The sequence below is a fragment of the Cyanistes caeruleus genome, chromosome 29 (assembly GCF_971803275.1).
Source record: "Cyanistes caeruleus chromosome 29, bCyaCae1.hap1.1, whole genome shotgun sequence".
In the NCBI taxonomy this organism is placed as follows: domain Eukaryota; kingdom Metazoa; phylum Chordata; class Aves; order Passeriformes; family Paridae; genus Cyanistes; species Cyanistes caeruleus.
In genome coordinates this window covers 3,517,396-3,639,291 of record NC_141729.1, presented here as the reverse complement: position 1 = coordinate 3,639,291, position 121,896 = coordinate 3,517,396, and the positions used below count along the sequence as shown (strand labels likewise).

Sequence of the window (121,896 nt, the reverse complement as noted above, 5' to 3'; positions counted from 1 at the left end):
CATGGATTTGGGTGGGATGTCCTCATCCATGGACATGGATTTGGGTGGGATGTCCTCATCTCTGGGCGTAGCTTTGGGTGGGATAGACCCATCTGTGGACACCTGGAAGATGCTCCCATAGGTGGATCCATGGAATTGGTGCTGCTGGAAGATGCTCCCATCCATGGTCATGGGCTCAGGTGAGACCTTCTCATCCGTGGATTTGGGTGGGATGAACCCATCAGTTCGTACCTGGAAGATGTTCTCATCCATGACCGTGGACTTGGGTGGGATGTCTTCATCCATGGTCGTGTTTTCGGGTGGGATGGACTCATCCATGGACACCTGGAAGATGTCCTCAAATGTGGATCTGTGGCCCCGTTCCTCCTGGAAGGTGCTCTCATCCCTGGCCATGGATTTGGGTGGGGTGGACCCATCTGTGGACACCTGGAAAATGTTCTCATCCGTGGATTTGGGTGGGATGGACCCATCAGTTCGTACCTGGAAGATGTTCTCATCCATGGATTTGGGTGGGATGGACCCATCTGTGGACACCTGGAAGATGTTCCCATCCATGGACATGGACTTGGGTGGGATGGACCCATCTGTGGACACCTGGAAGATGTTCTCATCCATGGTCATGGGTTTGGGTGGGATGGACCCATCTGTGGACATCTGGAAGATGTTCTCATCCGTGGATTTGGGTGGGACGAACCCATCAGTTCGTACCTGGAAGATGTTCCCATCCATGGACATGGACTTGGGTGGGATGGACCCATCTGTGGACACCTGGAAAATGTTCTCATCCATGGATTTGGGTGGGATGGACCCATCTGTGGACACCTGGAAGATGTTCTCATCCCTGGGCATGGACTTGGGTGGGATGGACCCATCAGTTCGTACCTGGAAGATGTTCTCATCCATGGTCATGGGTTTGGGTGGGATGTCCTCATCGGCAGCCATGGGTTTGGGTGGGATGGACCCATCTGTGGACACCTGGAAGATGTTCTCATCCATGGCCATGGGTTTGGGTGGGATGTTCTCATCCATAGACATGGATTTGGGTGGGATGTCCTCATCCATGGTCATGGGTTGGGGTGGGATGGACCCTTCTGTGGACACCTGGAAGATGTTCTCATCCATGGTCATGGGTTGGGGTGGGATGGACCCTTCTGTGGACACCTGGAAGATGTTCTCAAACGTGGATCCATGGCTTTGGCACTCCTGGGAGATGTTCCCAGCCCCATCTGGGGCGTGGTCCTGGGGGTGGTCCCTGGGGTGGTCAGCAGTGTCCTGGGGGTGGTCAGCAGTGTCCCAAGGGTGGTCCCTGGGGTGGTCAGCAGTGTCCCAAGGGTGGTCCCAGGGGTGGTCAGCAGTGTCCTGAGGGTGGTCCCTGGGGTGGTCCCTGGGGTGGTCAGCAGTGTCCCAAGGGTGGTCCCTGGGGTGGTCCCTGGGGTGGTCCCTGGGGTGGTCAGCAGTGTCCCAAGGGTGGTCCCTGGGGTGGTCCCGAGGGTGGTCAGCAGTGTCCAGCTGTCCCTCGATGGCCCCCTGGAGCTCCTGGACACAGAGCTGGGCACGGAGCAGAACGGCCCTGAACACGTCGGGGGCTGCGGCCGGGCCTGGGGTCAGCCTGGGGGTCACTGCAGGGGTCACTGCAGGGGTCACTGCAGGGGTCAGTGCAGGGGTCACTGCAGGGGTCAGCCTGGGGGTCAGGGTGGGGGTCAGGGTGGGGGTCACTGCGGGGGTCAGCCTGGGGGTCAGGGTGGGGGTCAGGGTGGGGGTCACTGCAGGGGTCAGTGCAGGGGTCAGGGTGGGGGTCAGGGTGGGGGTCACTGCAGGGGTCAGTGCAGGGGTCAGGGTGGGGGTCAGGGTGGGGGTCAGGGTGGGGGTCACTGCAGGGGTCACTGCAGGGGTCAGTGCAGGGGTCAGGGTGAGGGTCAGCCTGGGGGTCAGGGTGGGGGTCAGTGCAGGGCTCGGGGTCCGTGGGGGGCTCTCAGCCCCTCCCCCTGAGCAGGCGATGGCGTCCAGGGGGACCTCGGGGGGTTCCATGGTCACTCCTGGGACCTCCCTACGGCCCCTGGAGAGCGGGAGTGACCGGAGTGACCGGAGTGACCGGAGTGACCGGAGTGACCGGAGTGACCAGAGTGACCACAGGGACCGGAGTGACCAGAGTGACCACAGGGACCGCAGGGACCTCAGGGACCGGAGTGACCGGAGTGACCGGAGTGACCGGAGTGACCACAGGGACTGCAGTGACCGCAGGGACCTCAGGGACCGGAGTGACCGGAGTGACCAGAGTGACCGCAGGGACCGGAGTGACCGCAGGGACCTCAGGGACCGGAGTGACCGCAGGGACCGGAGTGACCGCAGGGACCGGAGTGGCCGGAGTGGCCGGAGTGGCCATGGCCTGGGGACACCCTGGGGAGAGGGAGGAGAGAGGGGTGAGGGGTGGAGGGAGGGAGGGATGGAGAGAGGGGGCGGGGAGTGATGGAGGAGAGAGGGAGAGGGAGAGGGAGAGGGAGAGGGAGAGGGAGAGGGAGAGGGAGAGGGAGAGGGAGAGGGAGAGGGAGAGGGAGAGGGAGAGGGAGAGGGAGAGGGAGAGGGAGAGGGAGAGGAGGGAAGGAAGGAGAGAGGGATGAGGGGAGGAAGAGGAGGAGTGAAACGGGAGGGAGAGGAAGGGGATGAAGGACGGGAGGGAGAGGGGTGGGAGGGAGAAGGAAGGGAAGGAGGGACGGAAACCTTGGGGAAGAGGGAGGGGGGGAGGGGAGAGGGAGGAAGGAAGTGCGGGAGGAGGGAGGGAGGGAGGGAGGGAGGGGAGAGGGAAGGAGGAAGTGCGGGAGGAGGGAGGGGAGAGGGAAGGAGGGAGGGGAGAGGGAGGGAGGAAGTGCGGGAGGAGGGAGGGAGGGGAGAGGGAGGGGGGAGGGAGGGGAGAGGGAGGGAGGAAGTGCGGGAGGAGGGAGGGGAGAGGGAAGGAGGGAGGGGAGAGGGAGGGAGGAAGTGCGGGAGGAGGGAGGGGAGAGGGAAGGAGGGAGGGGAGAGGGAGGGAGGAAGTGCGGGAGGAGGGAGGAGGGAGGGGAGAGGGAAGGAGGGAGGGGAGAGGGAAGGAGGAAGTGCAGGAGGGAGGAGGGAGGGGAGAGGGAAGGAGGAAGTGCAGGAGGGAGGGCTCAGAGAAGGAAGGAGGAAGGAAAGCGAGGGGGAGGAAGAGGAGGGGGAGGGGGGAGGGGTCTCCCCGACCCTCCCCCTGCACCTGCAGCCGGCGCGGTCACCCCGCGGCCACCCCGTGTCACCGTCCCGGTGCCACCACCCTGTGTCACCATCCCAGTGTCACCCGTGTCACCACCCCAGTGTCACCATCCCAGTGTCACCGTCCCAGTGTCACCGTCCCGGTGCCACCACCCCGTGTCACCACCCCAGTGTCACCATCCCAGTGTCACCATCCCAGTGTCACCGTCCCGGTGCCACCGTCCTTGTGTCACTGTCACCGTCCCGGTGCCACCACCCCGTGTCACCATCCCAGTGTCACCATCCCAGTGTCACCCGTGTCACCACCCCAGTGTCACCATCCCAGTGTCACCGTCCCAGTGTCACCGTCCCGGTGCCACCGTCCTTGTGTCACTGTCACCGTCCCGGTGCCACCACCCTGTGTCACCAACCCCGTGTCACCGTCCCAGTGTCACCGTCCCGGTGCCACCACCCCAGTGCCACCAACCCAGTGTCACCCGTGTCACCAACCCCGTGTCACCGTCCCCGTGTCACCGTCCCCGTGTCACCCGCGCCGCTTCCGCCCCGCCGGGACAGGAAATGGGGGGAGGGGGACCCCAAAAACCCCACCGGGACCCCAAAATTCCCTCCCGGGACCCCAAAAACCCCACCGGGACCCCAAAAACTCCACCGGGACCCCAAAAACCGCCCCGGGACCCCAAAATTCCCCCCGGGACCCCAAAAACACCCTCGGGACCCCATAAACCCCACCGGGACCCCAAAGTTCCCTCCCGGGACCCCAAAATTCCCCCCTGGACCCCAAAAACTCCCCCGGGACCCCAAAGTTCCCTCCCGGGACCCCAAAATCCCCTCCGGGACCCCAAAAACACCCCCTGGACCCCAAAGTTCCCCCCGAGACCCCAAAATTCCCCCCGAGACCCCCAAAAACCCCCCCGGGACCCCAAAACCACCCCCGGAACCCCAAAACCCCCCCGGGACCCCAAAACCCGGCGGGGTGCCGGGGCAGTCCACCCTTAAAACGGGGGGAGACCCCCCCAAAAAAGGGGTGGGGGGACCCTCAGAGTCCGGGGGGGGACCCCGAATTTACCCTGGGGCTCCCCAGGGCTTGAGGGGACCCCAAAATTTCCGGGCGACCCCGAAGTTTCGGGGGAGGGCAAAGGTGAGGGGGGCGCGGCCCTGGGGGGGTTTTGGGGGTCCCCTGGGGTTTGGGGGGGCTCTCCCTGCGCGGGGGGAGCCCCGGGGGGGTTTTGGGGACCCCCCGGGACTTTGGGGACCCCCGGGAGCCGCCCCCTCCCCTCCCCTCCCCCTTCCCTTACCGGCACTGCCGTGAGGGGCGTGGTCTGATCTGGCCACGCCCATAAAGAGGGGGGCGGGGCGGTGATGAGGTCATTAGTATGCGGGGCCACGCCCATGGGGTGAGGCCACGCCCCCTGCTGGAAGGGAAGGGTGGGGGAGGGTTCTGAGCCCCCCCAAAAGGGTTCAGAGACCCCCAAAAGGGTCCGGACCCCAAAAGGGGAGTTCTGACCCCAAAAGGGGAGTTCTGACCCCAAAAAGAGGGTCACGTGACCCCCAAAAATGGTCCTGAGCCCCCCCAAAGGGTCCTGAGACCCCAAAAAGGGTCCTGAGCCCCCCCAAAAGGGTCCTGAGCCCCCCAAAAAGGGTCCTGAGCCCCCCCAAAAGGGTCCTGAGCCCCCCCAAAGGGTCCTGAGACCTCCAAAAAGGGTCCTGAGCCCCCCCAAAAGGGTCCTGAGCCCCCCAAAAAGGGTCCTGAGCCCCCCCAAAAGGGTCCTGAGCCCCCCAAAAGGGTTCAGAGACCCCCCAAAAGGGTCCGGACCCCAAAAGGAGGGTTCTGACCCCAAAAGGAGCGTCCTGACCCCAAAAAGAGGGTCCTGAGACCCCCAAAAATGGTCCTGAGCCCCCCCAAAGGGTCCTGAGACCCCAAAAAGGGTCCTGAGCCCCCCCCAAAAGGGTCCGGACCCCAAAAGGAGGGTTCTGACCCCAAAAAGAGGGTCCTGAGCCCCCGAAAAGAGGGTTCTGACCCCAAAAAAGAGGGTTCTGAGTCCCCCAAAAGGGTCCTGAGCCCCCCGAAAGGGTCCTGAGACCCCCAAAAGGGTCCTGACCCCAAAAAGAGGGTCCTGATCCGCCCCAAAAGTGTCCAGACCCCATAAAGAGGGTCCTGACCCCCCCAAAAGGGTTCTGACCCCAAAAAGAGGGTTCTGAGCCCCCCAAAAGGGTCCTGAGCCCCAAAAGGAAGGTCCTGAGTCCTCTCAAAGCGCTCCTGACCCCACAAGGAGGGTCCTGAGCCCCCCAAAAGGGGTCGGGATCCCACCAGGATCCTGTCCCCCCCGGACCGGTCGATCCCGCTCCTCCGTGGATCCATCCCGACCCCAGGGATCCATCCCCACCCCATGGATCCATCCCAATCCCCCGTGGATCCATCCCGACCCCATCCCGACCCCATGGATCCATCCTGATCCCCCATAGATCCATCCTGATCCCCCGTGGATCCATCCTGACCCCATCCCGATCCCCCATGGATCCATCCCCACCCCATCATGACCCCACGGATCCATCCCAACCCCATGGATCCATCCCGACCCCATGGATCCATCCCGACCCCATGGATCCATCCCGATCCCCCATGGATCCATCCCGACCCCATGGATCCATCCCGATCCCCCATGGATCCATCCTGATTCCCCACGGATCCATCCCGATCCCCCATGGATCCATCCCGACCCCATGGATCCATCCCGACCCCATCCCGACCCCAGGGATCCATCCTGACCCCATCCTGACCCCAGGGATCCATCCTGATCCCCCATGGATCCATCCCCACCCCATGGATCCATCCCAACCCCATCCTGATCCCCCGTGGATCCATCCTGACCCAACGGATCCATCCCGACCCCCCAGGTGACCCCCACAAGGTGACACCAACAGCTGTCACTTTATTCAGAGTGGAGTGACAACAACCCCAGATGTCCCCAAGCCCCGATGTCCCCAAGGTGTCACATGCACAGGTAGAAGGTGGTGGCCCCATGGATGTCCCCAAGCCCCGATGTCCCCAAGCCCCGATGTCCCCAAGGTGTCACATGCACAGGTAGAAGGTGATGGCACCATGGATGTCCCCAAGCCCCGATGTCCCCAAGGTGTCACATGTGGCACAGGTAGAAGGAGATGGCACCACAGAATGTCCCACCATGGATGTCCCCAAGCCCTGGATGTCCCCAAGCCCCGATGTCCCCAAGGTGTCACATGCGGCACAGGTAGAAGGTGATGGCCCCATGGATGTCCCCAAGCCCTGATGTCCCCAAGGTGTCACATGCACAGGTAGAAGGTGATGGCCCCATGGATGTCCCCAAGCCCCGATGTCCCCAAGGTGTCACATGTGGCACAGGTAGAAGGAGATGGCACCACAGAATGTCCCACCATGGATGTCCCCAAGCCCTGGATGTCCCCAAGCCCCGATGTCCCCAAGGTGTCACATGCACAGGTAGAAGGTGATGGCTCCATGGATGTCCCCAAGCCCTGATGTCCCCAAGGTGTCACATGCACAGGTAGAAGGTGATGGCTCCATGGATGTCCCCAAGCCCTGGATGTCCCCAAGGTGTCACATGCGGCGCAGGTAGAAGGTGATGGCCCCATGGATGTCCCCAAGCCCCGATGTCCCCAAGCCCCGATGTCCCCAAGCCCTGATGTCCCCACAGTGTCACATGTGGCACAGGTAGAAGGTGATGGCACCATGGATGTCCCCAAGCCCCGATGTCCCCAAGGTGTCACATGCGGCACAGGTAGAAGGTGATGGCACCATAGAGGGTCCCACCATGGATGTCCCCAAGCCCCGATGTCCCCAAGGTGTCACATGCACAGGTAGAAGGTGATGGCACCATGGATGTCCCCAAGCCCCGATGTCCCCAAGGTGTCACATGCACAGGTAGAAGGTGATGGCACCATGGAGGGTCCCACCATGGATGTCCCCAAGCCCCGATGTCCCCAAGGTGTCACATGCGGCGCAGGTAGAAGGTGATGGCACCATGGATGTCCCCAAGCCCCAATGTCCCCAAGGTGTCACATGTGGCACAGGTAGAAGGTGATGGCACCATGGAGGGTCCCACCATGGATGTCCCCAAGCCCCAATGTCCCCAAGCCCCGATGTCCCCAAGGTGTCACATGCGGCGCAGGTAGAAGGCGGTGGCACCGGGGGGCGGTGCCAGGGCCAGCTCCTCCCCCGGGCCCGGGGCCGTGCTGAGGAAGAGCCCGGGGAAGGCGGCGGCCTCGAAGGTGTGGGTGGAGCCCCCGAAGGTCTTGTAGAAGGTGAAGGGCGTGGCCCTGTCCTTGTCAGCCGAGAACAGCTCCAGCAGCCCCACCTCCTGCACGGGCAGGGGACACCTGATGGTGACACCCGCGGTGGCACCGGCCACAGCCACAGGTGGCGTCACCTCCAGAACGCCCATCCACAGGTGACCCCATGGCCGGGTGACTCCACCTCGAGGAACCCACACCGACCCGGTTTGCAGGTGACCTCACCTCCAGGTGTCCCCATGCCCAGGTGACCTCACCTCAAGGTGACCTCACCTCAAGGTGACCTCACCTCCAGGTGACCCCAGCTCCAGGTGACCCCAGCTCCAGGTGTCCCCATGCCCAGGTGTCCCCATGTCCAGGTGACCCCAGCTCCAGGTGACCCCATGTCCAGGTGACCCCACCTCAAGGAACCCCCATCTCCAGGTGACCCCATCTCCAGGTGACCCCATGTCAAGGTGACCCCATCTCAAGGAGCCCCCATCTCCAGGTGACAACAACATCAGGTGACCGCACTCCAGGTGACCCCACCTCCAGGTGACCCCATCTCAAGGTGACTCCATCTCAAGGTGACCCCATCTCAAGGAACCCCCACCTCCAAGTGACCCCATGTCCAGGTGACCCCACCTCCAGGTGACAACAACATCAGGTGACCGCACTCCAGGTGACCACACCCCCAGGTGATGCCACCATTAAGTGACACCACCCTGGGGAATCCCCACTTCCAGGTGACACCGTTTTGGGATGACACCACTCTGACCCACCTTGCATCTTCCACCTTGGGTTGACCCACCTGGGGCTGACCCACCTGGACCTGACCCACCTGGGGCTGACACACCTGGGGCTGACCCACCTGGGGCTGACACACCTGGGGCTGACCCACCTGGGGCTGACCCACCTGGGACTGACCCACCTGGGGTTGACCCACCTTGACCTGACCCACCTTGACCTGACCCACCTTGACCTGACCCACCTGGGGCTGACACACCTGGGGCTGACCCACCTGGGGCTGACCCACCTTGACCTGACCCACCTGGGGCTGACCCACCTTGGGTTGTCCATCTTGGATTGCCCACCTTGACCTGACCCACCTTGACCTGACCCACCTGGGGCTGACCCACCTGGGGCTGACCCACCTTGACCTGACCCACCTGGGGTTGACCCACCTGGGACTGACCCACCTGGGGCTGACCCACCTTGACCTGACCCACCTTGACCTGACCCACCTGGGACTGACCCACCTGGGGCTGACCCACCTTGACCTGACCCACCTGGGGCTGACACACCTGGGGCTGACCCACCTGGGGCTGACCCACCTGGGGCTGACCCACCTGGGGCTGACCCACCTTGACCTGACCCACCTGGGGCTGACCCACCTTGGGTTGTCCATCTTGGATTGCCCACCTTGACCTGACCCACCTGGGGCTGACCCACCTGGGGTTGTCCACCTTGGATTGTCCCCTTTGTGTCCCCACCACTGCCCCACACTGAGCTGTCCCCTGGTCACCCCCAGGTCTCTCTGTGACCCCCATGTCCCCCATGTCCCTCTGTCCCCCCCCATGTCCCCCCATGTCCCCCATGTCCCCCCGTGTCCCCCATGTCCCCCGTGTCCCCCATGTCCCCTCTGTCCCTCTGTCCCCCATGTCCCCCATGTCCCCCGTGTCCCCCATGTCCCCGGTGTCACCTCTGTTCCTCTGTCCCCCATGTCCCCCCGTGTCCCCCCGTGTCCCCCCATGTCCCCCGTGTCCCCCATGTCCCCCCGGGTCCCCCATGTCCCCCCATGTCCCCCGTGTCCCCCCATGTCCCCCATGTCCCCTCTGTCCCCCCATGTCCCCCCATGTCCCCCATGTCCCCCCATGTCCCCCATGTCCCCCATGTCCCCCCATGTCCCCCATGTCCCCCATGTCCCCCATGTCCCCCGTATCCCCCATGTCCCCGGTGTCACCTCTGTCCCCCCATGTCCCCCCATGTCCCCCCATGTCCCCCATGTCCCCCATGTCCCCCCATGTCCCCCGTGTCCCCCGTGTCCCCCGTGTCCCCCGTGTCCCCGGTGTCACCTCCAGGCTGAGCCGTGGCTCGGGCCCGGTGCCACAGGACAGGGCCCAGGTGCCATCGCGGATGCCCACGATGAGGGGACAGCGCTGGCGCTCCAGGTGCCGGTTGGGGACGACACTGATGGGCTCTGCGGGACACGGGGGTGGCGTCACCGCCGTCCCCTCCGCAGGGACGCGCAGGGACGTCCCCGGGGTGTCACCCACCTTCCTGGGGGGCGTTGGCGGCCTGCAGGCTGGTGGCCACCAGGCGCCCGTCCCGCAGGCACAGCCCCTGCTGCTCCGTGTCCCGCAGCACGTAACGGTACGGACGAGGGGACGGCCGCGACGCCCCGGAGGCCACCGGTGTCACTGGGGACACCACGGGGACACCATGGGGACGTGGGACATGGGACATCATGGGGACACCACGGGGACACCACGGGGACACCACGGGGACACCACGGGGACGTGGGACATGGGGACACCACGAGGACATGGGACATGGGGACACCACGGGGACACCACGGGGACGTGGGACATGGGGACACCACGGGGACGTGGGACATGGGACACCATGGGGACACCACGGGGACACCATGGGGACGTGGGACATGGGACATCATGGGGACACCACGGGGACACCACGGGGACACCACGGGGACGTGGGACATGGGGCATCATGGGGACACCACGGGGACACCACGGGGATGTGGAACATGGGGACACCATGGGGACACCACGGGGACATCATGGGGACACCACGGGGACACCACGGGGACGTGGGACATGGAGATACGGGGACATGGGACATGGGACATCATGGGGACATGGGGACATGGGGACACCACGGGGACACCACGGGGACACCACGGGGACATGGGACATCATGGGGACACCACGGGGACATGGGACATGGGGACACCACAGGGACACCACGGGGACACCACGGGGACACCACGGGGACACCACGGGGACATGGGACATGGGGACACCACGGGGACACCACGGGGACACCATAGGGATGTGGGACATGGGGACACCACGGGGACACCACGGGGACATGGGACATGGGACACCACGGGGACACCACGGGGACACCATAGGGATGTGGGACATGGGGACACCACGGGGACGTGGGACATGGGGACACCACGCAGAGGTGGGACATGGAGATACGGGGACATGGGACATGGGACATCATGGGGACATGGGGATACGGGGACACCACGGGGACACCACGGGGATGTAGTGACATGGGACATGGGACACCACGGGGATGTGGGACACGGGGACACCACGGGGGACATGGGGACACCAGGGGGACGTGGGGCATGGGACATCAAACATGGGGACATGGGGACATGGGGACATGGGGACATGGGGACATGGGACATGGGGATGTGGTGGCATGAGGACACGGGGACATGGAGATGTGGGGACACGGGGACAGGGCACACAAGGTGATGGCCATGTGGGATGGGGACATGGGGACACAGGGCCATGGGCACAGGGACACGGGGACAGGGACAGGGGGACACGGGGACAGGGACATGGGGACATGGGGACCTGGGGACAGGGACACAGGGACACGGGGACACAGGGACACGGGGACACGTGGACACGGCAACACGGGGACACAGGGACATGGGGACACAGGGACATGGGGACACAGGGACACGGGGACAGGGACAGAGACATGGGGACACAGGGACATGGGGACACGGGGACACAGGGACACGGGGACAGGGACACGGGGACACGGGGACAGGGGGACACGGGGACAGGGACAGGGACACGGGGACAGGGACACGGGGACACGGGGACAGCTGTACCCACGTGTCGGCAGGAACTCCTCGAACAAGGCCACCATGTCGGGGTCGATGACGCCCTCGCTCCCCGCCGTGACCCCCCGGCGGTGTCCCCGCGGTGTCCTCCTGTGGGGACAGCGGGGACAGCCAGGTGACACCCGCCGAGGGGAGGGGACACTGCCTGCCACCAGCGGGGGGGACAGCGCTGTCCCCTCACTGTCCCCACACTGTCCCCTCACTGTCCCCGCATTCTCACCGCATTGTCACCGCATTGTCCCCTCACTGTCCCCGCGCTGTCCCCGCGCTGTCCCCGCGCTGTCCCCACGCTGTCCCCACACTGTCCCCACACTGTCCCCGCGCTGTCCCCACACTGTCCCCTCACTGTCCCCACACTGTCCCCGCACTGTCCCCACACTGTCCCCGCATTGTCCCCGCATTGTCACCGCACTGTCCCCACACTGTCCCCACACTGTCACCGCACTGTCCCCGCATTGTCACCGCACTGTCCCCACGCTGTCCCCACGCTGTCCCCACACTGTCCCCACACTGTCCCCGCACTGTCCCCGCACTGTCCCCTCACTGTCCCCACACTGTCCCCACACTGTCACCGCACTGTCCCCGCATTGTCACCGCACTGTCCCCACGCTGTCCCCACGCTGTCCCCACACTGTCCCCGCACTGTCACTGCACTGTCCCCGCATTGTCACCGCACTGTCCCCGCGCTGTCCCCACGCTGTCCCCTCGCTGTCCCCGCACTGTCCCCTCACTGTCCCCTCACTGTCCCCACACTGTCCCCACTCACCTGCGGGCAGATTTGGATGCGCGGGACATGGCTGGGCCTGCGGAGAGGGTGGCACGGGTGACACGGGTGACACGGGTGACACGGGTGGCACTGGTGACACGGGTGGCACTGGTGACACTGGTGACACGGGTGGCACTGGTGACACTGGTGACACTGGTGACACGGGTGGCACTGGTGACACTGGTGACACTGGTGACACTGGTGACACGCGTGGCACTGGTGACACAGGTGGCACTGGTGACACAGGTGACACGGGTGACACTGGTGACACTGGTGACACGGGTGGCACTGGTGACACTGGTGACACGGGTGACACGGGTGACACGGGTGACACGGGTGACACGGGTGACACGGGTGCCAGCCGGGTGCCAGCGGGATTGTCCCCGAGCGGGTCCCCGTCCCCAGCGGTACCTGCGGATGTGTCACCTGCCGGTTGCTGTCCCCTGTCCCCCGCAGGTGACAGTGGCTTTATGGGGCCGGGCGGGGGACAGAGCCCGCCCCGGTAATTGCCGGGACAGGTGACAAGGACGCCGAGCGATGGCGAAATGTCACCTGCTGCCAGCGTCCCCAGCCGTGTCCCTGGCGGGAATGTCCCCTGCGCTGTCCCCTGTGCCGGGCTCTGCCATGTGTCCCCCGCGGTGCCACCTCCTTGTCACCGTTGTCACCGTGAGCGCTGTCCCCAAAATCTCCCTGTCCCTGGTGTCCCACCTCCCCTGTCCCCACGGTGTCCCCGCGGTGTCCCCAAGATCCCGTGTGTCCTGTCCCCACGGTGTCCCCATGGTGTCCCCAAGATTCCATGTGTCCTGTCCCCACGGTGTCCCCGCGGTGTCCCCATGTCCCCAAGATCCCGTGTGTCCTGTCCCCACGGTGTCCCCGCGGTGTCCCCAAGATTCCCTGTGCCCTGTCCCCACAGTGTCCCCACGGTGTCCCCGCAGTGTCCCCACGGTGTCCCCATGTCCCCAGGATCCCCTGTGTCCTGTCCCCACAGTGTCCCCACGGTGTCCCCGCAGTGTCCCCATGTCCCCAAGATCCCGTGTGTCCTGTCCCCACGGTGACCTGTCCCTACTGTCCCCCACTCCCTGTCCCCACGGTGTCCCCACAGTGTCCCCAGAGTGTCCTCATGCCCCATGTCCCCTGTCCCCACACATCCTGTCCCCAAGATCCCGTGTGCCCTGTCCCCCCGGTGTCCCCCCGGTGTCCCCACGCTGTCCCCCCGGTGTCCCCTCGCTGTCCCCGCAGGATCCCGGAAGGGGCCGCGTCACCCCCGCCCGGGGATGTCCCGTTGTGTCCCCATCGCGCGGGTGGCGCAAGAGCGGCCACCCCGCCGCGGTGACACATCCAGCGGGGCCACCAGCCCCGCCCTGTCCCCCGCCCTGTCCCCCCCCGTGTCATCCCCGTGTCACCCCCCATTCCCCCGTGTCACCCCCCGTGTCCCCCCGGTGTCCCCCCCGTGTCCCCCCCGTGTCCCCCCCGTGTCACCCCCGTGTCACCCCCGTGTCCCCCACGCTCGGGCACTGCGTGGCCTCAGCATCTTTATTCCCGCACCGGGCCCGGTGTCGCTGTCCCCAGAGGGATGGCATTGTCCCCAGGGGGATGGCATTGTCCCCAGACGGATGGCATTGTCCCCAGGGGGATGGCATTGTCCCCAGGGGGTGTCTCCGTCCCCAGGGGATGTCGCTGTCCCCCGGGGATGTCGCTGTCCTGGGGAAGATGCCATCCCAGAGGTTGTCACTCTCCCTGGGTGAGGATGTCGCCGTCCCTGGTGGGATGTCACCGTCCCCAGAGGGATGTCACCCTCCCAGGGGGGATGCCACCCTCCCACGGAAGATGTCACCCTCCCCAGGGCGATGTCACCGTCCCGGGGGGGATGTCACCGTCCCGGGGTGAGGATGCCACCCTCCCACGGAAGATGCCACCTCCCCCGGGGCTCTGCTGTCCCCGCGCGGTGCCCGGGGGGGCTCAGCAGAGCTGGAAGTAGAAGTCGAGCAGCTGGGAGGTGACATCGGGGTGGCGACAGAGCGCCAGGGGCCGGTGGCCGAGCGGGGACGTGCAGAGGAACCAGCCGGGGTGCGCGGCCGACTCGAAGCGCCACAGCCCGTCCCGGTAGGAGCGGAAGAAGGTGAAGGCGGCCCCGCTGTCCCCGGCGCGGGGCAGCTCCCGGATGTCCACGTCCTGCGGGCCACCCCCGTGTCACCCCCGTGTCACCCGCGGGGACAGCAGAGCCCCGGGCCCGCGCTCCATCGCCCCGTGTTGTGGTGTCCCCGTGTCACCATCCTGCAGTGCCCCCATCCCCACGGTCCCCGTGTCCCCACCCCTGAGATCCCCGTGTCACCATCCCGCAGTGTCACATCCCCACGGTCCCCGTGTCACCATCCCGCAGTGTCCACATCCCCGCGGTCCCCGTGTCCCCATCCTGCAGTGTCCCCACCCCTGAGGTCCCCCCGTGTCCCCCCATGTCCCCCCGTGTCCCCCCTGACCTGCAGGCGCAGCCGGGGCTCAGTGTCCCCCCGTGTCCCCCGTGTGTCCCCCCATGTCCCCGTGTCCCCCCACCTGCAGGCGCAGCCGGGGCGCTCCCCCATGTCCCCCCGTGTCCCCCGTGTCCCCATGTCCCCCCGTGTCCCCCCGTGTCCCCCCACCTGCAGGCGCAGCCGGGGCGCTCCGCCGGGGCTCAGTGTCCCGGCAGTGTCCCCCATGTCCCCCCATGTCCCCCCGTGTCCCCCCAGACCTGCAGGCGCAGCCGGGGCTCAGTGTCCCCCCGTGTCCCCGTGTCCCCCCATGTCCCCCCGTGTCCCCCGTGTCCCGGCAGTGTCCCCCCGTGTCCCCAGACCTGCAGGCGCAGCCGGGGCTCAGTGTCCCTGTGTGTCCCCCCGTGTCCCCGTGTCCCAGACCTGCAGGCGCAGCCGGGGCTCAGTGTCCCTGTGTGTCCCCCCGTGTCCCCGTGTCCCTGACCTGCAGGCGCAGCCGGGGCTCAGTGTCCCCCCATGTGTCCCCGTGTCCCCAGACCTGCAGGCGCAGCCGGGGCGCTCCCCCATGTCCCCCCGTGTCCCCGTGTCCCCAGACCTGCAGGCGCAGCCGGGGCGCTCCCCCGTGTCCCCCCGTGTCCCCGTGTCCCCATGTCCCCCCGTGTCCCAGACCTGCAGGCGCAGCCGGGGCTCAGTGTCCCCCCGTGTCCCCCGTGTCCCCCCGTGTCCCCAGACCTGCAGGCGCAGCCGGGGCTCAGTGTCCCGGCAGTGTCCCCCATGTCCCCCCATGTGTCCCCGTGTCCCCAGACCTGCAGGCGCAGCCGGGGCGCTCCGCCGGGGCCGCTCTCGGTGCTCAGGCAGCGGGAGCCGCTCCGCACGCTCAGGATCACCGGCAGCCGCGCGGGCGCCAGGGCTCGGTTGGGCACCCAGAACACCTTCTCTGCAGGCCACACGGGCTGGCACTCAGCGCGTGTCCCCACGGGTGTCCCCGTGTCCCCCGTGTGTCCCCCGGTGTCCCCCCGTGTGTCCCCGTGTCCCCCCGTGTGTCCCCCCGTGTGTCCCCGTGTGTCCCCGTGTGTCCCCGTGTCCCCCGTGTGTCCCCCGGTGTCCCCCCGTGTGTCCCCGTGTCCCCCCGTGTGTCCCCCGGTGTCCCCCCGTGTGTCCCCGTGTCCCCCCGCGTGTCCCCGTGTGTCCCCGTGTGTCCCCCGTGTGTCCCCCGTGTCCCCCCCGTGTCCCCCTGTGTCTCCCCGTGTCCCCACGCGTGTCCCCGTGTCCCCCCCCGTGTCCCCGTGTCCCCATGCGTGTCTCCAGGCATGTCCCCGTGTCCCCCCGTGTCCCCGCGTGTTCCCCCCCGTGTCCCCCCGTGTCCCCGCGTGTCCCCACGCGTGTCACCTTCCAGCGCGGCGTTGGCGCCCTGCAGGTGCCCGGCCAGCAGCTGCTCCCCGCGCAGGTACAGCGACTTGTGGTTCACGTCCCACAGCCTGCGCGGGGACAGCAGAGCGGGGACAGCGGTGCCACCCCCGCGTGTCCCCTCCCGGGCCACCCGCGCTGTCCCCGCGCTGTCCCCGCGCTGTCCCCCCTTACCGGTACCGGAACACTTCGGTCTGCAGGGAGGGCGCCTGGCAGAGGGCGAAGCCTTCGGCCTCTGCGCGGAGGAAGAGGAGGGCGAGGCTGACGGCGGCCACCCGCGGACCCCCGAGCCCCCTGCCCGCGCCCCCCGAGCTTTGGGGACCCCTCCCGAAAGTGGCGGCGGTGGCACCGGCGGTGGCCAGCGCTGCGCGTCCCCTGCGGGCCGGGCGCGGGGTCCCCGGGCGGCGCTCACCCATGGGACCCCCGCTTTCCATGGGACCCCCGGTTCCGCTGCGACCCCCGGTTCCGCTGCGACCCCCGGTTCCGCTGCGACCCCCGGCTCTGCTGCGACCCCGGGCTGTGCTGCGACCCCCGGCACTGAGCGACCCCCGGCACTGAGCGACCCCCGGTACTGAACGATCCCCCGGTTCCGCTGCGACCCCCGGTTCCGCTGCGACCCCCGGTTCCGCTGCGACCCCCGGCACTGAGAGACCCCCGGTTCCGCTGCGACCCCCGGCACTGAGCGACCCCCGGCTCTGCTGCGACCCCCGGCACTGAACGACCCCCGGTTCCGCTGCGACCCCCGGTTCCGCTGCGACCCCCGGCACTGAGCGACCCCCGGTTCCGCTGCGACCCCCGGCTCTGCTGCGACCCCCGGCACTGAGCGACCCCCGGCTGTGCTGCGACCCCCGGTTCCGCTGCGACCCCCGGCTCTGCTGCGACCCCCGGCTCCCGTGGGACCCCCGGCCCTGCTGCGACCCCCGGCCCTGCTGAGACCCCCGGCTCCGGTGGGACCCCCGACTCCCGTGGGACCCCCGGCCCTGCTGAGACCCCCGGCCCTGCTGCGACCCCCGGCTCCCGTGGGACCCCCGGCTCCGGGCGCTGCGGGAGGTGGCGAGGGAGGAAGGAAGGAAGAAGGTTGACGGTGGTGTTGCCACACTGCTGGGAAGGGCGGGCCCCGCCCCGGCCATTGCTCAGCACCCCCGCGGGGTGACAACAGAGGGGACACATGGTGGGGGGGGGCGAAAACAGCGCGACACCCCGCGGGGACACCGCGACCCCCGAGGCGGCACCGTCGGGGCTCGAACCCTTGACCTCAGCGCCAAGAGAGCGGCGCCCTCCCCGTTGCGCCACGGCGGCGGGGAGCGCGCATGCGCGGTGCGGGAGCGGTGGGAAGCGCTCAGGGGCGGCGTGGGGGGCGCTGAGTGGCCGCGGCAGCCGCGCATGCGCAGAGAGAGGGGCGAAGCCGCGGGGCGCTGAGGGCGGCACCGCGCACGCGCGGAGGCTGCGGCGCACGCGCACCGAGCCCGGCGAGGCGCTGGCGCATGCGCAGAGCGCGCCCTCCCCCGGCGGGCGGGAGGGACCATGGCGGCGCTGAGGGAGGCGCTGAGGGCGGCGGTGGCCGCGCTGCTGCTGCTGGGCTGGGGCGCCCACGGGCTCTACTTCCACATCGGCGAGACCGAGAAGCGCTGCTTCATCGAGGAGATCCCCGACGAGACCATGGTCATGGGTGCGGGCGGCGGGGGAGGCGGCAGGGAGCGGCGGGAATGGCGGGGGGACAGGGAGTAACGGGAGAGACCACCGGGAATGGCGGGGGGAGAGAGGGTAACGGGAGAGACCAACGGGAATGGGGGGGAGTAACGGGAGAGACCACCGGGAATGGCGGGGGGGTAACGGGAGGGACCACCGGGCACTCGGGGGGGTAACGGGAGGAACCACCGGGCACTTGGCGAGGGGGGGATACACGCGCACAGAATTTAGGACCGGGAGGATCCACCGGGACCGGGGGTGACCACGGGAGGGACCCCGGGACCGGGGATGTGGGCGAGACCACCGCTCCCGCGGGGGTGATGGGAGCGACCACTGCGGACCGGTGGGGGGGGGAAGTTAACGGGAGGGACCATTCGGGGGCGGAGGGGGGGTTCGGAGGTTACCGGGAACGGGGGGATCCGGGGGGGGGATAAGAGCCCACCGGGCCCGGGGTCCGGGCTGGGGGGGTCCGGGCCGAGCCTGTGTCCCCGCTCGGTGCCAGGGAATTACCGGACCCAGCTGTGGGACAAACAGTCGGAGTCGTTCCTGCCCTCCACCCCCGGGCTGGGCATGCACGTGGAGATCAAGGACCCCGATGGAAAGGTGGGGGAGGGTCTGGGGGTCCCCCCTGGGCATGGGGAGGGGTCCCTGGGGGGGTCTGGGGATCCCCTGGGCATGGGGAGGGGTCCCTGGGGGTCTCTGGGTGTCCCTGGGGGTCTCTGGGTGTCCCTGGTTTAGGGGAGGGGTCCCTGGGGGTCTCTGGGTGTCCCTGGACATGGGGAGGGGTCCCTGGGGGAGTTTGGGGATCCCCCCTGGGCATGGGGAGGGGTCCGTGAGGGGTCTCTGGGTGTCCCTGGGCATGGGGAGGGGTCCCTGAGGGGTCTGGGTGTCCCTGGGCATGGGGAGGGGTCCCTGGGGGGGTCTGGGGATCCCCTGGGCATGGGGAGGGGTCCCTGGGGGTCTCTGGGTGTCCCTGGACATGGGGAGGGGTCCCTGGGGATCTCTGGGTGTCCCTGGGTATGGGGAGGGGTCCCTGGGGGGGTCTGGGGATCCCCTGGGCATGGGGAGGGGTCCCAGGGGGTCTGTGGGTGTCCCTGGGGTGCCACCCCAGCCTGTCCCGGGTGTCCCTGACCCAGCCCAGCCATGTCCCAGTGCCTGGGGGGTGATGGTGGCAGTGTCCCAGTGTCCCTCAGTGGTGACAGTGTCCCCGCGGTGGCCCGGGGGGTGCCTAGGGTGGTGACAGTGTCCCTGAGGTGACCCAGGGGGTGCCAGTGGCCATCCCAGGGTGGTGACAGTGTCCCCACGCTGTCCCAGGGGGTGGCCAGGGTAGTGACAGTGGCCATCCCAGGGTGGTGACACTGTCCCCACGCTGTCCCAGGGGGTGCCAGTGGCCATCCCAGGGTGGTGACACTGTCCCCACAGTGTCCCAGGGTGGTGCCAGTGTCCCCACGCTGTCCCAAATGGTGCCTGGGGTGGTGACAGTGGCCATCCCAGGGTGGTGACAATGTCCCCACGCTGTCCCAGGGGGTGGCCAGGGTGGTGACACTGTCCCCACAGTGTCCCAGGGTGGTGCCAGTGTCCCCACGCTGTCCCAGGGTGGTGGCCAGCGTGGTGACAGTGTCCCCACGCTGTCCCAGGGGGTGGCCAGGGTGGTGACAGTGGCCATCCCAGGGTGGTGCCAGTGTCCCCACGCTGTCCCAGGGGGTGCCAGTGGCCATCCCAGGGTGGTGACACTGTCCCCACAGTGTCCCAGGGTGGTGCCAGTGTCCCCACGCTGTCCCAGGGGGTGGCCAGGGTAGTGACAGTGGCCATCCCAGGGTGGTGCCAGTGTCCCCACGCTGTCCCAGATGGTGGCCAGGGTGGTGCCAGTGTCCCCACGCTGTCCCAGGGGGTGCCAGTGGCCATCCCAGGGTGGTGACACTGTCCCCACAGTGTCCCAGGGTGGTGCCAGTGTCCCCACGCTGTCCCAGGGGGTGGCCAGGGTGGTGACAGTGGCCATCCCAGGGTGGTGCCAGTGTCCCCACGCTGTCCCAGGTGGTGGCCAGGGTGGTGCCAGTGTCCCCACGCTGTCCCAGGTGGTGCCAGTGGCCATCCTGGGGTGGTGGCACTGTCCCCACAGTGTCCCAGGGTGGTGACACTGTCCCCACGCTGTCCTAGGTGGTGCCAGTGGCCATGCTGGGGTGGTGACACTGTCCCCACAGTGTCCCAGGGTGGTGCCAGTGTCCCCACGCTGTCCCAGGTGGTGCCAGTGGCCATCCTGGGGTGGTGACACTGTCCCCACAGTGTCCCAGGGTGGTGCCAGTGTCCCCACGCTGTCCCAGGGGGTGGCCAGGGTGGTGCCAGTGTCCCCACGCTGTCCCAGGGGGTGGCCAGGGTGGTGCCAGTGTCCCCACGCTGTCCCAGGGGGTGGCCAGGGTGGTGACAGTGGCCATCCCAGGGTGGTGACACTGTCCCCACAGTGTCCCAGGGTGGTGCCAGTGTCCCCACGCTGTCCCAGGTGGTGGCCAGGGTGGTGACAGTGGCCATCCCAGGGTGGTGCCAGTGTCCCCACGCTGTCCCAGATGGTGGCCAGGGTGGTGACCGTGTCCCCATGCTGTCCCAGGTGGTCCTGTCCCGCCAGTACGGCTCCGAGGGCCGCTTCACCTTCACCTCTCACACCCCGGGCGAGCACCAGATCTGCCTGCACTCCAACTCCACCCGCATGGCGCTGTTCGCCGGGGGCAAGCTGGTAACGCCCCCCACCCACCTCGGGGACACCCCTGGGGACACCCCCGGGGCCGCCACCCCTCGGTGACACCCCCTGCTGCCCGCAGAGGGTGCACCTGGACATCCAGGTGGGCGAGCACACCAACAACTACCCCGAGATCGCGGCCAACGACAAGCTGACGGAGCTGCAGCTGCGCGCCCGGCAGCTGCTGGAGCAGGTGGAGCAGATCCAGAAGGAGCAGAACTACCAGAGGGTGAGGGGCTTCGGGGGGAATTCATGGGGGTTTTTGGGGGGAATTTATGGGGTTTTGGGGGAATTTATGGGGGTTTGGGGTGAATTCGTGGGGGTTTTGGGGGAATTTATGGGGTTTGGGGGAATTCATGGGGTTTTTGGGGAATTCCTGGGGTTTGGGGGGAATTTATGGGGTTTGGGGGAATTCCTGGGGTTTGGGGGGAATTTATGGGGTTTTGGGGGGAATTTATGGGGTTTGGGGGGAATTCATGGGGTTTTGGGGTAAATTCCAGGGGTTTGGGGGGAATTTATGGGGGTTTGGGGGGAATTTATGGGGTTTTGGGGGAATTTATGGGGGTTTGGGGGGAATTTATGGGGTTTTGGGGTAAATTCCAGGGTTTGGGGGGAATTTATGGGGTTTGGGGTGAATTTATGGGGGTTTGGGGGGAATTCCTGGGGTTTGGGGGAATTTATGGGGGTTTGGGGTAAATTCCAGGGTTTAGGGAGAATTTATGGGGTTTTGGGGGGAATTCATGGGATTTTGGGGGGAATTTATGGGGGTTTGGGGTGAATTCATGGGGGTTTTGGGGGAATTCATGGGGTTTGGGGGGAATTCCTGGGGTTTGGGGGAATTCATGGGGTTTGGGGGGAATTCCTGGGGGTTTGGGGTGAATTCATGGGGTTTGGGGGGAATTTATGGGGGTTTTGGGGGAATTCATGGGGTTTTGGGGTAAATTCCAGGGTTTGGGGTGAATTTATGGGGGTTTGGGGGGAATCTGTGCAGTTTTGGGGTGAATCCTTGCTGTTTTGGGGTGAATCCCTTCTATTTTGGGTTGATTTCCTGCTGTTTTGGGGTGAATTCCCGTTGTTTTTGCCCTCCCTGACCCCGATTCTCCCCATTTGCTGCCAGTACCGCGAGGAGCGTTTCCGCATGACGAGCGAGAGCACGAACCAGCGCGTGCTCTGGTGGTCCATAGCCCAGACCATCATCCTCATCCTCACCGGCATCTGGCAGATGAGGCACCTCAAGAGCTTCTTCGAGGCCAAAAAATTGGTGTAACCCCCCCAAAACCGCCCAAAAACCCCAAAACCCCCCAAAAACCCAACCCCCCCCCAACCCAGGGGGACCCTCAATGCTGTTGGGACCCCCCAGGGTGGGTTTGGGTGGGTTTTGGGGGGTCCTGGCTGCCCTGGGGGGAGCACAGAGGGGTCACCCCTCGAGGCTTGTTTTTTTTTGTTTTGGGGGGGGTGAAAATAAAGAGGTTTTATTTTGTTTCCACCGAGGGTTTGTCAGTGTGTTTTTGGGGTGGGGAGGGGGGTTTTTGGGGCTCCAGAAATTCGGCTGAGTGTTCTAAGTGTGTTTTAGTGCTGGTTGAGGGGGTGAATCCCCCCAAAAATCCATTGGGGGGGGGGGGTAAATCACCCCAAAAATCCATCGTGGGGGGGTAAATCACCCCAAAAATCCATCGGGGGGGTGAATCCCCCTAAAAATCCATCGGGGATGGTGGTGGGGGTTAAATCCCCCCCCAAAAATCCTTTGGGGGGGGTGAATCCCCCCAAAAATCCAGCGGGGGGGGCTGTGGGGGGGTGAATCCCCCCAAAATCCATCTGGGGGTGTTGTCAGTCCTCCACCGCCAGGGGGCGCTGTGCGCTCCCAGCGGCTCTGCCGGCGCTCTGGCCGCAAGACCGGAAGTGTCTGTGGTCGGCGCCACCGGAAGTGCCTCTGTTGGCGGTGTGGGCGGACATGGCGGCCGCTGTGGAAGCGAAGGGGTTCGAGCACATGGGGCTGGACGCGCGGCTGCTGCGGGTGAGGGGGAAACGGGGCACCGGGAGCAGGGCTGGGGCCGCGGGGAGGCTCTGAGGGGCCGGGGAGGAGCGGGTTGGTGGCGGGGAGCGATGGCCGGGGTCCCGTGAGGGGAGGGGATGGGGACATTGGGGACCCCCTGAGGGGGACAAGGTCGTGAGGGCCCGGGGGTCCCGTGAGGGGAGGGGATGGGGACCTGGGGGTCCCTTTGGGGACATTGGGGTCCCTTCAGGGGTGGGGGAGCCCTGAGGGGACACTGGAGTCCCCCCAGCATCGGGAGGGCACTGGTGACACTGGGGACTGTCCCCACGGGGCTGGGGTGACACTGGGGACTGTCCCCATGGGACTGAGGTGACACTGGGGTGACACTGGGGTGACACTGGGGACTGTCCCCACGGGGCTGGGGTGACACTGGGGACTGGGGTGACACGGGACTGTCCCCATGGGACTGAGGTAACACTTGGTGACATTGAGGTGACACTGGGTCACACTGGGTGACCCTGGGTGACACTGGTGACACTGTCCCTGCAGGCGGTGGCCGAGCTGGGCTGGTCAGTCCCCACGGCCATCCAGGCCCGGGCCATCCCGCTGGCCATGGAGGGCCGGGCTGGTCACACTGAGGTGACACAGGGTCACACTGAGGTGACACTGGGTGACACTGTCCCCGCAGGCAGTGGCCGAGCTGGGCTGGTCAGTCCCCACGGCCATCCAGGCCCGGGCCATCCCGCTGGCCATGGAGGGCCGGGATCTGCTGGCCCGGGCCAGGACGGGCTCCGGGAAGACGGGAGCGTACGGATTGCCCGTGCTGCACAAACTGCTGGCCATCAAACAGGTCTGGGGACACTGGGGACACTGGGGACATGGGGACACTGGGGACACTGGGGACACTGGGGACACTGGGGACACTGGGTACGGATTGCCCGTGCTGCACAAACTGCTGGCCATCAAACAGGTCTGGGGACACTGGGGACACTGGGGACACTGGGGGACACTGGGGGACACTGGGGACCTGGGGACATGGGGACACTGGGGGCACTGGGGACCTGGGGACATGGGGACACTGGGTACGGATTGCCCGTGCTGCACAAACTGCTGGCCATCAAACAGGTCTGGGGACATGGGGACACTGGGGGACACTGGGGACACTGGGGGACACTGGGGACATGGGGACACTGGGTACGGATTGCCCGTGCTGCACAAACTGCTGGCCATCAAACAGGTCTGGGGACATGGGGACACTGGGGACACTGGGGACACTGGGGGACACTGGGGACACTGGGGGACACTGGGGGCACTGGGGACATGGGGACACTGGGGACATGGGGACACTGGGTACGGATTGCCCGTGCTGCACAAACTGCTGGCCATCAAACAGGTCTGGGGACATGGGGACACTGGGGGACACTGGGGACACTGGGGGACACTGGGGACATGGGGACACTGGGTACGGATTGCCCGTGCTGCACAAACTGCTGGCCATCAAACAGGTCTGGGGACATGGGGACACTGGGGGACACTGGGGACATGGGGACACTGGGGACACTGGGGACATGGGGACACTGGGTACGGATTGCCCGTGCTGCACAAACTGCTGGCCATCAAACAGGTCTGGGGACATGGGGACACTGGGGACACTGGGGACACTGGGGGACACTGGGGACACTGGGGGACACTGGGGGCACTGGGGACATGGGGACACTGGGGACATGGGGACACTGGGTACGGATTGCCCGTGCTGCACAAACTGCTGGCCATCAAACAGGTCTGGGGACACTGGGGACACTGGGGGACACTGGGGACACTGGGGACACTGGGGACATGGGGACACTGGGGGCACTGGGGGCACTGGGGACACTGGGGACATGGGGACACTGGGGACATGGGGACACTGGGGGGCACTGGGGACATGGGGACACTGGGGACATGGGGACACTGGGGACACTGGGGACATGGGGACACTGGGGGACACTGGGGGACACTGGGGACACTGGGGACATGGGGACACTGGGGGACACTGGGGGACACTGGGGGACACTGGGGACATGGGGACACTGGGGGGCACTGGGGACATGGGGACACTGGGGACATGGGGACACTGGGGACACTGGGGACATGGGGACACTGGGGGACACTGGGGGACACTGGGGGACACTGGGGACATGGGGACACTGGGGACAGTGGGGGCACTGGGGGACACTGGGGACAGTGGGGTCACTGGGGACATGGGGGACACTGGGGACACTGTGTGTCCCCTCACATCCGGGTGTGTCCCCATGTCCCCTGTGTGTCCCCATGTCCCCTGTGTGTCCCCCGTGTGTCCCCCGTGTGTCCCCATGTCCCCTGAGGTCCGGCTGTGTCCCCCGTGTGTCCCCATGTCCCCTGAGGTCCGGCTGTGTCCCCTGTGTGTCCCCCGTGTGTCCCCATGTCCCCTGAGGTCCGGCTGTGTCCCCAGGCGGGCCCTGCGGTACCCCAGGCCGTGCGGGCGCTGGTTCTGGTTCCGTCGGCGGAGCTGGCGCGGCAGGTGGGGCACACCCTGCGGCGCCTGGCCGCCTTCTGCGGCCGCCAGCTGCGCGTGGCCGAGCTCTGCGGCCACTCGGACCTCGCTGAGCAGCGGTCAGTGACCCCCGAGACCCCTGAGACCCCTCCCCATTGACCCCTGAGACCCCCTGACCCCTGAGACCCCTGAGACCCCCTGAGACCCCTCCCCATTGACCCCTGAGACCCCCTGACCCCTGAGACCCCCCTGCTGACCCCTGAGACCCCTCCCCATTGACCCCTGAGACCCCCTGACCCCTGAGACCCCTGAGACCCCCTGAGACCCCTCCCCATTGACCCCTGAGACCCCCTGACCCCTGAGACCCCCCTGCTGACCCCTGAGACCCCTCCCCATTGACCCCTGAGACCCCTCCCCATTGACCCCTGAGACCCCCCTGCTGACCCCTGAGACCCCCTGAGCCCCCTCCTTGGCTGACCCTTACCCCCAAACTGCTTTGACCCCCTGGGTGTCCCCTCGATGTCCCCAAACACCCCTGACCCCTCCCAGTGTCCCCTCGATGTCCCTGACCCCTCCCTGGCTGTCCCCTGGCTGTCCCTGACCCCTGAGTGACCCCTGGGTGTCCCCTGGGTGTCCCCAAGCCCCCCTGACCCCCTGGGTGACCCCTGTGTGTCCCCAGGCCGGTGCTGATGGAGCAGCCGGACATCGTGGTGGGCACTCCTGGCCGTGTCCTGGCTCACATGGCCGGGCAGTGACCCCTGGGTGTCCCCTGAGTGACCCCTGGGTGTCCCCTGGGTGTCCCCAAGCCCCCCTGACCCCTGGGTGACCCCTGGGTGTCCCCAAGCCCCCCTGACCCCTGTGTGTCCCCAGGCCGGTGCTGATGGAGCAGCCGGACATCGTGGTGGGCACTCCTGGCCGTGTCCTGGCTCACGTGGCCGGGCAGTGACCCCTGGGTGTCCCCTGGGTGACCCCTGGGTGTCCCCAAGCCCCCCTGACCCCTGTGTGTCCCCAGGCCGGTGCTGATGGAGCAGCCGGACATCGTGGTGGGCACTCCTGGCCGTGTCCTGGCTCACGTGGCCGGGCAGTGACCCCTGGGTGTCCCCTGAGTGACCCCTGGGTGTCCCCTGGGTGTCCCCAAGCCCCCCTGACCCCCTGGGTGACCCCTGTGTGTCCCCAGGCCGGTGCTGATGGAGCAGCCGGACATCGTGGTGGGCACTCCTGGCCGTGTCCTGGCTCACATGGCCGGGCAGTGACCCCTGGGTGTCCCCTGAGTGACCCCTGGGTGTCCCCTGGGTGTCCCCAAGCCCCCCTGACCCCTGGGTGACCCCTGGGTGTCCCCAAGCCCCCCTGACCCCTGTGTGTCCCCAGGCCGGTGCTGATGGAGCAGCCGGACATCGTGGTGGGCACTCCTGGCCGTGTCCTGGCTCACGTGGCCGGGCAGTGACCCCTGGGTGTCCCCTGGGTGACCCCTGGGTGTCCCCAAGCCCCCCTGACCCCTGTGTGTCCCCAGGCCGGTGCTGATGGAGCAGCCGGACATCGTGGTGGGCACTCCTGGCCGTGTCCTGGCTCACGTGGCCGGGCAGTGACCCCTGGGTGTCCCCTGAGTGACCCCTGGGTGACCCCTGGGTGTCCCCAAGCCCCCCTGACCCCTGGGTGACCCCTGTGTGTCCCCAGGCCGGTGCTGATGGAGCAGCCGGACGTCGTGGTGGGCACTCCTGGCCGTGTCCTGGCTCACGTGGCCGGGCAGGCTCTGGCCCTGCGGCCGTCCCTGGAGGTTCTGGTTCTGGACGAGGCGGATCTGCTGCTCTCCTTCGGCTTCGGCGACGACATCAAGGCCCTGCTCTGGTGGGGACAGCGGGGGGACAGGCCTGGGGGGTTTTGGGGGGCTCTGGGGGGTTTTGAGGGGGGTCTGGGGGGTTTTGGGGGGGCTCTGAGGGGGTTTTGGGGGGCTCTGGGGGGTTTTGAGGGGGGTCTGGGGGGTTTTGGGGGGTTTTGGGGGGGCTCTGAGGGGGTTTTGGGGGGCTCTGAGGGGGTTTTGGGGGGGGTCTGGGGGGGCCCTGAGGGGTTTTGGGGGGCTCTGGGGGGTTTTGGGGGGCTCTGAGGGGGTTTTGGGGGGCTCTGGGGGGGCTCTGAGAGTTTTTGGGGAGCACTGAGGGGTTTATGGGGGGCTCTGAGGGGGTTTTGGGGGGCTCTGGGGGGTGTTGGGGAGCTCTGAGGGGTTTTGGGGGGCCCTGAGGGGTTTTTGGGGGGCTCTGAAGGGTTTTGGGGAGCACTGAGGGGGTTTTGAGGGGGGTCTGAGGGGTTTTGGGGAGCACTGAGGGGGTTTTGGGGGGCTCTGAGAGTTTTTGGGGAGCTCTAAGGGGTTTTTGGGGTGCACTGAGAGGTTTTGGGGTGCACTGAGAGGTTTTTGGGGGGCACTGAGGAGTTTTGGGGTGCACTGAGAGGTTTTTGGGGAGCTCTAAGGGGTTTTTGGGGTGCACTGAGAGGTTTTTGGGGAGCACTGAGGGGGTTTTGGGGGACTCTGAGGGGTTTTGGGGGGCTCTGAGGGGTTTTTGGGGGGCTCTGAGAGTTTTTGGGGAGCTCTGAGAGGTTTTTGGGGAGCTCTGAGAGGTTTTTGGGGTGCACTGAGAGGTTTTTGGGGAGCTCTAAGGGGTTTTTGGGGAGCTCTAAGGGGTTTTTGGGGAGCTCTGAGAGGTTTTTGGGGTGCACTGAGAGGTTTTTGGGGAGCTCTAAGGTGTTTTTTGGGGTCCCCATGCCCTCAGAGGGGTTTTGGGGTGCCCCAGGGGGCGGTTTTGGGGTTCCCCTGACGCCCCCGTGCCCCCCCAGCCACCTGCCCAAGATCTACCAGGCCCTGCTGGTGTCGGCCACCCTCAACCCCGAGCTGGAGGCGCTGCAGGAGCTGGTGCTGCACAACCCCGTGAGTTTTGGGGGGATTTGGGGGATTTTGGGGGGATTTGGGGGATTTTGGGGGGTTTTGGGGTTTTTTGGGGGGTTTTGGGGTTTTTTGGGGGGTTTTGGGGGGGTCTGAAATGGGGTTTGGGGATTCCACAGGTGGAAAACGCCAGGATATGGGAACACCCCATCCCATTCCGCGTTTTTAACCCCAAATTCTGGGTTTTTAACCCCAAATTCCGGGTTTTTAACCCCAAATTCCAGGTTTTTAACCCCAAATTCCCGTTGCAGGTGCATGTTCTCCCCCCGGAGCCGCGGCTGCCGGGCCGCCTGCAGCTGCAGCAGTTGCAGCTGCTGGGAATTCGGGTTTTAACCCCAAATTCTGTGTTTTTAACCCAAATTCCGGGTTTTTATCCCCAAATTCCATGTTTTTAACCCCAAATTCCAGGTTTTTAACCCCAATTTTGGTTCCAGGTGCATGTCCTCCCCCCGGAGCCGCGGCTGCCGGGCCGCCTGCAGCTGCAGCAGTTGCAGCTGCGCTGCAGCTCGGAGGAGGACAAGTTCCTGCTGCTGGGAATTCGGGTTTTAACCCCAAATTCCTGGTTTTTAACCCCAAACTCCAGGTTTTTAACCCCAAATTCCAGGTTTTTAACCCCAAATTCCCGTTGCAGGTGCATGTTCTCCCCCCGGAGCCGCGGCTGCCGGGCCGCCTGCAGCTGCAGCAGTTGCAGCTGCTGGGAATTCCTGGTTTTTAACCCCAAATTCCAGGTTTTAACCCCAAATTCCAGGTTTTTAACCCCAAATTCCAGATTTTTAACCCCAAATTCCATGTTTTTAACCCCAAACTCCAAGTTTTTAACCCCAAATTCCAGGTTTTTAACCCCAAACTCCAGGTTTTTACCCCAATTTTGTTTCCAGGTTCATGTCCTCCCCCCGGAGCCGCGGCTGCCGGGCCACCTGCAGCTGCAGCAGTTGCAGCTGCTGGGAATTCCTGGTTTTTAACCCCAAATTCCGGCTTTTTAACCCCAAATTCCGTGTTTTTAACCCCAAACTCCAGGTTTTTACCCCGATTTTTGTTCCAGGTGCATGTCCTCCCCCCGGAGCCGCGGCTGCCGGGCCGCCTGCAGCTGCAGCAGTTGCAGCTGCTGGGAATTCGGGTTTTAACCCCAAATTCCATGTTTTTAACCCAAATTTTGGTTCCAGGTTCATGTTCTCCCCCCGGAGCCGCGGCTGCCGGGCCGCCTGCAGCTGCAGCAGTTGCAGCTGCTGGGAATTCCTGGTTTTTAACCCCAAATTCCAGGTTTTTAACCCCAAACTCCAGGTTTTTACCCCGATTTTTGTTCCAGGTGCATGTCCTGCCCCCGGAGCCGCGGCTGCCGGGCCGCCTGCAGCTGCAGCAGTTGCAGCTGCGCTGCAGCTCGGAGGAGGACAAGTTCCTGCTGCTGGCGGCGCTGCTGCGGCTGCGGCTGCTGCGGGGCCGGGCTCTGCTCTTCGTGGCCGGGCTCTCCCGCGCCTTCCGCCTCAAACTCTTCCTGGAGCAGTTCGGCATCGCCGCCTGCGCCCTCAACCCGCAGCTGCCCGCCCGGTCACGGTGCGGGGGGCTGGGGATCCCCGGGGGGCTGGGGGGGCTGGGGATCCCCAGGGGGGGCTGGGGTCTCACCTGATCCCTGTGCGGGGGGGCTGGGGATCCCTGGGGGGCTGGGGGGGCTGGGGGATCCCCGGGGGGGCTGGGGGGGCTGGGGATCCCTGGGGGGCTGGGGGATCCCTGGGGGGCTGGGGGTCTGGGGGATCCCCGGGGGGCTGGGGGGGCTGGGGATCCCGGGGGGCTGGGGGGGCTGGGGATCCCTGCGGGGGGCTGGGGGGGCTGGGGAATCCCTGGGGATCCCTGGGGGTGCTGGGGTCTCACCTGATCCCTGTGGGGGATCCCCGGGGGGCTGGGGGGGCTGGGGGATCCCCAGGGATCCCTGCGGGGGGGCTGGGGGGGCTGGGGGGGCTGGGGTCTCACCTGATCCCGGTTTGGGGGGTCTGGGGATCCCGGGGGGGCTGGGGGCTGCTGGGGTCTCACCTGATCCCTGTGGGGGATCCCTGGGGGTGCTGGGGGGGCTGGGGTCTCATCTGATCCCTGTGGGGGATCCCTGGGGATCCCTGCGGGTGCTGGGATCTGCTCTGAGCTCATTGGGGGGGCTGGGGGATCCCTGGGGGGCTGGGGGGGCTGGGGGATTCCCGGGGGCTGGGGGGGCTGGGGATCCCTGGGGGTGCTGGGGTCTCACCTGATCCCGGTTTGGGGGGGCTGGGGATCCCTGGGGGTGCTGGGGTCTCACCTGATCCCTGTGGGTCACACTGGGGTGGCCCTGGTGACACTGAGGTGTCCAGGGTGTCACTGAGGTGTCCCTGCTGATGTCCCTGTCCCTGTCCCAGGTGTCCCTGATGTCCCTGTCCCTGTCCCAGGTGTCCCTGATGTCCCTGATGTCCCCTGTCCCTGTCCCCATGGCAGGTGTCCCTGCTGTCCCTGTCCCAGGTGTCCCTGCTGTCCCTGTCCCTGCTGTCCCTGTCCCAGGTGTCCCTGCTGTCCCTGTCCCAGGTGTCCCTGATGTCCCTGTCCCTGTCCCAGGTGTCCCTGATGTCCCTGTCCCTGCTGTCCCTGTCCCAGGTGTCCCTGATGTCCCTGTCCCTGCTGTCCCTGTCCCAGGTGTCACTGATGTCCCTGTCCCTGTCCCAGGTGTCCCTGATGTCCCTGTCCCTGCTGTCCCTGTCCCAGGTGTCCCTGATGTCCCTGTCCCAGGTGTCCCTGCTGTCCCTGATGTCCCTGTCCCTGTCCCAGGTGTCACTGATGTCCCTGATGTCCCTGTCCCTGTCCCAGGTGTCACGTCATTGCCCAGTTTAACCGAGGTCTCTACGATTACATCGTGGCCACCGACGAGGAGGGGACAGCGGAGCCACCCCGGCACCGCCCGCGCAGGGAGGGGACAGCCAGGTGACACCGGGGGGTGACAACGGGGGTGGCACCGGGGGTGGCACCGGGGGTGGCACCGGGGACAGCCAGGTGACACCGGGGGTGGCACTGGGGGTGGCACCGGGGGTGGCACTGGGGACAGCCAGGTGACACTGGGGGTGGCACCGGGGGTGGCACCGGGGGTGACACTGGGGGTGGCACTGGGGACTGGGGGTGGCTCTGGGGACAGGGGGTGGCACTGGGGACAATCTGATCAGCCATGGGGACAGTGTGCCACCCCCTGTCCCCCAGGAAGGGTGGCAGTGGCAGGGGACAGTCCCCAGGGTGTCCCCATGTCCCTGAGTGTCCCCTGTCCCCCAGGAAGGGTGGCAGTGGCAGGGGACAGTCCCCGCAGTGTCCCCATGTCCCCAGGGTGTCCCCAGGACCCTGAGTGTCCCCTGTCCCGCAGGAAGGGTGGCAGTGGCAGGGGACAGTCCCAGCAGTGTCCCCAGAGTGTCCCCATGTCCCTGAGTGTCCCCTGTCCCCCAGGAAGGGTGGCAGTGGCAGGGGACAGTCCCCGCAGTGTCCCCATGTCCCCAGGGTGTCCCCAGGACCCTGAGTGTCCCCTGTCCTGCAGGAAGGGTGGCAGTGGCAGGGGACAGTCCCCGCAGTGTCCCCAGGACCCTGAGTGTCCCCTGTCCCGCAGGAAGGGTGGCAGTGGCAGGGGACAGTCCCTGCAGTGTCCCCATGTCCCCCAGGGTGTCCCCATGTCCCCAGAGTGTCCCCAGGGCCCTGAGTGTCCCCTGTCCCCCAGGAAGGGTGGCAGTGGCAGGGGACAGTCCCTGCAGTGTCCCCATGTCCCCCAGGGTGTCCCCATGTCCCCAGAGTGTCCCCAGGGCCCTGAGTGTCCCCTGTCCCCCAGGAAGGGTGGCAGTGGCAGGGGACAGTCCCCGCAGTGTCCCCAGGACCCCGAGTTCAGCGCCTCCCGTGGCATCGACTTCCAGAACGTCGCCGCCGTCGTCAACTTCGATGTCCCCGGCTCGGTGGAGTGCTACATCCACCGTGTGGGCAGGTGTGTCACCTCTGTCACCTGTGTGTCACCTGTGTCATCTGTGTGTCACCTGTGTCACCTGTGTGTCACCTCTGTCACCTCTGTGTCACCCCAGGGTGTCACTGCTGTCCCCGGCTCGGTGGAGTGCTACATCCACCGTGTGGGCAGGTGTGTCACCTGTGTCACCTCTGTGTCACCTGTGTCACCTGTGTGTCACCTGTGTCACCTGTGTGTCACCTCGGTGGAGTGCTACATCCACCGTGTGGGCAGGTGTGTCACCTGTGTCACCTGTGTCACCTGTGTCACCTGTGTCACCTGTGTGTCACCTCGGTGGAGTGCTACATCCACCGTGTGGGCAGGTGTGTCACCTGTGTCACCTCTGTGTCACCTGTGTCACCTGTGTGTCACCTGTGTGTCACCTGTGTCACCTCTGTCACCTGTGTGTCACCTGTGTCATCTGTGTCACCCCTGTGTCATCTGTGTCACCTGTGTGTCACCTCGGTGGAGTGCTACATCCACCGTGTGGGCAGGTGTGTCACCTGTGTCACCTCTGTGTCACCTGTGTCACCTGTGTGTCACCTGTGTCACCTCTGTCACCTCTGTGTCACCTGTGTGTCACCTCTGTGTCACCTCGGTGGAGTGCTACATCCACCGTGTGGGCAGGTGTGTCACCTGTGTCACCTGTGTGTCACCTGTGTCACCTGTGTCACCTGTGTGTCACCTGTGTCACCTCTGTCACCTGTGTGTCACCTGTGTCACCTGTGTCACCTGTGTGTCACCTGTGTCACCTCTGTCACCTCTGTGTCACCTCGGTGGAGTGCTACATCCACCGTGTGGGCAGGTGTGTCACCTGTGTCACCTCTGTCACCTGTGTCACCTGTGTCACCTGTGTCACCTGTGTCACCTGTGTGTCACCTCGGTGGAGTGCTACATCCACCGTGTGGGCAGGTGTGTCACCTCTGTCACCTCTGTCACCTGTGTCACCTCTGTGTCACTGTGTGTCACCTGTGTGTCACCTCGGTGGAGTGCTACATCCACCGTGTGGGCAGGTGTGTCACCTGAGTGTCACCTGTGTCACCTGTGTCACCTGTGTCACCTGTGTGTCACCTGTGTCACCTCTGTCACCTCTGTGTCACCTGTGTGTCACCTGTGTGTCACCTCGGTGGAGTGCTACATCCACCGTGTGGGCAGGTGTGTCACCTGTGTCACCTGTGTGTCACCTGTGTCATCTGTGTCACCCCTGTGTCATCTGTGTGTCACCTGTGTGTCACCAGGGTATTGCTGGTGTCACCCCAGGGTGTCCCCAGGGTGTCCCCTGTCCCTAAGGTGTCCCCAGGGTGTCCCAGCTGTCCCCAAGGTGTCCCAGTTGTCCCCAGGGTGTCCCAGCTGTCCCCAGCTGTCCCCAGGGTGTCCCCAGGGTGTCCCAGGGTGTCCCAGTTGTCCCCAGGGTGTCCCAGCTGTCCCCAGGGTGTCCCAGCTGTCCCCAGGGTGTCCCCAGGGTGTCCCCAGGGTGTCCCCAGGGTGTCCCAGCTGTCCCCAGGGTGTCCCAGCGTGTCCCCTGTCCCCAGGACAGCCCGTGGGGACAGGCCGGGCACGGCGCTGACGCTGGCACTGCCACACGAGCTGGAGGCGCTGCGGCGCATCGAGGACGCGCTGGCCGGAGGTGAGGGGACACTGGGGACACTGGGGACACTGGGGGGGGATTGGGGACACTGGGGGGGATTGGGGACACTGGGGACACTGGGGGGGATTGGGGACACTGGGGACACTGGGGACACTGGGGGGGATTGGGGACAATGGGGACACTGGGGACACTGGGGACACTGGGGGGGATTGGGGACACTGGGGGGGATTGGGAACACTGGGGGACACTGGGGGGGTTGGGGACAATGGGGAGGATTGGGGACACTGGGGACACCAGGGGGGGTTTGGGGACAGTGGGGACACTTGGGGGGATTGGGGACAATGGAGGGGTTTGGGGACACTGGGGGGGTTTGGGGACACCAGGGGGGTTTGGGGACACCAGGGCAGGGTTTGGGGACACCAGGGGGTTTGGGGACACCAGGGTGGGGTTTGGGGACAGCAGGGGGTGTGGGTGTGGGGACAGCGGGGCAGGGTTTGGGGACACCAGGGGGTGTGGGGACAGCGGGGGTGTCGGTTTGGGGACACCAGGGGGGTCCCAGGGGGTTTGGGGACACCAGGGGGTTTGGGGACACCGGGGGGGGTTTGGGGACACCAGGGGGTTTGGGGACACCAGGGGGGTTTGGGGACACCGGGGGGGGTTTGGGGACAGCAGGGGGTTTGGGGACACCGGGGGGTTTGGGGACAGCAGGGGGTTTGGGGACAGCAGGGGGTGTGGGGACACCGGGGGGGTTTGGGGACACCAGGGGGTTTGGGGACACCGGGGGGGGTTTGGGGACGCCAGGGCAGGGTTTGGGGACACCAGGGGGTTTGGGGACACTGGGGGGTGTTTGGGGACGCCAGGGGGGTGTGGGTGTGGGGACAGCGGGGACAGGAGGTGACAGTGTCCCCACAGAGGACGGGCAGTCCATGCTGCAGCCCTACGAGTTCCGCATGGAGGAGATCGAGACCCTGCGGTACCGCTGCCGGGTGAGGGGACACGGGGACATGGGGACAGCGGGGGACAGCCTGGGGACACCGGGGGACACACCTGGGGACAGCTGGGACAGCCTGGGGACACCGGGGGACACACTGGGGACACCTGGGGACATGGGGACAGCTGGGGACATGCTGGGGACATGGGGACAGCGGGGGACATGGGGACAGCTGGGGACATGGGGACACCTGGGGACACCGGGGGACAGCGGGGGACAGCTGGGGACATGGGGACACCTGAGGACAGCTGGGGACACCTGGGGACACCTGGGGACATGGGGACAGCTGAGGACAGCAGGGACAGCGGGGGACAGCCTGGGGACACACTGGGGACACCTTGGGGACACCTGGGGACACACTGGGGACATGGGGACACCTGGGGACACCTCGGGGACACCTTGGGGACACCTGGGGACAGCCTGGGGACAATGAGGGACTGCTGGGGACACACTGGGGACAGCCTGGGGACACCGGAGGGGCTGGTGCCACCGTGTCCCCTCCCGGGGATGCAATGGGGGTGTCCCCTGTGGTGTCCCCACATCCCAGTGTCCCCAATGTCCCCAATGTCCCCATGATGTCCCCAATGTCCCCAATGATGTCCCTAATGTCCCCAGGACGCCATGCGCGCTGTCACCAAGCAGGCCTGTCCCAGTGTCCCCAATGTCCCCATTAATGTCCCCATTAATGTCCCCAATGTCCCCAATGTCCCCAATGATGTCCCCAATGTCCCCATTAATGTTCCCAGGACGCCATGCGCGCTGTCACCAAGCAGGCCTGTCCCAGTGTCCCCAATGTCCCCAATGATGTCCCAGTGTCCCCAATGTCCCAGTGTCCCCATTAATGTCCCCAATGTCCCCAACAGGACGCCATGCGCGCTGTCACCAAGCAGGCCTGTCCCAATGTCCCAATGATGTCCCCATTAATGTCCCCAATGATGTCCCCAATGTCCCCATGATGTCCCCAGGATGCCATGCGCGCTGTCACCAAGCAGGCCTGTCCCAATGTCCCTAATGATGTCCCCAATGTCCCCAATGTCCCCAACAGGACGCCATGCGCGCTGTCACCAAGCAGGCCTGTCCCAATGTCCCCAATGTCCCCATTAATGTCCCCAATGTCCCCAGGATGCCATGCGCGCTGTCACCAAGCAGGCCTGTCCCAATGTCCCCAATGTCCCCATTAATGTCCCCAATCTCCCCAGGATGCCATGCGCGCTGTCACCAAGCAGGCCTGTCCCAGTGTCCCCATTAATGTCCCAGTGTCCCCAATGTCCCCAATGATGTCCCCAGGACGCCATGCGCGCTGTCACCAAGCAGGCCTGTCCCAATGTCCCTAATGATGTCCCCAATGTCCCCAGGACGCCATGCGCGCTGTCACCAAGCAGGCCTGTCCCAATGTCCCCATTAATGTCCCCAATGTCCCCAGGATGCCATGCGCGCTGTCACCAAGCAGGCCTGTCCCAGTGTCCCCATTAATGTCCCCATTAATGTCCCCATGTCCCCAGGACGCCATGCGCGCTGTCACCAAGCAGGCCTGTCCGTGTCCCCAATGATGTCCCCAATGTCCCCAATGTCCCCAGGACGCCATGCGCGCTGTCACCAAGCAGGCCTGTCCCAGTGTCCCCAATGTCCCCATTAATGTCCCCATGATGTCCCCAGGACGCCATGCGCGCTGTCACCAAGCAGGCCTGTCCCAATGTCCCTAATGATGTCCCCAATGTCCCCATTAATGTCCCCAATGTCCCCAGGATGCCATGCGCGCTGTCACCAAGCAGGCCTGTCCGTGTCCCCATTAATGTCCCAGTGTCCCCAGTGTCCCCATTAATGTCCCCAATGTCCCCAGGACGCCATGCGCGCTGTCACCAAGCAGGCCGTGCGCGAGGCTCGGCTGCGGGAGCTGCGCCAGGAGCTGCTCAACTCCGAGAAACTCAAGGTGATTGATTAATGAGTGATTAATGAGTGATTAATGAGTGATTAATTAGTGATTAATGAGTGATTAATTAGTGATTGATTAGTGATTAATGAGTGATTAATGAGTGATTAATTAGTGATCAATGAGTGATTAATGAGTGATTAATGAGTGATTAATTTGTGATTAATGAGTGATTAATGAGTGATTAATTAGTGATTAATTAGTGATTAATGATTTATTAATGAGTGATTAATTAGTGATTAATAAGTGATTAATGAGGAATGGGGGATTTTTTCCCCAAAATCCTTTTTTAGCGGGGTTTGGGGCAGCAATTAGTGATCAATTAGTGATTAATTAATGATTAATTAGTGATTAATTAGCGATTAATGAGGAATGGGGGATTTTTGGGGGGATCTTTAATGAGGAATGGGGAATTTTTCCCCAAAATCCGTTTTTAGCGGGGTTTGGGGCAGGAATGAGCGATTAATGAGTGATTAATGAGTGATTTATTAGTGATTAATTAATGATTAATTAGTGATTAATTAGTGATTAATTAGTGATTAATTAGTGATTAATGCGTGATTAATGAGGAATGGGGGATTTTTTCCCCAATTCCCGTCGTTTTAGCGGGGTTTGGGGCAGGAATTAGCGATTAATGAGTGATTTATTAGTGATTAATTAGTGATTAATTAGTGATTCATTAGTGATTCATTAGTGATTCATTCGTGAATAATGAGTTATTGAGTGATTAATTAGTGATTAATTAGTGATTAATAAGTGAATAATGAGGAATGGGGGATTTTTTCCCCAAAATCCTTTTTTAGCGGGGTTTTGGGCAGGAATTAGTGATTAATTAGTGATTAATGAGTGATTAATGAGTGATTAATTAGTGATTAATGAGTGATTAATGAGTGATTAATTAGCGATTAATGAGGAATGGGGGATTTTTTCCTCAAATCCTTTTTTAACGGGGTTTGGGGCAGGAATTAGCGATTAATGAGTGATTAATGAGTGATTAATTAGTGATTTATTAGTGGTTAATGAGTGATTTATTAGTGATTAATTAGTGATTAATGAGGAATGGGCGATTTTTGGGGGCATTTTTAAATGAGGAATGGGGAACTTTTCCCCAAAATCCTTTTTTAGCGGGGTTTTGGGCAGGAATGAGCGATTAATGAGCGATTAATGATTGATTTATTAGTGATTTATTAGTGATTAATTAGTGATTAATTAGTGATTAATGAGGAATGGGGGATTTTTGGGGGGATTTTTTTTGATTTTTGAATGAGAAATGGGGGATTTTTTCCCAAAATCCTTTTTTAATGGGGTTTGGGGCAGGAATTAGCGATTAATTAGTGATTAATTAGTTATTAATTAGTGATTAATTAGTGATTAATTAGTGATTAATGAGGAGTGGGGGATTTTTGGGGGGATCTTTAATGAGAAATGGGGGATTTTTTCCCCAGATCCTTTTTTAGCGGGGTTTGGGGCAGGAATTAGTGATTAATGAGTGATTAATGATTGATTTATTAGTGATTAATAAGTGATTAACTAGTGATTAATTAGTGATTAATGAGGAGTGGGGGATTTTTGGGGGGATATTTTAATGAGAAATGGGGGATTTTTTCCCCAAAATCCGTTTTTAGCGGGGTTTTGGGCAGGAATGAGCGATTAATGAGTGATTAATGATTGATTTATTAATGATTTATTAGTGATTAATTAGCGATTAATTAGTGATTAATGAGGAGGGGGGTTCTGGGGGTTTGCAGGTTTATTTTGAGGACAATCCCCGGGATTTGGAGGCGCTGAGACACGACCGGCCCCTGCACCCCGCGATCGTCCAGCCCCACCTGGGGCACGTCCCCGAGTACCTGGGTGCGGGAAAAATGGGGGGAAAACGGGGAAAACGGGAAAAATGGGGAAAAAACGGGGGAAAACGGGAAAAACGGGGAAAAACGGGAAATAATGGGGAATAATGGGGGGAAAACGGGAAATAATGGGGAATAATGGGGAAAAAACGGGGGGAAATGGGAAAAATGGGGAAAAAACGGGGGGAAAACGGGAAAAAACGGGACAAAAATGGGGAAAAACGGGACAAAAACGGGCAAAAACGGGGGGAAAATGGGAAATAATGGGGGGAAAACGGGGGAAAACGGGAAAAATGGGGAAAATGGGGGGAAAACGGGAAAAATGGGAAATAATGGGGGGGAAAACGGGGGGAAAACGGGGGAAAATGGGAAAAATGAGGAAAAATGGGAAAAACGGGGCAAAAACGGGAAAAAATGGGGGGAAAATGGGAAATAATGGGGGGAAAATGGGGGGAAAACGGGGGGAAATGGGAAAAATGGGGAATAACGGGGGAAAATGGGGGGAAACGGGCAAAAAACGGGAATAATGGGGGGAAAAAGGGGGGAAAACGGGAAAAATGGGGAATAATGGGGGGGAAAACGGGGGGAAAACGGGCGAAAACGGGAAAAATGGGGAAAAACGGGGGAAAATGGGAAAAATGGGGGGAAAACGGGAAATAATGGGGAATAATGGGGGGAAAACGGGGGGAAATGGGAAAAAACGGGCAAAAAACGGGGGAAAATGGGAAAAAACGGGACAAAAATGGGGAAAAACGGGGGAAAACGGGCAAAAATGGGAAAAATGGGGAAAAATGGGGGGAAAACGGGGGAAAATGGGAAAAATGGGGAAAAAACGGGGGAAAATGGGAAAAAACAGGACAAAAATGGGGAAAAACGGGAAATAATGGGGAATAATGGGAAATAATGGGGAATAATGGGGGGAAAACGGGGGGAAAACGGGGGAAAATGGGAAAAAACGGGACAAAAATGGGAAAAACGGGGCAAAAACGGGAAAAAACGGGACAAAAATGGGGAAAAACAGGGGGAAAACGGGGGAAAACGGGAAAAATGGGGAAAAACGGGGGGAAAACGGGGGAAAACGGGCAAAAACAGGACAAAAATGGGGAAAAACGGGGAGAAAACGGGGGAAAACGGGAAAAATGGGAAATAATGGGGGGAAAACGGGAAAAATGGGGAAAAAACAGGGGAAAACGGGAAAAATGGGGAAAAAACGGGGGAAAACGGGGAAAAAATGGGAAATAATGGGGAGAAAACGGGAAAAATGGGAAAAATGGGGGGAATACGGGGAGAAAACGGGGGAAAACGGGAAAAATGGGGAAAAAACGGGAAAAATGGGGGGGAAAACGGGGGGGAAATAGGGAAAAATGGGGGAAAATTGGGGAAAAATGGGACAAAAATGGGGGAAAATGGGGGAAAAACGGGGGGAAACGGGGGGAAACGGGAAAAATGGGAAAAATGGGGGAAAACAGGGGAAAAATGGGAAATAATGGGAAAAAAAGGGACAAAAATGGGGAAAAATGTGGGGAAAAATGGGAAAATAATGGGAATAAAAAGGGAAATTATGGGGAAAATAATGGGGAAAATAATGGGAATAAAAAGGGAAATAACGGGGAAAATAATGGGAATAAAAATGGGGAAAATAATGGGGAAAAACAGGAAAAATGAGAAATAATGGGAAAATATGGGAAAAAAAGGGGAAAAAATGGGGAAATAATGGGGGGAAATGGGAAAAAATGGGGGGAAAATGGAGAAAATCGGGGGGGAAATGGGGGAAAATGGGGGGAAAATGGGAAAAAGGGGGGAAATGGGGTCTGGGGGTGGATTTGGGGTGCAGTGACCCCTCTGTGCCCCCCCAGTGCCCCCCAGTCTCCGCGGCATCGCCGACCCCAACCCCAAAAAGAGGAAAAGTCTCCGAGGGGCCGGGGCCCGGCGCGGGGGGAGCAAGGTGAGGGACCCCAAAATCCCCCCCTGAACCCCAAAAATTCCCCAAATTCCAACCCCTGCACCCCCTGGGGTCCTGCTGGGGGCGAGGGACCCCCCCCAAAACCTCCCCCAAACCCCTGAAACCCCCCCAAAATCCCACAAATCACCCCAAAATCCCACAAATCCTTCCCAAAATCCCACAAATCCCCCCAAAATCCCACAAATCCCCCCAAAATCCCACAAATCCTTCCCAAAATCCCACAAATCCCCCCAAAATCCCACAAATCCCCCCAAAATCCCACAAATCCCCCCAAAATCCCACAAATCCTTCCCAAAATCCCACAAATCCTTCCCAAAATCCCACAAATCCCCCCAAAATCCCACAAATCCCCCCAAAATCCCACAAATCCTTCCCAAAATCCCACAAATCGCCCAAATCCCCCCCAAATCCTTCCCAAAATCCCACAAATCCCCCCAAAATCCCACAAATCCCCCCAAAATCCCACAAATCCTTCCCAAAATCCCACAAATCCCCCCAAAATCCCACAAATCCTTCCCAAAATCCCCCAAATCCCCCCAAAATCCCACAAATCCTTCCCAAAATCCCACAAATCCCCCCAAAATCCCCCAAATCCCCCCAAAATCCCCCAAATCCCCCCAAAATCCCACAAATCTTTCCTAAAATCCCCCAAATCCCCCCAAAATCCCACAAATCCTTCCCAAAATCCCACAAATCCCCCCAAAATCCCACAAATCCTTCCCAAAATCCCACAAATCCCCCCAAATCTTTCCCAAAATCCCCCAAATCCCCCCAAATCCCCGAAATCCCCCCAAAATCTCCCCCAATCCCACAAATCCCCCCAAATCCTCCCGAAATCCCTGAAATCCCCCCCGAATCCCCCCGGCCCCCCCAAAATCCCCCCCAAATCCCTGAAACCCCCCCAGAATCCCCCCCAAACCCCCCGACTCCCCCCGGCCCCCCCAAATCCTCCCCAATTCCGCAAAAACCCCCCAAAATCCCCCCAGCCCCCCAAAATCCTCCCCCAAACCCCCCCAGAATCCCCCCAGCCCCCCCAAAATCTCCCCCAAGCCCCTGAAACCCCCCCAAAACCTCCCCAAATCCCTGAAACCCCCACAAAACCTCCCCAAATCCCTGAAACCCCCACAAAATCCCCCCCAAATCCCTGAAACCCCCCAGCCCCCCCAAACCCCCCGATTCCCCCGGCCCCCCTGAGCGTGCCCCGTCCCCGCAGCCCCGCGGCTCCGGCAACCCCCTGCAGAGCTTCCGCTACAGCCGCAGCGGGGACAGGCGGGGGACAGCGGGGGACAGCTCCTGAGACAGCTGGGGACAGCGGGGGACAGCTCCTGAGACAGCGGGGGACAGCGGGGGACAGCTCCTGATCACCTGGGGACAGCGGGGGACAGCTCCTGAGACAGCTGGGGACAGGCGGGGGACAGCGGGGGACACCCCCTGAGACAGCGGGGGACAGCGGGGGACAGCTCCTGAGACAGCGGGGGACAGCGGGGGACAGCTCCTGAGACAGCTGGGGACACCTGGGGACAGCTGGGGACACCCCCTGAGACAGCTGGGGACAGCGGGGGACAGCGGGGGACAGCTGGGGACAGCTGGGGACAGCTCCTGAGACAGCTGGGGACAGCGGGGGACAGCTGGGGACACCTGGGGACAGCGGAGGACAGCTGGGGACACCCCCTGAGACACCCCCTGAGACACCTGGGGACAGCTGGGGACACCCCCTGACACACCTGGGGACACCTGGGGACAGCGGGGGACAGCTCCTGAGACACCTGGGGACACCTGGGGACACCTGGGGACAGCTCCTGATCACCTGGGGACACCTGGGGACACCCCCTGAGACAGCTGGGGACACCTGGGGACACCTGGGGACACCCCCTGAGACAGCTGGGGACACATGGGGACACCTGGGGACACCCCTGATCAGCTGGGGACACCCCCTTGCCCCCTGCTGTTACCCCAGTGCCACCTTGGGGACACCGGTGTCACTCTGAGCCCCTGGGGCCACCCCCTGTGTCACCCTGGGGACCCGGCTGTCCCCTCTGTGTCACCCTGGGGACCGGGCTGTCCCCCCCTGTGTCACCCTGGGGACCCGGCTGTCACCCGTGTGTCACCCTGGGGACCCGGCTGTCCCCCCTGTGTCACCCTGGGGACCCGGCTGTCACCCCCTGTGTCACCCTGGGGACCGGGCTGTCCCCCCCTGTGTCACCCTGGGGACCCGGCTGTCCCCTCTGTGTCACCCTGGGGACCCGGCTGTCACCCCCTGTGTCACCCTGGGGACCCGGCTGTCACCCCCTGTGTCACCCTGGGGACCCGGCTGTCCCCTCTGTGTCACCCTGGGGACCCGGCTGTCACCCCCTGTGTCACCCTGGGGACCCGGCTGTCCCCTCTGTGTCACCCTGGGGACCCGGCTGTCACCCCCTGTGTCACCCTGGGGACCCAGCTGTCCCCTCTGTGTCACCCTGGGGACCCGGCTGTCACCCCTGTGTCACCCTGGGGACCGGGCTGTCCCCTCTGTGTCACCCTGGGGACCCGGCTGTCCCCTCTGTGTCACCCTGGGGCCACCAGGGCCACCCTGTGTCCCCCCCCTCCGAGGAGCTGGTGACAAATAAAGGTGCCAAGGAGCCGCTCTGGTGTCCCCTGGTGTCCCCTGGGCTGGGGACAGGGCTGGGTGGGGGCTGGGGACAGGTTGGGGACAGGTTGGTGACACCCTGGTGACACTCTGGGGACACTCTGGGGACAGGCTGGGCAAAGGTGGCAGGGCGGGCCCCCCCCGTTATCGTCCCCCGATATCGTCCCCAAGGCCACCGGGCCATAAACAGAGGGACAAGGACACCCGGGGGTGGCACCGAGCGGGGACCCGGGCGGCGGGGGTGGCACTGAGCGGCGACATCGGGGGTGGCACTGAGCGGCGACATCGGGGTGGGGGTGGCACTGAGCGGTGACATCGGGGCGGGGGTGGCACTGAGCGGTGACATCGGGGATGGCACTGAGCGGCGACATCGGGGTGGGGGTGGCACTGAGCGGCGACATCGGGGTGGGGGTGGCACTGCCCGGCGACATCGGGGTGGGGGTGGCACTGAGCGGTGACATCGGGGATGGCACTGCCCGGCGACATCGAAGGCGGGGGTGGCACTGAGCGGTGACATCGGGGTGGGGATGGCACTGAGCGGTGACATCGGGAGTGGCACTGCCCGGTGACATGGAGGGTGGGGATGGCACTGATCGATGACATCGGGGTGGGGATGGCACTGAGCGGCGACATCGAGGATGGCACTGCCCGGCGACATCGAAGGCGGGGGTGGCACTGAGCGGCGACATCGGGGTGGGGGTGGCAGTGCCCGGCGACATCGGGGGTGGCACTGAGCGGCGACATCGGGGTGGGGGTGGCAGTGCCCGGCGACATCGAGGGTGGGGATGGCACTGCCCGGGACATCGGGGGTGGCACTGAGCGGTGACATCGGGGCGGGGGTGGCACTGAGCGGCGACATCGGGGGTGGCAGTGCCCGGCGACATCGGGGGTGGCAGTGCCCGGCGACATCGGGGATCCAAGGGCCTGAAGCCGCCCGGCCCCGGGACAGAGGGCAGCGGGTGGCAGCGGGTGGCACTGTCACACTGTCACACGGGGTGGCACTGGGGTGGCAGTGTCACGTGGGGAGGCACGGGGAAGGCACGTGGGTGGCACTGCACACACTGGCGCACGGGGGTGGCACTGTCGCACGGGGGTGGCACTGTAGCACGGGGATGGCACTGTCGCACTGGCACACGGGCGTGGCACCAGCCTGACCCTGTCACCACCGGGGTGGCCCTGTCCCCGCAGGGTCCCTCCCCACGGCCTGGGGGACACCTGGGGGACACCGGGGACACCGGGGACACCTGGGGGGACACCGGGGACACCTGGGGGACACCTGGGGGACACCGGGGGGACACCTGGGGGACACCGGGGGGACACCTGGGGGACACCGGGGACACCTAGGGGACACCTGGGGACACCTGAGAGACACCTGGGGGACACCTGGGGGACACCGGAGACACCTGGGGGACACCGGGGATGTGACACCGGGGTGTGGCACAGGCGGGTGACACCCCGCCGCCCCCCTGTGCCACCGCCGCTGTCCCCAGAGCGATGCCCGCGGGTGGCCCTTGGTGGCACCGCCACCCCCGGCTCCCAAATCCCCGCGTTTTGTCCCCAAAGGGGGCGGGGCCGGCGGGCGGGGGGCGGGGCCGGCGGGCGGGGGCGGGGTCGGCGGGGGGCGGGGCCGGCGGGGGGGGGCGGGGCCGGCGGGGGGCGGGGGCGGGGGGCGGGGCCGGCGGGGGGCGGGGGCGGGGGGCGGGGCCGGCAGGGGGCGGGGCCGGCAGGGGGCGGGGCCGGGCTCGCCCCGCCCCGATCGATCGATCGGGATCGATGGGCGCGGGTTAATGATCGATCCGGCCCGGGCTGATTGGCCCCGGGGCCATGGGGCCAGCGCGGGGGCGGGGGGGGTTTAAAGGCGCGGGTGGCACTTGGGGACATCCCCGACAGCATGGCCGCGTCCCTGGCACTGCCCGCAGCGCTGCTGGCCGCGCTCCTGGCGCTGGTAGGGGACACGCGACACCGCGGTGGCACTGGGGGGACACGGGGGACACCGTGGGTGGCACTGGAGGGGACACGCGACACCGCGGGTGGCACTGGGGGGACACGGGGGACACCGTGGGTGGCACTGGAGGGGACACGCGACACCGCGGGTGGCACTGCAGGGGACAGGGGACACCGCGGGTGGCACTGGAGGGGACACGGGGGACACCGCGGGTGGCACTGGAGGGACAGGGGACACCATGGGTGGCACTGGAGGGACAGGGGACACCGCGGGTGGCACTGGAGGGGACAGGGGGGACACCGCGGGTGGCACTGCAGGGGACAGGGGACACCGCGGGTGGCACTGGAGGGGACAGGGGGGACACCGCGGGTGGCACTGGAGGGACAGGGGACACCGCGGGTGGCACTGGCGGGGACACGGGGGACACCATGGGTGGCACTGCAGGGGACAGGGGGGACACCGCGGGTGGCACTGCAGGGGACACGGGGGACACCATTGGTGGCACTGGAGGGGACAGGGGACACCGCGGGTGGCACTGGAGGGACAGGGGACACCGCGGGTGGCACTGGAGGGGACAGGGGACACCGCGGGTGGCACTGGAGGGACAGGGGACACCGCGGGTGGCACTGGAGGGGACAGGGGGGACACCGCGGGTGGCACTGGAGGGGACACGGGGGACACCGCGGGTGGCACTGGAGGGGACACGCGACACCGCGGGTGGCACTGGAGGGGACACGGGGGACAGGGGGACAGCCGGGTGACAGTGGGGGTGGCGGCAGTGGGAGCCTTGGTGACGTTTGGGTGGCACTTGGGAGGTTTGGGGGTGGCAGGAGCAGGGGACAGCACTGTGGCACCCCCCGGGTGACATTTGGGTGACATTTGGGTGACATTTGGGTGACATTTGGGTGACATTTGGGTGACATTTGGGTGACTTTGAGGTGGCAGCGCTGGGGACACCCGGAGGTGCCCTTTGGGCGCCGTTCAGAGGAGCTGGGAGTGGCAGAGCCGCTCCTTGTGGTGACATCAGGGTGACACTGCAGTGACATCAGGGTGACACCGGGGTGACACCAGGGAGACATCAGGGTGACACCAGGGTGACATCAGGGTGACACCGCAGTGACACCAGGGTGACATCAGGGTGACATCAGGGTGACACCGGGGTGACATCAGGGTGACATCAGGGTGACATCAGGGTGACACTGCAGTGACACCAGGGTGACATCAGGGTGATATCAGGGTGACATCAGGGTGACATCAGGGTGACACCGCAGTGACATCAGGGTGACATCAGGGTGACATCAGGGTGACACTACAGTGACACCAGGGTGACATCAGGGTGACATCAGGGTGACACCGGGGTGACATCAGGGTGACATCAGGGTGACATCAGGGTGACACCGCAGTGACACCAGGGTGACATCAGGGTGACATCAGGGTGACATCAGGGTGACACCAGGGTGACATCAGGGTGACATCAGGGTGACACCGCAGTGACACCAGGGTGACATCAGGGTGACATCAGGGTGACATCAGGGTGACACCAGGGTGACATCAGGGTGACATCAATCAGGGTGACACCAATCAGGGTGACACCGGGGTGACATCAGGGTGACATCAGGGTGACACCAATCAGGGTGACACCGGGGTGACATCAGGGTGACACCAGGGTGACACCGCAGTGACATCAGGGTGACACCAGGGTGACACCGGGGTGACATCAGGGTGACATCAGGGTGACACCAATCAGGGTGACACCTCAGTGACATTAGTGTGACATCAGGGTGACACCGGGGTGACATCAGGGTGACATCAAGGTGACATTTGGGGGACTGAGAGTGGCAGAGCCCCCTGAGAGGAGGGGACACCGTCGTGGTGACATCTGGGTGACATCTGGGTGACATCTGGGTGACATTTGGGTGACATTTGGGTGACATTTGGGTGGCATTTGGGTGACATTTGGGTGACATCTGGGTGACATCTGGGTGACATCTGGGTGACATCTGGGTGACATTTGGGTGACATTTGGGTGGCATTTGGGTGACATTTGGAGGAACTGATGGCGGCAGAGCCGCGGGGACACCTCGGCAGTGCCCACCAGGTTCCCCTTGTCCCCTCAAGGTGCCACCAACCTGTCCCTGTCCCTGTCCCCATCCCTGTCCCATTGCTGTCCCCATCCCTGTCCCTGTGTCCCTGTCCCTGTCCCCATCCCTGTCCCCATCCCCGTCCCTGTCCCTGTGTCCCTGTCCCTGTCCCCATCCCTGTGTCCCCATTCCTGTCATCGCTGTCCCTGTCCCTGTGTCCCCATCGCTGTCCCTGTCCCCATCCCTGTCCCATCGCTGTCCCTGTCCCTGTCCCCATCGCTGCCATCGCTGTCCCTGTCCCCGTCCCTGTCCCATCGCTGTCCCTGTCCCTGTCCCTGTGCCCTCATCCCTGTCCCTGTCCCCATCCCTGTCCCATCCCTGTCCCATCGCTGTCCCTGTCCCCATCCCTGTGTCCCCATCCCTGTCCCTGTGTCCCCATCGCTGCCATCGCTGTCCCTGTCCCCATCCCTGTGTCCCCATCCCTGTCCCTGTGTCCCCATCGCTGCCATCGCTGTCCCTGTCCCCATCCCTGTCCCTGTCCCTGTCCCATCCCTGTCCCCATCCCTGTCCCTGTCCCTGTCCCATCCCTGTCCCCATCCCTGTCCCTGTCCCTGTCCCATCCCTGTCCCCATCCCTGTCCCACCGCTGTCCCTGTCCCCGCAGGTCTCTCCGTCGCTCACCCCCATTCACCAGCCGGGTTTCTGCGCCTTTTACGGGGAGTGCGGCCGGAACCCGGAGGTGAACGTGTCGCTGCTGCCCTCCAAGGTGCCCTGCGTGTCCAACAGCCCGGCCCGGGTGGCCTCGGGGCCGCTGCTGTCGCTGCTGCGCTCGGTGTGTCCCGAGCTGGTCCGCGCTAACGGCAGCACGCGGGTGTGCTGCAGCTACAGCCAGCTCAGCGCGCTCCGCCTCAGCGTCGGCGTGTCCGGCACGGTCCTGGCGCGGTGTCCGGCGTGCGCCCGCAACTTCGCCAACCTCTACTGCCACAACATCTGCAGCCCGGACCAGAGCGTGTTCACCAACGTCACCCGCGTGGCCGAGTACCCCGCGGAGCCGGGCGCCCTGGCCGTGCTGGAGTACAGCGTTTTTTACCGCAGCCGCTACGCCGAGGCCGCCTTCGCTTCGTGCCGGGACGTGCGGCTGCCGGCCACCGGCGGCTTCGCCATCGCCACCATGTGCGGCCGCTACGGCGCGGAGCTGTGCACGGCGCAGCGCTGGCTGGACTTCCAGGGCGACAAGAGCAACGGGCTGGCGCCGCTGCAGATCGAATTCCTCCTGCTGCCCGACGGCTCCGAGCCCGGCCAGGGCATCGCGCCGCTGGACGCGCCCGCCTGGCGCTGCGACCAAGCTGCGGGCGCCGGGCAGGAGCCGTGTTCGTGCCAGGACTGCGCCCTGGCCTGTCCGCCCGTGGTGCCGCCCTCGGAGCCGCCGCCGTTCCGCGTGGGCCGGATGGACGGGGTGCTCTTCATCTGCCTCCTGCTCTTCGCCCTGCTCGCCGCGGCTTTCCTGGCGGCCGCGCTGTGCCGCCGGGCCGCGGCGGAACCGGCGCCCAAGCCGCGGGCGGGGGGCGGCTGGCAGCGAGCCCTAGAGGGCGCGTTCCGCCGCTGGGGCACGGCCGTGGCCTCGCGGCCCGGGCTGGTGCTGGCCCTGGCCGTGGCGGTGGCCGGAGGGCTCTCGGCCGGGCTGGTGACCCTGCGGCTCACCACGGACCCCGTGGAGCTGTGGTCGGCGCCGGAGAGCCGCGCCCGGCAGGAGAAGGAGTTCCACGACCGCCACTTCGGGCCCTTCCTGCGCACCAACCAGGTGATCGTGACGGCGCCGGGGCGCCCCGGCCTCACCTACCACTCGGTGCCCTTCGGCTCCAAGAATTTCAGCGGGGTCCTGGCCGAGGACGTGCTGCTGGCGCTGCTGGAGCTGCAGGAGACGCTGGCGGCCACCACGGCGTGGGCGGAGGGCTCGGGCAGGAGCGTGGGGCTGCAGGATGTGTGCTACGCGCCGCTCAACCCCGGGCAGCCGCGCGTGGGGGACTGCGCCGTGTCCAGCGTCACGCAGTACTTCCAGAACAACCGCAGCCGCCTGCAGCTCACCGCCCGCGAGGACGGCAGCGAGCCGGGCACGGTGGACTGGCACGATCACCTCATCTACTGCGCCAAGTGCGTGCGGGGGCGCGGGTGTCACCCGTGTGTCCCCTGTCACTGTGGGGCTGGGGTGTCACCCGTGTGTCCCCATCACTGTGGGGCTGTGGGGCTGGGGTGTCACCTGTGTGTCCCCATCACTGTGGGGCTGGGGTGTCACCCGTGTGTCCCCATCACTGTGGGGCTGGGGTGTCACCCGTGTGTCCCCATCACTGGGGCTGGGGTGTCACCCGTGTGTCCCCATCATTGTGGGGCTGTGGGGCTGGGGTGTCACCCGCGTGTCCCCATCACTGGGGCTGGGGTGTCACCCGTGTGTCCCCATCACTGTGGGGCGGGGGTGTCACCCGTGTGTCCCCTGTCACTGTGGGGCTGGGGTGTCACCCGTGTGTCCCCAACACTGTGGGGCTGGGGTGTCACCCGTGTGTCCCCTGTCACCATGGGGCTGTGGGGATGGGGTGTCCCCCCCGTGTCCCCATCACCACGGGGCTGTGTTTCTGGGGTGTCCCCCCCGTGTCCCCCTGTCCCCACGGGGCTGTGGCTCTGGGGTGTCCCCTGTCCCCACGGGGCTGTGGCTCTGGGGTGTCCCCCCCGTGTCCCCTGTCCCCACGGGGCTGTGTTCCTGGGGTCCCCCCCGTGTCCCCTGTCCCCACGGGGCTGTGTTCCTGGGGTCCCCCTCGTGTCCCCATGGGGCTGTGTTTCTGGGGTGTCCCCTGTCCCCACGGGGCTGTGTTCCTGGGGTCCCCCTCGTGTCCCCATGGGGCTGTGTTTCTGGGGTGTCCCCTGTCCCCACGGGGCTGTGTTCCTGGGGTCCCCCCCGTGTCCCCACCGTGTCCCCACGGGGCTGTGTTCCTGGGGTCCCCCCGTGCCGGGCGGGCACAGCCCCCGCTGACGCCCCGGCCCTGTCGCCACCAGCTCCCCGCTGTCGTTCAAGGACATCACGGCGCTGGAGCTGAGCTGCATGGCCGAGTACGGCGGGCCCGTGTTCCCCTACATCGCCCTGGGCGGCCACCGCGGTACGGGGGGCTCGGGGCTGGCCCGGGGGTCCCCGCCGCGTCCCCGCGCCCTGACCCGCGTGTCCCCGCAGGCTCGGAGTACACGGAGGCCGAGGCGCTGATTGTCACCTACTCGCTGAACAACTTCCCGCGGGGGGACCCGCGCCTGGAGTGGGCGCTGAGCTGGGAGCGCCGCTTCCTGCAGGTGCTGCGGGACTTCCAGCGCCAGCACCGCCACAACCTCTCGGTCACCTTCATGGCCGAGGTGCGGCCCCTGCTGTCCCCCGTGTCCCCTCTGTGTCCCTTCCGTGTCCCCTCTGTGCCCCCCGTGTCCCCTCTGTGCCCCCCGTGTCCCCTCTGTGCCCTCCGTGTCCCCTCTGTGTCCCCTCTGTGCCCCCTTCGTGTCCCCCGTGTCCCCTCTGTGCCCCCTTCGTGTCCCCTCTGTGCCCCCCGTGTCCCCTCCGTGTCCCCCGTGTCCCCTCCGTGTCCCCTCTGTGCCCTCCGTGTCCCCTCTGTGTCCCCTCTGTGCTCCCGGTGCCACCCGTGTCCCTGCTGTCACCTGTGTCCCCTCCTTGTCCCCGTGTCCCCTTCATGCCCCTGTGTCCCCAATGTCCCAATGTCCCCAATGTCCCCGGTGTCCCTGTCCCCTCCGTGTCCCCGTGTCCCCTCCGTGTCCCCGTGTCCCCTCCGTGTCCCCTCTGTGCTCCCGGTGTCCCCCGGTCCCCGTGTCCCCTCAGCTGTCGCTGTCGCTGTCCCCTCAGCGCTCTCTGGAGGACGAGCTCAACCGCACGAGCGGGGAGGACATCCCGGTGTTCGCCACCAGTTACCTGCTGGTCTTCATCTACATCGCGCTGGCCCTGGGCGAGTACACGGCCTGCCGGAGGCTCCTGGTGAGCCCGGGGGGCGGATTGGGGGGTCCGGGGGGGGGAGGGTCCTGGGGAGCCCGGGGGGGCCGGGATTGGGGGGTCCGGGGGGGGGAGGGTCCTGGGGAGCCCCCGGGGGGCGGATTGGGGGGTCCGGAGGGGTGGAGGGTCCTGGTGAGCCCCGGGGGGCGGATTGGGGGGGATTGGGGATGGCAGAGGGTCCTGGTGCACCCCGGGAGGGTCCGGGGGTCGGTTTGGGGGTGCCCTGGGCGGTTCTGGTGAGGGTCCCGGGGAGCCCGGGGGGGTTCAGGGTCGGTTTGGGGGGGTCCGGGCGGTTCGGAGCAGGGTCCCGGGGAGCCCGGGGGGGTTCGGGGGTCGGTTTTGGGGGTGCCCTGGGCGGTTCGGGGCAGGGTCCCGGGGAGCCCGGGGGGGTTCAGGGTCGGTTTGGGGGTGCCCTGGGCGGTTCGGGGCAGGGTCCCGGGGAGCCCCGGGGGTCTCCGCGGGGGTGGCGGCGGCCGGGGGGGCCCGGGGGGCTGATGTGGGGGTGCCGCAGGTGGAGTCGAAGGTGACGCTGGCGCTCGGTGGCATCGCCGTGGTGCTGGGGGCCGTGCTGGCCTCCATGGGGCTGCTGTCGCTGCTGGGGCTGCCCTCGTCCCTCATCATCATCGAGGTCGTGCCCTTCCTCGTGCTGGCCGTGGGCGCCGACAACATCTTCATCTTCGTGCAGGAGCTGCAGGTGCGGCGGGAGCGCGCTGAGGGGGCGCGGGGGGCTCGGGGGGTCCGCGGGGCTCGGGGACACCTCAGGGGACACCTCAGGGGACAGGGACCCTGTGGCCATGGGGGTCTTTGGGGCCGGGGACACCCCTGGGGACACCTCAGGGGACAGGGACCCTGCGGGCATGGGGGTCTTTGGGGCCGGGGGTCTCCATGGGGCACGGGGACACCTCTGGGGACATCTCAGGGGACACCTTTGGGGACCCTTTGGGGACAGGGAACGGATAAGGAGATGTTTTTTGGGGTCGGGGGTCTCCATGTGGCACGGGGACACCTCTGGGGACACCTTTGGGGACAGGAATCCCCATGGTGGGGGGGACACCTGGGGACAGCGGGGATCCCCGTGGGGCAGGAGGGGACACTCAGGGCTTGGGGACACTTTGAGGACAGGTGTCCCCATGGGGAATGTGTCCCTAGGGGGGCTCCCCGTGGGGCAGGGGGGCACCCTCGGGTGGGCGGGGCAGGGGTTCCTGGGGGTGTCCCCCCGAGCTGGGGTGGTCCTGGGTGTCCCCTGGAGCTGGGGGTGACCCCGGGAGTTGGGGGTGTCCCCCGGGGCTGGGGGTGTCCCCGAGCTGGGGGTGCCCGTGGGTGACCCCGGATCTGGGGTGTCCCCGGATTTGGGGTGACCCCGGGCTGTCCCTGTCCCCCGGATTTGGGGTGTCCCCGGATCTGGGGTGACCCCGGCCTGTCCCTGTCCCCCGGGAGCTGGGGTGACCCCTGGCTGTCCCTGTCCCCGGATTTGGGGTGACCCCAGGCTGTCCCTGTCCCCGGATTCGGGGTGACCCCTGGCTGTCCCTGTCCCCCCGAGCCGCGGTGACCCCTGGCTGTCCCTGTCCCCCCGGATCTGGGGTGACCCCTGGCTGTCCCTGTCCCCCCGGATCTGGGGTGACCCCTGGCTGTCCCTGTCCCCCTGAGCCGGGGGTGACCCCGGGCTGTCCCTGTCCCCCCGAGCCGGGGGTGACCCCTGGCTGTCCCTGTCCCCCCGGATTTGGGGTGACCCCGGGCTGTCCCTGTCCCCGGATTTGGGGTGACCCCAGGCTGTCCCTGTCCCCCCGGATTTGGGGTGTCCCCGGATTTGGGGTGACCCCTGGCTGTCCCTGTCCCCGGGATCCGGGGTGACCCCTGGCTGTCCCTGTCCCCCCGGATTTGGGGTGTCCCCGAGCCGGGGTGACCCCGAGCCGGGGGTGACCCCTGGCTGTCCCTGTCCCCCCGGATTTGGGGTGTCCCCGGATTTGGGGTGTCCCCGGATCTGGGGTGACCCCTGGCTGTCCCTGTCCCCCCGGATCTGGGGTGACCCCTGGCTGTCCCTGTCCCCCCGGGATCCGGGGTGACCCCTGGCTGTCCCTGTCCCCGGGAGCCGGGGTGACCCCAGGCTGTCCCTGTCCCCCCGAGCCGGGGTGACCCCTGGCTGTCCCTGTCCCCCGGAGCTGGGGGTGACCCCGAGCTGTCCCTGTCCCCCCGAGCCGGGGTGACCCCAGGCTGTCCCTGTCCCCGGATTTGGGGTGACCCCTGGCTGTCCCTGTCCCCCCGGATTTGGGGTGACCCCTGGCTGTCCCTGTCCCCCCGAGCAGCAGTCGCAGCGGGAGCCGGGCGAGTCGCTGGAGCAGCAGCTGGGCCGGGTGCTGGCCCAGGTGGCCCCGAGCGTGCTGCTCTGCAGCGTCTCCGAGAGCGTCTGCTTCCTGCTCGGTGCGTGCGGGGACACCGCGACACCGCGACACGGGGACACGCGACACGGGGGGACACGGGGGGACACGGGGACAGCGGGACAGCGGGGACACGGGGGGACACGGGGACAGCGGGACACGGGGGGACACGGGGACACGGGGGGCACACCGCGACACCGCGACACGGGGGGACACGGGGACACGGGGGGCACACCGCGACACCGCGACACGGGGGGACACCGCGACACGGGGGGACACGGGGACACGGGGACAGCGGGACACGGGGGACAGCGGGACACCGCGACACGGGGGGACACGGGGACACCGGGGGGACATCGGGGACACAGGCGGACGGGCCGGGGGATGGGGGTGGGGAGGTGGGGGTGGGCTGGCGTGGGGTCCCGGTGACCCGGGGGTGACAGAAAGTGACCCGGGGGTTTCCGCGGGTGTCCGGTGACCCGGGGGTGACCCGGGGGGTGACAGCAGGTGACCCGGAGGGTCTCCGGTGGGTGACCCGGGGATGGCAGAGGGTGACCCGGGGGTTTCCGCGGGTGTCCCGGTGACCCGGGGGGTGACAGAAGGTGACCCGGGGGTGACCCGGGGCTGACCCGGGGCTGACCCGGGGCTGACCCGGGGGTGACCCGGGGGTGACAGAAGGTGACCCGGGGGGTGACCCGGGGGGTGACCCGGGGCTGACCCGGGGGTGACCCGGGGGTGACAGAAGGTGACCCGGGGGTGACCCGGGGGGTGACCCGGGGGTGACCCGGGGGGTGACCCGGGGGTGACCCGGGGGGTGACCCGGGGGTGACCCGGGGGTGACCCGGGGGGTGACCCTGGGGTGACAGAAGGTGACTCAGGGGTGACCCGGGGGGTGACCCTGGGGTGACCCGCGGCTGACCCGGGGGTGACCCGGGGGTGACAGAAGGTGACCCGCGGCTGACCCGGGGGTGACCCGGGGGTGACCCGCGGGTCCCGCAGGTGCCCTCTCGTCCATGCCCGCCGTGCGGACCTTCGCCCTGACGGCCGCGCTCGCCATCGCCCTGGATTTCCTGCTGCAGATGTCGGGGTTCGTGGCGCTGGTGGCGCTGGACAGGCGGCGACAGGAGGTGACACCGGGGGACACCGCGGGGGCGGGGGAGGGGGGCGCGGGCTGGGTGTGGGGTCCCCAGGATGGGTGTGGGGTCCCCAGGGGGGTGTGGGGACCCCAGGGGGGGTGTGGGGACCCTCAGGATGGGTTTCAGGACCCCCAGATGGGTGTGGGGACCCCAGGGTGGATGTCAGGACCCCCAGGATGGATGTGGGGACCCCAGGATGGGTGTGGGGACCCCCGGGGGGGTGTGGGGATCCCCAGATGGGTGTGGGGACCCCCAGGACGGGTGTCAGGACCCCCAGGTGAGTGTGAGGACCCCCAGGATGGGTTTCAGGATCCCCAGGATGGGTTTCAGGACCCCCGGGGGGTGTGGGGACCCCCAGGATGGGTGTCAGGACCCCCGGGGGGTGTGGGGACCCCCAGGGTGGGTGTGGGGACCCCCAGGATGGGTGTGGGGACCCCAGGGTGGATGTCAGGACCCCCGGGGGGGTGTCGGGACCCCCAGGATGGGTGTGGGGACCCCAGGTGGGTGTCAGGACCCCCAGGTGAGTGTGAGGACCCCCAGGGTGGATGTCAGGACCCCAGGGTGGATGTCAGGACCCCCAGATGGGTGTGGGGACCCCCGGGGGGGTGTGGGGACCCCCAGATGGGTGTGGGGACCCCAGGGTGGATGTCAGGACCCCCGGGGGGGTGTGGGGACCCCCGGGGGGTGTGGGGACCCCCGGGGTGGGCAGGGGTCCCCCGTGGGGTCAGTGCCAGCCCCCCCTGTGCCCCCAGGCCGGGCGCTTTGACCTCTGCTGCTGCTGCGGGACGGGCAAGGGGGGCCCGCCCGGGGAGGGGGCGCAGCTGCTGCGCCCCCTCCTCCAGCGCTACTACACCCCCACACTGCTGCACCCCATCGTGCGGCCCGCCGTGGTGAGGGGACACCGGGGACACGGGGGGGCACGGGGGGGCACGGGGGACACCGGGGACACCGGGGGAACGGGGGGCACGGGGGGCACTGGGGGGGCACTGGGGGACACCGGGGGGGCACGGGGGGCAGGGGGGGGCACGGGGGACACCGGGGACACCGGGGAGGCACTGGGGGGCACTGGGGACACGGGGGGCACTGGGGGGAACGGGGGGCAGGGGGGGCATGGGAGGAATTGGGGGACATTTGGGGACATTTGGGGAGCACTGGGGGCACGGGGGGGCACGGGGGACATGAGGGGCCTTGGGGGGACATTGGGGGGCACGGGGGGGTCATTGGGGGGGCACTGGGGGGACATTGAGGGGCACTGGGGGGACATTGGGGGGCACTGGGGGGACATTGGGGGGCACTGGGGGGACATTGAGGGGCACTGGGGGGACATTGGGGGGCACTGGGGGGACATTGGGGGGGCACGGGGGGGACATGGGGGGCACGGGGGGGACATTGGGGGGCACTGGGGGGACATTGGGGGGCACTGGGGGGACATTGGGGGGCACTGGGGGACATTGGGGGGCACAAGGTTATGGGGGAATGGGGGGTGTGGGGTCACCAGGGGTGGGGGGGTGAGGAGTGGGGTGGGGGTGTCTGGGGGGTCCCGGGGGGCTGTGGGGGGATCTGGGGGTCCCTGAGCAGAGCCCCCCGCCCCAGGTGCTGCTGTTCCTGTTCCTGGCCTGCGCCGGGCTCTTCCTGCTCTTCCAGGTGTCCGTGGGGCTGGACCAGGAGCTGGCCCTGCCCGAGGTGGGGACACCGGGGGGGCTTGGGGACACCTGGGGGGCTTGGGGACACCTGGGGGGGCTTGGGGACACCTGGGGGGCTTGGGGACATCATCTGGGGGGGCTTGGGGACACCTGGGGGGCTTGGGGACATCTGGGGGTCCTGTCTGGGGACACAGGGGTGTGACATGTCCCTGTTTGGTGACACAGGGGGGTGACATGTCCCTGTATGGGGACACAGGGGGGTGACATGTCCCTGTTTGGTGACACAGGGGGGTGACATGTCCCTGTATGGGGACACAGGGGGGTGACATGTCCCTGTTTGGTGACACAGGGGGGTGACATGTCCCTGTTTGGGGACACAGGGGGGTGACATGTCCCTGTTTGGGGACACTGGGGGGTGACATGTCCCTGTTTGGGGACACAGGGGTGTGACATGTCCCTGTCTGGGGATACAGGGGGGTGACATGTCCCTGTTTGGTGACACAGGGGGGTGACATGTCCCTGTTTGGGGACACAGGGGGGTGACATGTCCCTGTTTGGGGACACGTGGGGGTGACATGTCCCTGTTTGGGGACACGTGGGTGTGACATGTCCCTGTTTGGGGACACAGGGGGGTGACATGTCCCTGTTTGGGGACACAGGGGGGTGACATGTCCCTGTTTGGGGACACAGGGGGGTGACATGTCCCTGTTTGGGGACACTTGGGGGGTGACATGTCCCTGTCTGGGGACACAGGGGGGTGACATGTCCCTGTTTGGGGACACGTGGGGGTGCTGGGACCCCTCCCGGTGACACCCCGCGGGTGCCAGCCGTGTCGCGTGGCCGTCCCCAGGACTCGTACATGCACCTGTTCTTCTCGGACCTGAACCAGTACCTGGCCGTGGGTGTCCCCACCTACTTTGTCACCACCGGTGGCTTCAACTTCTCGTCCCCCAACGGCACCAACGCCATCTGCTCCAGCGCCGGCTGCGACGACGACTCGCTCACCCAGACCATCCAGATGGCCACGCGCTTCCCCAACGTGTGAGTGGCCGGCGGGGCGCGGGGGCCGCGGGCCGGCCGTGCCCGGCTCCTGCCAGCCCCGTGTCCCCACCCCCAGGTCCTACCTGGCCATCCCGGCCACCTCGTGGGTGGACGATTTCCTGGACTGGCTGAACCCCATGGGCTCGTGCTGCCGCGTCTACGAGTGTGAGGAGCTCCAGGGCGAGTTCTGCCCCGCCACCGGCGGTGAGTGCGGGGCCTGGCGGCTGCTCCGTGGTGGCCGTTGGGTGCCCACCGTGGTGGTCCTTGGGTGGCTCATGGGTGCCCACTGTGGTGGTCCTTGGGTGGCCATTGGGTGGCCATCATGGTAGCCATTGGGTGGCCGTTGGGTGCCCACCATGGTGGCCATTGGGTGGCCATTGGGTGCCCACTGTGGTGGTCCTTGGGCGGCTCATGGGTGCCCACCATGGTGGTCCTTGGGTGGCCGTTGGGTGCCCACCGTGGTGGTCCTTGGGTGCCCATTGGGTGCCCACCATGGTGGTCCTTGGGTGCCCATTGGGTGCCCACCATGGTAGCCATTGGGTGGCCATTGGATGTCTGTTGTGCCCATTGCATGCCCACCATGGTGGTCCTTGGGTGGCCATTGGGTGCCCACTGTGGTGGTCCTTGGGTGGCCATTGAGTGCCCACCATGGTGGCCATTGGGTGGCCATTGGGTGCCCACTGTGGTGGCCATTGGGTGTACAGTGAGTGTCCACTATGGTGGCCATTGGGTGGCCATTGGGTGCCCACCATGGTGGCCATTGGGTGCCTGTTGGGGACCACCATGGTGGCCACTGGGTGTCCACTGAATGTCCACCATGGGACCATTGTGGTGGCCATTGGGTGCCTGTTGAGTGACCATCATGGTGGTCATTGGGTGGCCATTGGATGCCCACTGTGATGACCACTGAGCGCCCACCATGGTGGCCATTGGGTGGCCATTGGGTGCCCACTGTGATGACCACTGAGTGCCCACCATGGTGGTCATTGGGTGGCCATTGGATGCCCACTGTGATGACCACTGGGTGCCCACCATGGTGGCCACTGGCCGCCTGTTGGGTTTCCATTGAGTGCCTGCCATGGTGGCCACTGGGCAGTGATGACCACTGGCCTGCTGTGATGGCCACTGGGCGCCCTTTGTGTGCCCGGCGTGGCACTGGGCGGTGGCCGTGGTGGCCGTGGTGGCCGTGGTGGCCGTGGTGGCCGTGGTGGCCAGTGGCCGCGCTGAGCCCTCGGCGTGCCCGCAGGTGACCCCAGCTGCCCGTGTGGGCGGTGCCTGGGCCAGGTGCGGCGCCCCACGGCCCAGGAGTTCCAGCACTTCCTGCCCTGGTTCCTGCAGGACCGGCCCACCCTGCAGTGTGCCAAGGGGTGAGCGGCACCGCCGTGACACCGTGGGGACACCGGGGGTGGGACCGTGGGGACACCGGGGGTGGCACTGTGGGGACAACGGGGGGGTGGCACTGTGGGGACACCGGGGGTGGGACTGTGGGGACACCGGGGGTGACACCGTGGGGACACCGGGGGTGGCACTGTGGGGACACCGGGGGGGTGGCACTGTGGGGACAACGGGGGTGGGACTGTGGGGACAACGGGGGTGGCACCGTGGGGACACCGGGGGGGTGGCACTGTGGGGACACCGGGGGTGGGACTGTGGGGACACCGGGGGTGGGACCGTGGGGACACCGGGGGTGGCACTGTGGGGACACCGGGGGGGTGGCACCGTGGGGACAACGGGGGTGGGACTGTGGGGACACCGGGGGTGGGACTGTGGGGACAACGGGGGTGGCACCGTGGGGACAACGGGGGTGGCACCGTGGGGACACCGGGGGGGTGGGACTGTGGGGACATTGGGGTGTGGCACTGTGGGGACATTGGGGGGTGGGACTGTGGGGACACCGGGGGTGGCACTGTGGGGACAGCGGGGGGGTGGGACTGTGGGGACACCGGGGGTGGGACTGTGGGGACACCAGGGGTGGGACTGTGGGGACAACGGGGGTGGGACTGTGGGGACATTGGGGTGTGGCACTGTGGGGACACCGGGGGTGGGACTGTGGGGACACCGGGGGTGGGACTGTGGGGACATTGGGGTGTGGCACTGTGGGGACACCGGGGGTGGGACTGTGGGGACACCGGGGGTGGGACTGTGGGGACATTGGGGTGTGGCACTGTGGGGACACCGGGGGTGGGACCGTGGCGACAACGGGGGTGGCACCGTGGGGACAACGGGGGGTGGCACCGTGGGGACATTGGGGTGTGGCACTGTGGGGACAACGGGGGGTGACACTGTGGGGACACCGGGGTGTGGAACCATGGGGACATCAGGGTGTGGGACTGTGGTGACACCGGAGGGGTGGCACCTGTGGGGGGACACTCAGGGGTTGGTATCACCCAAGGGGTCACCCGGGGGTAGGTGCCACCTGTGGGGACAGCCGGGGCTCAGTGCCACCCATGGGGGCGGTGACACCCAGGGACATGAACACCAGCGTGGGCATTCCCTGGGTGTCACATGACCCTCCTGAGTGTCCCTGTGTCCCCTGACTGTCCCCTGACTGTCCCCGTGTCCCCACAGTGGCCTGGGGGCCTATGACACCGCCGTGAGCATGGACGCCAACGGCACCATCCTGGGTGAGTGTGGGGGTGACACGGGGACAGGGGTGCCTGCTGTCCCCGAGTGACCACTGCCCCGAGTGCCCACTGCCCTGAGTGACCACTGCCCCGAGTGACCACTGCCCCGAGTGCCCACTGCCCTGAGTGCCCACTGCCCTGAGTGACCACTGCCCCGAGTGCCCACTGCCCTGAGTGACCACTGCCCCGAGTGACCACTGCCCTGAGTGCCCACTGCCCTGAGTGACCACTGCCCTGAGTGACCACTGCCCCGAGTGCTCACTGCCCTGAGTGCCCACTGCCCTGAGTGACCGCTCCCCTGAGTGCCCACTGCCCTGAGTGCCCACTTCCCCGAGTGCCCACTTCCCCGAGTGCCCACTGCCCTGAGTGACCACTGCCCCGAGTGCCAACTGCCCCGAGTGCCCACTGCCCTGAGTGCCCACTGCCCTGAGTGCCCACTGCCCTGAGTGCCCACTGCCCCGAGTGCTCACTGCCCTGAGTGCCCACTGCCCTGAGTGACCGCTCCCCTGAGTGACCACTGCCCTGAGTGACCGCTCCCCTGAGTGCCCACTGCCCTGAGTGACCACTGCCCTGAGTGACCGCTCCCCTGAGTGCCCAGTGTCCCGAGTGCCCAGTGTCCCGAGTGTCCCCTGTCCCGAGTGTCCCCTGTCCCGAGTGCCCACTGCCCTGAGTGCCCACTGTCCCGAGTGCCCACTGCCCTGAGTGCCCACTGCCCTGAGTGACCACTGCCCTGAGTGACCACTGCCCTGAGTGACCACTGCCCCGAGTGCCTGCTCCCCTGATTCCCCGCTCCCCGAGTGTCCCCTGTCCCGAGTGCCCCTGTCCCGATTCCCTGGTGTCCCGAGTGCCCGGTGTCCCCTCCCCTGTCCCGAGTGCCCGGGATCCCGAGTGTCCCCTGTCCCGAGTGCCCCTGTCCCGAGTGCCCGGTGTCCCGAGTGCCCCTGTCCCGAGTGCCCCTGTCCCCTGTCCCCTCCCCTGTCCCGAGTGTCCCCTGTCCCCTCCCCTGTCCCGAGTGCCCGGTGTCCTGCTCCCGTCCCGAGTGTCCCCTGTCCCGCTCCCCGAGTGTCCCCTGTCCCGAGTGCCCGCTGTCCCCTCCCCTGTCCCGAGTGTCCCCTGTCCCCTCCCCTGTCCCGAGTGTCCCCTGTCCCGCTCCCCAAGTGCCCGGTGTCCCCCTCCCCTGTCCCGAGTGCCCGGTGTCCCCCTCCCCTGTCCCGAGTGTCCCCTGTCCCGCTCCCCGAGTGCCCGGTGTCCCCCTCCCCTGTCCCGAGTGTCCCCTGTCCCCTCCCCTGTCCCGAGTGTCCCCTGTCCCCTCCCCTGTCCCGAGCGCCCGGTGCCGGTGTCCGCAGCCTCCCGGTTCATGGCGTACCAGCGGCCGCTGCGAACGTCCGAGGATTTCACGGCCGCGCTGCGCGCCGCCCGCGCCCTGGCCGAGCGCATCACCCGCACCCTGCGCAGGGTGCCCGGCACCGACCCCGCCTTCCGCGTCTTCCCCTACACGTGAGTGGGCTCCGGGCACCGCCGGGACCCCCGGGGGCTGCGGGGGTTACGGTGCCCGCTCCCGGTGCCCCTTCTGGGGGTCTCAAGTGGGTCAGGCCCCGTTGGGGGTGGGCAGTTTAAGGGTGTCCATCCTGGGGTCGGGGGTGGTCCCAGTTTGGGGGTTCCTGGTTGGGGGTGCCCAGGTCAGAGAGCCCATCCTGGGGTACCTCGGTGCCCTTTTTGGGGTGCCCGGTGCTTGTTTTGGTATCCCCAGTGCCCATCCCAGGGTTCCCGGTGCCCGTTTTGGGGTCCCCGGTGCCCATTTTGGGGTTCCCAGTGCCCATCTCAGGGTTCCTGGTGCCCGTTTTGGGGTCCCTGGTGCCCGTTTTGGGGTCCCCGGTGCCCGTTTTGGGGTTCCCAGTGCCCATCTCAGGGTTCCCAGTTCCTGTTTTGGGGTGCCCGGTGCCCGTTTTGGGGTCCCTGGTGCCCGTTTTGGGGTGCCTGGTGCCCATCTCAGGGTCCCCAGTGCGCATCTCAGGGTCCCTGGTGCCCATTTTGGGATGCCCGGTGCCCGTTTTGGGGTCCCCGGTGCCCATTTTGGGGTTCCCAGTGCGCATCTCAGGGCTCCCAGTTCCTGTTTTGGGGTCCCCGGTGCCCGTTTTGGGGTCCCCGGTGCCCGTTTTGGGGTCCCTGGTGCCCGTTTTGGGGTCCCCGGTGCCCGTTTTGGGGTCCCTGGTGCCCGTTTTGGGGTCCCCGGTGTCCGTTTTGGGGTCCCTGGTGCCCGTTTTGGGGTCCCCGGTGCCTGTTTTGGGGTCCCTGGTGCCCGTTTTGGGGTCCCCGGTGCCCGTTTTGGGGTCCCTGGTGCAGTGCCAGGCGCGGTGCCAGCGTTGGTGTCCCCGCAGGGTGACGTACGTGTACTACGAGCAGTACCTGACGGTGGTGTACGAGGGGCTGGTGACGCTGGCGCTGTGCCTGGTGCCCACCTTCGCCGTGTCCTTCCTGCTGCTGGGCCTGGACCTGCGCTCCAGCCTGGCCACGCTGCTGACCATCGCCATGGTGCTGCTGGACACCGTGGGCTTCATGGCGCTCTGGGGCGTGCCCTACAACGCCGTGGCGCTCATCAACCTGGTGGCGGTGCGGGCACGGAGGGGACACGGGGGCGGAGGGGACACGGGGGACGTGGGGTGGCATGGGGACATGGGGCACATGGGGACATGGGGCACATGGGATGGCACGGGGACATGGGGTGGCACAGGGACATGGGGCACATGGGATGGCATGGGGACATGGAGAACGTTGGGTGGCATGGGGACATGGGGCACATGGGGACATGGGGCACATGGGATGGCATGGGGACATGGGGCACATGGGGACATGGGGTGGCACAGGGACATGGGGCACGTGGGGTGGCATGGGGACATGGGGAACGTTGGGTGGCATGGGGACATGGGGCATGTGGGCTGGCATGGGGACATGGGGTGGCATGGGGACATGGGGTGGCACAGGGACATAGGGATATGGGGTGGCATGGGGACATGGGGTATGTGGGGTAGCATGGGGATGTGGGGTGGCATGAGGACATGGGGCACATGGGGTGGCATGGGGACATGGGGTGGCACAGGGATACGGGGCATGTGGGGTGGCACAGGGACATGAGGTGGCACAGGGACATGGGGTGGCACAGGGACGTGGGCCATGTGGGGTGGCACGGGGACATGTAGGGTGGCACAGGGACTTGCAAGGGAGCACGGGGGGACTCGGGACACACAGGGGGACACTGACCTGGGACAGGTGAGTGGCACAGGGACACGTGGGGTGGCCCTGGGACACGTGAGGTGGGACACGGGGTGGCTCTGGGGGCACAGGGGGTGGCTCTGGGGACACAGGGGTGGCTCTGGGGGTGACAGCCCGGTGTCCCCACAGGCCGTGGGCATCTCGGTGGAGTTCGTGTCCCACATCACCTGCGCCTTCGCCCGCAGCCGCCAGCCCACGCGGGTGGCACGAGCCGCCGAGGCCACTGTCACCATGGGCAGCAAGGTGGGCACGGGGACACCGAGGGACCCCGGGGGACCCCAAACCCTGCTGGGGCTGGGGGTAACCCCAAACCCTGCTGGGGCTGGGGGTGACCCCACGGGACCCCAAACCCTCCTGGGGCTGGAGGTGACCCCAAACCCTCCTGGGGGTGGGGATGACCCCAAACCCTGCTGGGTGTGACCCCACGGGACCCCAAACCCTGCTGGGGGTGACCCCACGGGACCCCAAACCCTGCTGGGGCTGGAGGTGACCCCAAACCCTGCTGGGGCTGGGGGTGATCCCATGGGACCCCAAACCCCTCTGGGGCTGGGGCTGACCTCACGAGACTCCAAACCCTGCTGGGGGTGACCCCACGGAACCCTAAACCCTCCTGGGGCTGGAGGTGACCCCAAACCCTCCTGGGTGTGGGGATGACCCCAAACCCTGCTGGGTGTGACCCCGCGGGACCCCAAACCCTGCTGGGGGTGACCCCGCGGGACTCTCCCGTCCCGGTGCGCGATGTCACCGGCGGTGGCCGCTGTCCCCGCAGGTGGTGGCGGGGGTGGCCATGACCAACCTGCCGGGCGTGGTGGTGCTGGCGTTCGCCAAGGCGCGGCTGATCCAGATCTTCTTCTTCCGCCTCAACCTCATCATCACCCTGGTGGGGCTGGCGCACGGCCTGGTGTTCCTGCCCGTGCTGCTCAGCTACATCGGTACGGAGCGTGTCACCGCTGGGGACAGCGACATGTGCCCCGTGTCACCGCTGGGGACAGCGACATGTGCCCCGTGTCACCGCTGGGGACAGGGACAGACCCCTGTGTCACCCTGTCACCGCTGGGGACAGCGACATGTGCCCCGTGTCACCGCTGGGGACAGCGACATGTGCCCCGTGTCACCGCTGGGGACAGGGACAGCCCTGTGTCACCGCTGGGGACAGCGACATGTGCCCCGTGTCACTGCTGGGGACAGGGACAGACCCCCGTGTCACCGTTTCACCGCTGGGGACAGGGATGTGTGCCCCGTGTCACCTCTGGGGACAGGGACATGTCCCCCACACTGAGCCCCCCGTGCCCCGTGTCACCTCTGGGGACAGGGACAGCCCCATGTCACCTCTGGGGACAGGGACAGATCCGTGTCACCGCTCCCACACTGAGCCCACTGTCCCCACAGGGCCCAGGCTGCGGGTGCCGGTGGACGAGGACACGCCGGGGGACGCGGCGCTGAAAGGGCTGGGCCTTGGCAACCCCTGCTTCAAGGACACCGACCCCGAGATGGGCAAGGGTGACAAGGACAAGGGTGGCAAGGACAAGGGTGACAAGAACAAGGACAAGAAGAAGGACAAGGACAAGAAGAACAAGAACAGGGGCAAGAACAAGGACAAAGACAAGGACACGGACACAGACACGGACACAGATATGGACATGGACACGGGCAGGGACACAGGCAGGGACACGGACATGGACAAGGACAAGGACACAGACACGGGCAGGGACACGGACACGGACAAGGACACAGACACAGGCAAGGACATGGACAAGGACACGGGCAAGGACACGGGCAAGGACACGGACATGGGCACGAACACGGACATGGACACGGGCAAGGACACGGACACGGACATGGGCACAACCATGGACATGGACATGGGCACAACCACGGACACGGTGTCCGGAGAGGACTGACCCCCCCCTGATCCCCACTCCCCCCCTGTGCCACTCCCCCCTTTCTATTTAAACTGGTTTTGTCACATCCTGGACTGGTCGGACTGGGATGGGTCGGGAGGAGGGGGGCTGCGCCTCGGCTCCCAAAAGTCACAGGGGTTGGGGACACGGGGACAGGACATGGGGCACAAGAACATTGTGGGGACATGGGGACAGGACGTGGGGCACAAGAACATTGTGGGGACATGGGGACAGGGTGTGGGGCACAAGAACATTGTGGGGACACGGGGACAGGGTGTGGGGCACAAGAATGCCGAGGACACGGGGCCATGTGTGACACAAGGACACCGTGGGGACAGGGATGACAGGAGCAGAGGGACGCACTGGGGACACCACAGGGGGCACAGGGACATCAATAAAGCCCCACGGGACACAAGGACACCGTGGGGACAGGGACGTGGCCACTGCGGGGACAGTGACATGTGGGATGTGGGGACAAGGCCAGGGTTGTGTGGGGACTCGTGGGGCACATGGGGAGAGGGACACACGGGGCAGAGGGGACACACTGGGGACACCACAGGGGACACAGGGACATCAGTAAAGCCCCACGGGACACAAGGACACTTGGGGACAGGGGGACACACGGACATCACTGGGGTGAAGCCTCATGGGGCACACGTGGTGACACACACGTGGTGACAGGGACACGCAGGACACGATGCCACCACAGCAATGGGGCCCCCAAACCCTCCCAGCCTGGGGTCACATCCTGGACTGGTTGTGGGGGGAAGGGGGGGGCTGTGCCTCAGCCCCCAAGTGTCACCGGGCTTGGGGACATGGGGACAGGCTGTGGGGCACAAGAACATTGTGGGGACATGTGGGGCACAGCCCTGGCTGCCCATCCCTGGCAGTGCCACCTGCGCTGGTGGCACCACGGCTGCTGTCCCGCAGCACGCCCCATGGGACCTTCACTCCTGGCCCTATAGGTACTTGTAGGGCACGGGGGACATTCCAGAACATTCCATGGGGACATTTATGGGTTTATCCCAGCCCTCCAGGCACTTGTAGGGCACAGAGAACATTCCAGAGAATTCCATGGGGAAGTTTGTTTATTCCCAGCCCTACAGGCACTTGTAGAGCACAGAGAACATTCCAGAACATTCCATGAGGACACCTATAGGTTCATTCCTGACCCTACAGGCACTTGTAGAGCACAGAGAACATTCCAGAGCATTCCATGGGGATGTTTATAGGTTTATTCCAGCCCTACAGGCAGTTGTAGGGCACAGAGCATTCCATGGGGACACCTATGGGTTTATTCCCGACCCTACAGGCACTTGTAGGACACAGAGAACATTCCAGAGCGTTCCATGGGGACATTTATAGGTTTATTCCCGACCCTACAGGTCTTGTAGGGCACAGAAAATTCCATGGAGATGTTTATATGTTTATTCCCAGCCCTACAGGCACTTGTGGAGCACACAGGACATCCCAGAGAATTCCATGGGGACATTTATAGGTTTATTCCCGACCCTACAGGCACCTGTAGGGCACAGAGAACATTCCAGACCATTCCATGGGGACGTTTATAAGTTTATTCCCAGCCCTACAGGAACTTGTAGGGCACAGGGGGGATGTCCCAGACCATTCCATGGGGATGTTTATAGGTTTATTCCCGACCCTACAGGCACTTGTAGAGCACAGAGAACATTCCAGAACATTCCATGGGGATGTTTATAGGTTTATTCCCGACCCTACAGGCACCTGTAGGGCACAGAGAACATTCCAGAACATTCCATGGGGATGTTTATAGGTTTATTCCTCACCCTACAGGCACCTGTAGCACACAGAGGATATCCCAGACCATTCCATGGGGACCCCTCTAGGTTCATTCCCAGCCCTACAGGTACTTGTAGGGCACAGGGGGGATGTCCCAGACCATTCCATGGGGATGTTTATAGGTTCATTCCCAGCCCTAGAGGTACTTGTAGGGCACAGACCATTCCATGGGGACCCCTCTAGGTTCATTCCAGCCCTACAGGTACTTGTAGGGCACAGGGGGGATGTCCCAGACCATTCCATGGGGATGTTTATAGGTTCATTCCCAGCCCTAGAGGTACTTGTAGGGCACAGAGGATATTCCAGACCATTCCATGGGGACATTTATAGGTTTATTCCCGGCCCTAGAGGTACTTGTAGGGCACAGAGGGGATATTCCAGACCATTCCATGGGGACCCTAAGGTTCATTCCCAGCCCTAGAGGTACTTGTAGGGCACAGAGAACATTCCAGACCATTCCATGGGGACCCCTCTAGGTTCATTCCAGCCCTACAGGTACTTGTAGGGCACAGAGGATATTCCAGAACATTCCATGGGGACATTTATAGGTTTATTCCCGGCCCTAGAGGTACTTGTAGGGCACAGACCATTCCATGGGGACCCTAAGGTTCATTCCAGCCCTAGAGGTACTTGTATGGCACGCGGGCGGGCACGGTCTGCAGCTCCAGGCGCACGGGGCACTTGTAGAAGTGGCTGAGCAGGGTCTCGGTGTAGTCCAGCAGGAAGTAGAGCTTGTGGGGTGGCAGTGCCCGGCTCAGCAGGGCACAGATCACCAGCAGGTTCCCGCGGCGCTTCAGCACCACCTCGTCCGCCAGCAGCCCCGGGAACGTCCCGAACAGGAACCGCCGCAGGAACGCGTCCTCCACCGCCCGCTGCGCCGCGCCCGCCTCGCCACACAGGTTCCCTGAGGGGACACGGTGACACTGGGGACACTGGGGACACTGCTGGCACTGGTGACTGCCTGCTGTGCCGCGCCCGCCTCGCCACACAGGTTCCCTGAGGGGACACGGTGACACTGGTGGCACTGGGGACTGCCCTGCAGTGCCAGCCTCGCCACACAGGTTCCCTGAGGGGACACGGTGACACTGGGGACACTGGGGACTGCCCTGCAGTGCCAGCCTCGCCACACAGGTTCCCTGAGGGGACACGGTGACACTGGGGACACTGGGGACACTGCTGGCACTGGTGACTGCCTGCTGCGCCGCGCCCGCCTCGCCACACAGGTTCCCTGAGGGGACACGGTGACACTGGGGACACTGGGGACACTGGGGACACTGGGGACTGCCCTGCAGTGCCAGCCTCGCCACACAGGTTCCCTGAGGGGACACGGTGACACTGGGGACACTGGGGACACTGGTGACACTGGTGACTGCCTTGCAGTGCCAGCCTCGCCACACAGGTTCCCTGAGGGGACATGGTGACACTGGGGACACTGGGGACACTGGTGACTGCCCTGCAGTGCCAGCCTCGCCGCACAGGTTCCCTGAGGGGACACGGTGGTGACATTGGTGGCACTGGTGACACTGGTGGCAGTGGCCGTGGCGGTCCTGGCACCAGAGGAGTTTTGTGTTCTGTCCCCCAGATGGACACCACGTGTCACTGTGCCCGCCGTGCCCAAATGTGTCCCCCCCAACCCCTCACATGTCCCCATGTCCCCTCCCCATGATGCTCATGTGCCCCACACCCTCCCGCTCACCATGTCCCCACATGTCCCATCCCAGGATGTCCCCACATGTCCCCATCCCAGGATGTCCCCACATGTTCCCATCCCCACATGTCCCATCCCCAGGATGTCCCTGTGTGCCCCACATATCCCCATCCCCAGGATGTCCCCACATGTCCCACATGTCCCCATCCCCAGGATGTCCCTGTGTGTCCCACATGTCCCCAACCCCACATGTCCCATCCCCAGGATGTCCCCACATGTCCCCATCCCAGGATGTCCCCACATGTTCCCATCCCCACATGTCCCACATGTCCCACATGTCCCCATCCCCAGGATGTCCCTGTGCTCCCCACATGTCCCCAACCCCAGGATGTCCCACATGTCCCATCCCAGGATGTCCCCGTGCTCCCCACCACACCCACCTCCCCTCACGCTGTCCCCACGGCCGGTGTCCCTGGTGTCCCCAGTGTCCCCGGTGTCCCCGTGTCACGTACCGGTGTGCAGGGACAGCCAGCCCTTGCGGTGCCCGATGTGGTGTGGCGCGTGGGCCTGCTCGTACGTCACCAACTTGTCACCCTTGCCCACGCGCACCCGCGCCGCCCGCGTCTGTGGGGACAGCGGGGTCAGGGGACAGAGGGGTCAGGGGACACAGGGGGGACAAGGGACAGCGGGGTCAGGGGACAGCGGGGTCAGGGGACACGGGGGGACAGCGGGGTCAGGGGACAGAAGGGGGACAGCGGGGTCAGGGGGGACAGCGGGGTCAGGGGACAGAGGAGTCCGGGGACAGTGGGGTCAAGGGATACGGCGGCCTGGAGGGACACGGGGGAACACGGGGACACACGGGGGGGACACACGGGGGGACACACGGGGACACACGGGGACACACGGGGGGACACGGGGACTCACCTTGAGGCAGGTGGGGGTGGTGTGGAGCTGCCGGCTGGCGCTGGGGACACGGGGAAGGACCTGCAGAGGGAACAGGGCTGTGGGGAGGGGGGGACATCCCGCTCCCCTGTCCCCAGAGTGTCCCCAGGAGCCCCGGCTGGGACTCACAGCTGTCCCCAGTGCCACCACAGCCCCTGACCCTCTTTGTCCCCAGTGTCCCAAATTCCCAGTGTCCCCAATTCCCAGTGTCCCCAGTGTCACCACAGCCCCTGTTCCCAGTGTCCCCAATTCCCAGTGTTCCCAGTGTCACCACAGCCCGTCCCCAGTCCCCAGTGTCCCAAATTCCCAGTGTCCCTAATTCCCAGTGTCCCCAATTCCCAGTGTCCCCAGTGTCACCACAGCCCCTGTCCCCAGTGTCCCCAATCCCCAGTGTCCCCAATTCCCAGTGTCCCCAGTGTCCCCAATCCCCAGTGTCCCCAATTCCCAGTGTCCCCAGTGTCCCCCAGTCTGGTGTCCCAGGTCCGGTGCCGCCGCCGGGCCTGGAGCCCCCGGTGTCCCCGGTGTCCCCTTCAGGCGGTGTTTTCCTCCAATCCCGCTGTTTTTGCCCCAATCCCGCTGTTTTTGCCCCATTCCCGGTGGTTTTTTTGCCCCAATCCCGCTGTTTTTGCCCCAATCCCGCTGTTTTTGCCCCAATCCCGCTGTTTTTGCCCCAATCCCGCTGTTTTTGCCCCATTCCCGGTGTTTTTGCCCCAATCCCGCTGTTTTTGCCCCATTCCCGGTGTTTTTGCCCCAATCCCGCTGTTTTTGCCCCATTCCCGGTGTTTTTGCCCCAATCCCGCTGTTTTTGCCCCAATCCCGCTGTTTTTGCCCCAATCCCGCTCTTTTTGCCCCATTCCCGGTGGTTTTTTTGCCCCATTCCCGCTGTTTTTGCCCCAATCCCGCTGTTTTTGCCCCAATCCCGCTGTTTTTGCCCCATTCCCGCTGTTTTTGCCCCAATCCCGCTGTTTTTGCCCCAATCCCGCTGTTTTTGCCCCATTCCCGGTGTTTTTGCCCCAATCCCGCTGTTTTTGCCCCAATCCCGCTGTTTTTGCCCCATTCCCGATGGTTTTTTTGCCCCATTCCCGCTCTCCCCTCACCCGCAGCGCGCGCGCGGCCGCCGCCATCTTGGCTCGGGGCTGGGCGGCAGCGCCCCCTGGCGGCGGGAGGTCAGCGGGGGGGGGGGGGCACTGGGGATACTGGGGGGGAACTGGGGGGGCACTGGGGATACTGGGGGGGAACTGGGGGTACTGGGGGTACTGGGGATACTGGGGGGATACTGGGGGATACTGGGGGATACTGGGGGTACTGGGGATACTGGGGGTACTGGGGATACTGGGGGGGAACTGGGGATACTGGGATACTGGGGGTACTGGGGATACTGGGGGGGAACTGGGGGGGAACTGGGGATACTGGGGGGGTACTGGGGATACTGGGGATACTGGGGGGTACTGGGGGGTACTGGGGATACTGGGGATACTGGGGGATACTGGGGATACTGGGGATACTGGGGGATACTGGGGATACTGGGGGATACTGGGGATACTGGGGATACTGGGGGGATGCTGGGGGCACTGGGGATACTGGGGATACTGGGGATACTGGGGGGGCACTGGGGATACTGGGGGGGAACTGGGGATACTGGGGGTACTGGGGGTACTGGGGGATACTGGGGGTACTGGGGATACTGGGGGTACTGGGGGTACTGGGGGTACTGGGGATACTGGGGGGTACTGGGGATACTGGGGGGATACTGGGGATACTGGGGGGATACTGGGGGGATACTGGGGGTACTGAGGGGTACTGGGGGGATACTGGGGGGATAATGGGGGTACTGGGGGGAAACTGGGAACACTGGGGACCCTGGGGGTCTTTTCTGGGCACCCCCTGGTCCCGCCGGGGGCTCCGGGAAGCTCTGGGGGGGTGTCCAGGGTGACCTCCCCTTTTGGGGGTCTCCCAGCTCCCTTCCCCCTTCCCCCTCATTCTGGGGGTCTCCCAGGTGTCCCCCCTTTTTGGGGGTCTCCCCCCTTCCCCCGTTTCGGGGTGCCCCCCACAGAAGCTCAGCTCACTCAAGGAGGAGCCGGTTTATTCTGGGGGTCTCTCCCCTTTTCTCCCCCTTTCTGGGGGTCTCCCCCCTTTTCTCCCCCTTTTCGGGGGTCTCCCCCCTTTTCTCCCCCTTTCTGGGGGTCTCCCCCATTTTCTCCCCCTTTTCGGGGGTCTTCCCCCTTTTCTCCCCATTTCTGGGGGTCTCCCCCCTTTTCTCCCCTTTCTGGGGGTCTCCCTCCTTTTCTCCCCTTTCTGGGGGTCTCCCCCCTTTTCTCCCCTTTCTGGGGGTCTCCCCCTTCCCCCATTCCGTGTGCCCCCCACACAATCTCAGCTCCCTCGGGGAGGTTCAGGTTTATTCTGGGGGCGCTCCCGTGCGTCCCCCCCTTTCCGGGGGTCTCAGGGGAAGGCGATGGTGCCCAGGGGGGGCTCGCTGGGGGGGGTCCCGCGGGCGGGGGGCTGCCGGGGCCCCCCGTGGTGGCCGTACTGGAACTTGAGGCGCAGCTCGCCCAGGCGGGAGCGGGGCAGGATGTCGGGGATCCACTCGATGGTGAAGGGTGTGGGCTCCTTCTGCGTGGGGGACGTGTGTCCTGGGGGGGCACGGCGGCGTGGCTGCGGGACCCCCGCCTCGGGGACCCCCCCTCTTCCCTTCCCTGAAGCCCCCCGACCCCAGGGACCCTCCCCTCTCCCCTCCCTTGAAGCCCCCAGGGTCCCTCCCATCCCTTTGGACCCCTCCCTTTACCTGTCCCTTGGAGACCCCCCCATCTCTGGGACCCCCTTTTCTCCCCCACCTCTTGGAGACCCCCCTTTTCTGGGACCCCCTTTTTTTCCTCACCCCTTGGAGACCCCCCCATTTCTGGGACCCCCTTTTTTTCCTCACCCCTTGGAGACCCCCCCATTTCTGGGACCCCCTTTTTTTCCCCACCTCTTGAAGCCCCCCCAAACCTTGAACCCCCCCTGTCCCCCCTTGCACCCCCCCAGGGGTGTTTGTGTCCCCCAGTCCTATGGGGAACTGGGACCTCCTGGCTGGGTTTTGGGGTTCCCCCCCTGCCCTTTATGGGGCTGTTTTGGGGTCTCACCCTGCCCCTCCTGGCTGGGTTTTGGGGTCCCACCCTGCCCCTCTTGAGGGTTCTTTTGGGGTGCTCTCCTTCCCTCCCGGGGGTTGTTTTGGGGTCCCCCCCTGCCCTTTCTGGGTGGGTTTTGGGGGTCCCCCCCTGCCCTTTCTGGGGTTGTTTTTGGTTCCCCCCCTTCCCTCCCAGGGGTTGTTTTGGGGTCCCCCCCCGCCCCTTCTGGTGAGTTTTGGGGTTCCCCCTGCCCCTCCTGGGGGCTGTTTTGGGGTCCCCCCTGCCCCTCCTGGGGGTTGTTTTGGGGTCCCCCCTGCCCCTCCTGGGGGTTGTTTTGGGGTCCCCCCTGCCCCTCCTGGGGGTTGTTTTGGGGTCCCCCCTGCCCTTTCTGGGTGAGTTTTTAGTTCCCCCCCTGCCCCTCCTGGGGGTTGTTTTTGGTTCCCCCCCTGCCCCTCCCAGGGCTGTTTTGGGTTCCCCCCCCGCCCCTTCTGGGTGAGTTTTGGGTTCCCCCCCCCGCCCCTTCTGGTGAGGTTTGGGTTCCCCCCCCGCCCCTTCTGGTGGGTTTTGGGGTCCCCCCGCTCCTCACCGACTTTGAGGAAGGTCTGCAGCTCCAGGGGCCGCAGCGGGGGCTGTCTCTCGTGGGCCGGCAGCCCCTCGGCCAGGCTCTCCACCTCCACCCGGGGGCTGCGGAAGGGCTCGAAGGAGCCGTCGCGGTTCTGCACGAAGCTGCGGGTGATCTCCAGCGGCACCTGCGGGGCGGGGAGCGCTCAGGGCCGGCCGGGGGCTGCCGAGGCTCCCGGGGGGACCGGCCCGGCCTCACCTCGGGCGTGTCGAAGATCTGCTTCACCTGCAGGACGTTGGTGATGTGCCAGGTGTACTTGGAGAAGGTGCCCAGGGGCAGCGCGTCCCTGCGCACGAAGGCTGCGGGGAGGGGTCGGCTCGGGGGGGCTTCACCCCTTTGCTTTATCCCCTCCTCTCGGTTTATCAACCCTCTTTCATTTCCCTCTCCTTCTCCCTCTTTTTCCCTTCTTTTCCCTCCTTTTTTTTGTATTTTGTCTCTTTTCCCCCCTCTTCAACTTTCCCCTTTTCCTCCCATTTTTGCCCTTTCCTCCCTTCTTATTTTCCCCCTCCTTTCCCCCTTCTGTGCCTCTCTTCCCCCTCTTCATTTTTTCTCTCCTTCCCCCTCTTCTCCCTTCCTTTTTGCCCCTTTTCCCTCCCTTTTTGTCCTTTTCCTCCCTTTTTGCCCCTTTTCCCTCCCTTTTTCCTCCCTTTTTGCCCCTTTTTCCTCCCTTTTTGCCCCCTTTCCCATGTTTTTCCTGTGTTTTTCCCATATTTTTCCCATACTTTTCCCCCATGTTTTCCCCATGTTTTTCCCATATTTTCCCCATGTTTTTCCCATATTTTCCCCATATTTTCCCCATATTTTCCCCATGTTTTTCCCCATATTTTCCCCATATTTTTCCCCACGTTTTTCCCATATTTTCCCCGTGTTTTTTCCCATGTTTTTCCCCATGTTTTTCCCCATATTTTCCCCGTGTTTTTCCCCATTTTTCCCGTGTTTTTCCCCATGTTTTCCCCATGTTTTTCCCCACGTTTTTCCCATATTTTCCCCATATTTTCCCCGTGTTTTTCCCCATGTTTTTCCCCATGTTTTTCCCATATTTTCCCCATGTTTTTCCCATATTTTCCCCATGTTTTTCCCATATTTTCCCCATGTTTTTCCCATGTTTTCCCCATGTTTTTCCCCATGTTTTCCCCATGTTTTTCCCCGTGTTTTTCCCCGTGTTTTCCCCATGTTTTTCCCCATATTTTCCCCATGTTTTTCCCATATTTTCCCCATATTTTCCCCATGTTTTTCCCCACGTTTTTCCCATATTGTCCCCATGTTTTCCCCATGCTTTCCCCATGTTTTACCCCATATTTTCCCCGTGTTTTTCCCCATATTTTCCCCATGTTTTCCCCATATTTTCCCCATGTTTTCCCGTGTTTTTCCCCCTTTTCCTCACCCGTGGTGGAGTTGGGGAGCCTCTTCTTGCCGCTGCCGCTGGAGATGCGCTGCTGGAGAGCCTCGAAGAAGGACTGGGGGATGTGGAACACCAGCGGCTCCGGGCGGCCTGGGAGGGGCACAGAGGGGTCAGGAAAAGGGTTGGGGGTCCCAAATCCTCATCCCAAAGGGTCCCTGGGGCCCATGGGATCAGCAGGGGTTGAATTCCCCGGGAAATGTCTGGGATTTGGAGGCTGACCCCTCGCTGTTGCTGTTCTGGGTGGTGGTGGTGGTGGTGGGAGGTGTGGATGGAGTTTGGGTGTTCCCAAAATGGCAAAAAAAAAGGGACACAGCGTTCCCAAAATGGCAACAAAAGTGTTTCCAAAAAGGGGACACAGCGTTCCCAAAAAGGCACCAAAAGTGTTCCCAAAAAGGGACACAGCATTCCAAACATGGCATCAAAAGAGTTCCCAAAAAGGCCACAGAAGTCTTCCCAAAATGGCACTAAAAGTGTTCCCAAAAAAACCACCAAATTGTCCCCAAAAAGGACACAGCATTCCCAAAATGGCAACAAAAAATGTTAACAAATGGCACCAGAAATGTTCCCAAAAAGGCAACAGAAGCCTTCCCAAAAAGACACCAAATATCCCCAAAAAGGGACACAGCATTCCCAAAATGGCAACAAAAGTGTTAATAAATGGCACCAGAAGTGTTCCCAAAACAGCACCAAAACTATTCCCAAAAAGACACCAAATCATCCCCAAAAAGGGACACAGCATTCCCAAAATGGCAACAAAAAATGTTAACAAATGGCACCAGAAATGTTCCCAAAATGGCACTAAAAGTGTTCCCAAAAAGACACCAAATCATCCCCAAAAGGGCAACAAAAGTGTTCCCAAACCAGCACCAAAACTATTCCCAAAAAGACACCAAATATCCCCAAAAAGGACACAGCATTCCCAAAATGGCACCAAAACTATTCCCAAAAAGACATCAAATCATCCCCAAAAAGGGACACAGCATTCCCAAAAAGACACCAGAAGTGTTCCCAAAAAGGGACACGGCATTCCAAACACCAAAAGTGTTCCCAAAATGCTCCCCAAAGAGCAGGGGGGCTTGAGAGCCGTGGAATTCTGGAATGGTTTGGGGTGGGATGGCCCCAAAACCCAGCCAGGGACAGCTCCCCCTGCCCCAGGCTGCTCCAGCCTGGCCTTGGGCACTCCCAGGGATCCAGGGACAGCCCCAGCTCCGCTGGGAATTCCATCCCAGCCCCATCCCACCCAAATCTCCCCTTTCCCAGTGGGAGCCATTCCCTGTGCCTGTCCCTCCTTGTCCCCAGTGCCTCCCCAGCTCTCCTGGATCCCCCTGGAATGTGCTGGAAGCTCTCCCAGGATCCTTCCCTTCTCCAGGGGAACACCCCAGCCCTCCCAGGCTGGCTCCAGAGCTTCTCCTGGAGCAGCTCTGGGGTGGACTCTGGGAGCCCCAGGCTGCAGGTGGGGGTCTCACCTGAGCGGGGCAGAGGGGCAGAATCCCCTCCCCTGAGCCTCCAATGTCACCTGGATTGTAAAAAGTCTTAAAATCTTAGAAAATTCAGGGATTTAGAAAGGAAGTTGGGTTTGCCCTGGGAAAAGCAGGCCCTGGGGAATGTTAGGCCTTGTGCTTGGTAAAGATCATGTCAAACTGCAGCTGTGGAATCAATAGATGATAAATGATACAATTGTTAGATGTGATTAGATATAATTATTGTTTAAAGAACGTGAGGAACTGTGTTAGGGGTTTGGGGGGATGATGAGAAATCCATGCTTGGGTAAAAACAATGCTTACAATAGAACAGTGTAAGTTTAATAATTAATATGTAAATTATATAATTATATATATATATAATGATAAATATATAAAAAATATTTTTATATATTTTATATATATATTTATGTATAATAATTTATTATATATAATATAATATATAATATATAATATATAATATATAATAATATATGTTATAATATATAATATATAATATATTATATATTAATATTTATATATTTATAAATTTATATATAAAAATACATATAATATATAATATATTATATATAAATATTTATATAAATATATAAATATATAAATATATTTATATTTGTTTATATATATTATAAATATATATAATTTATTTATAATATATATCATATAATACAATATTATATATAATATATATATAATAACATATAATTTAAATATATATTTATATATATATATTTTAATATATATATATATATAATGATAAAACACGTTCAGCTCAAAACCAAATCGGGTCAGATTTGGGTCTGTGCACCCCTGACACCCAGAACTCTTTAATAAAGCAATTTCATATAATTTCATATAATTTCATATAACCATTCTGTGATTGTGAGTGTTCCTGAACGTTGACAACCTGCAGCCAAGCCAAGGAAACAGCCAGGGGAACAGCAGGGGAACAGCCAGGGGAACAGCAGGGGAACAGCCAGAGGAACAGCAGGGGAACACTGGGGGAACAGCAGGGGAACAGCCAGGGGAACAGCAGGGGAACAGCAGGGGAACAGCAGGGGAACAGCAGGGGAACAGCCAGGGGAACAGCAGGGGAACAGCAGGGGAACAGCAGGGGAACAGCCAGGGGAACAGCCAGAGGAACAGCAGGGGAACAGCAGGGGAACAGCAGGGGAACAGCCAGGGGAACAGCCAGGGGAACAGCCAGGGAACAGCAGGGGAACAGCAGGGGAACAGCAGGGGAACAGCAGGGGAACAGCAGGGGAACAGCAGGGGAACAGCAGGGGAACAGCAGGGGAACAGCAGGGGAACAGCCAGAGGAACAGCCAGAGGAACAGCAGGGGAACAGCCAGGGGAACAGCAGGGGAACAGCAGGGGAACAGCAGGGGAACAGCAGGGGAACAGCAGGGGAACAGCCAGAGGAACAGCCAGAGGAACAGCAGGGGAACAGCCAGGGGAACAGCAGGGGAACAGCAGGGGAACAGCAGGGGAACAGCAGGGGAACAGCAGGGGAACAGCAGGGGAACAGCAGGGGAACAGCAGGTGCTACAGGCGGACACTCACCCTCGAACTGGTAGTGCATGGTCTGGTGGATGCGCTCGGTGACGCTGCCCAGCCACTCCTGGAAGGACAGGGACACCTGGGATTCGTCCAGCGCCTGGTTACAGCCTGTAGGGGACAGGGAAGGGACACAGCAATGTCACCCTGCCCCACAGCCCAGCCCCAGAAGGACAGGGACACAGCAATGTCACCCTGCCCCACAGCCCAGCCCCACAAGGACAGGGACACAGCAATGTCACCCTGCCCCACAGCAGGGTGTGTAACAGGGACACAGCAATGTCACCCTGCCCCACAGCTCAGCCCCAGGAACCGGCCTGGGGCGGGATGGGTGAGCTCTGTGTGGGGGAAAAGCAGGAAAATGAGGGATTTGTGTGGACTTCCAGGGAAAACTGAAGGCAAGAGGGGGAAAAGCACCAAGCAAAGGCCGCAATGCCGGCGTGGGGAGAGGGTTTTCCACAGGGATGTGGGGAAACCCACGGGATTTAGTGGTGCTGGAGGGACCTTTCCCCTCCCAAACATTCCACAGAATGCCAGCAGAAGTCACTCATGGGATCTGGTTTGGGTTGGGAGGGACCTTAAATTCCATCCAGTCCCATCCAGGGTCCCAGGGTGGTCCAGCCTGGCCTTGGACACTCCCAGGGATCCAGGTGGCTCTGGGAATTCCATCCCAGCCCCTCCCTGCACTGAGGTAAGAATTCCTTCCTAAAATCCCATCTAAACACGGATTTGGGTTGGAGGGACCCCAAAGTCCACCCAGTCCCACCATGGGTCCCACACTTTCCACAGAGCCAGGGTCCTCCAACCTGCCCGTGGACACTTCCAGAGATCCCAGCTGCTCTGGGAATCCCATCCCAGTCTGTCCCCACCCTCACAAACCAGGAATTCCCTCCCAAAACCCACATCCAGCCGTGCAAACCCAGCGCTGGCACTGCCCCAGGGCTCACCGTGTCTCTTCAGCGAGGAGGAGGAGGAGGAGGAAGAGGAGGAGGAGACCGGTGGCTTCCTCAGGCCGCTCCTCCTGGGGCCGGGATGAGCGGGGTCTGGAGCCAGGAGGGGCCCGGGCAGCTGCGGCCCTGAGGGAGGGATTGTCACCCACATTGTCCCTGGGAGCTCCCTGTCACCTCCCTCTGGGCCCTCAGCCCCACAGCACCACCCCATGGGGCTGGGGAGACGAGCTCCCAACAGCTGGAGCTGCTCCAGAGGTGCCAACAGCTGGATCTGACCCCATGGAGCTGCTCCAGAGGTGCCAACAGCTGGATCTGACCCCAGAGCTGCCTCCACGGGGGATTTCAGCCCCCACCCACCCCAGGCCCTCCCCAGGGACACTCACCTGGCCCCACGTCCTTTTTCCTCCTCTTGGCCCTGGCAGCAGCCGCCCCCCGAGCCCGTGCCGTGGAGCCGGGGCCGCGCAGCAGCTGCGGGATCACCGTCCCCTTCAGCCCTGGGGACACAAATCCTGTCCCTAAAACCGCCCCGGGCACGAGGCACGGGGACACAGAGGGACACAGAGGGACACAGCCATCCCCCAAATGTCCCCAGAGAACCACCCACCCTCCCAAGAGGCTCCTTTGGAGGGGAGGGGGGATTTTGTGCCCCCCGAGTGGGTTTTCATCTTGGACTGTGTGGGGTTATTGGGGTGCAGAACCCCCTGAATGGTGGGAATCCAGGGTGCTGCTGCTGGGGGGGGCCACAGGGAACGAACCCCAGATTTCCTGCTGGGGGTCACAGGGAATGGACCCCAGAGATTCCTGCTGGGGGTCACAGGGAATGAACCCCAGATTTCCTGATGTGGGGGGGTCAGAGGGAATGAACCCCAGATTTCCTGCTGGGGGTCACAGGGAATGAACCCCAGATTTCCTGCTTTGGGAGGGGTTTTTGGGGAATGAAGGCCAGAGGTTGCTCTGGGAAGGGGTTCAGAGTTTCCAGCCCTAGAAAGGGACCCCCAACCCGGTGGGATCTGCCCCTACAGCTCCCCGTGGAGCCCCCACTCTGCTGCCACGCAGGCAGGAGCTGGGCACCGCTCCCCACGGAGCTCTGTGCTCGCAGCGGGACGGGGCAGGACCCAAACCCAACCCCCAGGTGACAGGGAGAACCCGGGGGGTGTTTGGGGTGACCCCAGAGCCCCCAGAACCCCTGCACATTCCCACCGCCGGCGTCGGAGGCCAGGAAGTCGGAGAACTCCTGGGCCAGGCTCTCGTCGCTGGCGAAGGCGCAGATGCAGGCCAGGAAATGGATGCAGCGCGCTGGGGGCGACTCTTCCTCCTCCTCCTCCTCCTCCTCGTCCTCCCCCTTGGCGTGGCCGTGCCCGGGGGCGCGGCAGGCGCAGGAGAAGCGGCGCTGGCCGAAGCTGGCGTGCAGGTAGCCCAGGCTGTGCCTCTGGCTGGCCTTGCACTTGACCACCAGCACGCTCTTGGTGACCCTCTGCACCAGCGGCCCCGTGGGCTCGGTGGCCAGCTCCCACAGGCTCTGCTTGGCCTCGGCGGGAGCCTGCACGGTGCCCAGCACCGAGCTCTTGAGCGGCAGCGGTGTGGCCTCGGCCTGGCAGCCCAGCGCCAGCTTCAGGTGCTGGCACTGCTTGTCGGCCGCCGCCTTGGCGCAGGCGGGCGCGTGGCAGCGGCCCGAGCTCAGCTGGGTGATGAGGGTGCCCTCGGGGGTCTGGATGGCCGTCTCGGACACCCCCAGCTCCACGAAGCAGCGCGAGTCGCGCTGGCGCACCGAGTACAGCTGGCTGTGGGAGCCGGTGAGGACGCGCACGGCGTCGGCGCCCGGCTGGCGGCGCGTGCCCGCCCGGAACACGGTGCCGCAGGTCTTGTTCTTGCAGCTGAGCCCCCGCGTGCCGTTGTAGGTGCCGCAGCGGGGGCACTTGCGGATGCCCCGCAGAGTGGCCTTGCCCAGGTCCGACAGGAAGGACGGGGCCTTGGGCCTGCCCGGGCACGGATCCATGGAGCTGGGGGGAGATGGGGAGGGAGGGTGGTCACTGGGGCGGCCTGACAGGCCCCAGGGGCCACCCTGACGGTCCCTGTGCCACCCCAATGGTCACCCCAACAGTACCTGTGACATACTCACAGTCCCTGAGTCACCCTGACAGCCAGCCTGCCTTATCCTTGTGCCATCCTGACAGTCCCTGTGCCATCCCAATGGCAACTCTGGCAGTCTCTGTGCCACCCTGTGCCACCCCAATGGCTACTGTCTGTCCCTGTGCCATCCTGAGAGTCCCAGTGCCACCCCAATGGCCACTGTCTGTCCCTGTGCCATCCTGAGAGTCCCAGTGCCACCCCAATGGCCACTGTCTGTCCCTGTGCCATCCTGAGAGTCCCAGTGCCACCCCAATGGCCACTGTCTGTCCCTGTGCCATCCTGAGAGTCCCAGTGCCACCCCAATGGCCACTGTCTGTCCCTGTGCCACCCTGCCAGCGCCCGTCCAGCCCCAGGAAGGAGGAATCGTGGCCATAAATGGGACAGGAATGGGACAGTTCCCTCCTGGATGCCCAGAGTGGGACCCTGACCGCCCAGGACAGCGACTTCAGCGCTGTCACACGTCCCTGTCCCAATGGGGACATCTCGGGGGGACAGGAGCTCCGGGATCACCGGGCCCAGCACGGCCAGGGCCACCACTGACCATGTCCCCAAGTGCCACACGCACTGATAAACACCCGGGGATGGGGACTCTGCCACTGCCCCGGGCAGGACAGACCTTCCACAAAGGAATTCCCCCAAAATCCAACCTAAACCCTCCGGCCACAGCCTGAGCCCGTTCCCTCTTGTCCTGTCCCTCGTGTTCCGGGAGCAGAGCCGGACCCCACCTGGTGTCACCCTCCTTTCCCCGGGGTCCCCACAAGCCCTTTTTCCCCAGACTGAGCCCCACCAGGCCCCGTCCCTCTCCCGGTCCCCATGAACCCTTCACGGCCAGGCTCGGGGGTCTCTCCCCTCACAGCCAGGTCCCGGCTCCCTTCACGACCAGGCCCGGGGGTCTCTCCCCTCATGGCCAGGCTCGGTGTCTCCTCACGGCCAGGCCCGGGGATCTCTCCCCCCCCCCTCACCGGCGTCTCCCGGGGTTTCCCAGCATCCCTCGCGGCCCGTGACGTCACCTCCGCCCCGGTACCTGAGCCCCGTTACCGCCGCCGGGAGCACCGTGATGGTGGGGGGGAGCTCCACTTCCGCCACCGGCGCGCTCCTATTGGCCCGCTGGCACCACGTGGTGAACCGCGGGACCTGCTGGGAGCTGTAGTCCAAAGAGCCGCTGCCCCACACGTGACGCTTGGACTACAACTCCCATCAGCCCCCGCAGCGAGAATCCCCAATTTCCCCCTTTCCCCCCAAATTTCGCTTCCCCCTCCCCCGAATTCCACTTTTTTCACCCCCCAAAATCCCACAAGTCCCACCCTTCTCACCCCCAACGCACCCAACAAAACACAGCACACAAGCAGCTCAGTTTTTTCATTTTTCCCATTTTTTTTTCTTAAAAAAAAAAAAGTTTTTTGTATTTTTTTCCATTTTTATGAGGTTTTTTTTGCGTTTTTTTTTTATTTAAAGGCTGGGCGAGAGGTAGGATAGAAAAGGGCGTTTTTTTGGCCTCTGATAGATCAGGTTTGGGAGCTCTTCTCACCTTCACTCCCTTGCCAAACACACCTGGGCTACTGAGGGAATTTTACACAATGTATTAAAAACTTTATATTCCAAGAGTTATATCCACAAAAAAAAAAATAATAATAATGACAAAAAAAGGGGGAAGATTTCTGGCACAAATCACATCAAAAGTGTCCTACCTTTAAATAAGGAAAACGTACAAAAGTGGCTGACGCTTGTGCAAAAAAATTCTTCAATTTGCTGTTAATATTTTACAGAATCAGTACAGGAAAACGTAGAAATCAGTAAAAAAAAATTAAAATAAAAACAACCCCAAAACGACCAACCCTGGAAGGGATTTGTCACGTTTTAGCAACAGGAATTTTTGCTGTCCCAGGGTGGGAATCTTGGCTCAACCTGGGGAGAGCTGGGCACTTTCAAGTCCCTTTTATATTTTTATTTTTATTTTTATTTTTACTTTTATTTTTATTTTTATTTATTTTTCCCCAGAGTAAGGCAAAAAAACCGACCCTGAAAAACACACTGAGATCCACAAAAATTAAAAAAAAATAAAAAATGATGTAAACGATTTATCTTCCAAAAAAAAAAAAAAAAAAAAAAAATTAGAAATAAAAATAAAATAATTTCCCCCCGTTGGAGGGATGAAAACAGAGGGTGTGAGGCTGAAGGCAGCTCCAGAATTTCTCACACTTTTGGCTTCTTTTGGGGTTTTTTTCCAGCTGTTTCTGGTTTTTCCTGCAGGAAAACCCCCTCACAAAAAATAATAATTAAAATAAACCCCCCCCAAGGATGAGTTTGTGCAATTCCTGCCCCGATTCTCGGCTAAGGCAGCGAAGTCCCTGCGGTTTGTGTTTATAAAAAACACCTCCAAACAAACTGAAAAATACAAAATGGAAATAGAAAACAAAACCTGCAGAAAACCCCACCCAAAAAAACCCCCAAACTCCCCCAAAAAATAAAACAAACTCACAAAAACCAGCAAAAAATAACACAAAAAAACCAAAAAAAACCCAACAAAGAAACCAATAAAAACCCTGAAAAAAACAAAAGAAACTCCTCAAAAAAACCCCCAGAAAATAAAAAAAACAAAATAAAAAAAACAACTAAAACCCCTCAAAACTCCCAAAAATCCTCAAAACAACCCCAAAAAATAAACTAAAAAAAAACCCCAAATAAAACCCAAAAAACCCCAAAAAATTCCCCAAAAAACCCCCCAAAAAAACCCAAAAAACCCAAAAGAATTCCAAAAAGAACCCCCCCAAAACCAACAAAAAAACCCCTAAAAAACCCAAACAAACAAACAAAAAAACCCCAAAAAAATCCCTAATAAACCCCAAAAAATCCCTAATAAACCCCCAAAAAATCCCTAATAAACCCCCAAAAATTCCCCAATAAACCCCAAAAAATTCCTAATAAACCCCAAAAAAATCCCTAATAAACCCCAAAAAATTCCTAATAAACCCCAAAAAAATTCCTAATAAACCCCAAAAAAATTCACTAATAAACCCTCAAAAAAATCCCTAATAAACACCCCAAAAAATCCCTAATATACCCCCAAAAAATTCCTAATAAACCCCAAAAAAATCCCTAATAAACCCCCAAAAAATTCACTAATAAACCCTCAAAAAAATCCCTAATAAACACCCCAAAAAATCCCTAATATACCCCCAAAAAATTCCTAATAAACCCCAAAAATTCCTAATAAACCCAAAAAAAATCCAGAAAAAACCCCCAAAAAAATCCCTAATAAACCCAAAAAATTCCTAATAAACCCCCCAAAAAATCCAGAATAAACCCCCAAAAATTCCCTAATAAACCCCAAAAAATCCCTAATAAACCCCCAAAAAATTCCTAATAAATCCCCAAAAAATCCCTCATAAACCCCAAAAAATTCCTAATAAATCCCCAAAAATTCCTAATAAACCCCAAAAAATATAAAATAAAAAATCCACCAAAACCAACAAAAAAAAACCCCCTAAAACAAAAAAAAAACCCCAAAAATCCAGAAAAAAACCAAAAAAATCCCTAATAAACCCCCAAAAAATCCCTAATAAACCCCCAAAAAATTCCTAATAAACCCCCAAAAATTTCCTAATAAACCCCAAAAAATATAAAATAAAAAACCCACCAAAACCAACCAAAAAAAACCCCTAAAACAAAAAAAAAAACCCTATAAAAACCCCCCAAAAAATCGAAAAAAACCGAAAGGCGGCGGCGGTGGCGGCGATCCAGCATCTGGGTTTTTTTTTTTTTTTTTTTGGGGTGAAAAGGGAGGGATTTCGTTGAATTTCAGCTCTTTTTTTTGGGGGGGGGTCTCTCACTCCATGATTGGCGCTGGGAGGCCGGGGAGGGGCTCAGGGGGTCTCGAAGCCCACGCGGAAGCCGGGCTGGGGGGGCACCACGGCGCCGTTCTGCCCCTGCGCCGCCTGCACGCCGTAAGCGGGGCCCATCCACGGCGCTGAGGACTGGCTCTGCCTGCGTGGGGAGGAGGGAAAAATCCCTTAGGGATGGTTAAATCGTCCCTGGGGATTGTTGGGAAGGGGTTTGGGGTAGGGGGGGTTTGGGGTGGTGAGGGGGTGTTGTCGCTTGATGGGGTGTTTGTGTCCTCGCTGCGGCTCGGAGGGGGAAAAATCACAACCCAAAGGGGGAAAAATTGGGGTAAAAATGCTCTGGATTGATCCAAACTCCCATTGGGATGTCCTCACTCCACTGCAGCTCAGAGGTGCAAAAATCACAACCCAAAGGGGGAAATTTGGGATAAAAATTGGGATAAAAATGCTCTGGATTCATCCAAACCCCCACTTGAATGTCCTCACTCCACTGCAGCTCAGAGGTGCAAAAATCACAACCCAAAGGGGGAAAAATTGGGGTAAAAATGCTCTGGATTCATTCAAACTCCCATTGGGATGTCCTCACTCCACTGCAGCTCTGAGGTGCAAAAATCACAACCCAAAGGGAGAAAAATTTGGGGTAAAAATGCTCTGGATTCATCCAAACTCCCATTGGGATGTCCTCACTCCACTGCAGCTCAGAGGTGCAAAAATCACAACCCAAAGGGGGAAAAAATTGGGGTAAAAATGCTCTGGATTCAGCCAAACTCCCACTGGGATGTCCTCACTCCACTGCAGCTCTGAGGTGCAAAAATCAAATCCCAAAAGCGACAAAAATTGGGGTAAAAATGCTCTGGATTCATCCAAACTCCCACTGGGATGTCCTCACTCCACTGCAGCTCAGAGGTGCAAAAATAAAATCCCATAGGGGTAAATTTGGGATAAAAATTGGGATAAAAATTGGGGTAAAAATGCTCTGGATTCATCCAAACCCCCACTGGGATGTCCTCACTCCACTGCAGCTCAGAGGTGCAAAAATCAAATCCCAAAAGGCATAAAAATTGGGATAAAAAGGCTCTGGATTCATCCAAACTCCCACTGGGATGTCCCCACTCCACTGCAGCTCTGAGGTGCAAATATCACTTCCCAAAGGAGATAAAATTTGGGATAAAAATGCTCTGGATTCATCCAAACCCCCATTGGGATGTCCTCACTCCAATGCAGCTCAGAGGTGCAAATATCACTTCCCAAAGGGGATAAAATTTGGGATAAAAATGATTAGGATTCACCCAAACCCCCATTGGGATGTCCCCACTCCACTGCAGCTCTGAGGTGCAAATATCACTTCCCAAAAGGACAAAAATTGGGGTAAAAAGGCTCTGGATTCACCCAAACCCCCACTGGGATGTCCCCACTCCACTGCAGCTCTGAGGTGCAAAAATCAAATCCCAAAGGAGATAAAATTTGGGATAAAAATGCTCTGGATTCACCCAAACCCTCATTGGGATGTCCCCACTCCACTGCAGCTCTGAGGTGCAAAAATCACAACCCAAAGGGGGAAAATTTGGGGTAAAAATGCTCTGGATTCACCCAAACCCTCATTGGGATGTCCCCACTCCACTGCAGCTCAGAGGTGCAAAAATCACAACCCAAAGGGGGAAAAATTGGGGTAAAAATGCTCAGGATTCACCCAAACCCTCATTGGGATGTCCCCACCCCTGCTGGGATGTCCCTGTCCTGCTGCAACTCCGAGGTGCAAAAATCACTCCCCAAAGGGGATAAAATTTGGGATAAAAATTGGGATGAAAATGCTCTGGACTCACCCAAAGCCCTGCTGGTTCCAGGCCTGGCCGTAGACGCCGTAGGCGGGCACTTGCCAGCCGTTGGGCACGTACTGGCCCAGCTGGGCACCCCCGTACCACTGCCCCCACTGCCCGTAGGCCGGCGGGTAGCTCAGCTGGCCCTGGGGACACACACGGGGCAGCACTCAGGGAACTGGGAATTGTTTGGGAGTTTGGGAATTCTCACTGCATCCCTGATAGGATCTGCTTGGTCCAAGCTGGCTGTGGATGCTCCCAGGCCAAGCTTTGCTGGGAGTTACAGCCCTTCCCAATATCCCAAAAAACCCTTCCCAACATCCATCAAACCCTTCCTGATATCCATCAAACCCTTCCCAACATCCCATCAAACCCTTCCCAACATCCCATCAAATCCTTCCCAACATCCCATCAAATCCTTCCCAACATCCATCAAACCCTTCATAATATCCCAACAAACCCTTCCTGATATCCATCAAACCCTTCCCAACATCCCATCAAACCCTTCCCAACATCCCATCAACCGCTTCCCAACATCCCATCAAACCCTTCCTGATATCCCAAAAAACCCTTCCTGATATCCCAGAAAACCCTTCCTGACATCCCAACAAATCCTTTCCAACATCCATCCATCATCCATCCATCCATCCATCCATCATCCATCCATCCATCCATCATCCATCCATCATCCATCCATCCATCCATCATCCATCCATCATCCATCATCCATCCATCATCCATCCATCATCCATCCATCCATCATCCATCCATCATCCATCCATCCATCCATCCATCCATCCATCCATCCATCCATCATCCATCCATCATCCATCCATCCATCCATCATCCATCCATCATCCATCCATCCATCATCCATCCATCATCCATCCATCCATCCATCCATCCATCCATCATCCATCCATCATCCATCCATCCATCCATCATCCATCCATCCATCATCCATCCATCATCCATCCATCCATCATCCATCCATCATCCATCCATCCATCATCCATCCATCCATCATCCATCCATCCATCATCCATCATCCATCCATCCATCATCCATCCATCATCCATCCATCCATCCATCATCCATCCATCCATCATCCATCCATCATCCATCCATCCATCATCCATCCATCATCCATCCATCCATCATCCATCCATCCATCATCCATCCATCATCCATCCATCCATCATCCATCCATCCATCATCCATCCATCATCCATCCATCCATCCATCCATCCATCATCCATCCATCATCCATCCATCCATCCATCCATCATCCATCCATCCATCATCCATCCATCCATCATCCATCCATCCATCCATCATCCATCCATCATCCATCCATCCATCATCCATCCATCCATCCATCATCCATCCATCCATCCATCATCCATCCATCCATCATCCATCCATCCATCCATCATCCATCCATCATCCATCCATCCATCATCCATCCATCATCCATCATCCATCCATCCATCATCCATCATCCATCATCCATCATCCATCATCCATCATCCATCATCCATCCATCATCCATCCATCCATCATCCATCCATCATCCATCATCCATCCATCCATCCATCATCCATCCATCATCCATCCATCCATCATCCATCATCCATCATCCATCATCCATCCATCATCCATCCATCCATCATCCATCCATCCATCATCCATCCATCCATCCATCCATCCATCATCCATCCATCCATCATCCATCCATCATCCATCCATCCATCATCCATCCATCCATCCATCCATCATCCATCCATCATCCATCCATCATCCATCCATCCATCCATCATCCATCCATCATCCATCCATCCATCATCCATCCATCATCCATCCATCATCCATCCATCATCCATCCATCCATCCATCCATCATCCATCCATCATCCATCCATCCATCATCCATCCATCATCCATCCATCATCCATCATCCATCATCTATCCCATCCCCACTCCCCAGCCAATTAACAGGGTGGTTAATTAGCGCCTCAGGAGCTGCCTGACCTGCTGGACAGGGCTGACCATGTCGGGTGTCTCCTTGCCCCAGTAGCACTTCACCACGTGGCCCTCGATGGTGGTGCCGTTGACGGAGACGATGGCGTGGGCAGCGCTCTCGTGGGAATTGAACCTGTCGGGATGAAATCGGGAATATTTCTTGGGAATGACTCCGTGCTGTGATTCTCCCTAAATAAATTGGGGAACTCGGCAAGGAGAGCAGTCAATTTATTGATTTTTTTAAACTATTTTATTTTTTAATTGGTTGGTTTGTGATGATTTTCTTACTAAATGGGAAAGATTTGGGTTTCGTTAATTTTTAATTTTTTACCATTCAATTTTTAACGTTAATTCGTTAATTTTTGACTTTTTAAAAATTTTTTTTATTGATTTTTTTAACTGATTCGTTTATTAAATGGGAAAGATTAGACAATTTATTAATTTTTAAACTTTTAAAATTGGTTTTTAATTAATTCTTTTACTAAATGGGAAAGGTGGAAGTCATCATTCATTGCAAGGAAATGAAGGGATCTTCCCATTAACTGGAGAAGGAAATGAAGGGATCTTCCCATATGAAAAGAGCTCTGTTCCAAGTGGAACTAAATTTCTGGGATTTTCCCTACTTTTTATGGCCATGATCCCTCCTCAGAGCAGAGGGAGCAGAAATCCTCTGATCTCTCTAATCTGGGAGGGTTCAGTGACTCCTCTGGGCTGACAAAGGTCCCACATGACCAACCCTGTTCCAAGTGGTTTTTTGGGATTTTTCCCATTTTATTACAGCCATGATCCCTCCTCAGGGAGGGAAATCCCTCCTCAGAGGAAGGAAAACTCCTCTGACTTAGGATGGTTTAGTGACTCCTCTGGTGATGTGTGACCAAGGGCCCTGCTCCAAGAGATTTCAGAGATTTTCCCCATTTTTTACAACCCCTCCTCAGGGCAGAGGAAGGAAAACCCCTCTAACTGGGATGGTTTAGTGACAGTGGTGACTGAAGTCCTGAAGGACAAAGGGCCCTGTTCCAAGGGATTTCAAGGATTTTCCCCATTTTATTACAGCCATGATCCCTCCTCAGAGCAGAGGCAGGAAAACCCCTCTAACTGGGATGGTTTAGTGACTCCTCTGTGGTGATGTGTGACCAAGGGCCCTGCTCCAAGAGATTTCTGTGATTTTCCCATTTTTTACAACCCCTCCTCAGAGCAGAGGCAGGAAAACCCCTCTAACTGGGATGGTTTAGTGACTCCTCTGTGGTGATGTGTGACCAAGGGCCCTGTTCCAAGAGATTTCTGTGATTTTCCCCATTTTTTACAATCCCTCCTCAGGGCAGAGGAAGGAAAACCCCTCTAACCTGGGAGGGTTTAGTGACAGTGGTGACTGAAGTCCTGAAGGACAAAGGGCCCTGTTCCAAGGGATTTCAAGGATTTTCCCCATTTTATTACAGCCATGATCCCTCCTCAGAGCAGAGGCAGGAAAACTCCTCTGACTTAGGATGGTTTAGTGACTCCTCTGTGGTGATGTGTGACCAAGGGCCCTGTTCCAAGAGATTTCTGTGATTTTCCCCATTTTTTACAATCCCTCCTCAGGGCAGAGGAAGGAAAACCCCTCTAACCTGGGATGGTTTAGTGACAGTGGTGACTGAAGTTATGAAGGACAAAGGGCCCTGTTCCAAGGGATTTCAGGGATTTTCCCCGTTTTTTACAACCCCTCCTCAGGGCAGAGGAAGGAAAACCCCTCTAACCTGTGACACCCCCAGCCCCAAGCCCACTCCCACCTGACGAAGGAGTATCCTTTATCCGGGAACACTCGGATCTCCATGATCTGCCCGAAGGGGGAGAAGGTCTGGCGCATCAGCTGCTCTGGAGCAGGAAGGACAGAGAGCAGCGTGAGGCAGCCGTGGGGACAAGGGGACAGCTGCCACGGGCTGGGGCCACACGTACCTGTGAGGCCCGAGGTGACCCCCCCGCAGTACACGGTGCAGTTGCTGGGGCTGGACTGAGTCACCACCTCGTCGTAGGACAATTGTTTGGTGGTTGCTGGAAGAGATTGGGTGGGATTTTCAAGGGGTGGGATGGGAATTGGGGGGAATTTTAGCCCTGACTGGCACAGGATGGTGGGAACAATCACAGATCTTTCCTGGGACACCTCAGAGCCCTTTCCAGGGACTGAAGGGGCTCCAGGAGAGCTGGAGAGGGACTGCGGACAAGGGATGGCAGGACAAGGATGCAGGGAATGACTTTAAAATGGGAAAGGGGAAATTGGGGAGGGATATTGGGAAGGAATGAAGGTGGGGAGGGGCTGGGATGGAATTCCCAGAGCAGCTGTGGCTGCTCCATCCCTGGCAGTGCCCAAGGCCAGGCTGGACGGGGCTTTGAGCACCTTGGGGTGGGGTGGGATTGGCTCTGAGGTCCTTCCCACCCCAAAATCTCGGGGATCCCCCACCCCAGGAGCTGGCAGGGCACAGGGTGGCCACCTACTCTCATAGGTGCTCTTGGGAGCTGGAGGTTTCCTGGTGGCCCAGTTGGTCCGGATCTGCCGGCCCCCGAGCCACTGCCCCCCCATCTGCTGGATGGCGTTCTCGGCGTCCTGGAGGAGAGAAAAACCCCGCTGACCCCACTGCTGGCCCCCTTCCTGTGGGTCAGAGCCACAGGAGTGACCCCACTGCTGGCCCCCTTCCTGTGGGTCAGAGCCACAGGACTCACCCCACTGCTGGCCCCCTTCCTGTGGGTCAGAGCCAGGGGACTGACCCCACTGCTGGCCCCCTTCCTGTGGGTCAGAGCCACGGGAGTGACCCCACTGCTGGCCCCCTTCCTGTGGGTCAGAGCCACGGGGGTGACCCCACTGCTGGCCCCCTTCCTGTGGGTCAGAGCCAGGGGACTGACCCCACTGCTGGCCCCCTTCCTGTGGGTCAGAGCCAGGGGACTCACCCCACTGCTGGCCCCCTTCCTGTGGGTCAGAGCCACGGGACTCACCCCACTGCTGGCCCCCTTCCTGTGGGTCAGAGCCACGGGAGTGACCCCACTGCTGGCCCCCTTCCTGTGGGTCAGAGCCACGGGAGTGACCCCACTGCTGGCCCCCTTCCTGTGGGTCAGAGCCACAGGACTGACCCCACTGCTGGCCCCCTTCCTGCGGGTCAGAGCCACGGGGGTGACCCCACTGCTGGCCCCCTTCCTGTGGGTCAGAGCCAGGGGACTCACCCCACTGCTGGCCCCCTTCCTGTGGGTCAGAGCCACGGGGGTGACCCCACTGCTGGCCCCCTTCCTGTGGGTCAGAGCCACGGGGGTGACCCCACTGCTGGCCCCCTTCCTGTGGGTCAGAGCCACGGGGGTGACCCCACTGCCCTCCTGAGCGACCCTGGAAGTGCCCCAGGCTGGGCTGGACGGGGCTTGCAGCACCCTGGGACAGTGGGAGGGGTCCCTGCCCCAGCTCCTTCCAGCCCCATTTGTTGTGGAATTCCGTGAATTCCATGGATTCAGAGGGAGAGAAGCCTCCCCCCCGTTACAGGCAGGGAAAGCAAAGTGAAAATCAGCTGGGCAAGATCCAGACTGTGAGAGACTGGAGAGGGAAATGAAGGGATCTAATCCATTTACTCAAGATCTTTCCCATTTATTAAAGAAATCAATTAAGGATCCCACCAATTTAGTGAATGAAGGGATCTTTCCCGTTTATTGAAGAAGAAAATGAAGGGATTTTTCCCGTTTTCTGAAGGAATCTAACACCTTCCCCATTTATTGAAGGAGGAAATGAAGGGATTTTACTCATTTATTGAAGGGAAACAAAGGGATTTTACCAATTTATTGGAGGAAACAAAGGGATTTTACCCATTTATTGATGAAGGAGGAAATGAAGGGATTTCACCCATTTACTGGAGGAAAATGAAGGGATTTTACCCATTTATTAAGAGGAAAACAAAATGATTTTACCTATTTATTGAGGGAGGAAATGAAGGAATTTTGCCCATTTATTAAGAGGGAAATTAAAGGATTTTATCCATTTATTAAGAGGGAAATGAAGGGATTTTACCCATTTATTGGAGGAAAATAAAGTGATTTTACCAATTTTTTGAGGGAGAAAATGAAGGGATTTTATCCATTTTTTTTTTTTGAGGAAATTAAAGGATTTTATCCATTTATTAGGAGGAAAATGAAGGGATTTTACCCATTTATTAAGAGGGAAACAAAGTGATTTTACCCATTTATTGAGTGGGGAAATTAAAGGATTTTACACATTTATTAAGAGGGAAATGAAGGAATTTCACCCATTTATTGGAGGAAATTAAGGGATTTTATCCATTTATTAAGAGGAAAATTAAGGGGATTTTACCCATTTTTTGGAGGAAAATAAAGGGATTTTCCCCATTTATTGAAGAGGGACATGAAAGGATTTTACCCATTTATTAAGAGGGAAACAAAGTGATTTTACCAATTTTTTGAGGGAGAAAATGAAAGGATTTCCCCCATTTTTTGATGGAGAAAATTAAGGGATTTCCCCCATTTTTTGAAGAAGAAAATGAAGGGATTTCCCCCATTTTTTGAGGAAGGAAATGAAGGGATTATAACCATTTTTTGAAGGAGAAAATGAAGGGATTTTATCAATTTTTTGGAGGAAATTAAGGGATTTTATCCATTTTTTGATGGAGAAAATGAAGGGATTTTATCCATTTTTTGGAGGAAATTAAGGGATTTTAACCATTTTTTGAAGGAGAAAATGAAGGGATATTATCCATTTTTTTGAGGAAATTAAGGGATTTTATCCATTTTTTGAGGGAGAAAATAACAGGATTTCCCCCATTTTTTTGAGGAAATTAAGGGATTTTATCCATTTTTTGAGGGAGAAAATGAAGGGATTTCCCCCATTTTTTTGAGGAAATTAAGGGATTTTAACCATTTTTTGAAGGAGAAAATGAAGGGATTTCCCCCATTTTTTGAGGGAGGAAATGAAGGGATTTTAACCATTTTTTTGAGGAAATTAAGGGATTTTATCCATTTTTTGTGGGAGAAAATGAAGGGATTTCCCCCATTTTTTTGAGGAAATTAAGGGATTTTAACCATTTTTTGAAGGAGAAAATGAAGGGATTTCCCCCATTTTTTGAAGGAGAAAATGAAGGGATTTTATCCATTTTTTGGAGGAAATTAAGGGATTTTAACCATTTTTTGAGGGAGAAAATGAAAGGATTTCCCCCATTTTTTGAGGGAGGAAATGAAGGGATTTTAACCATTTTTTGAGGAAGGAAACAAAGAGCTCTTACCCATTTATTGAAGAAGGAGACGAAGCCATAGCCCTTGGACTTGCCCGTGGCCATGTCCTTGACCACCCGTGCATCCCTGAAAGCACAAAGGGAACCGGCTCAGCTCCACCTCTCTCCTCTCCCCTCCACCAGCACCACTCCTTGTCCACACTCAGCTTGGCTAAAGGAGCAAAATTAAACTTAAAACGTTGCAAATCAAGAGATCCCCCAAGAAATGGCTGCGTTTTACAGGCTCCAGATCACTGCAGGAGCTTGCCTGGCTCTCTGGAACCATGCAAGTTTTAAAATCTTATTTTTAAGAATTTTTTTTTTTTTTTTTTTTTTTTTTTTAAAAAAAATAAATCTCATATTTATTTGCCAACACGTTCTACCTGCTCGTTGCAAATGTTAAATAGAAATGAACAGAAAATCAAAATAAAAAAAATCAAAAATAAAAAAAAAAATCAAAATAAAAAAAATAGGAATTGAAAGGCATTCGTGGCCTGTTGGCTGAATTCTTTAATTCTTTGGTTTATATTTTATAATATATAAACCCAAGAATTAAAGAATTCAGCCAACAGGCTGAATAATATAATTATGTAATAAAATAATTAAATAATATAATTATATATATAATATGGAGGGGCTGCTCCTGGCTCTGCTGTGGGACACTGGGAACGTCCCTGCCCTGCTGGGACCAGCTCAGCTCCCTGGCCCAAAGGGCTTGGATGGATGTGTGGGGTCTCAGACAAGGTGATGCTGCCCCAAGGTGCTCCAAAAAAAGGCTCATTTTGAGGGAAATGGGAATTAAGTCCACAAAACACCCAGAAAAGAGTTGGCTAAGGGTGGCTGGCACCAAACACCCGGAGTGCCGAGGGAAATGCACAGCCCAGGAGCAGGGTCTGGATTTCCCAGCTTTGCTGGGAGAGCAGAAGAGCTGGGATGAAGGATGTGGCTGTGGGAGCAGGAGTGTGGTCCCTGCACTGCCACAGTGGCACTGAGCACAAAGCTGAGACCTTGCTCTGCCCTCAAGGACTTACGAGATTCTTCCAAAGGGAGCAAAGGCTGCTTTGATGTCTTCAGTTGTGATCTCAGGGCTGAGGTCTCCGACAAAGACGTGGAAATGGTCTTTGGGGGAAAAGAGAAAGGAGGATTTAGTGCTTGAAGATGCCCTCTGAGCAGAAAAGAGTAAAATAAACTCTTCTTAAGAATCCCTTTATTAAAACTCCAGCTGTTATTCAAAATACATGATTAAAAAGCACAAAAGCACTTATTAAATACCACAAAAGCCAGTATTAAATGCTCCAGGAAGAGCAGAGTTTGCTGTGGAACAGAATTCCTGCTGTTCCTGACAGACCCTGTGCCTGGCAGGGCCACAGGTCAGTGATCTAAGGACACACATTTATATCTTGAATTTTACAAACTGCTTTTAAGGCCTGCCAGCATGTTCTGCACAGCTCTGAGGCTATTTACACCTCATGTGCCCGGTGTCCAGGGAAATCTCTCTGTCTCTGTGCCAGCACTAGGCTGTGATGTGGAATCCTGGAGTGGTTTGGGTGGGAAGGGATTTAAAAACCACCCCAGGGTGCTCCTGGGACACTGCAGTGGAGGGGGACTGAGGGCTCAGGATGGAAAGGGGATCCCTTCCTCATGAGAAACAGGAACAAAAGGCTTCAATCCCAGGAGTTTTCCACCTCAGCCCACCAAAGTGTGACACAGCAGGCACCAAACTCCCTCAGGCACTGATGGGGTTTAGCCCACTCCAGCCTGAAATTCCAAGAATTTCTCCACAGAAATTGTTGGGAATGATGGAACCTGTCCTGGAAGGAGCCTGGATGCTCAATGTGCCTCAAAAATACAGAATGAGGCATTTTGGGCTTTAATTCACAACTGCACAGGTACCAAAGAGCCACGGATTTGCACCAAATCCCCTCCTGATGCTGCAGGGAAATGGAAGGGAAGTCCTTCCCTAAGAATTCAATGGAAAAAAACCAAAACCCCCCCAAACTTAGCATCAGGGAACACCCTGGAGATCCACAGTTTAATGTTTAAGAAGACACAATTAACTTGTGAACGCTGTGTGATGGCAAAGATCAGACCTGCCCTGAAGTTTAATTAACGCAGACACCATAAATAATTAGGATTCCAATCAAAACCATTCCCACAGAGCTCTGTGTGGTGCATTTCAGTTTCACAGCTTGCACAGCTCGGGGCACAGGTGACACTTACTGCTGGTGTCTTTCTTCTGGCTGCTAGGGGTGGTGGCCCAGTTCACTTTGACCTCCTGCAAACGGGAATCACACATCAGATTTGGCAAATCCCTAAAAAATCCAGAAAAGCTCAGACTTCCTCAGTGCTCAGTGACCCTACAGGGTCCCCCATGTGCAAGGCTGGGGATAAAACACAAGTTTAAGATATTTTTTATGGGAGAGGGTTTGTTCTTAAATGAACAGGGCTACAGCTCCCCTGCTCTGGGGGTGTTCACCTGCAGAGGAGAAGGATCCAGAGCCCCTTGCAGGGCCTGAAGGGGCTCCAGGAGAGCTGGAGAGGGACTGGGGACAAGGGATGGAGGGACACGACACAGGGAATGGCTCCCAAATGTCTCAGGGGTGACTGTGAAGAGGATGGGGACAGGCTCTGGTCAGTGGTGCCCAGGGTAAGGGACAACAGGCACGGACTGAAACATGGGGAATTCCTCCTGAATATGAGGAAAAGAAGGAAAATATGAGAGAAAATATGAAGGAAAACTTTTCTTTGAGGCCTGGAACAGGCTGTGGTATCTCCTCAGCAGACATCAGAACCCTGCCTGGACACTACCCTGTGCACCCTGCTCTGAATGAACGGCACAGGATGGTCTCCAGAGGGGCCCTCCAACCACTCTGCAATTCTGGGATTTTTCTCCCAGTTCCACATCCTCAGCTCCAAGTTCCTCCCAAAACACTGAACTCCTCCCCTCCATGTTCTGAACTCCTCCTCTCCTTGCTCTGAACTTCTCCCAGCACTGAACTCCTCCTCTCCATGTTCTGAACTTCTCCTCTCCATGCTCTGAACTCCTCCCAAAGCTCTGAACTTCTCCTCTCCATGCTCTGAACTTCTCCCAGCACTGAACTCCTCCCAAAGCTCTGAGCTCCTCTCCATGACCTGAACTCCTCCTCCCAACACTCTGAACTCCCCTTCTGAGTTGTGCCCCACTAAGATCTCCACCCCAAAGCCAGAGTCTGGCATTTGCAGCACATCTCCTCCTTTCCCAGCAGGATTTCCCCTGGCACATCCTGCTCCCCCCAGACCCTGACATCCTTTCCCATCAGGATTTTCCCCTGGCACATCCCATTTTCCCCCCAGACCCTGACATCCTTTCACCATCAGGATTTGCCCCTGGCACATCCTGTTCCCCCCAGACTCAGGACATCCTTTCCCTACAGGATTTCCCCCTGGAATGCCCCCAGCCCCTGGCACATCCTGTTCCCCCCAGACTCAGGACATCCTTTCCCATGAGGATTTCCCCTGGCACATCCTGTTCCCCCCAGACCCTGACATCCTTTCCCAGCAGGATTTGCCCCTGGCACATCCTGTTCCCCCCAGACCCTGACATCCTTTCCCATCAGGATTTTCCCCTGGCACATCCTGTTCCCCCCAGACCCTGACATCCTTTCCCATCAGGATTTTCCCCTGGCACATCCCATTTTCCCCCCAGACCCTGACATCCTTTCACCATCAGGATTTGCCCCTGGCACATCCTGTTCCCCCCAGACTCAGGACATCCTTTTCCCATGAGGATTTCCCCTGGCACATCCTGTTCCCCCCAGACTCAGGACATCCTTTTCCCAGCAGGATTTCCCCTGGCACATCCTGTTCCCCCCAGACCCTGACATCCTTTCCCATCAGGATTTTCCCCTGGCACATCCTGTTCCCCCCAGACCCTGACATCCTTTCCCAGCAGGATTTCCCCTGGCACATCCTGTTCCCCCCAGACCCTGACATCCTTTCCCAGCAGGATTTCCCCTGGAATGCCCCCAGCCCCTGGCACATCCTGTTCCCCCCAGACTCAGGACATCCTTTCCCAGCAGGATTTCCCCTGGCACATCCTGTTCCCCCCAGACTCACCCCAGAGCACAGCAGCTTACCTTACCCATTATCTTCCTGCCGTTCATGGCAGCCAGGGCCGCGGCCGCGTGCCGGTGCTCGTAGAACTCCACGAAGCAGTAGGGATCATTGCCAGCTGTCTGAGACAGGAAATGAGCCCGGGATTAGGGATACAAACCCGGGATTAGGGATACAAACCCGGGATTAGGGACACAAACCCAGACTCTGGCTGCTCTGCTCAGCCTCTGACACCTCAACAGCCCCACACAGATAGGATTTCTGACTCTACAGGGACCAACAACGCTCCCAGAATTTTCAATTCTGCTTTGAAAGGTAAAATTATGGTAAAGAATTTTTAAAACCTCATTTGCAATCCTCTCATGACTTAATGAGTTTATTGGCCCCATGTGGACAGGTTTCCTGACTCTACAGGGACTAACAATGCTCCCAGAGCTTTCAAAGAAAGCTTTAGAAAGAGTAAAAAATTACAGTAAAGAGTTTTTAAAACCTCATTTGCAACCCCCTCATGATCTAATGAGTTCATTGTTCCTCTCCATGTCCACCCGTCCTTAAATTAACCACCTGGCACGTGCAGAAACGATGCCAAAAACATTTGAGCGTATGTCCAGATGTATTTAAGGTGTTTGTGGCCTGTTTCCAGAGGAATTCCCAGAGCCACAAGCACAGCCTGGGGTCAGCAGCTCTGAGGAACAGGGAAATCAGAGGATTCAGGCTCTTACATCCATGATCATCTTGCAGTTCTTGCAGGGTCCGATCTGGCTGAACAGCTGGAGGATCAGAGCCTCGGTCACGTCCCTGGAGAGGTTCCCCACGTACCTGAGGGTCAAACACAGGCATGGACACGGATGTTGGACACCCTGGAACCTGGAAAGGGGTCTGGGAGCAGGGATGAAGCGATAGGAAAAGGGGGAATGGCTTCCCACTGCCGGAGGGCTGGGTGGGATGAGATACTGGGATGGAATGAGGGTGTTGAGGGGCTGGGATGGAATTCCCAGAGGAGCTGTCTGTCCCCAAATCCCTGGGAGTGTCCCAGGCCAGGCTGGACAGGGCTTGGAGCAATGTGGGACAGTGGCAGGTGTCCCTGCCCATGGCAGGGGTGACACTGGATGGGTTTAATGTCCCTTCCCACCCAAACCATTCCAGAATTCCATGACTCCACGAACCTGACCTTCCAAACTGATTTCCCACTGCAGAGACTCCTGCTCCCACATCCCTACAGTGACTTCCCAGCACAGAAATTCCAATCCCCGTATCCCTACACCATCCCTCCTGCCCCAGCAGCACTTCCCAGCTGCTGTTTGCCCACCTTTTACACAACATTTGGTTGGTTCCTTCCAAAGGCCTCAAGTTTTGGCAACATCAGCTCTGCCAGGAATACCTGAGGCCAACGTGCTTGACTGCACACATTCCCTCAGCCTCCCCAAGCACCAACACGTCCCAAACCCCCACTCCCACCTGGGATTTTGGCTTCCTTGGCCACCAAGCCCATCTGTGACCCACGGGTGGCTGTTTTTGTTGTTGTTGTTGAGCCCAAGTCACGGGATTTTTATAAAAAGCCCAGCGAGAAACCTCAGCCGCCGAGGTGCAGCCGCAGAGGAACGTTCCGTGGGAAACCTCTGCCACGGGAATCCCGGCCAAATCCCAGCCCTGACACCACAGCTGCTGCCAGAGGGGCAAAGGGGCTGTCAGAAAAACACCAGGAGCAAATCCAGGCTCTGCTCAGGCTCCTGCTGCTGCCACAGGGATGCGCTCTGAGGTTTGGTTATGTGGCAATGTGAGAGTTTTCTGTCAGGAACGCCAGCTCTGGGTTAATTATTTGGACAACTGTTTAAGGCAGGATTGGGTTTTAAAAACCCTTCTGATCTTAAAACATTAAAAAATGAGGGATTAGAGCACTCCATTAAGGTAATTAACACCAGGATGTTCTCCCACCAGCAAGTCCAACTGAGAGTGGGATGAGGAAGATTGGAAAAGACCTCCAAGATCATCGAGTCCAACATTTGACCCATCAGCACCTCGTTAACCAGAGCAGAACTAGCAAGTCCTCTCTTTAACTCCCTTTTTAAAATATTGTAATTATTTGGATAACAAATCAATGGAAGGACCAGAGTGATGAGCCTCATGTGACCTTCTGGATCTAAATTAATTAATTTGTGACTGGAAGGTTCCCAAACAGGGCGTCCACCCCTGACCTCTGCTCTGATGGGATTTCATCCCAATAAACAGGCGTCTCCTGAAATATTCCTGACCTCAGCACTGGGTTTAGCAGGTTTTAGGGAAGGGATTCCCAACAGCCCCACGGATCTCTGCGTTCCCGAAGGATCTGCTGCAGGAATATTTGTGTGTTCAGAGTGTGCCAAGGCAGGTGGGGAACACCCAGAGCTGTGACATGAACCATTCCCTGGCTTTTCCATGGAATTTTGTTGCAGCTCCACAGACAGGCAGGATGCAGAGCAGCTGGACCTTGTCCACTCACACACAAATAACCCAGCAGCCAGGTGACCCTGCCAGGCTGCACCAGGTAACACCAGGAGAGCTCAGCCCCGGCTCTTCCTGCACCTCTCCCACCCCTCTCCTGCTAATTGGATGAGAATCCAATTAACGAGTTGGTTGATGACTCTGCAGATGAAGGGCTGCATTATCCAAATTTATCTTGAGAAGCCAAACCCAACTGCTGCTGTGCGTGCTTCAGACCACAAATTATTTTAATTTAGGACACGTATCCCACGTGCATCCACGGAAAACACAAACAACAGGACTCTGTCACCTCCAAGGCTGCTCTGCAGATCCATCATCTGCTGCTGGAGAGCGGCTGGCAAGGAAGGGATCTGTCTGTGGGAGAAGGAGCTGCCTCTCCAGGAATTCATTTACACGAGGGAAAACAGCTCCTAAGGGAACAGAGGGCTCTGCACCTCACCCCACTGACATGGGGCAGGGGGAAAAGGCAATAACAAGGAGTTATTTCCAGGAGTGTCTGCAATCCGTTCCAGAAAAACAACTGGAATGTGTTAAAGAAGGAAAAAACAGGGTGTAGAGGGCTTTGGGGGCCACATAGCTGAGGGAGCCCCAAAATCCACAACTGGGAGCGGTTCTGGAGCAGAAATCCTACAGAAACCCCAGTGTGAGCATGGATTTACATCCACTAAAGATCACCTGAGCTGCACTTATTGCCTTGGACTGCTCCTCACTGACACGGGGCAGGTGGAAAAGGCAAAAACAAGGAGTTACTTCCAGGAGTGTCTGCAATCCGTTCCAGAAAAACAACTGGAATGTGTTAAAGAAGGACAGGACAGAGTGCAGAGGGCTTTGGGGGCCACACAGCTGAGGGAGCCCCAAAATCCATACCCAGGGGGCGTTTCTGGAGCAGAAATCCTACAGAAATCCCAGTGTGAGCACGGATTTACATCCAACAAAGATCACCTGAGCTGCACTTTCTGCCTTGGACTGCTCCTTCTAAACCTGAGTGGTGACACCCAGCTGGCGACAATCCCCTGTGTGACCCCACAAAGTCCCTGGGAGAGAGGCAGAGAAATCCCACCCTGGATGTTACCCAGTCCTGAGCTGTGCTTTAAGGTGATCCTGCAGATCTTTTCAGCCCCAGTGATTCCCTGGATGTTGCCCAGTCCTGAGCTGTGCTTTAAGGTGATCCTGCAGGTCTTTTCCAGCCTCAGTGATTCCCTGTCCCTGCCACCAGCTGCACATGCTCCAGGACATGGATTCCTTGGCATACACTGAGGCCACCAGGGCCCGCACGGACCCTTGGGATGGGGGGAAAACATCTTCCCAAATAAACACCAGCGGCTCTGTGTGTGCAGAGGCCAGGAATAGCTCCCAAAACATGGGAAAACACCGGGACTGGGGAAGCAGAGAGTGGTCAGTGCTCGGGACAGCTGGGGTGAGGCACGTCAGGGTCTTGTTGTCCTGTGGTCACTTGGCCAAGTTGTTTCTCAACCCCTGGGGAGGGGCAGCAATCCAAGGGCACAACATTCCCTCACCTTGGAATGATTCCCTCTCTCCCTTCTGTCTTTCTTGCTGCACTGGAGAACAAGGCTTCTAGAGGTGGGATGGGAAGACTGGAGCCTGATTTCCCTCATCCAAACAAGGGAAAGTTACTCCAGGTAACACCAGCCTGGGAAGAAGCACAGCCCAGGTGTGCACAGGAGCAGCACCTTTTGCTAAAATCCAACCTAAACCTCCCCTGAGGTGGCTTTGTAATTCACTCCTTGGGAAGCAACAGGTTCAGATTGTGCTTTGAACACTGGGACAAGCATTGGATTCATGGGCACCTCCTGCTTATTCACATGGAGCTGCTGACCAGGGCAGTGGGGCTCCAAGCTGTTTGCCATGTAGCCCCCCGCACCCCCCAGGGGAAAATCCAGCCAGTTTGCTCACAAAAAACCTACATGGATCATGCAGATTGACAGGATCCTCACCATGGAATGGTCTGGGGTGGAAGGGATTTGGATCATCCAGTTCTATCCCCTGCCATGGGCTGGGATGGAGAACACACACACCTTCCAGACCCCCTTTCCCTCCAGGTGTGAGCGTGGATGTACCAGGGAGGGGGACACACCTTCCACACTGCCTTTCCCTCCAGATGTGACCTGGGATGGACTGGGGAGAGGGGCACACACTTTCCAGACCCCCTTTCTATCCAGGAGAAGGGGGGACACACCTTCAGGACCACTTTTCCCTCCGCATGTGACCTGGGATGGACTGGGAAGGGGGACACACCTTCCAGACCCCCTTTCTCTCAGATGTGAGTTGGGATGTACTGGGGAAGGGACACACAGCTTCCACACACCCCTGTCCCTCCAGATGTGAGCTGGAGGCCCAGGGTAACGCCCGGAGCGTAGGGCAGGCCGGCGGTGCCCAGCACTGGGAACGGGGAAAGGGCAGGAATACCGCGGGAGCCGGGCTCCCCTCGCTGCCGGGGGGGGCCGGCTACCCCTCAGCCCCGGGCGGGGGTCGCTCCCGCAGCATTGCAGGCGGCTGAGGGTCCGCGGCGGAGCCCTGAAGGGCCCGTCCGTGAGGCGACCCCAGGCCGCCCCTCCCCGCGGAGCCGGGAACAATAGGCGGTCTCGCCCCCTCCCCACTCACAGGGTCTTGGGCATTTCATCCTCCATGGCGCCGCCGCCGCGGGCCCCGGCTCTTCCCGCCCGCCGGGGCGGCCCCGTGAGCCCTGGGCAGCCCGGGCAGCCCGAGCGGCGCCGGCCCCGCCGGCGGACGGTCCCGCGGCGGCTCCTCGCAAGATGGCGGCGGGCGGGCGGGCTGAGGGGCCGGGGGGGGGCGGGGGCGGGAACGCGCGTGCGCGGGGAGAGCGCGGGAACGGCGCGGGGACGCGCGGCCGCTCTGCGCATGCGCGACCGTGAGGGGAAGGCGAGGAAAGTGGTGAAAATTGATTTAAAATAAAGGCCTTAGAAATAAAGGGGCGAATAAAAATAAAGAATAATAAAAAAATACGTTAAAATAACGGATTTTAACATTAAGGAATTAAAAAGAAAATAATTAAAAGGGGTTAAAACCACGGTGGAAAGGGATATGTGGGTCAGGGACATGCAGGCACTAGGAATGGGAAATAAAGGGAGTTAAAGTAAAGGAGTTAAAAGTAAAACTTTTTTTAGTAAAAGCTAAACGAGTTTAAAAAGGCGTTTAAAATGAAAAAGTTTAAAAATTACAGGATTAAAAATGAAAGAATTGAAAGTCGCAGTGAAAAGGGACACGTGGGCATCGGGAACAGCGTACAGGGGTGGAGAAATAAAGTTTATAAAATACAGGGACTAAAATTAAAAATTACTAAAATAAAGCAATTGAAATAAATTAATCAAAATTTATTAAATAAAAGAATTTGAAATGAAGGATTCTAAAAAGAAAGGATCAAAAGTGAAGGGTTAAAAAGCGGGGTGAAAAGGTTAGTGTGGGGACCGGGTGCACAGGCCTTGGGTGGTGGGGGAATAAAAATAAAGGAGTTAAAATAAGGCAGCTAAAAAATAAAGGAGTTTAAAAGAAAAGGGTTTAAACAAGGAATTTAAAACGAAGGGGTTAAAAATAAAATAATTAAAAGTAAAGGGATTAAAAGTAAAGGGATTAAAAGTAAAGGGATTAAAAAGAAAGGGATTAAAAGCAGGGTGAAAAGGTAAATGTGGGCACCGAGAAGGGTGGCGCTTTCCACAGGGGCGGGAAAATTAAAATACAGGAGTTAAACGAAAGTGATTACAAGTAAAGGAAGTGTAAAAGGAAGGACTTTGGAATTGAGAGTAGAGGAATTCAGAGGGAGGTAAAAGAGCTGTGCGCCGCCCGGGAATCGAACCCGGGTCGCAAGAATGGGAATCTTGCATGATACCACTACACCAGCGGCGCGGTTGAAGAACTGTGTTCTCCGTGTCCCTCATGTTCCCGCCCGTCACAGCCTGCCCGGGCCACGCTCCCGGCCCGCCCATCGGCCTCTGCCCTCCTTTCCCGGCGCCATGTCGGGCCTCCGCCGGTTCCTGCCCCCGCTGCTGCTGCTGCTGCTCCCCGCGCTCTGCCCGCCCGCCCGGAGCCTCCGCGATGGGCCCTCCAGGATCGGTGCGGCGGGTGATGGGCGCGGGGTCAGGGGAGGGGGACTCTGTGGGGGGGAAAAGCTGAGGGGGGAACTCTTAAGGGGATCTGTCAGAGGGGGTATGGGGGGGTGTCCCTTGAGGGATCTGGGGGGAAACTGTGAGGGGATCTGTGAGGGGCGGGGAGTGCGAGCGGGAGCCTTTGAGGGGATCTGTGAGGAAGGTGTGAGGGGAGGAGATCCTTTAAGTGATCTGTCATGGGAGGCCCGTGTGGGGATCTGTGTGGGTCAAAGAGTATGGGGGGGGGGTGTCCCTTGAGGGATCTGAAGTGGGGGGGGGGCCGTGAGGGATCTGTGAGGGGGATCCTTTGAGGGGATCTGTGAGGAAGGTGCGATTGGGGGACCCCTCAAGGTCCCTCAAGGTCAGGGGGGCCCCATGAGGGGACCTTTGAGGGGCAGGGGATATGAGGGGGGGTCGCTTGAGGGGATCGGGATGGGGGGGCCGTGAGGGATCTTTGAGGGGATTCCCTTGAGGGGATCTGTTGGTCAGGGAGCCCATGAGGGATCTTTGAGGGGATTCCTTGAGGGGATCTGTTGGTCAGGGAGCCCATGAGGGATCTTTGAGGGGATTCCTTGAGGGGATCTGTTGGTCAGGGAGCCCATGTGGGATCTGTGAGGGGCAGGGGGTGTGAAGTGGGGGCTCGTGAGGGTGTGAAGGTGACCAGGCCGGGTTCTCCCAGCCGTGGTGGGCGGTGGGATCGGCGGCTCGGCCGCCGCGTATTTCCTGCGGCAGAAGTTCGGCCATGGCGTGCAGCTGCACGTGCTGGAGAAGGCAGCGGTGGGCGGCCGGCTGGACACGCTGGACGTGGAGGGGGACGCCTATGAGGCAGGGGGGTCCGTGATCCACCCCCTCAACCTGCACATGAAGCATTTTGTCAAGGAGCTGGGTGAGCATGGACCCCCCCACCCTGGTGTCTTCCAGCCCAAAGTTGTTCCTCAGTCCCAAAATGATCCCCCTGGGGTGCTCTGGGTCACACTTTGCTGGGGGACATCCCCTGAAAGAAGAAGGCTTGGTAGCCCCTTATGCATCCCCAGTAGCCCTCATATCCGTCTCCAGTAGTCTCACTTTTTTTCCAATAACCCCCATGTGTTTCCCCAATAGCCCCCCTTTTCCCAATATTCCCCCCATGTACTTGCCCTAGTAATCACCTTTCTCCAGTATCCCTCCCCCACAGGCCACTTTCCTTCCCAAATAGCCCCCCATCATTTCCCCCATGCCCCCTGTGGTACCCCAGCCCCACTCCAGGCAAAGGAAACCCACATCCCAATGGGAATGGTCTCGTCCTTCCCCACAGGTGACCCACTAATGGCATTATAAAGGTCCAAAAGTCACCTCCAATCACTCCCTGGCCCATGATCAAGGGCTAATTCCCCTTTCTGTGCCTTGGGACTCCGATCTTCAGCCGCTCACCCTTATCAGCATGAAGCCAGGTTATCTCAGGAAGTTAAAACTGAGGTGCAACAGCTCTACCTTTCCCTAAATTACCTTTTTCTGTCCTTTTCCCAAAGGCCTCTCGGTCGCCTCAGCGCAGGGCGGCCTCGCGGGTGTGTACAATGGGGAGGAATTTGTGTTTGAGGAGAGCAGCTGGTCCTTCATCAACCTCCTCAAGCTGCTCTGGCACTACGGCCTCAACCCCCTGCGCATGTCCATGTGGGTGGAGGACATCCTGGACAAGTTCATGAGGTGGGTTTGGGGTCCTGAGAGGGGAAAAAGTGGGAAAGGACCTTAAAAACACCTAAAAATTCCATGGGCAAGAACAGCTTCCACTATCCCAGGTTGCTCCAAGCCCCATCCAGCCTGGCCATGGACACTTGCGGCGATCCAGGGGCAGCCACAGCTTCTCTGGGAAAACTCTGCCAGGACCTCCCCACCCTCATAAAAATCCTCAATATCCAACCTAAACCTCTCGTTTGTCCTGTCCCTCCAGGCCCTTGTCCTGCCACCCCATGAGATCCCTCCCAGGGCCACAGAGCTCATTAACAGAGGCAATTTCTTGTCTGCAATTAAAGGATCTACCGGTACCAGATGCATGACTACGCCTTCAGCAGCAACGAGCGCCTGCTCCAGACCCTGGGAGGCGACGACTTCACCCGCCTGCTCAACCAGACCATCGATGAGGCCATGCAGAAAGCAGGATTCTCCCAGAAATTCATCAACGAGGTGGTTTGTCCGGCCATGAGGGTGAATTACGGCCAAGGGGTCACCATCAATGGCTTTGTAGGTGAGTGTTTGGAGGTAGCCTCCCATCCTGGGTGTTGGGGTTCCTGCTCTGTGTCCCAGTTTATCCCCCCTGATTTTGCAGTTTGTTTTTCCATGTTTCCCTGCTCTGATGGTGGTGGTTTCCTTGCAGGTGCTGTGTCCCTGGCTGGGGTGCAGTCAGGCCTTTGGTCTGTGAAAGGAGGGAACAAACTTGTCTGTTCTGGCCTTATCTACTCCTCCAAGGCCGAGGTTATCCCCGGAACAGTCGTGTCCATAGAGCCAAAAACCAGACCCAGGCCTGGCAGTGAGTGCAGCTGGAATTCCCTTCAGTGGGGAGGGGATGGTGATACTGGAGACCAGCCTCGGTCCCTTGGGGATTTTGAGGTGGAAATTCCTCCCTGGGAGGGTGGGGAGGGGCTGGGATGGAATTCCCAGAGCAGCTGTGGCTGCCCCTGGATCCCTGGAAGTGCCCAAGGCACTTGGATGGGGCTTGGAGCAGGCTGGGATAGAGGAAGGTGTCCCTGCCATGGCACTGGATGGGCTTTAAGATCCCTTCCTATCCAAACCTTTCCACAATTCCATGAAAACAGGGCTGAAAACCCAGCTGTAGAAGTTTATAAACCCAAACATGGCGGCATTTTGAAATGTCAGGGACAGCTGGGATTCCCTGAGCATGGATCAGGATAACCGAGCTGCTCTCCCTCCGCAGGGGACCCGGCCACGCTCTACCACGTCACCTACAACATGTCCTCGGGGCTCACAGGGGACACCTACGACATCGTGATCATCGCGGCGCCGCTCGGCCGCAAGATGGCCAACATCACCTTCCGCAACTTCGACCCTCCCATCCCGCAATTCCCGAATCCCTACCACCAGACCGTCACCACCTTGGTGCACGGCCGCTTGAACACCTCCTTCTTCGGCTACCGCGACCCCCAGGCTTTTCACCTGGGGGCCATTTTCACCACGAACAACCCCAAACTCTTCATCAACAGCCTGGGCGTGGTGTCCCCGGTGGGGGACGCGGGCGGGGAGCCGCCGCTGCGGTCGGCCGTCTGGAAGGTGTTTTCCAAGGAGGAGCTGACCAAGGAGCAGCTCGGTTTGCTCTTCTCCTCGTACGACGCGGTGAAGGTGAAGCGCTGGTTGGCGTATCCCCAGTACAGGCCTCCCGAGAAGTTTCCTCCCATCGTCCTGCACGAGCAGCTGTACTACCTGAACGGGCTGGAGCGCGCCGCCAGCGCCATGGAGATGAGCGCCATCGCCGCCCGCAACGCCGCCCTGCTCGCCTTCCACCGCTGGCACGGCCACGACCACAGCGTCGACCAGGAGGACCTGCACGAGAAGCTCAAAACGGAGCTCTGAGACCTCCCCCCGGGGCTTAATTAACACTAATGAGCTCCCTGCTTCGTCCTCTGAGGAGGTGTTTCATAGGATCGTGGGATCCTTGAAGTTGGAAGACTTTCAAGATGATCAAGACCTTCATGATGATCAAGATCTTCAGGATCATCAAGACCATCATGATGATCAAGATCTTCAGGATCATCAAGACGATCAAGATGATCAAGATCTTCATGATCATCAAGAACTTGAAGATGATCAAGACCTTCAGGATCATCAAAGACCTTCAAGATGATCAAGACCTTCAGGATGATCAAGATCTTCAGGATCATCAAAGACCTTCAAGATCATCAAGATCTTCAGGATCATCAAGATCTTCAGGATCATCAAAGACCTTCAAGATCATCAAGATCTTCAGGATCATCAAGACGATCAAGATGATCAAGATCTTCAGGATCATCAAGAACTTGAAGATGATCAAGACCTTCAGGGTGATCAAGACCTTCAGGATCATGAAGATCTTCAGGATCATCAAAGACCTTCAAGATGATCAAGATCTTCAGGATGATCAAGATCTTCAGGATCATCAAAGACCTTCAAGATGATCAAGATCTTCAGGATCATCAAGATCTTCAGGATCATCAAAGACCTTCAAGATGATCAAGACCTTCAGGGTGATCAAGACCTTCAGGATCATGAAGATCTTCAGGATCATCAAAGACCTTCAAGATGATCAAGATCTTCAGGATCATCAAGATCTTCAGGATCATCAAGATCTTCAGGATCATCAAAGACCTTCAAGATGATCAAGATCTTCAGGATCATCAAGATCTTCAGGATCATCAAGATCTTCAGGATCATCAAGACCTTCAAGAGAGCTAATTAACAGCCAAGTAATTAACACTAAGGAACTCCATGCTTTTCCCCTCCCAGGAGGTGTTTTGTAGGATCGTGGGATCCTTAAGGTTGCAAGATCTTCAAGATCTTCAAGAACATCAAGATGCCATAATTAACTCTAATGAACTCCATACTTTTCCCCTCCAAGGAGGTGTTTTGTAGGATCATGGGATCCTTAAGGTTGGAAAATTCCTGAATTTTCCTCGAACTCCTTGATTTATTCCTGTCTGAGAGTAGGGAATTCATTAAAAGTGCAATATTGACCCCAAAAGTGCCCTCCAGCTGGGAATATCGACTCCCTGGCTGTCCATCCCTCTGCCCCAACTTTTCCGAGGGGTCTGCCAAGGAATTATTCCTCAGGGTGGAAACTGGGGGGAATGGGATACTGGAAGCTGCCAAAATGGGTGGGAAAGAGGAAAAACCACCAATTCCCAGCGCTGTGCTGAGGTATGAAAGAATTAATAAAAAATTTTACAACCTGTTACGGAGAAAACCACCAAAAATAGCACAAATTTAACACCCACATCAATAAATCAAAGTTTTCCATGAGTTTCCCCGGGATTGGGAGCGGAATTAACAGCCAGTTGCCAAAAAGTGATGTAAGAAAGGCTCGAATTAGGTCAACCATTACAAAATTGATTTAATAACAAAACCCAAAATAATTGTACACTTGTGAGCGGCGTCTTGGATGAGGGAATGGAGCTGGTGGGTCAGGATTTGGGGTTTTCCAGGGGTTTATACTCGTTCCAAAGCTTCCAGCATGATGATGCTGTTCCCTCGGATCACCTGGAAAGGGGGAAGGTGAGAGCTGTTTACCTCTGATCTAAGGATTCCTTTCTTGCAGTTTTAATTCCCCAAAAATCCTTGAAAATTTGGCTGGAATTCCCCAAAAAGGATGAAAACTGACTGATTTTAACCCTAAATCCCCAAGAATCACAGAATCCCTGAGGGTGGATCCCATCCACCTCTGGGATCATCGAGTCCAACCCTGTCCCCAGCCCGGAGCTCCAAGTGCCACCTCCAGGAGTGCCTGGGACACCTCCAGGGATGGGGATCTGAACCTTCCTGGGCAGTTCCGAGTTCCCTTTCCATTGGGAAATTCCTGCTGCTGTTCACCCTGAGCTCCCCTGGCCCAGCCTGGGGCTGTTCCCTCTCCTCCTGTCCCTGTTCCCTGGGATAAGATCCCAAATCCCCCCGGCTGTCCCCTCCTGGCAGGGAGCTCTGCAGAGCCACAAGGGCCCCCTGGAGCTGATGCCTGGCCCTGTTCCCACCAGTCCTTGGGTCCATCCATCCATCATCTATCCTTTATCCATCCATCATCCATCCATCAATCCATCCATCATCCATCCATCAATCCATCCATCATCCATCCGTCCATCCATCCATCCATCATCCATCCATCATCCATCCCTCATCCATCCATCCATCATCCATCCATCATCCATCCATCCATCATCTGTCCATCCGTCCATCATCCATCATCCATCCATCATCCATCCATCATCCATCATCCATCATCCATCCATCATCCGTCCATCCATCATCTGTCCATCCGTCCATCATCCATCCATCCATCATCCATCATCCATCCATCCATCATCCATCCATCCATCATCTGTCCATCCGTCCATCATCCATCCATCCATCATCCATCCATCATCCATCCATCCATCCATCATCCATCCATCAATCATCCATCCATCATCCATCATCCATCATCCATCCATCATCCATCCATCCATCATCCATCCATCATCCATCCATCCATCCATCCATCATCCATCCATCATCCATCCATCATCCATCCATCATCCATCCGTCCATCATCCATCCGTCCATCCATCCATCCGTCCATCCAGGTGTTTCCAGCCATGACTTCACCTCTCTCAGAAGCAGAAGCACCCAAAGCTCTGCTGAATTCCCACCTGACACATCCCCAACCTGTCCCTCACCAAACTTCCCGCTCATTCTGCACTCGTGGCTCCCACCAGTGCTCCCAGTATGTTCCCAGTGCTCCCAGTGGCGCTCCCAGTGTGCTCCCAGCAGCTCTCACCACCATGCCGATGTTGTTCTGCTGCCCGCCCGGTGCCATCTCCACGCACTCGTCGATGACCAGGTTCATGAAGGGGTCGAAGCCCCGCAGGATGCCCTGCACGTGGCGGCCGCCGTTCAGCTTCACTGCGGGAACCCGGCGCGTTAGGGACCGACAATCCCAAAACGGGAGCGTCTGTCCCCAAATCTGCGGCTCGGGAGGAGCGGGACCCGCGGGAGGGGGGGAATGGGAAGGATGAAGCACAAGCCATTAATGGGGTGAGGAAAAGGGGAAAAGAGCGAATTTTCAATTCGTGTTATAGTTAAATTAATGAATTTTGGTTTAAATTAATTAATTAGAATTTTAATAAATGAGCTGTGAGGTCTGAAATCAGTCAGGGCCTGCTGCTGGTCCGAGCACCAGCCCCAGCAGCCAGGACCCCCCAAACTGGCTGGGGGGACTTAGGAGTCCCCAATAGCAGGGGACACGAGGGGGAACCGGGCTGTGGAGGGTCCCCAAACTGGGGATGGTTGGGGGGCGCAGGGCAGGTCCCCCATAGCAGGGGACCAGAGGGGGCAGAGGGGCTGTGGAGGGTCCCCAAACCCGGCATTGATGGGGGGGCACAGCGCGGGTCCCCCACAGCGGGGTCGTGAGGGGATCGGGGCGGGCGGGGGTCCCCGGGCACCGCGAGGGGGATCGGGGCCAGATCAGTTCCACAACTCACACGACAGCTTCTTGTCCATGAACCTGTAACGAGAAGGCCCCGGGTCAGCACCGGCGGGTGGGGACGGGCAGGAGACCCCTCCCCATTATCCCCTCATGACACCGGGCCGAACCGCACCTCCCCCGCCGCCATGACGGCCCCACGGTGCACGCCGGCACACCGAGAAGCGGCGGACCGCGCCGTTCCGGTCCCCGCTTTCCCTCACACCCTCCGGGGCTCCCCTCGCCCCCCGGCCCAGCCCCGGCGCCCCCAGACCCACTTTTTCAGCTCGGGTGGGTGCGCTTTACTCATGGCGCCCACAGCCCCCGGCCCGTCTCTGCCGCGCGCCGCACTTTGACGTCAGCGCGCCGTGCGTCTGCCCGCGCCAGCCAATGGCAGCCGCGCGCACCTCCCCGCGCGCCGCCCCGGCAGCCAATGGCGGCCCGCGGAGCGCTACCGCACTCACCCGAGCAGCGGCGCATGCGCGGGGAGGTGGCGGGGACCGGGGCGGGGAACGCAGGCAGTGATGCGCGGATACAGCGGGAAATACGGCGGGAAAAAAATAGGGCGGGAAATACGGGAATGGCCTCCAGTGGGCGGGGCGTGTGCGCGTGTTGTGTGTGTCCAGGTGTGCACACCTGTGTGAGTGTGTGTGTGTGTGTGTCCAGGTGTGCACACCTGTGTGAGTGTGTGCGCGTGTTGTGTGTGTGTGTGTGTGTGTGTGTCCAGGTGTGCACACTGTGTGAGTGTGTGTGTGTGTGTGTCCAGGTGTGCACACTGTGTGAGTGTGTGTGTGTGTGTGTGTCCAGGTGTGCACACCTGTGTGCGTGTTGTGTGTGTGTGTGTCCAGGTGTGCACACCTGTGTGAGTGTGTGTGTGTGTGTCCAGGTGTGCACACCTGTGTGAGTGTGTGTGTGTGTGTGTCCAGGTGTGCACACCTGTGTGAGTGTGTGTGTGTGTGTGTCCAGGTGTGCACACTGTGTGAGTGTGTGTGTGTGTGTGTGTGTGTCCAGGTGTGCACACCTGTGTGAGTGTGTGTGTGTGTGTGTCCAGGTGTGCACACCTGTGTGAGTGTGTGTGTGTGTGTGTGTGTCCAGGTGTGCACACCTGTGTGAGTGTGTGTGTGTGTGTCCAGGTGTGCACACCTGTGTGAGTGTGTGTGTGTGTGTCCAGGTGTGCACACCTGTGTGAGTGTGTGTGTGTGTGTCCAGGTGTGCACACCTGTGTGAGTGTGTGTGTGTGTGTCCAGGTGTGCACACCTGTGTGAGTGTGTGCGCGTGTTGTGTGTGTGTCCAGGTGTGCACACCTGTGTGAGTGTGTGTGTCCAGGTGTGCACACCTGTGTGAGTGTGTGTGTCCAGGTGTGCACACTGTGTGTGTGTGTGTGTGTGTGTCCAGGTGTGCACACCTGTGTGAGTGTGTGTGTGTGTGTGTCCAGGTGTGCACACCTGTGTGAGTGTGTGTGTGTGTGTGTCCAGGTGTGCACACCTGTGTGAGTGTGTGTGTGTGTGTCCAGGTGTGCACACCTGTGTGAGTGTGTGTGTGTGTGTGTGTCCAGGTGTGCACACCTGTGTGAGTGTGTGTGTGTGTGTCCAGGTGTGCACACCTGTGTGAGTGTGTGTGTGTGTGTGTGTCCAGGTGTGCACACCTGTGTGAGTGTGTGTGTGTGTCCAGGTGTGCACACTGTGTGAGTGTGTGTGTGTGTGTGTCCAGGTGTGCACACTGTGTGAGTGTGTGTGTGTCCAGGTGTGCACACCTGTGTGAGTGTGTCTGTGTGTGTCCAGGTGTGCACACCTGTGTGAGTGTGTGTGTGTGTGTGTGTCCAGGTGTGCACACTGTGTGAGTGTGTGTGTGTGTGTCCAGGTGTGCACACCTGTGTGAGTGTGTGTGTGTGTCCAGGTGTGCACACCTGTGTGAGTGTGTGTGTGTGTGTGTCCAGGTGTGCACACCTGTGTGAGTGTGTGTGTGTGTGTCCAGGTGTGCACACCTGTGTGAGTGTGTGCGCGTTTTGTGTGTCCGTGTCCAGGTGTGCACACCCGACTGTGTGTGTGTGTCCGAGTCCACACCTGCACAGGTGTGTGTGTGTGTCCAGGTGTGCATGGCCCAGGGTCACCCCAGGCCAGCGTGGGGCTCACCCCACACCTGCACACCTGGGGGTCACCCCACACCTGTCCCACCCCACACCTGCACACCTGGGGGTCACCCCACACCTGTCTCACCCCACACCTGCACACCTGGGGGTCACCCCGTCCCTTGCATGCGCACACCTGGGCACACCCCAAACCTCGCACAGAGCACACCTGGCCCACCCCACACCTGCACCCACACCTGGCTCACCCCACGCCTGCACCCACACTGTGCCCAACCATCACCCCCCGTTACCTGCAGCACCCCCATCACCCCCAGACCCCCCAGTGCCCCCCGTTACCTGCAGCACCCCCATCACCCCCCACTGCCCCCCGTTACCTGCAGTGTCCCCTCATCGCTCACCCCAGAGCCCCCATCACCCTCCATTGCCTACTCCATCACCCCCCATCACCCCCAGTGTCCCCCATTGCCCCCAGACCCCCCGGTTCCCCCCCAGACCCCCTCAGAGCCCCCCCAGTGCCCCCCATCACCCCCCAGACCCCCCGGTTTCCCCCCAGACCCCCTCAGAGCCCCCCCAGTGCCCCCCATCACCCCCCAGACCCCCCGGTTTCCCCCCCTCGCCCCCCGGTCCCCCCGCAGCACCGCGCTCGCTGGCAGGAGCCACCTGGCCTTTAATGAGCGCGCGGGGAGCGGGTGTGGGGGTCCCCGGGGGTGTCCCCGGGGGGGTCCCCGCTGTCACTGCTGGATGTTGGCCAGCCCCTCCCGCATCTTCTTGGCCATGGCGGGCACGAGGCGCAGGTGCTGGTCCCCGCAGGTGGCCAGGCAGGCGTCCAGCTGGCCCCGCACGCGCGGCTCCGAGCCCCCCGAGTCCAGCGCGTCCTTGGCCTGGTCCGAGCACTGCAGCGAGCAGCGGCTCAGGCGGTCCTGGGGACACCGGGGGGTCAGCGGGGGTCGGGGGGCTGGGATGGACTGGGGGGGTCAGGGGGGGTCAGCGGGGGTCGGGGGGGCTGGGATGGACTGGGGGGCTGGGGGGGTCAGGGATGGACTGGGGGGTCGGGGGGTTCAGTGGGGCTGGGGGGTCAGCGGGGGTCAGGGATGGACTGGGGGGCTGGGGGGTTCAGTGGGGCTGGGGGGGTCAGCGGGGGTCGGGGGGGCTGGGATGGACTGGGGGGTCAGTGGGGCTGGGGGGTCAGGGGGGGTCAGCGGGGGTCGGGGGGCTGGGATGGACTGGGGGGCTGGGGGGGTCAGTGGGGCTGGGGGGTCAGGGGGGGTCAGCAGGGTCAGGGGATGGACCAGAGGTGTGGGGGGCACAGGGTGTATTTGGGGGACACAGGGGATGGACTGGGGGACTCAGGCTGTATTTGGGGGACTCAGGGTGTATTTAGGGGGCTCAGGCTGTATTTGGGGGGCACAGGGGATGGATTGGGGGGCTCAGGGTGTATTTAGGGGGCACAGGCTGTATTTGGGGGGCACAGGGTGTATTTAGGGGGCTCAGGGTGTATTTGGGGGGCACAGGGTGTATTTAGGGGACTCAGGCTGTATTTGGGGGGCACAGGGTGTATTTAGGGGACTCAGGGTATATTTAGGGGGCACAGGGGATGGATTGGGGGACACAGGCTGTATTTAGGGGGCACAGGCTGTATTTAGGGGACTCAGGGTGTATTTAGGGGGCTCAGGGTGTATTTAGGGGGCTCAGGGGATGGATTGGGGGGCTCAGGCTGTATTTCGGGGGCACAGGCTGTATTTGGGGGGCACAGGGTGTATTTAGGGGACTCAGGGTGTATTTAGGGGGCTCAGGGGATGGATTGGGGGGCACAGGGTGTATTTAGGGGACTCAGGGTGTATTTAGGGGGCTCAGGGGATGGATTGGGGGGCTCAGGCTGTATTTAGGGGGCACAGGGTGTATTTAGGGGGCTCAGGCTGTATTTAGGGGGCACAGGCTGTATTTGGGGGGCACAGGCTGTATTTGGGGGGCACAGGCTGTATTTAGGGGGCTCAGGCTGTATTTAGGGGGCTCAGGACGTGCAGCAGGGGCTGCAGGGGTTTTTGGGGTCCCCGGGGGTCCCCGGCTCACCTGGAAGTGCTCGAGCTCGGCGGTGACGATGGCCTGGGCGCGGGCCAGGGGCGCGTGGCAGCGCTCGATGCAGCGCTGCACCTCCTGCATGGAGGCCGCTGCGTCCTCGCAGCACCGCGCGCTGCAGCGGAACATGGCGCCCTGGGGACAGCGGGACATGGGGACACGGGGACATGGGGACATGGGGACACGGGGACATGGCACCCTGGGGACACGGGGACAGCGGGACATGGGGACATGGGGACACGGGGACACGGGGACAGCGGGATATGGGGACATGGGGACATGGGGACAGGGGGACAGTGGGGACATGGGGACAGTGGGGACATGGGGACAGGGGGACAGTGGGGACACGGGGACAGTGGGGACATGGGGACACGGGGACATGGGGACATGGGGACACGGGGACAGTGGGGACATGGGGACAGTGGGGACATGGCGCCCTGGGGACACGGGGACAGCAGGGGACAGTGGGGACATGGGGTACCCTGGGGGTCAGAGGGGATACCCTGGGGACACGGGGACAGAGGGGACAGCAGGGGACAGAGGGGACATGGGGTACCTTGGGGACAGTGGGGACATGTGGGGCGCCCTGGGGACAGTGGGGTCATGGGGACACAGGGTCATGGGGTACCCTGGGGACATGGGGTACCCTGGGGACACCTTGGGGGTCACAGTGGCACCTTGGGGGACAGCAGGGACACCCTGGGGACAGCGGGGACACCCTGGGGACATGCTGGGGTCACTCCCAGGGACACAGCAGGACAGGGCTGGGGGGCCCACGGGGGCCGAGGGGTCAGTGGGGGTCAGCCTGGGGGTCCCACCCCTTTGTGGGAGCACCCCGAAAGGAGCTGGGTGCACCCCGAGCATGGGGGGCAGGGGGGGTGTTTGTTGGGGGGCACAGGGGATGAACTGGGGGGCCCAGGATGTGTTTTGGGGGCCCAGGGTGTGTTTAGGGGGCTCAGGGTGTGTTTTGGGGCACAGGAGATGAACTGGGGGGGTCTCAAGGTTTGTGTAGGGGGGTCACAATGAATTGGGGGGGATCACGATGAATTCGGGGGGGTCTCAGTAAATTTGGGGGGGTCTCAGTAAATTTGGGGGGATCACAATAAATTGGGGGGGATCACGATGAATTCGGGGGGGGTCTCAGTGAATTTGGGGGGGCTCTCAATGAACTGGGAGGGATCACAATGAACTGGGGGGGGTCTCATTGAATTTTGGGGGGGGTCTCAGTGAATTCAGGGGGGGTCTCATTGAATTTTGGGGGGTCTCAGTGAATTTTGGGGTGTCTCAGTGAATTCGGGGGGGTCTCAGTGAATTTGGGGGGGGTCTCAATGAACTGGGAGGGATCGCAATGAATTGGGGGGGATCACGATGAATTTTGGGGGGGGTCTCATTGAATTTTGGGGGGTCTCATTGAATTTTGGGGGGGTCTCAGTGAATTCGGGGAGGGTCTCATTGAATTTTGGGGGGTCTCAGTGAATTTTGGGGGGGTCTCAGTGAATTTTGGGGGGGTCTCATTGAATTTTGGGGGAGTCTCAGTGAATTTTGGGGGGGTCTCAGTGAATTCAGGGGGGGTCTCAGTGAATTCGGGGGGGTCTCATTGAATTTTGGGGGGGTCTCAGTGAATTTTGGGGGGGTCTCAGTGAATTTTGGGGGGGTCTAATTGAATTTTGGGGGGTCTCAGTGAATTTTGGGGGGGTCTCAGGGCGGTCCCAGCGCTGCCCGAGGCACCACGTGTGTGCGGGGGGGGCGCAGCAGCAGCCCCGGGTCGCCCCCGGACCCCTCCCCGGTGTCCCCCCGGTGTCCCCCCGGTGTCCCCCGGTGTCCCCCCGGTGTCCCCGGTGTCCCGGTACCTGCATGGCGCGGATCTGTTCCCGTTCCAGCCCCTGCACCGCGCTCTCCACCGCGGCCTGGACCCGGCCCTGCGCCGCCTCCGCCATCGGCCCGCAGCGCTCGGAACCGCCCCCGAACCGCCCCAAAACCCGCCCTAAAACTGCCCTAAACCCGCCCTAAAACCCGCCCGGAACCGCCCCAAAACCCGCCCGGAACCGCCCCAAAACCCGCCCCAAAACCCGCCCGGAACCGCCCCAAAACCCGCCCTAAAACCCGCCCGGAACCGCCCCCGAACCGCCCCCGAACCGCCCCAAAACCCGCCCCAAAACCAACCCAGAACCTCCCCAAAACCCGCCCTAAAACTGCCCTAAACCCGCCCTAAAACCCGCCCTAAAACCAACCCAGAACCGCCCCGAACCGCCCCCGAACCGCCCTAAAACCAACCCCGAACCGCCCCAAAACCCGCCCTAAAACCCGCCCGGAACCGCCCTAAAACCCGCCCGGAACCGCCCTAAAACCCGCCCGGAACCGCCCCAAAACCCGCCCTAAAACCCGCCCGGAACCGCCCCAAAACCCGCCCGGAACCGCCCCAAAACTGCCCTAAACCCGCCCTAAACCCGCCCTAAAACTGCCCTAAAACCCGCCCGGAACCGCCCCCGAACCGCCCTAAAACCAACCCCGAACCACCCCAAAACCCGTCCCAAATCCCGCCCCAAATCCCGCCCAGAACCTTCTGGAACCGCCCCAAAACCCGCCCTAAAACCCGCCCCCATACCTGCCCTAAAACCGACCCAGAACTCGCCCTAAAACCCGCCCGGAACCTCCTGGAACCGCCCCAAAACCCGTCCCAAAACCCGCCCTAAAACCGCCCCAAATCCCGCCCAAATCCCGCCCCAAAACCCGCCCAAATCCCGCCCCAAAACCCGTCCCAAAACCCGCCCTAAAACCGCCCCAAATCCCGCCCCAAAACCCGCCCCCAACCCCAGGGGGATCGCCCCAAACCTGCGGGAAATCGTCCCAAAACCGTCGGGAACCGCCCCAAAACCCGCCCCAAACCCCAAAGCGCCCCGAACCGCCCCAAACCTGCTGAGAATTGCCCCAAAACTGCTGAGAATTGACCCAAACCTGCCGAGAATTGCCCCAAAAGTGCTGAGAATTGCCCCAAAAGTGCTGAGAATTGCCCCAAAAGTGCTGAGAATTGCCCCAAAAGTGCTGAGAATTGACCCAAAAATGCTGAGAATTGACCCAAAAGTGCTGAGAATTGCCCCAAAAGTGCTGAGAATTGCCCCAAACCTGCCGAGAATTGACCCAAACCTGCTGAGAATTGCCCCAAAATGCTGAGAATTGCCCCAAAAATGCTGAGAATTGCCCCAAAAGTGCTGAGAATTGCCCCAAAAGTGCTGAGAATTGCCCCAAAAGTGCTGAGAATTGCCCCAAAAGTGCTGAGAATTGACCCAAACCTGCTGAGAATTGACCCAAAAGTGCTGAGAATTGCCCCAAAAGTGCCGAGAATTGCCCCAAAAGTGCTGAGAATTGCCCCAAAAGTGCCGAGAATTGCCCCAAAACCTCCAGAACCACCCCAAAACTGGCAGGAATCACCCCAAAACCTCCAGGAATTGCCCCAAAACCTCCAGAACCACCCCAAAAGTGCTGAGAATTGCCCCAAAAGTGCTGAGAATTGACCCAAAAATGCTGAGAATTGACCCAAAAATGCTGAGAATTGCCCCAAACCTGCTGAGAATTGCCCCAAACCGGCCCAAAACTGCCGGGAATTGCCCCAAAACATCCAGGAATCGCCCCAAAACATCCAGGACCACCCCAAAATGGGGCTGAGTTCATTTTTGGGGTACAAGGACTGCAAAATTTGGGATGAAATTGTGGGAAAATGGGGCTGAGTTCATTTTTGGGACTTTGGGCTTGAAAATTTGGGATGAAATCGTGGGAAAATGGAGCTGAGTTCATTTTTGGGACTTTGGACTTGAAAATTTGGGATGAAATCGTGGGAAAATGGGGCTGAGTTCATTTTTGGGGCATTTGGCTTCAAAATTTGGGATGAAATCGTGGGAAAATGGGGCTGAGTTCATTTTTGGGACTTTGGGCTTTAAAATTTGGGATGAAATCTTGGGAAATTTGGGCTCAGCCATCCCTGGGAATATTCCCCCCGTGGGATCCAGCATCTCCCTCCCCAAAAAACCCCAAACCACGAATTTTTTTGGGCTAAAAAATCACCTTTTACATCAAATAACTCTAACCCAAATTATTAGAACAGGGAAAAAAAACCAAACCCCAAAACAAAACCCAAGACAAAATGACAAGAACATCTTTTATAGGAATCAAAATTAATTTAAACCACTCGAAATAAATTAAAACATTAAATATTAACTTTCAGTGCAACATATACAGAAGACATGAGAGTAACCATGACTTTAAAAATTAAACAAAAAACCCCAAAAACAACCCCAAAAAAGAGGGAAAAGCTCTGGGTTGGTTATGAGGAGGGGAAATTAAAGCCGTGCCAGAGGTTGGAGCTCCAGCCCGAGGAGGTTTCCTGGGATTTAAGTTCATTTATTATTAATAAAAAGCTGGGATTTGTCCCCAAAAAGGAGCTGGGTTTGGGTTTTTTTTTTCTCTGGAAAAATAAAGCTCCATCCTGGCCGGGGTTTTTGGTGGAAAACCCAAATATTTGGGGAGAAAACCCCAAAGGCAAAGGGGGATCCCCGGGGCTGGGCTCCCGCCCAGGAAAATGACGGGAAAAGGGGAAAACGCCCCAAAAAAGGATCCGGGGGGTCCCCAGGTGCTCCCGGCTCTGTCACACACCTGTGGGGACAGGAATGGCAGGATGCTGTCACCTGAGCCTCAGCTGGCAGGGGACAGCGGCAGTGACAGCCCCCAGTGTCCCCTGGGTCCCCTCAGCTGTCCCAGGTGTCCCTCACCTGTCCCCTGGGTCCCTCACCTGTCCCAGGTGTCCCTCACCTGTCCCAGGTGTACCCTCACCTGTCCCAGGTGTCCCTCACCTGTCCCAGGTGTACCCTCACCTGTCCCAGGTGTCCCTCACCTGTCCCCTGGGTTCCCTCACCTGTCCCAGGTGTCCCTCACCTGTCCCAGGTGTACCCTCACCTGTCCCAGGTGTCCCTCACCTGTCCCAGGTGTACCCTCACCTGTCCCCTGGGTCCCTCACCTGTCCCCTGGGTCCCTCACCTGTCCCAGGTGTACCCTCACCTGTCCCCTGGGTCCCTCACCTGTCCCAGGTGTCCCTCACCTGTCCCCAGGTGTCCCTCACCTGTCCCCTGGGTCCCTCACCTGTCCCAGGTGTACCCTCACCTGTCCCCTGGGTCCCTCACCTGTCCCAGGTGTCCCTCACCTGTCCCCTGGGTCCCTCACCTGTCCCAGGTGTCCCTCACCTGTCCCAGGTGTACCCTCACCTGTCCCCTGGGTTCCCTCAGCTGTCCCAGGTGTCCCTCACCTGTCCCAGGTGTCCCCTGGGTCCCCTCACCTGTCCCAGGTGTCCCCAGGTGTCCCAGGTGTCCCTCACCTGTCCCAGGTGTCCCCAGGTGTGTCCCCAGGTGTCCCAGGTGTCCCTCACCTGTCCCAGGTGTCCCCAGATGTGTCCCCAGCTGTCCCTCACCTGTCCCAGGTGTCCCCAGGTGTGTCCCCAGGTGCCCCTCACCTGTCCCAGGTGTGTCCCAGGTGTCCCCAGGTGTGTCCCCAGGTGTCCCAGGTGTCCCTCACCTGTCCCCAGGTGTCCCTCACCTGTCCCAGGTGTCCCCAGGTGTCCCCAGGTGTCCCTCACCTGTCCCAGGTGTCCCCAGGTGTGTCCCAGGTGTCCCTCACCTGTCCCAGGTGTCCCCAGGTGTCCCCAGGTGTCCCTCACCTGTCCCAGGTGTCCCCAGGTGTCCCAGGTGTCCCTCACCTGTCCCAGGTGTCCCCAGGTGTCCCCAGGTGTCCCAGGTGTCCCTCACCTGTCCCAGGTGTCCCCAGGTGTGTCCCCAGGTGTCCCCAGGTGTCCCTCACCTGTCCCAGGTGTCCCCAGGTGTCCCCAGGTGTCCCTCACCTGTCTCGCAGGGGCAGCAGGACGTGCCCCCCTTGAGCAGCCCCCCCGGTTTCTCCTGGCCGGCTCCGTGCTCCCGGCACCAGCCCGGACAGCGCCTCCGCAGGCGGCAGCAGCTGGGGACAGGGACAGGGACAGGGTGGGGACAGGGACAGGGTGGGGACAGGGACACAGGGATGGGGACAGGGACAGAGGGATGGGGACAGGGACAGGGTGGGGACAGGGACACAGGGATGGGGACAGGGACACAGGGACGGGGACAGGGTGGGGACAGGGTGGGGACACAGGGACGGGGACAGGGATGGGGACACAGGGATGGGGACAGGGACAGAGGGATGGGGATACAGGGATGGGGACAGGGACGGGGACAGGGACAGGGACACAGGGACGGGGACAGGGACACAGGGACGGGGACAAGGACACAGGGATGGGGATACAGGGATGGGGACAGGGATGGGGACACAGGGATGGGGACAGGGACAGGGTGGGGACCGGATGGGGACAGAGATGGGACAGGGATGGGGACAGACACAGGGACAGGTTGGGACAGGACAGGGATGGGGACAGGGATGGGGACAGGGTGGG

General features: G+C 60.5%; 12 protein-coding genes and 1 non-coding gene across 23 annotated transcripts in view; 4 read left to right on the top strand and 9 right to left on the bottom strand.

Annotated features, from left to right (window-relative positions):
• Positions 1-6,893: 6,893 nt before the first annotated feature.
• Positions 6,894-12,197, bottom strand: LOC147648935 (interleukin-36 receptor antagonist protein-like). Its single transcript, XM_086865476.1, has 5 exons — positions 12,147-12,197; positions 11,373-11,470; positions 9,762-9,905; positions 9,561-9,685; positions 6,894-7,574 (listed from the first exon to the last, which is right to left on the bottom strand). The coding sequence occupies exons 1-5, from the start codon at positions 12,173-12,175 to the stop codon at positions 7,371-7,373; spliced, it is 600 nt and encodes a 199-aa protein (XP_086721602.1). The 5' UTR covers positions 12,176-12,197; the 3' UTR covers positions 6,894-7,370.
• Positions 12,198-14,005: 1,808 nt separating this feature from the next.
• LOC147648934 (interleukin-36 receptor antagonist protein-like) lies at positions 14,006-16,575 on the bottom strand. Its single transcript, XM_086865479.1, has 4 exons — positions 16,193-16,575; positions 16,001-16,089; positions 15,418-15,548; positions 14,006-14,318 (listed from the first exon to the last, which is right to left on the bottom strand). Exons 1-4 carry the CDS (start codon positions 16,450-16,452, stop codon positions 14,106-14,108), a joined length of 693 nt encoding a protein of 230 aa, XP_086721605.1. The 5' UTR covers positions 16,453-16,575; the 3' UTR covers positions 14,006-14,105.
• A 926-nt stretch (positions 16,576-17,501) lies between these two features.
• TMED4 (transmembrane p24 trafficking protein 4) lies at positions 17,502-21,924 on the top strand. The gene is made up of 5 exons (XM_086865474.1): positions 17,502-17,687; positions 18,210-18,310; positions 20,310-20,435; positions 20,521-20,667; positions 21,556-21,924. The coding sequence occupies exons 1-5, from the start codon at positions 17,543-17,545 to the stop codon at positions 21,703-21,705; spliced, it is 669 nt and encodes a 222-aa protein (XP_086721600.1). The 5' UTR covers positions 17,502-17,542; the 3' UTR covers positions 21,706-21,924.
• Positions 21,925-22,339: 415 nt separating this feature from the next.
• Positions 22,340-42,796, top strand: DDX56 (DEAD-box helicase 56). The gene is made up of 14 exons (XM_086865450.1): positions 22,340-22,452; positions 23,120-23,281; positions 24,902-25,062; positions 26,618-26,788; positions 27,770-27,860; positions 29,182-29,426; positions 30,696-30,809; positions 31,690-31,839; positions 33,387-33,481; positions 34,355-34,428; positions 36,274-36,363; positions 38,112-38,217; positions 40,067-40,155; positions 41,387-42,796. Exons 1-14 carry the CDS (start codon positions 22,390-22,392, stop codon positions 41,468-41,470), a joined length of 1,695 nt encoding a protein of 564 aa, XP_086721576.1. The 5' UTR covers positions 22,340-22,389; the 3' UTR covers positions 41,471-42,796.
• Positions 42,797-44,679: 1,883 nt separating this feature from the next.
• Positions 44,680-64,911, top strand: NPC1L1 (NPC1 like intracellular cholesterol transporter 1). The gene is made up of 19 exons (XM_086865435.1): positions 44,680-44,744; positions 47,489-48,975; positions 49,870-49,970; positions 50,042-50,214; positions 50,711-50,839; positions 51,366-51,548; positions 53,158-53,272; positions 54,229-54,356; positions 55,118-55,255; positions 55,959-56,048; positions 56,859-57,049; positions 57,126-57,253; positions 58,296-58,416; positions 59,618-59,673; positions 61,020-61,170; positions 62,052-62,283; positions 63,073-63,186; positions 63,713-63,875; positions 64,333-64,911. The coding sequence occupies exons 1-19, from the start codon at positions 44,691-44,693 to the stop codon at positions 64,842-64,844; spliced, it is 4,266 nt and encodes a 1,421-aa protein (XP_086721561.1). The 5' UTR covers positions 44,680-44,690; the 3' UTR covers positions 64,845-64,911.
• Positions 64,912-66,056: 1,145 nt separating this feature from the next.
• MRPS24 (mitochondrial ribosomal protein S24) lies at positions 66,057-70,393 on the bottom strand. Its single transcript, XM_086865539.1, has 4 exons — positions 70,350-70,393; positions 69,235-69,294; positions 68,823-68,934; positions 66,057-67,566 (listed from the first exon to the last, which is right to left on the bottom strand). The coding sequence occupies exons 1-4, from the start codon at positions 70,374-70,376 to the stop codon at positions 67,283-67,285; spliced, it is 483 nt and encodes a 160-aa protein (XP_086721665.1). The 5' UTR covers positions 70,377-70,393; the 3' UTR covers positions 66,057-67,282.
• A 1,238-nt stretch (positions 70,394-71,631) lies between these two features.
• On the bottom strand, positions 71,632-81,617 carry C29H2orf42 (chromosome 29 C2orf42 homolog). 7 transcript variants are annotated; one of them, XM_086865533.1, is made up of 9 exons: positions 81,461-81,617; positions 79,569-80,368; positions 78,752-78,862; positions 78,366-78,494; positions 77,425-77,529; positions 74,363-74,470; positions 73,177-73,277; positions 72,943-73,105; positions 71,632-71,882 (listed from the first exon to the last, which is right to left on the bottom strand). In XM_086865533.1, exons 1-9 carry the CDS (start codon positions 81,484-81,486, stop codon positions 71,692-71,694), a joined length of 1,734 nt encoding a protein of 577 aa, XP_086721659.1. In that variant the 5' UTR covers positions 81,487-81,617; the 3' UTR covers positions 71,632-71,691. The 7 variants fall into 7 exon arrangements, with proteins under 7 accessions (XP_086721659.1, XP_086721660.1, XP_086721662.1 ...); XM_086865534.1 differs by having other exon boundaries at positions 71,632-71,862; positions 81,523-81,611; XM_086865536.1 differs by having other exon boundaries at positions 81,523-81,590.
• Positions 81,618-84,229: 2,612 nt separating this feature from the next.
• Positions 84,230-102,755, bottom strand: TIA1 (TIA1 cytotoxic granule associated RNA binding protein). 3 transcript variants are annotated; one of them, XM_086865426.1, is made up of 12 exons: positions 102,599-102,755; positions 98,218-98,314; positions 97,519-97,617; positions 95,624-95,678; positions 94,435-94,522; positions 93,416-93,491; positions 90,645-90,753; positions 90,108-90,203; positions 89,942-90,026; positions 88,185-88,308; positions 86,161-86,300; positions 84,230-84,482 (listed from the first exon to the last, which is right to left on the bottom strand). In XM_086865426.1, the coding sequence occupies exons 1-12, from the start codon at positions 102,622-102,624 to the stop codon at positions 84,362-84,364; spliced, it is 1,116 nt and encodes a 371-aa protein (XP_086721552.1). In that variant the 5' UTR covers positions 102,625-102,755; the 3' UTR covers positions 84,230-84,361. The 3 variants fall into 3 exon arrangements, with proteins under 3 accessions (XP_086721552.1, XP_086721553.1, XP_086721554.1); XM_086865427.1 differs by lacking the exon at positions 102,599-102,755 and adding an exon at positions 100,266-100,374; XM_086865428.1 differs by lacking the exon at positions 102,599-102,755 and adding an exon at positions 100,266-100,282 and having other exon boundaries at positions 97,519-97,613.
• Positions 102,756-103,787: 1,032 nt separating this feature from the next.
• On the bottom strand, positions 103,788-103,858 carry TRNAG-CCC (transfer RNA glycine (anticodon CCC)). Its single transcript has one exon. It is a non-coding gene; the product is annotated as a tRNA-Gly (tRNA).
• A 27-nt stretch (positions 103,859-103,885) lies between these two features.
• On the top strand, positions 103,886-109,198 carry PCYOX1 (prenylcysteine oxidase 1). 2 transcript variants are annotated; one of them, XM_086865424.1, is made up of 7 exons: positions 103,886-104,065; positions 104,777-104,983; positions 105,606-105,780; positions 106,107-106,318; positions 106,448-106,600; positions 107,006-108,308; positions 108,399-109,198. In XM_086865424.1, exons 1-6 carry the CDS (start codon positions 103,966-103,968, stop codon positions 107,656-107,658), a joined length of 1,500 nt encoding a protein of 499 aa, XP_086721550.1. In that variant the 5' UTR covers positions 103,886-103,965; the 3' UTR covers positions 107,659-108,308; positions 108,399-109,198. The 2 variants fall into 2 exon arrangements, with proteins under 2 accessions (XP_086721550.1, XP_086721551.1); XM_086865425.1 differs by having other exon boundaries at positions 103,946-104,065; positions 107,006-108,125; positions 108,364-109,198.
• Positions 109,147-111,663, bottom strand: SNRPG (small nuclear ribonucleoprotein polypeptide G). 2 transcript variants are annotated; one of them, XM_086865429.1, is made up of 4 exons: positions 111,547-111,663; positions 111,288-111,310; positions 110,484-110,709; positions 109,147-109,317 (listed from the first exon to the last, which is right to left on the bottom strand). In XM_086865429.1, the coding sequence occupies exons 1-4, from the start codon at positions 111,576-111,578 to the stop codon at positions 109,314-109,316; spliced, it is 285 nt and encodes a 94-aa protein (XP_086721555.1). In that variant the 5' UTR covers positions 111,579-111,663; the 3' UTR covers positions 109,147-109,313. The 2 variants fall into 2 exon arrangements, with proteins under 2 accessions (XP_086721555.1, XP_086721556.1); XM_086865430.1 differs by having other exon boundaries at positions 110,585-110,709.
• Positions 111,664-114,004: 2,341 nt separating this feature from the next.
• TIMCC (TIM double twin CX3C motif chaperone) lies at positions 114,005-117,408 on the bottom strand. Its single transcript, XM_086865423.1, has 3 exons — positions 117,284-117,408; positions 115,428-115,568; positions 114,005-114,277 (listed from the first exon to the last, which is right to left on the bottom strand). The coding sequence occupies exons 1-3, from the start codon at positions 117,368-117,370 to the stop codon at positions 114,089-114,091; spliced, it is 417 nt and encodes a 138-aa protein (XP_086721549.1). The 5' UTR covers positions 117,371-117,408; the 3' UTR covers positions 114,005-114,088.
• A 2,164-nt stretch (positions 117,409-119,572) lies between these two features.
• TGFA (transforming growth factor alpha) overlaps positions 119,573-121,896 on the bottom strand; it is a 12,338-nt gene continuing 10,014 nt past the window's right edge. The window contains exons 5-6 of the mRNA XM_086865616.1: positions 121,315-121,427; positions 119,573-120,080 (exon numbers count right to left, since the gene is read on the bottom strand). Coding sequence (XP_086721742.1) covers positions 120,073-120,080; positions 121,315-121,427 — 121 coding nt within the window. The 3' untranslated portion in view covers positions 119,573-120,072. The remainder of the gene's footprint in view (positions 120,081-121,314; positions 121,428-121,896) is intronic.

What these genes read in the sequence shown, in the direction of transcription:
- LOC147648935 (XM_086865476.1), bottom strand. Translation starts at nt 12,175, where the DNA reads ATGTCCCGCGCATCCAAATCTGCCCGCAG. An exon ending in GCATCCAAATCTGCCCGCAG is followed by an intron (nt 11,471 to 12,146) that starts GTGAGTGGGGAC and finishes CTGTCCCCACAG; the next exon opens with GAGGACACCGCGGGGACACC. An exon ending in CGCCAACGCCCCCCAGGAAG is followed by an intron (nt 9,686 to 9,761) that starts GTGGGTGACACC and finishes CGTGTCCCGCAG; the next exon opens with AGCCCATCAGTGTCGTCCCC.
- LOC147648934 (XM_086865479.1), bottom strand. Translation starts at nt 16,452, where the DNA reads ATGGAAAGCGGGGGTCCCATGGGTGAGCGCCGCCCGGGGACCCCGCGC. An exon ending in ACCGAAGTGTTCCGGTACCG is followed by an intron (nt 16,090 to 16,192) that starts GTAAGGGGGGAC and finishes GTCCCCGCGCAG; the next exon opens with GCTGTGGGACGTGAACCACA. An exon ending in CGCCCCGGCTGCGCCTGCAG is followed by an intron (nt 14,319 to 15,417) that starts GTCTGGGGACAC and finishes GGTGGCCCGCAG; the next exon opens with GACGTGGACATCCGGGAGCT.
- TMED4 (XM_086865474.1), top strand. Translation starts at nt 17,543, where the DNA reads ATGGCGGCGCTGAGGGAGGCGCTGAGGGCGGCGGTGGCCGCGCTGCTG. An exon ending in TCAAGGACCCCGATGGAAAG is followed by an intron (nt 18,311 to 20,309) that starts GTGGGGGAGGGT and finishes ATGCTGTCCCAG; the next exon opens with GTGGTCCTGTCCCGCCAGTA. An exon ending in AGGAGCAGAACTACCAGAGG is followed by an intron (nt 20,668 to 21,555) that starts GTGAGGGGCTTC and finishes ATTTGCTGCCAG; the next exon opens with TACCGCGAGGAGCGTTTCCG.
- DDX56 (XM_086865450.1), top strand. Translation starts at nt 22,390, where the DNA reads ATGGCGGCCGCTGTGGAAGCGAAGGGGTTCGAGCACATGGGGCTGGAC. An exon ending in TCAACTCCGAGAAACTCAAG is followed by an intron (nt 36,364 to 38,111) that starts GTGATTGATTAA and finishes GGGGGTTTGCAG; the next exon opens with GTTTATTTTGAGGACAATCC. An exon ending in GCACGTCCCCGAGTACCTGG is followed by an intron (nt 38,218 to 40,066) that starts GTGCGGGAAAAA and finishes GTGCCCCCCCAG; the next exon opens with TGCCCCCCAGTCTCCGCGGC.
- NPC1L1 (XM_086865435.1), top strand. Translation starts at nt 44,691, where the DNA reads ATGGCCGCGTCCCTGGCACTGCCCGCAGCGCTGCTGGCCGCGCTCCTG. An exon ending in CGGTCACCTTCATGGCCGAG is followed by an intron (nt 50,215 to 50,710) that starts GTGCGGCCCCTG and finishes CTGTCCCCTCAG; the next exon opens with CGCTCTCTGGAGGACGAGCT. An exon ending in TGGACAGGCGGCGACAGGAG is followed by an intron (nt 54,357 to 55,117) that starts GTGACACCGGGG and finishes CTGTGCCCCCAG; the next exon opens with GCCGGGCGCTTTGACCTCTG.
- MRPS24 (XM_086865539.1), bottom strand. Translation starts at nt 70,376, where the DNA reads ATGGCGGCGGCCGCGCGCGCGCTGCGG. An exon ending in CGGCCGCGCGCGCGCTGCGG is followed by an intron (nt 69,295 to 70,349) that starts GTGAGGGGAGAG and finishes TTCCCTCTGCAG; the next exon opens with GTCCTTCCCCGTGTCCCCAG. An exon ending in CCACCCCCACCTGCCTCAAG is followed by an intron (nt 68,935 to 69,234) that starts GTGAGTCCCCGT and finishes CTGTCCCCACAG; the next exon opens with ACGCGGGCGGCGCGGGTGCG.
- C29H2orf42 (XM_086865532.1), bottom strand. Translation starts at nt 81,486, where the DNA reads ATGCTGGGAAACCCCGGGAGACGCCG. An exon ending in CTCCTCGCTGAAGAGACACG is followed by an intron (nt 77,530 to 78,365) that starts GTGAGCCCTGGG and finishes TGTCCCCTACAG; the next exon opens with GCTGTAACCAGGCGCTGGAC. An exon ending in CATGCACTACCAGTTCGAGG is followed by an intron (nt 74,471 to 77,424) that starts GTGAGTGTCCGC and finishes TGCCCCTCCCAG; the next exon opens with GCCGCCCGGAGCCGCTGGTG.
- TIA1 (XM_086865426.1), bottom strand. Translation starts at nt 102,624, where the DNA reads ATGGAGGATGAAATGCCCAAGACCCT. An exon ending in GCAGGAAGATAATGGGTAAG is followed by an intron (nt 95,679 to 97,518) that starts GTAAGCTGCTGT and finishes TCCCGTTTGCAG; the next exon opens with GAGGTCAAAGTGAACTGGGC. An exon ending in GGTCACCTCGGGCCTCACAG is followed by an intron (nt 90,027 to 90,107) that starts GTACGTGTGGCC and finishes TTCCTGCTCCAG; the next exon opens with AGCAGCTGATGCGCCAGACC.
- PCYOX1 (XM_086865424.1), top strand. Translation starts at nt 103,966, where the DNA reads ATGTCGGGCCTCCGCCGGTTCCTGCCCCCGCTGCTGCTGCTGCTGCTC. An exon ending in CGATGGGCCCTCCAGGATCG is followed by an intron (nt 104,066 to 104,776) that starts GTGCGGCGGGTG and finishes GGGTTCTCCCAG; the next exon opens with CCGTGGTGGGCGGTGGGATC. An exon ending in ATCCTGGACAAGTTCATGAG is followed by an intron (nt 105,781 to 106,106) that starts GTGGGTTTGGGG and finishes CTGCAATTAAAG; the next exon opens with GATCTACCGGTACCAGATGC.
- SNRPG (XM_086865429.1), bottom strand. Translation starts at nt 111,578, where the DNA reads ATGAGTAAAGCGCACCCACCCGAGCTGAAAAA. An exon ending in CACCCACCCGAGCTGAAAAA is followed by an intron (nt 111,311 to 111,546) that starts GTGGGTCTGGGG and finishes TTCTCGTTACAG; the next exon opens with GTTCATGGACAAGAAGCTGT. An exon ending in CATGGACAAGAAGCTGTCGT is followed by an intron (nt 110,710 to 111,287) that starts GTGAGTTGTGGA and finishes GGGTTCCCGCAG; the next exon opens with TGAAGCTGAACGGCGGCCGC.
- TIMCC (XM_086865423.1), bottom strand. Translation starts at nt 117,370, where the DNA reads ATGGCGGAGGCGGCGCAGGGCCGGGTCCAGGCCGCGGTGGAGAGCGCG. An exon ending in AACAGATCCGCGCCATGCAG is followed by an intron (nt 115,569 to 117,283) that starts GTACCGGGACAC and finishes CGCTGTCCCCAG; the next exon opens with GGCGCCATGTTCCGCTGCAG. An exon ending in CCGAGCTCGAGCACTTCCAG is followed by an intron (nt 114,278 to 115,427) that starts GTGAGCCGGGGA and finishes CGGTGTCCCCAG; the next exon opens with GACCGCCTGAGCCGCTGCTC.